At 41.0% G+C, this 144,179-nt stretch overlaps 7 protein-coding genes and 1 pseudogene across 11 annotated transcripts; 1 reads left to right on the plus strand and 7 right to left on the minus strand.

Annotated features, from left to right (window-relative positions):
* Positions 1–7,440: 7,440 nt before the first annotated feature.
* LOC309720237 (uncharacterized protein) lies at positions 7,441–10,424 on the minus strand. 3 transcript variants are annotated; one of them, XM_082556936.1, is made up of 9 exons: positions 10,247–10,415; positions 10,094–10,164; positions 9,857–9,977; positions 9,558–9,722; positions 8,734–9,321; positions 8,318–8,662; positions 8,149–8,217; positions 7,847–7,903; positions 7,441–7,686 (listed from the first exon to the last, which is right to left on the minus strand). In XM_082556936.1, exons 5-8 carry the CDS (start codon positions 8,843–8,845, stop codon positions 7,848–7,850), a joined length of 582 nt encoding a protein of 193 aa, XP_082413062.1. In that variant the 5' UTR covers positions 8,846–9,321; positions 9,558–9,722; positions 9,857–9,977; positions 10,094–10,164; positions 10,247–10,415; the 3' UTR covers positions 7,441–7,686; position 7,847. The 3 variants fall into 3 exon arrangements, 2 of the variants coding, with proteins under 2 accessions (XP_082413062.1, XP_082413063.1); XR_014280447.1 differs by lacking the exon at positions 8,149–8,217 and having other exon boundaries at positions 10,247–10,424; XM_082556937.1 differs by lacking the exon at positions 8,149–8,217 and having other exon boundaries at positions 10,247–10,411.
* Positions 10,425–12,783: 2,359 nt separating this feature from the next.
* On the minus strand, positions 12,784–19,812 carry LOC309720362 (inverted formin-2-like). The gene is made up of 4 exons (XM_082557214.1): positions 18,944–19,812; positions 14,128–14,289; positions 13,779–14,040; positions 12,784–13,568 (listed from the first exon to the last, which is right to left on the minus strand). The coding sequence occupies exons 2-4, from the start codon at positions 14,254–14,256 to the stop codon at positions 13,327–13,329; spliced, it is 633 nt and encodes a 210-aa protein (XP_082413340.1). The 5' UTR covers positions 14,257–14,289; positions 18,944–19,812; the 3' UTR covers positions 12,784–13,326.
* Positions 19,813–58,510: 38,698 nt separating this feature from the next.
* On the minus strand, positions 58,511–64,403 carry LOC309720235 (inverted formin-2-like). The gene is made up of 4 exons (XM_082556934.1): positions 64,326–64,403; positions 59,513–59,674; positions 59,164–59,425; positions 58,511–58,951 (listed from the first exon to the last, which is right to left on the minus strand). The coding sequence occupies exons 2-4, from the start codon at positions 59,639–59,641 to the stop codon at positions 58,710–58,712; spliced, it is 633 nt and encodes a 210-aa protein (XP_082413060.1). The 5' UTR covers positions 59,642–59,674; positions 64,326–64,403; the 3' UTR covers positions 58,511–58,709.
* Positions 60,881–70,439, minus strand: LOC309720719 (centrosomal protein of 170 kDa protein B-like; annotated as a pseudogene). Its single transcript has 12 exons — positions 69,635–70,439; positions 69,347–69,546; positions 67,917–68,054; positions 67,688–67,777; positions 67,342–67,422; positions 67,151–67,207; positions 66,806–66,923; positions 66,560–66,572; positions 66,318–66,493; positions 65,683–66,195; positions 64,788–65,396; positions 60,881–60,978 (listed from the first exon to the last, which is right to left on the minus strand). The product of its transcript is annotated as a centrosomal protein of 170 kDa protein B-like (transcript).
* A 12,766-nt stretch (positions 70,440–83,205) lies between these two features.
* LOC309720882 (uncharacterized protein) lies at positions 83,206–85,111 on the minus strand. Of its 2 annotated transcripts, XM_082558081.1 has the most exons (5): positions 84,497–85,111; positions 84,081–84,425; positions 83,912–83,980; positions 83,610–83,666; positions 83,206–83,450 (listed from the first exon to the last, which is right to left on the minus strand). In XM_082558081.1, the coding sequence occupies exons 1-4, from the start codon at positions 84,606–84,608 to the stop codon at positions 83,611–83,613; spliced, it is 582 nt and encodes a 193-aa protein (XP_082414207.1). In that variant the 5' UTR covers positions 84,609–85,111; the 3' UTR covers positions 83,206–83,450; position 83,610. The 2 variants fall into 2 exon arrangements, with proteins under 2 accessions (XP_082414207.1, XP_082414208.1); XM_082558082.1 differs by lacking the exon at positions 83,912–83,980 and having other exon boundaries at positions 84,497–85,103.
* A 319-nt stretch (positions 85,112–85,430) lies between these two features.
* Positions 85,431–91,304, minus strand: LOC309721087 (inverted formin-2-like). The gene is made up of 4 exons (XM_082558442.1): positions 90,644–91,304; positions 86,777–86,938; positions 86,428–86,689; positions 85,431–86,215 (listed from the first exon to the last, which is right to left on the minus strand). Exons 2-4 carry the CDS (start codon positions 86,903–86,905, stop codon positions 85,974–85,976), a joined length of 633 nt encoding a protein of 210 aa, XP_082414568.1. The 5' UTR covers positions 86,906–86,938; positions 90,644–91,304; the 3' UTR covers positions 85,431–85,973.
* Positions 91,305–113,906: 22,602 nt separating this feature from the next.
* LOC309720720 (piggyBac transposable element-derived protein 4-like) lies at positions 113,907–115,223 on the plus strand (the record flags this gene model as incomplete). The annotated part of the gene is made up of 2 exons (XM_082557857.1): positions 113,907–114,689; positions 114,792–115,223. 2 exons carry the CDS (start codon positions 113,907–113,909, stop codon positions 115,209–115,211), a joined length of 1,203 nt encoding a protein of 400 aa, XP_082413983.1. The 3' UTR covers positions 115,212–115,223.
* Positions 115,224–130,338: 15,115 nt separating this feature from the next.
* Positions 130,339–137,027, minus strand: LOC309720127 (inverted formin-2-like). The gene is made up of 4 exons (XM_082556718.1): positions 136,159–137,027; positions 131,341–131,502; positions 130,992–131,253; positions 130,339–130,779 (listed from the first exon to the last, which is right to left on the minus strand). Exons 2-4 carry the CDS (start codon positions 131,467–131,469, stop codon positions 130,538–130,540), a joined length of 633 nt encoding a protein of 210 aa, XP_082412844.1. The 5' UTR covers positions 131,470–131,502; positions 136,159–137,027; the 3' UTR covers positions 130,339–130,537.
* Positions 137,028–144,179: the final 7,152 nt, after the last annotated feature.

Consider the following 144,179-nt stretch of genomic DNA (forward strand, 5'->3'; position numbering starts at 1 on the left):
AGATCGCAACCCTCCAGGCTAGGATAGCACAGTGACTAAACGTACTGTTAACCCTCAAACAGCCCCTCAACTGGGCAAATATATAACATTTAATAACTAAACAAAACTCCAAAACTTATATTTTCCACTTTCCCCGTGTTTATTCTAATCAAATGCCCCAGAATAACAGCAATATCTCGAACATATCAAAAATCGGAACGAAGAAGGAAGGCAGAGTATTCATAATCAATTAAATCAAAAATCATTCTACCTTCCGGCCTTTTATGACTATGGCCCAATTATTTACTTGACATCTCCCCAGCACCGACGTATAACTATGTCCCTTGAGTTCAAGCAATCACACATGTGGAGTCCAACTTATCTTTTCTCACACGGCTGTACCTCTCACGGCCGTCGTAAGTCTTTTTTGATAAAGTCTATTGCAGCCGCTGGGTCGGTGAAACGATTGTCCTGTCCCGTCGGTGAAGTGATGCGGAGAACAGCTGGAAACAAAAGTCCAAACTTAACGCCAGCCTCGGAGCAAACGTTTAGCCTCCATAAAAGCAGCTCGTTTCTTTGCCACCATTGCTGTAAAATCAGGAAAAATGCTTATCTTCATGTCCTGCAGCAGCAACGGCTGCGACTTGGCGGCCCTTCGGAACACCTCTTCCTTGTCTTGGTAATAGTGAAACTTCACCACGATCGCCCTGGGGGAGTTTCCCTGTTGACCCAAGCTTCGATGAGCGCGGTCCAGCATCGGAGTAAAGTCGAGGCCCAGTATGTCTTTCAGCATTGTAGCAATAGCTGCCGTAGGTTTCCCGGTGTTTTCAAAGCCCTCCTTCACCCCTACAATGCGTGCATTGCACCGGCGTTGTCGCCCCTCGATGTCGTCCAACTTGCTGGTCAACTTAGCAACGTCCGATTTCAGCTTGCTAACCTCGTTTTCCAACTCCACTGTCCGGTCTGAAGAAGTATTCAAGTCAAGTCAACTTTATTTGTCAATTCTGCCACATGTACAGGACATACAGAGAATAGAAATTTCGTTACTCTCAAACCCTAGTGATTAAAAAATGCAAATAAAATAATTAAAAAGTAAAAATTTTAATAAATACAATACAATTTTACGTATAACAAAAAAAAAGCTATACAATATACAACATTCAAAGCAAACTCAACACTTTCCAAACGGGTCTCTTGCTTCTCCAGATCTTCTTTGATTGTGTCTATTTTATCATTTAAATCTTTCGTGCTTGAATCGATACGGTCCAATATCCTCTTTTCAGAGCTAGCAATAGCTCTCATAATCTCACTCATGTCATGGGGTGGTGCCTCCGGTCTGTCCTCAGCATGGTCCGAGGCTTTTGCGGCCTGCTCTTTCCCCGATCTAGTTTTGCTCATATTTCGTACACCGTAGCCTTGAAGATGTAAAAAGTGCCTCAGAGCAGCACACGGGCGTGTTATCGTACTGTTGTTAAAAGTTCGTTAGCTTTGGAGCAATGGAATTATGAAAAAAGTTAGTCCATTGAGGAGCCCTGTACAACACGTCTTCACATGGCTACCAGACACGCCCCCCGTCATTTTGTTATTATTCAATTCAGAACTGCCCAGACCAGACACAGTGACGTTTCACCAGAATCCCTTTGATCTCTGATCTTCTTTATGACATCAGCACCCGAAAACCTATAAATAGGGGAGAGGTTCTCACTCTTGTCAGTCTTTCAAAGAGAGTGGAAGAATTCACTAGGCAGGAAAACACTTAAACTACTCGAAACTTCCGTTTCTGACACAGTTGACCGTCTTTTTAAAAAATCTTTTAGTTAGTACAGAGATTTAGCATCAACTTCAATTTGAAATATGAGTCTGTCAAATCCTGTTGTATGCAACATGAGAGCCGAGAACGAAAAACTTCAACAGCAAATCAAAGAGCTGAAAAATGAGAATAAAACTCTCAAACAACAAAACTCTACCATACGTGACCTTAAAGTCGAGAACGCCGACCTTAAGGAGCAAAAAAGAGAGCTCATAAATGAGAACAAGATTCTCCAAAAAAACATTGAAGTTCTCTTCAAACGAAGTGGGTTCTCTAAAAACAAGAGGAAAAGAGACCTGCAACTAGAGAATGAAACAATTCACTTCAAAATTCAAGAGCTGGAATATTGTAACCAAATTCTAAAGGATTTAAACAGCTCCAAAACCAAAGAGATCCAGCAACAGAAAGAGGTGATGCAGGAAATGGAGGCAGAAATCAGAGAGTTGCAAAGCAGCAAGACAGGCTTGGTTATAAAAGTGGGAGACAACCCGTCTTTAAGAGAGGAAAATGATGTGACGGTAAAACGCATGTGTGAGCTGAAAAGGGACTTTGAAAAGGAAAAAGATGACATGCAACAGGAAATACAGGCTGTTAAAACTGAGCTCCATCAGGCAAACACAGCCTTTAAAGAGTTACAAGAGAGTGAAGAAAGAAAAAGGATCATGAATGAGGAAAACAAAACAACGGACAGTGAACAGCTCAGACAGACCCTGGAACTCCAATGCTTTGCACATGAAATTGACATATTGAGGCATAACGAACTTCTTGAACAGGACCTCCAGGAGCTTTCCAAAAGGAGTGGTGATTCTCAAAAAGAACTGAAACCACACGATGAGGGTGTGAAAGGAGAATCACGGATCTCCAAAGCCACTGAGAAAGACTCCCAACATGATTTTAACGTGACCAACAGAGAAAAGGAGTTTTTGTACCATCAATTTGAGGCAGTGAAAAGAGAGCTCCTAATTGAGAACAAAATTCTCCAAAGAAACGCTGAAGTTCTCTTCAAACGACGTGGGTTCTCTAAAAACAAGAGGAAAAGAGACCTGCAACAGAAAGAGGTGATGCAGGAAATGGAGGCAGAAATCGGAGAGATGCAAAGCAGCAAGACAGGCTCGGTTATAAAAGTGGGAGACATGGAAAAGGACAACCAACATGATTTTAACAAGACCAACAGAGAAAAGGAGTTGTTGTGCCATGAATGTGAGGCACTGAAAAGAGAGCTTGTCAAGAAAAATCTGTGTAATGTACAGGAAGCCTTGAAAACAAGACATGGCGTTGGGAGTCTGAGCTTGGGTTTGCAAAGTTTCACAGGAAGCACATAACAATCTGATAAACAACTACGATGTCCAAGTTGACATACTCAAACAACAAAATAAGGCCTTAGAAAATACGGTTAGCGACCTTACCAAAAAGATGTGGAATGGACGGGAAGCGATGAGACAAATGGAAAAGAACTTTCAAGAACAAAGGAAGCTACTCGAAAATCTCCGAGGAGAATTCGAGGAAATTTAGCACAACTAGGACTTTGGCCCTCCCTATTAAACCTGGTTAACGCAGGTTCAATAGGGCTATAACTCAGACAATGGAAGTTCATTTGATTTAATTGGCCCAAAATGAGTGACTGCACCCAGACACTCAGTAGCAAAAGAATTACAGAGATTCAAGAGAGAAAACTGTTTCTGCATAGACTCCTATAGTACTGCAAGTTGTGTCATCGCTTGGTGTCCTGCATAGAGTGCAGGTTTAAGGTATCTACGTATCTTTCAGAATTAGAAGCTATGCTGCGTCAGGGGTTATAACAGCTGTGCCCCCCCCCCAACCGGTCGAGGCAGATGGCCGCCCCTCACTGAGCCTGGTTCTGCCGAAAGTTTCTTCCTGTTAAAAGGGAGTTTTTCTTTCCCACCGTCACCAATGGCCTTGATGACTGATAACCTTCACAGACACTGTCATCAAGGGTTTGCTCACAGGGGATCATCTGATTGTTGGGGGGTTTTCTCTCTTATATTGTATGGTCTTTACCTTACAATATAAACAGCCGAGAAGCGGCTATTTTTGCGATCCGGTGCTTTAGAAATACATCTTAGCTGAACTGAACTCCATAACATCTGGACCGAAATGCCTACACACAACGGTAGGCATTTCAATCAAGAGCTCTGTCCAAAACGTTCAATGACAAGCATCAGCACCAGGATTGTTTTTTAGCTCACCAACAGTTTTTTATTGTAACTGCAACTTTGTAAGACTGGGTTGGGAGATGTTCTTGTGGTGAGCTTTTATTCACATAATTGGTTTCTTTAATAGTGAAATAAAATTAATTTGTATAACTGGAAACAGCGTTCTCATGTGTGATTATCACATTGTATTCTTTAAACCATGTAACAGAATATATAATATATATAATTTACTCATAGTAATATTAATATCTAATGTGACTGAGTTTCCTCATCTCTACTTATGTGCCGATGTGTTCACTGAGGCCATTGTATGGTCCATTTTGGCTGCATTTCCATGTTTTAAACATGAAATTTGCTTATTTAAAGGGTGTCTCATGTATCTCTTATGCAGAAATATGTGTTGCCTAGCTGGACAAATGTAGCACAGGTCTACTATTATTGGCCTAATGTATTTTACCAATCATTTCAGCATCCAGATAATCTCTTTCATACTCCCTTAGATGAATTTAGCCTGGTTGTCATGAAATAGGCATTTGAAACAATAACTACCAGTATCTTCGAATGTGTGTGATTTCACTAATCCTACACATTCTTTGCAAGACAACTGGGTGCTTTTATGTAAAGAATGATCTGAGAACACTGAGGCTAATGAAGTAACAAGAGAAACATAGTAAGTAGTCTTTCAGTTTGCATGATCAATTTGGATTATTGTTCATTTTCATTTACCATGTCAACATGTTTTAGAGCAACGTTTTCTGATTTTGAGCTCTTTTAGGTGTAAGTCATCGTCAGTGATTACCCTAAGCCCAAAGCAACACCAAACATGGGCAACCAAAATGCATCATTTTGTTAGCATGTAATTGTTCTCCCAATTCTTAGAAATCAGGAAACAACAAAAATAACAATTTTAACTTACAGACATGAAACACTCCCCCACCCTGGAAAAAAGTCCATTTTGCCTTTTACAAAAATATAAGGTTAGTGTAATGTTAGATTTTGCATTAATACCTATGACTGAGACCTCAAAGGTAATTCCTCGACTGCTTCAGTAACAGCCTGGTTGATTTTAACAAGTTAAGTAAATTTGCGGTCAATTTAGACTCAATTCAAAATCTCCTACTTGGGACGAACACTAAATGTAAATAGCTGACTTTCTAAATAAACCTATCCATCTTTGCAAGGTCCATTTTTGCTTTCACTAAATTCCAAATGTTTAGCCATAATTAGCTTAGCTGTCCTACTCTTGTTACTGCTCTTTCCTACTGCTGTTACAATCAAATGAACATCTCTGCAAAGATAAATTAGCTGAGACCTTAGGTTGATGGTAGTTACTAGCAAACATACAAACTTACATACACTATATAGTACAGTTCTATGATACATCACCAAATAGAACAATTTGTGGCAATGCAGACAAGCAGAGAAACATGCACAACATTGCTTCAGTCTCATAGCTACATGCAGCACAGTCAGTCCACCAAATCATCAAGCACTTAAAGTACCATTACTCATTAAAGACAGAAGGAAAATCACACTGCAACTCGATACACCTGGACAAGAAGCAAACTGGTAAGAGGGCTGATTTTACATTGACAGTTTACATTCAGGACTACGCTGCTATTGCTTTTCTTTGTTGTAACTTTTAAACTTTTTAAAATTTCTCTTCCCATTCAAATGAATGGCAAAATCTTCAAATCTCTTCAAACCTACCCTACTCTGAAACTTAACTACTTCAGAGTATGCAATAAGGTTGATTGTGTTCATCTGGACGTTGTGTTTTCAGTGGGAGAAACGCTACGTCATTCATCCAAGTGACTTCTTCACTTTTAGTCTCATTCACATTGCATTTTTGCTCGCAAATAATTTTCTAGTTCATGTTAGTATGTTATGTTTACAATGTCCACTGCCTTTTTTAAGCAAGCTACTGGAAAGCACACAAAATATTCATGAATTGTATGTAAAATTATTTTGTGAAAAATAATTATTGTTTTTTCCATCTCCCTTCACTCTTTGGCTCACCTTGTTCTTCCTGATCTTGTACAATCTCTTTGTCCTCTCCCTCTGATTTGAATTGATTAGGTAAATTAATAGTGAATTTAGACAAAATTAAACATCTGCTACTCTAACAGCCATCTTTCTATACACACACATCCCTCTTTACAATTTAGTCACAACAAAAAGTTACTTTGACGAGATTTAAGCATTAAAAGCTCGCTGGTCAGTCATCTCCATGTGTTCTGTCCTTGGTCTTTCTCCCATTGCTCATCTTCTTAGCTTGGCCTGGATTTACTGAAGGGCTCCTAAATGTGGATTCCATTTATGTAAAATCATACTAACTCTTCACCACAATTATATATTTTAACTGTAGGCAACACTAACTAACTGTCAGAGAGCCTGACAGATGCTTACGGCACATCAGTTGACCAATCTAGTATTTGCCAAAGCTTCACAATGACATGTTTTTGTTTTTTTTGGTTTGTTTGTATAAAAGTCAACCCGACACACTGTTATGTTGATCACTCTGGACGAGTGTTTGTTGAAGCACCACACATATGGCTTTCATGGTTTGCCAACCTGTTCACCAACTCTCCGGTTGGTCTTCTGCACATGCTCCTGCTCTCCAGGCGGCAAATGCTGCTCCTCTAGGCCGAAAAAAGTGCATCTTCCCGGGGTACGATCACCGGGGACTCCTTTTTCCAGCACACACGTGACAACAAATACGTCATTTCCTGTTGACCAAAAAAAAAAAAAAAAAAAAAAAAATGCACCCTCTCACGGTCCTAGGGACCGAAAATGGTCCCGCCCGATCAGCGGGCGAAGCCGCTGCTGCACGCCGGGAATCAGGCTTCCTTTCCCGCAGGTCTGTTTAAGCAGCCCGCTGTTTTCCAGCAGGGGTCAAATGTGAAGCAAGGGCGCCACCCGGTGGACAAATAAAAAAATTACAACTCTAAGGCCTCCTCCAAAATGAAAGTGAAACTTAAACATCGACGATCCCTTTGACCGTAATTAATTTGCAGTGAAAAATAGCATTTATAATGGGTTTCAAGGGGCAGAAATCGGCCACGAGGTTCGATAGTGGATGTATGCCTTTTATTCAGCCATTTAAGCTCATTTAAAAAACTCAGACTGAAATTTTAAAATAAAATGGGAAAAAAAAATACATGTTTGAAAATTTGGCTATACTCCATTAAAAACTACGGAAGAGGATTAGGGCCACTGGAAAAAAACAAAACAATTCTGACTTTAATCTCAGAATTCTGAGATTAAAGTCAGAATTCTGACTTTAATCTCAGAATTCTGACTTTTTTTTTTTTCTGAGATTAAAGTCAGAATTCTGACTTTTTTCTCAGAATTCTGACTTTTTTCTCAGAATTCTGACTTTTTTCTCAGAATTTAATCTCAGAATTCTGACTTTAATCTCAGAATTCTGACTTTAATCTCAGAATTCTGACTTTAATCTCAGAATTCTGAAAAAAGTCAGAATTCTGACTTTAATCTCAGAATTCTGACTTCTTTTTTTCAGAATTCTGAGATTAAAGTCAGAATTCTTTCCTTTTTTTTTTCCAGTGGCCCTAATCCTCTTCCGTAAAACACAGTGGAAATGGTGTGGAATTAAAAAACGCAAAGGCCACGAAATGGTCCCAGGTTCTACAGAGGGTTAAACACTTTGTTCTCCTGCAGGTCCAGTCCTGTCGCCACAGAAACAAGTCCTGACCCATGTACCTGGAACCATAGAAGAAGAATAAAATAATAAATGATATTTAAAAAAAAGACCTTAAATCCCACAACATAAAAACATTTCGACCAATGAAATGCTTTAGAGTGAAGGACAGCAGTGAATCGCCGCTGACGTGGATTTATGCACAGCTGCAGGTGAGCTCACCTCACTGAAGGATGCATTTTTTCTTTTTCTTCAAACGCTTTCTTCCTGTGTGGCCTTCTGGAGATCAAAGAGAGGATACGATTGGTCGGTTTCTAGATATAAAGCTTATTTCATCATCAACACTAAAGGATGTTCTATCATCGTCTTAATGAGACCTTACAGCCTGAGCCTCAGCTCACCATGTCACAGGAAACACTAATGTTCAGGAACAGGAAGTGACCTCATAGACTCAGAGCTACATCACAACAGCCAGACTGACCCGGCTACATCACCATGGTATGGCAATCTCGACTCCACTCAACTGTAATCTGCGGCCGAGTCTCCGTCACTCTGCTGCAAACACTGAACACAACTTGATCTGTGTGGGTGGGCTGTGGGACAGGAAGCATTAAAATTTCCATGTTTCAGAAACAAACAGCAGCACTGAGCGTGCTCAAAGCCTGAAGCAGAGAGCACAGCGCCTCACTCTACCTGCTGGGCTGGTGTCTAAGGTGTTTGATGCGTTCCGGGGAGCAGAATCTTCCGGGTTAGGATCTTTGCTCCTGTTGACCTGGGTCACATCCTGCTGACTAGCTGTGTGCTGGACTTCCTGCTGCGCCGGTCTGGTGTCCACTTCAGACTCCGGACCCTGGACCTCAGCTGCGGGGCGTTCACAGAGGGCCTGGAGCTCTGAGGCAGCTCTGTCTGGCTCTGCTGGCTCCGGTTCTGGTCTGGTTCCAGCAGGTGGATGTGTGGGAGTCCGGACCTCCTCCCGAGGCTTCTCGGGAAAATCTGGCTTATCTTGGGCCGGTGACATCTGCGTGACCCCGGGGTGACCTGAAAAGGAGAACTTGATCAAACGAGCAGTAGTGACAAGAAAGTCTGCAGAAGTCCTGCCGGGCTCTCACCTTCGACCCCACCGTCCGGCTCTGCCCGTGGGCTTGTCTTCCTCAGCCTGCAGCCCTTCCTGATCTCGGCCAGCAGGTTGTCGACGGTGCATCCTTCGTCCCAATTGGCCATGTCTGTCCTAACTGCAGCACAGACACACGTTCCCCTGTGAGCTTAGCGCACGTGTCACAAACAACAGGTGAAAGCTGTCACTGCATCACCTGACAGCCTCACAGGTACAGCAGCATTTAATCTTTACAAACTTTCTTCTCGTCCTGATGCTGTCACATCATTTCCTTTAAATATTCAGCTGCTGATAAACTGTTGCAGAAAAATGTTGCTGATGTCAGCTATTGATTCTCGACCTGTCCGTCACCGGCCCTTCACATGTCTCACCTGTTCTCCACTTGCACTTGACCTGTCCTTCACCTGCCACACCTGGAGAGACAGGTGAGGGACACCTGTCTCTCCATTTAAGGAGGGAGGATTTAAGGTGAAATAATGGTGTCTGACTTGCTGATCTTTCTGGTGGGGGCTTCTTCTCTCAGTTTCCTCCCTTCCTCCAACCTCTTCCTCCTCTTCTCCTGCTCCCTGTGACCTTCGTTCTCCTGATCGAAGAATAAAAGGAACACACAGTTCAAACTTCAGCAGGCTAACCGGCCCCCCAGAGAGGGCGGAGCTTAACATTTACAGGGAAACAGGACTAATGTGTGGCAGCTACCACACTTTGTCACGGTTCAAGTCAGAGCCGATTGGCTGGCTGAGACATAGTTTAAATGACACATGCAAACGTGCGGCAGGGTATGAGTCCTGCAGACTGAGCCGCACTGCGATTGGCGCTGACCTTGAGGGTTCGAAGGAAGAGGTCTCTGAATGCCTTGATGGTGCTGAAGAGCTCTTCGAGGGAGAAGCTGCTGCTGTCCTCACAGAGGTAGGCGGACAGGTGCTTCCTCTGCTCCTCCACAGATGACAGCAGGAGTTGCAGCTGCTCAACAGCCTGCAGGCTCTCCTGGTAACACCACATAAGAACAACAGGTAAGTTCACCTGGAACAGCAGGTCTGTCCCACTAAAACGGTGTCAGTGAGTGTACAGACTGGATTTATCTGCCCGTAAAGGTGACAGCCTCATCCTGAGTGACTCACCTGTATGGTGGACAGGTACTGCTCCTTCATGTCGTCAGATGAGGAGGAAACGCTCCTCTCTGAGTTTTTCAGCCGTTTGTTTAGAGTCTTTGTTTCAGACTGAATAGAGTCCAAGCTGAGCCTGCAGGTGGAGTCAGAGGGCAACATTTAACACCGCTGCAGGCGAAACACCTGAGCTACCACGTCACAGACTCCACCCAGCAGTCTGTACGTGACTGAACTCCTATATGTGTTTACCCAGCAGCCTTTGCACAGATCTCCAGGTCATCGGGCAGGTTGAGCAGGTCGGGGTGATTCTCTTCAGCCTCCTAAGGGTCACAAACAGCAGCAACTGAATTATTATGAGAATACTGCAGTATTCCCCAGTATTCGTAGTATTCCCAGCATTACCTGCAGGATGTGGTGCAGCAGCGTGACTCTCGACTTGTTGGATTTGGTTTCGGTCAGAATTCTGACTTTAATCTCAGAATTCTGACTTTAATCTCAGAATTCTGACTTTAATCTCAGAATTCTGACTTTTTTTTTTCTGAGATTAAAGTCAGAATTCTGACTTCTTTTTTTCAGAATTCTGAGATTAAAGTCAGAATTCTGACTTTAATCTCAGAATTCTGACTTTTTTCTCAGAATTCTGACTTTAATCTCAGAATTCTGACTTTAATCTCAGAATTCTGACTTTAATCTCAGAATTCTGAAAAAAGTCAGAATTCTGACTTTAATCTCAGAATTCTGACTTCTTTTTTTCAGAATTCTGAGATTAAAGTCAGAATTCTTTCCTTTTTTTTTTTTCCAGTGGCCCTAATCCTCTTCCGTAAAACACAGTGGAAATGGTGTGGAATTAAAAAACGCAAAGGCCACGAAATGGTCCCAGGTTCTACAGAGGGTTAAACACTTTGTTCTCCTGCAGGTCCAGTCCTGTCGCCACAGAAACAAGTCCTGACCCATGTACCTGGAACCATAGAAGAAGAATAAAATAATAAATGATATTTAAAAAAAAGACCTTAAATCCCACAACATAAAAACATTTCGACCAATGAAATGCTTTAGAGTGAAGGACAGCAGTGAATCGCCGCTGACGTGGATTTATGCACAGCTGCAGGTGAGCTCACCTCACTGAAGGATGCATTTTTTCTTTTTCTTCAAACGCTTTCTTCCTGTGTGGCCTTCTGGAGATCAAAGAGAGGATACGATTGGTCGGTTTCTAGATATAAAGCTTATTTCATCATCAACACTAAAGGATGTTCTATCATCGTCTTAATGAGACCTTACAGCCTGAGCCTCAGCTCACCATGTCACAGGAAACACTAATGTTCAGGAACAGGAAGTGACCTCATAGACTCAGAGCTACATCACAACAGCCAGACTGACCCGGCTACATCACCATGGTATGGCAATCTCGACTCCACTCAACTGTAATCTGCGGCCGAGTCTCCGTCACTCTGCTGCAAACACTGAACACAACTTGATCTGTGTGGGTGGGCTGTGGGACAGGAAGCATTAAAATTTCCATGTTTCAGAAACAAACAGCAGCACTGAGCGTGCTCAAAGCCTGAAGCAGAGAGCACAGCGCCTCACTCTACCTGCTGGGCTGGTGTCTAAGGTGTTTGATGCGTTCCGGGGAGCAGAATCTTCCGGGTTAGGATCTTTGCTCCTGTTGACCTGGGTCACATCCTGCTGACTAGCTGTGTGCTGTACTTCCTACTGCGCCGGTCTGGTGTCCACTTCAGACTCCGGACCCTGGACCTCAGCTGCGGGGCGTTCACAGAGGGCCTGGAGCTCTGAGGCAGCTCTGTCTGGCTCTGCTGGCTCCGGTTCTGGTCTGGTTCCAGCAGGTGGATGTGTGGGAGTCCGGACCTCCTCCCGAGGCTTCTCGGGAAAATCTGGCTTATCTTGGGCCGGTGACATCTGCGTGACCCCGGGGTGACCTGAAAAGGAGAACTTGATCAAACGAGCAGTAGTGACAAGAAAGTCTGCAGAAGTCCTGCCGGGCTCTCACCTTCGACCCCACCGTCCGGCTCTGCCCGTGGGCTTGTCTTCCTCAGCCTGCAGCCCTTCCTGATCTCGGCCAGCAGGTTGTCGACGGTGCATCCTTCGTCCCAATTGGCCATGTCTGTCCTAACTGCAGCACAGACACACGTTCCCCTGTGAGCTTAGCGCACGTGTCACAAACAACAGGTGAAAGCTGTCACTGCATCACCTGACAGCCTCACAGGTACAGCAGCATTTAATCTTTACAAACTTTCTTCTCGTCCTGATGCTGTCACATCATTTCCTTTAAATATTCAGCTGCTGATAAACTGTTGCAGAAAAATGTTGCTGATGTCAGCTATTGATTCTCGACCTGTCCGTCACCGGCCCTTCACATGTCTCACCTGTTCTCCACTTGCACTTGACCTGTCCTTCACCTGCCACACCTGGAGAGACAGGTGAGGGACACCTGTCTCTCCATTTAAGGAGGGAGGATTTAAGGTGAAATAATGGTGTCTGACTTGCTGATCTTTCTGGTGGGGGCTTCTTCTCTCAGTTTCCTCCCTTCCTCCAACCTCTTCCTCCTCTTCTCCTGCTCCCTGTGACCTTCGTTCTCCTGATCGAAGAATAAAAGGAACACACAGTTCAAACTTCAGCAGGCTAACCGGCCCCCCAGAGAGGGCGGAGCTTAACATTTACAGGGAAACAGGACTAATGTGTGGCAGCTACCACACTTTGTCACGGTTCAAGTCAGAGCCGATTGGCTGGCTGAGACATAGTTTAAATGACACATGCAAACGTGCGGCAGGGTATGAGTCCTGCAGACTGAGCCGCACTGCGATTGGCGCTGACCTTGAGGGTTCGAAGGAAGAGGTCTCTGAATGCCTTGATGGTGCTGAAGAGCTCTTCGAGGGAGAAGCTGTCAATGAGATGTCCTCACTAAGATAATAAAACGAGTGTGTGTGTGCACACGTGTGGTATCCCATGATTCCATGCTGTAAGTTCAGAGCCTGTGAGAACAGGCTGGGCGGGGACGATAAGATCTGCAGCGTCTGAGGTTCAGCTGTTTGTTATGGTGTATCTGCAGTTACGCCCTGATGGTACACAGACCACGTCGTCGTTGCTCTCACCTGGCAGCGAGGAGCTGTGGTGGAGCTTTGTGAGCTCTCTGCTGACTTAGGTAATCAGCCAGTGGCTTTCAGTTTGAGCTGTTCTGCTTGTCATGTTAGCCTTGAAACTAAGTGAAACTGACTCGCACTTCCTTTTGCTAACGTCCTGCCGATAAAGCTTTTCAAACCGACCCAAATGGCCTGCTCATGTCTCCCCATCCAGCTCATGCGACATCTGTTGGTTCGTCCATCAAGCAGGTAAACATGCCCCTCTAAACAAATGAAATCAGCCAAGAGAGCCTCTGAAAGTGACCTGGACCTACAGCAACATTTAACTGTTTATATGACTGAGCGCCAACTGTCCTGACTGCCATCGTGAGGCAGAGTTCAGATTACTTAAACTGATCTCATGAAATCACAAATCACCTCAGAGGAGACCGAGAAGGAAGGGAAAAAAGGAAAAAAGGAAGGACAGGAAGGAAATAAGGAGAGAGGAGGAAGTGGACGAGGACATGAGCATACCTTGTAGTTGTCGAGTGCATCGAAGACGAGGTGGTGTCCCCGAGGGTCGAAGACGGCAAGAGCAGCCAGCAGCTGGAACAGCTGCATCTTCACCATGACATTGGACGTGTCGAGAGCTGAGGGCATATAGGAGGAGGTGGAGTTACCGCTTTCATAAGTAATGACTGAGTCGTCATCTTCACCTCACAGGTACACCGGCTACCTGCTTAGCTTAGGCTGGAACAGCCACCTGAGTCTACCTGTTGCTCAGGGTAGCGTGTAAATATGATTTTAAGGTGGTTTTAAGGCAGATCTGCTTCATTCTAACTTTCTGGTCCTCCACCCACCTTGAGCCAGCATCCTGATGTAGCCCTCGTTGTCCAGGATGAAATGCAGCCCTGCGGACGAGTTCATGATGGTCCGGACACAGCTGACGCAGGTGAGCTGCAGCAGAGCATCGGCGATGTGGGCGCAGCCGCGGCCCGACAGAGCCTCCAGCGCCTCCAGCAGGAGGTCCAAACCCTGTAGTTCAAGGAACTGCACCATCCATGACTGATTACTCACCTCCAGCCGCCGCTGCAGACCCGAGTAGTTCACCACTGTGGGAACCTGGAGGGGCAGAGTGACCATCGGTCAGAGCTGTGAGACGCCCTCTCCTTCCCCTGCAGGACTCCTGAGGTTCTGCTTCTTTCCTACCTGCAGCAGTCGGATGCAGAGCTCGGGGTCAGCGTTCTCCAGATTGGCCTCCACCTTGCCGTCAGTGACTGTGGCGGGGCCTCTGGTCAACTGGTCCTTTACCGCCCCCCATTTGGTACTGGTTGCCATGATGACAGGCTAAAGGTTTTACCGATGTTTGAGCTGACGAGGGTTAAAACAGATACAGGTAATCAATCACAAACAATCAATGACATCATCATCTTTTTAACGTCCATGACAAGCAGACCTGACACAAGCGATGACATCACGCCCGTGTCAGCCTGCCTCGGGCTCACAGTTTCACATTCATTAACACATCTCTGAGTCACAAACTGAGCTCCTCCAGTGGACGCCTTTATCTGCTCAGGAGGTCAGAGTCCTTTACTGTGATTGGACTCCATTTGGCTTTAGTTGTGTCATAAATTATTATTTGAATTATGTTCCTGACTGACAGCTCGAGTACACTTCTGATGTGGACCAGTTTTAACTTGGTTTTATTCAGCTCCGAATCAAAGCTCCAAATCACAACAACAGTCACCTTGAGATGCTGTACTGTCTTTGTACTCTCAACAACCATATGAGTAAGAAGTTTTGTGACAGTGGCAAGGAAAACCTCAATTTTAACAGGAAGAAACCTCCAGCAGAGCCAGGCTCAGACCAGTTTGGGAGAGGGAAGGAAGACAGGACAAAGGCACTCTGTGGAATGCATGAATAACAAGAAACAGAGAAAAAGAAGAAGAATGCAGTGAATCAGGCTGAAGGATCAGCTGATTAACAGACTGATAATAAAGCACATGATTGGCTCCAGTAACAGAAAAATAAACACGAAGCGCTCACAGCTATCGTGGCTGTGATTTGGAAAGTGAATGAATCAGACTGAAGGCTACGTGAATCCTGCACTCAGTGTGTTGCAGAGTCTTCATCAGTGAAGAAGAGTGACTGCACGTCACAGCGTGGTGGGTGAAATATGTCAGCTATGTGGTATTTCTGGTATTCAGTGCGTGTGCATGTCCTGACAGCTGAGCACGCTCGCCACATTAACGCGCCGCTGTGAGAAAACCTGAACTTTAAACTTGAAAGGTGGAGTAGGTCAGTCACATGGTCAAAGGGTGTTTCCAGAGGCCTGGATTCAAATCTCCCCCGGGGCATTTGAATCCCTCCCCCCCATCCAGCCAGCCTTCCTGCGTCAGTAAAGCTTCAGAATATTAAACACAACCATGAAACTTTCAGACTCACTGCAACATGGTCCTAATAAAGTGAGCACTGACTGTGTAAACCAGCAGAAACACAGGCAGGAAATTCACCTGTAAAGGTGTGTGTGGGTGTGTGTGTGAGTGAAGACAGACTGACTGGGGGGAGAAATTCCTTCTCAGCAGATGAGCTCAGGATAAAGACTCTTCCTCTTTTTGGACAGATGCTTCATCGCTTGGTTAAACTGTGGCCTCCTCCTCACGCCCGGCAGCAGAACTTTAACCACGGAAACAAATGCTCCTCATCAGCAGCAGCAGGTTTCAGTCTTCAGAGAAGGACCAGCAAACAAACTCAGCACTAGTTGTTCCAGTATCGGGAAAAACTGAGGGATGATCCTTTAAACCTGAAGCTCAGGTGTTTGTCATCATTTAACAACTTAAACAGACCTTTCACTGTACACATGCGCATATCTGTCAGTGGTACACCCTCACAGAAGAACAAATGCATTGATCTCAGTGCTGATGGATCAATACAGTGATTGGATAAGAGCAGACCCGCATGCTCCGATTCAAAGGTTCAAAAGTTTAAACACAGTTGTGGCTAAAAACCGCTGACAGGTCGAGCTGTGCCTGCCAAACCGGACTCCCTTCAAAATTAATCGAATTTAGTGTCTGAGCTTCAGTTCACTCGGTGCTGTGGTGGGTTCGGCTCAGCAACACCGGCCGGAGGACGGAGCAGCTTCAGCCGCTCCGCTGCTCCCACAGGTACAGGTGTATTTCACCGGGAACAGAAGAAGCTCATCACACAAACTTACCTGGAATCTGTCACTTGTGTCAAGCCGGCCTCCAATTCGAGACTTGCAGTCAAGCCAGCCTCCAGTTTGTTTTACGTTCCCTGTGTATTCAAAGTATTACGGAATGGATGTGGAAACCAGATTTCAAAATAAAAGCCAACTTCGAGTGAATTAACAGGTATGTTAAGAACATAATAACATATAATTTAGGCTTTTTTTTTCCTTTTTCTTTTTTTTCAAACTCTAATGTTAGATCTATATGATAGTGATGGCCCGCTTGAAGCTGACGCTCCGGAGCGTGTGTCGAAAAAAACAACACACTGGTTCAGAAGCACTGTGTCGAGGCTTGCTTCGTTTGGCAAAAGTCACGTGACCAGTGACGTCCGAAGCTTCATTACGCACGTAACTGCTTCGGTACCTGATTCAAACGGATATAAGGAAGTGAATCATCCACGGGATTCGTGGAGTGTGTTGATGGTGACATAGAGCGAAGAGGTGATCATTCCACTGACAGATATGGAGCCAGCGAGGAAGAGAGGACGTTCTGGCGTGTGGGAATATTTTGAGTTGATTTTGCTCAATTCATTTTATCTGCCGAAGTGAAAAACCTGAAATGTCCAAAATCATGTTTTCATAATGTAAATCTCATTACAGCATATGACTTTAGGAACACTTCCATGTGAATTAAAGCTGATGAAGACTACAACAATGTATTTGACACTATACGTACATTACATTGCTACACAGTTTAGAAAATCATTTTGTTTATTGTTGTTAGGTGATAGTCTGCAGGACCCAGGAATACCTGCATATCTACCAGCTTGCAGTGCAGTTCCTGCACTCCACAGCCTCTTCTGTTCCATGCAAGTGGATTTTCTCCAAGGCAGGAGAAACTATTTCTAAGAAAAGAAACAGACTCAGCCAGCGCACAGTAACACTAATCCTCTTTTTAAATGTAAATTACAAAAGGGCTACCTGACATAGATCATGTTTTTACTTTGCAAGTTCTTGATTAGGGGTGGGTTTTGATTATTGCCTTTCTGATTACAATCCATGCTAAATTGGATAAATTTATATTGATTCATTACAATCCTGTGTCGATTTGTAAATTAACGTTATTATGCCTGAAACGCCAGCATCTCAGGTTAAACCTCACAACATGTCGTCAAACACCATACAGCTAAAACAGTACCTGGGAGCAGGTTTACGGATTCTGCATACAAACGTAAACACAGAGCGCGGACCCGACGCGTCAGAGTCAGATTTTGGTGTGTCGTCGGGTCCGCGCTGTGTTTGCCTCTTTTTTTTTTCGCTGGCTTCTGCAGCTGCAGGTTCATAACTCTCTGTTTACATCTCTAATTAAGTCTCACATGTGTCAGCTTTCTTTTAATAGATACGAAATTATGGATATATACTGATAGATGACCAGAATTGTAATATTTCTGACTGAGGCAAAACTTTCAAGATTCCAATCAAATTGAATCGGATCCTGTATCGAATCAAAATGATTCTACAAATCAGTAACGATGCAGCCGTACTCAGCCCCTAAGCATTTTCCCTTTCCAGTTCACAATCAATCCCACCCCTAGGTCAAAAATATGTATAGGACAATTGGCCTAATCTAATATTTTGTATGAACCTGTCCAGCTGTCCAGTGATTAAATGACAAGTAGATGGGGGCAGGACTCCACAGCAGGGGCATACTCCATAATGTGCTGTGCAGTCTCATATGTATATTGTATATGTTGCTCACTTATTGTATTTACCAACATAAAGGAGTTATGAGCAAAGAAAGGCCACACCATAGTGCATGTTTAAATAGGGAAAGTTTATTGATCAAAATGTATTACGCAAATACGCATTACATTTTTTTCAGCCCCCCAATCGAGAAAACAAAACCAATTACATGTTCAAAGCAACGGAACGGTGGCCCAATATCAGAGAGAACTCCACTCTTGAGTGAGCAGTGATGATTGAGTGTGCGTGTTAGTCCCCATAGGGAAATAGTTCCTCTGCATTTAACCCATTCACCCAGTGAATTTTTTATTGAGCAGTCCGTTTTATTTTGCAGATTCAAGCTGCTCTTCAAAATATTCGCCACCAGATGTCACCGGAGAGGACTGTGTTGAAAAGCTTCGAGTAATGAACCATTTTTCAATACAAGCTTCAGTGCTTCGGAAAGCTTCATTTGGCCATCACTACTATATGACACAGCCTTGTACCCTAATTGTGCCCTGTCACTATCAAGGCCATCTTATTTTGCCTTCCAAAATAAAAGCCTTTTCAAATTGTCCATATACGACCTACTCTTTTAACGATTTCAAAATGCTCTTAAATGAAAAATTCATGTTTCAACAGGATAATTCCACTTTAGATCAACAGTATACAGCCCCACAGTGATACCATATCAATATCAAGTCATTCTGATTTTGACTTCCAAAGTAAAAGCCTTTGACGATGTCAAAGTAAAAGCAGGAGTGACTAAAACAAGCTCTCTTCAATTATTTTGGGATGTTATTTACTTATCAATTGTGAAAAAATTGCTCTGAATAAACAGAGAAGCAAAAACGCTCATGAACTGGCGTGGAGAAAGACGTGTCTGTGTGAACAGGGAAAAAGCTGAACGTGGCGCGGCGCTTCCACGTGCAGTGTCTACCGTCACGAGTAAAAAGACTGCAACATTAACATTAGCATTGGAGGCTAAATAGAATTTTCGACACATCTCCTCCTCTATTAAAGCTCGTTTTCAGCAACCGAACACCAAGAAACATCAAGAAAACCTCACTGCGCCGATAGAATACCGTGAATTTTATATAAGTTTGAATAACTTACCGTTTGTGTAAAATACTCCAATGAGTACGGCAGGCATCCACCACGGTGTAACCAGCAGAAGCACATGGAAAATCGGCCCGGCAGAGCAAACTATTAATTGATCCACGGGTTTACCTGGGCAGAAGCCCAGGGGCCTGCCAAGTTAAATAACTCTCTTCAGAGTTCATTTGCTTGGACTTGAATAACACTGTTTAATAACTCCAACACTGAACACTATTTGAATCAGAATGTGTTAAAATGACACTTTGAGAGTGGAAATCAACTCTAACATCTTTAACCCTGAAATTTTAACACTCCAGTTTTTGCTGTGTATATTGTTTGATAGTTGGAGTCAGGCGAGTGTTGTTGTAGACTTTAAGTCGCTGTGCGAGTTAATATTGCTGGAGGAGTTTAAGAACTGTTTTCCTGAGCAGACAGTGATGTACCTGAGCATGCAGAAGGTGGCCACGTTACAAGAGGCAGCTGTCCTGGCTGAGGAGTTTGCCCTAACGCATAAGGCAGTGGAACAAATAGAATAGTGCTATTGTAAATTGTGTGAGAACATGATTGTGACTGTCCTGAGTGAAGTATTGCAAACTGTGGAAAGAGTGATTTTGAATGTTCTGAGTGAAGTATTTTGCAAGTGTCAGAGGCATAAAGTGAGACATGAGTAAGAAAGGGAATAGGAAGTGAAGCTGGGGTAACAGAGAGACAGACTGACAAGGGTGCAGACAGTAAACTGGATAGCAGAGGGTGATACTGCAGGTCACCAGCTGCCCCTAGGGGACACAAAATAAATAAAGTAGAATGAAAAAATATGAAATAATACTAAAAACCCTTTTAGTATTATTACATTTTTTTTGGTGGGCCAGACCCTAAAAGACCCTAAAACAGAAAAAGTCCAGTTTCCTGTTTTTGAAAAAAAAAGAGAAACCAAACACTCTTTATAGATAAACAATAATAAAGGTATGAATAAAGAATAAGAATAAATAAGTAACAATTAATGAAACTGAATGCATTCTGAGAATTATGAAAGATAATTCTTGAAAAATGCCTTAAACGTTAAAGGGAGCAGTTGCACATTAAACAGCATGGTGGATGGAGAATCACAAGCTGGGAAGTTCACCTGCAATATCACTGTGTCTGAGTGGACTCAGAAAGACTGTCTGAGTTTGAAATTTGCCACAGATGGAGTAAAGTTTCAACAGAAGAGACTGAAAAACAAGACAAGGCTGAAGAAAAACTGTAAAAAAAAAAGTATCACTGATAATGCACATCCCATACGGAAAAGAAATAGAACAAACTTATAAGTCTTGCATAAGATGTGGCCTACTTCATATAGTGAATCATATAAGTGGCCACTAATGAAAGTGGCCACTTTCTCATTACTTTCATATATTGTTTTAGTAAGCATCCAAAACATACAAGTTTCATTTATATAATTTTTCAAGGGATCTTGTATCTGTTTTCACTCTTGTATGCTTTTCATACATGTTTCACACAAGACAGATACAAACTTTATAAGATTTATATCTATCTTTTCCGTATGGGATGTCACAGCCATGAACTGCTGCGGGATGTGGGAGAGAAAGACAGCAGCAGACAGGAGGAAGAAGATAACAAGGAGGGAGAAGAGAACATAGAGGAACAATGAAGACTGTTTTTAGTGTGGGGACACGTGAAAATCAGGTTAAGGAAAACCAGGAAAAAACTGAGGCCGACTGACTTGGTGTGGAGGTTGAGAAAGGGTCAGAATATTGCAACATGTTTGATCTGGCTAATGTATTTTTCAGTAAAAAACATGTAATCCTGGCAGTTAGCTTTGGGTCACGGAGCCCCGCAGCGGACATGGGAGAAAAAAAAAATTAGGGAGAAAAAAAAAAATAATTAGGGAGAAAAAAAAATTAAGACGGACTTTTGCGAGAGCTCGCAAAAGTTTTAGCCGCATTCTTCCGAGGCCGCCAGCTCGAAGCCGACCGGGAGGTCGAGGCACGATGTGCCGGGAAAGCGGTGTTCCTCCCGGCTGTAGTAGGTCTCGACCTCCCGTTAGCTTCGAGCTAGTGAGTGTCAGATCTCCACTTTTGCAAATATGTGATGTCTTGTAAACCGAGCAGGTATCTGACGTTTACACAACTACATTCACGCCTCAAAAGATCTTAAGAGTGTATTTTGTGACCCAGAAAGAGTAATATTACAACTAAGTAGCGGCCGCCATTGTTGGAGTTTTGCGAGATCTCGCAAAACAAACTCGGGATCTCGCAAAAGTCCGTCTTAATTTTTTTTTTTTCTCCCTAATTTTTTTTTTTCTCCCTAATTTTTTTTTTCTCCCATGTCCCCTGCGGGGCTCCGTATTGGGTTGCTTTCTCTTTCCAGGCAAAAAATTATACTCATCCATGGCCTAAACCAGTCCCTAAGATTTTTTACAGTGCACTTAAAGAAAACTTGTCAGGTTTAATCCCTATGGAGAGATCAACATTTTTGGATACGCAAATTTAATAATCTGTCCTTTTTAGCAGGCCTGCAAGATTAAAACTAAAGTGCTATAAAATATCCTACCTAGAGCAGTTGCAAGGTTAACCCCCTTCATTAGGCTTTGGAGAAAAATGTACCTCTCTGGGACCAAAAGTTCATCTGGACGTAGCGTTTTCAGTGGGAGAAACGTTTTGTCACTTATCCAAGTGACTTCTTCAGTCTCAGCTGACTGCAGGTTTCCCCAATCTTCATGCTCATGACCATTGATAAATGGTCAGGAGAATTTTGATATTACATGGTTATTACTTTGGTAGTTGCATAGTAATAACTTAGAAATTACCGCATTATTACCCTGTTGTTTCCCCCTTGTTATCCTACTATTCACCTTTATTACCAAGCTGTAATAGAAAGTGCTACCATGTATAATTTCAATATCCAATAAGCAATCTGTTTAAGGTCTTTCTATACATATTTCTGTATGTTCATTTTGTAGTACAAGTAAATTATTATATATATCTTAGAGGTTGCTTTAGGTGGCTGATAACCCCAGAGATGAGCAATCCTTAGAATAATTAAATTTATATCCATAATCACATATTGTGTATGCTACCGTTGTATATAGTGTATTATCTTCTTTCTTTTTTATTTGTCTGTATTTTTCTTCTGCTATCTGTACACACAAATTTCCCCAACGTGTGATCAATGAAGTCGTATCTTATCTTATCTTAGAGACTTGATGAGACTGCCGAACACAACCTATCACATGAGACTGCAAACTTATCAGTAAAGTTGTTATTAATATTAGTAATATTATTGCAAGATATATAATACAATAATGATGGTAAGTTTAACAAAAAGTGAAAAATCCAGTTGACTATAAACCCAGATAATTATACAGAAAACCTTTAAAATATTGAAGAAAACAATGCACTGCAGAGCAGCAAAAAGAGCAACAACAATTCTTTGTACCTTTGTTAAATTCTTAAGCATTTAATAATAATGTTTCCCTTGAAATGTATGCAATTCATCTGTACAAAACCTCTATCCATATGACCAGCTGGTGTGTTTGTTCAGTCCAGTTATTTACAATAATATTCGAATATAGTGGTGGTGTAGAAACTTCATTACTAAATTAACTGTAATCAGCCAGCAAGCACAACCTCAGTACTAAAATGGTTATTGTATCGCAATATACAATTTTATACAAAAAATAAAAAATAAAAAAAATAAAAAAAATATATATATATAGTAAATACAACATTAATTGGAAATCTAAAACCAGAGCCACTTCAGCTGAGAGCAGTACTGCTCAGATTCTTGGTATTTATCTGTTGGTTGATGGCAACACTAAATAATATTTGTAAAGGATGCTGTTTGATTATTTTCTCTGTTCTATCTACATTTGACTCACTTTGACTGCATCAGCTGTCCTTTCCGTGTTACCATCAGTTACAGTGATAATCAGCTGCTACATCTGATACAGTGATGTTCATAATACAGCAGCACAGACAGACTAGCAGCTTGTCTATGCATCCTTTTTGCATGAAAAGGAACAAAATCAAGTCCACAAAAGGACAAAGCAGAAACAAGATTGAAACTGGAATGAAAAGACAGAATAAATTTATATCTGCTAAAAAATCTAAAATTGGAAAAATCAGTGTGGGAAGAATCATGACAAAGTAGTTAAAGAACAACAGAACCAAAGTTCCCAGACTTCTTCGTTTGTCTTCAGTGGGCACTGAGGTGGCAGCAGGCAGGGCTGTGAAAGTCCAGGCTAAGCAGAAGATGGACATAGGGGCAGGAAGGAGGGCATAAATAATTAAACGTACAAATTCTTTTAAGATTATGGCAAGAGGAACACTGACAATACAAAAAGCCCAGACCAGGACACAGACCAGCACAGAACTCCTAGTTTGTCTGAGGCAGTCCAACAGTGGGTAGGCAAAGAAGAAACATCTGTAACACAGGATGCGAACATATTATGATTATCACAGTACAGAATGGTATGTTTCTGACAATAATGATGCTTTCCAGTAGAAAACAACATTCATAGACATCCAAGTACACAGATGGAAGTACCTTTCCAAAGCGATGCACATCTTGAAGTAAAGACTGGCCATAGCACATGAGACGTGAATCATAACACAGATGCTTCGTTCCACTCTCGCCACCCAAGCAATCATTATACACATCTGGATTAGATGTGAGATGAGGAGGTTTGTGTAAGAGATGATGGGGACCTTAACTCTTTGCACCTGTAGGAAATACATGTTAAAATTAAATTTCCACTTTATTTCCTCTCCTTCACATACATATGTTATATCTTTCTTTTTACTTTCTTTTTTTAACTTTCTTTTTATTGTTTTTCTTTAAACATTGTACAGTGGGGGTAGAGGATAACAACAAACAGAAGATAAAAAGAAAGAATAAAATGATAAAATAAAAAGTAGGTAAATAAATAAATAAACCAGGTGAAAAAAAGAACGTGTTGGGTTACCATTTTTCTAGAATTTGATTATTTCTCATTATCAGTGTGATGGTCTTTTTCCTGTCGAGTTTGTACTCAGTCCATTTCTCCCACTTTCAATGGTATTGAAAGTGGGAGTAAGTCAATTGTTCCATGATTTGTATTTCATCTATAATTTTGATCTATTCATCCTGCGATGGTGGGTCTATCTTGTACATTTTCTTGTGATTGCCAATTTACAGGCTGCAAGCATAATTTTCAATATGTCTCTATCTTTGTTCAACACATTTCCCGTAATGACACCAAGACATAATAATGTACAAGACTGAGATACAGCATAACCCAGAATTTTAACCTATAACTAAATGAACATCTTCCTCAAATTTCCGGATCTTGGGAGAGAACCAAAATACATGGGAATGATTCACAATTACATCTCCACAGCTTTTCCAACACGGTTGTGGTAATGAAGTGTGTTTGTTCCTAATTCTGGGTGTCATAAAAAATCTAATTATATTTTTCCAGCAATGTAATCTTCAGGCACGTAATGATGATGTTGTTGACTGCTGTGTTTTCCAGATTTGTGACCATTCCTCATCAAATATGTTCAGTCCCAAGTCTCTCTGCCACTTCACTTTTACATATGTTGTTGTTTAATCTCCTGGAAGTTCATAGAATTCCTATCTTTAATTAGTGTACATATCGCTGTTAATCCATTAGGAATCCACTGTTTAAATCTTTGGTCCATAGAACAAGGGAAAAAACCCTTATCATAAGCGATCCATTGAAGCAGTCCGAGCTCTTTTTCCAGTTTGTATTTTTGTACCAGATTAAACCATATTTTTAGCGTAAACCGAGTGACTAAATTCAGCTGTTTAATTACTCTCATTGCTTCTTCTCTGTGAATTTCTCTTCCTTGTACTGATTTTTCTAAATTCTTTCATTTGGGTGTAGCTAATTTTTTGGAAAAATGGTTTGCAGATTTTCTGGAGGAGGACAGACATTTGTTTAGAACTCTTAAAGATGTTGAAGAAGCAAGCTCCTTTAAGCAAATACTTTGGTGTCCCTCCACTTTCAAAGAAATGTCAGGAGTCCGAATCGCAAAACAAGCGCGTATTCTCGGAAAAGTGGTTGCAGGAGGTGAGCTGGCTTCAAACAAATGATGTGGTGCAGAATATGCCGTGAAAATCCCACTCTAGCGGACGAAAACAGTGCTTTTTATATGTACACAAACGCGCGCACATGTACATATATATATACAAATGTGTATGTGTGTGTGTGTGTGTGTGTGTGTATACATATATATATATATATATATATATACATATATATATATATATATATATATATATATATATATATATATATATATATATATATATATATATATCCTCAAGCGGCTGGCCAAGGCTGTGAGTCTTTGCTTGGCAGTTTCCAAGGCCTCAGGTATGGACAACTTGCTGTATTTCTTAGGCACCTTCTTTGTCGCACCTTTCTGCAACTCCGTTAGTTGGCTAACCTCCCTCCGTGCTACTTTGATCTTGCCCTCTAGCCTCCTTCTCCATGGAGGGTACTGCCCCTTGTGGCTGTTCAACTTGTAGCCAAGCATCTCACTGATCACTGCTGCCGTATTGTAGATCAGCTTGTTAGTGTCGGTAATCGTGGTTGTAGGTATTGCCCGTAGTGCTGCATTAACATCATCTAGCAGACCTTCTGAGGGTACTTCACGTAATCTTGGTAACCGGCTACGGGGGATCCAGGTTTCAAGCTTGGCCATGATCCTATTTTTCAGGTCAGTTCCTCTCGCACTCAACGATCCTTCTCCTATCGCACTTGGGGCTATGTACCCAATCTCGGGTGGGGGTGATGATATCTCCCCCCTGACCTGGCGTCCTGACTCCTCCTTGCCGTAGCATTTGTGTTGTACCTCGTCAATCTCTAGCTGTGAGAGCAGTCCCTTCTTTCGAATGTTGGAACACTGAGCACTGTAATTATATATATATATATATATATATATATATATATATATATACGTGTATATATATATATATATATATATATATATATATATATATATACATACACATATATATATATACATACACATATATATATATACATACACATATATATACACATATATATACATATATATATATATATATATATATATATATATATATATATATATACATATATATATATATATATATATATATAAATTGGCCATTCTTGCTAGTATACATACTCATTCTCCTAATACTTAATACTTTTGAAGTAAGAAGAACCCATATGGTGTAACTCAAACACCTTTTAAATCATTCGGTAAGCTTGATTATGTGTGAGGATGGAGCTAATGATTTCATTTTCATGATGATGAATTCAAATAATTACAAATGCTACCAGTGTTTTTCTTTCTTTCTTCTAAATCTTAAAATCATTCAAATACTCACAGACTCATAAAAAAATGTATAAATATTAATTATTATTTACTTACTGCATAAAACACACAGTAGATGATCAGTATGGTCAAAGGAAGGCAGACACACATGTTGATCCACATCATCACTTCAAGGACATAACGCTCTTCTTGATCATTTTCTATGATGGGGTTGTTGTATATGAATCTAAGAGGACCTCTTCCTCTGTAAAACACTTTATGGCATAGCAAGTAAAGGAAAACACAGCAGAGTATTAGTGTAATTATTTAGACATGAAATTATTAATGACATTAGTTAAGAAGAAGCAACTTCTGCTTAGCTGAAAGTAAAAACATGAAAGAGCCTCAACTTGTGCCGACAGGGACACGTCTGTAAAATAAAGCTGAGATGAAGAAAAACCGGCTTAAAACCAGTTTGATAGCACTTGATTGAAACTTAACTGATTTTGGTCAGATTTTGTTAGATGTACAGAACTGTCTATAAAAATTTTATTTGCACAAATTTAAATTTAAACATGTTGTTATGTTATTAAATCTATGATTGTGAATAAAATTTATTCAGAAATTCCTCAAAAAATGTTCCAACACACCAAAAACAGTAAAAAAAACCCAAAAATCCAACTTTGCAGGTTTTTTTAAAAAATTTTTGTAAACTCCTTAAAGGCTTAACTTTGAACATTCATTGGAGTCTAATATGTATGTGTACTGAATGAACTGGATGCATTCTATGGGTAACTCTTTTGTTATTTTGTGTTCACCAGGATCACCTGTTGTATTTACTGCTATTTTATATAAAGATGTGAACACAAATGACTGATCTGTCATCAGGTCTCCATCAAATAATATAAAATAAACTTAAGACATTACCAGCACACACATTTACATTAGCTACACTGAAACAGAAGTGCACGACAAGAACAAAGGAAAAGAAGTTAGTACCACAACTTCAGTAGTTATTCAGCTGTTCTAGTTATGAGTCAGTTTCTTCATAACTATCCTCGTTTTCATGTAGAGAAAATATGAATAAGTGTAAACTTTGGCCTTACTTGTCTCAGGGCTGCTTCCAGCTGAACCAGTGGGTAAAATCTGTAATGTGATGAGTTTGTCTTAAACAAGGAAGCTGTGGTGACCTACTTTACAAACCTCGTACTCACAGCAGCCCACGAACATGAAGCCAGTAGCAGTCAGCCAAACTAATAAACACAAATCATGATTTTGTTGTGAACATTCTCCAGTACTGCTGTTGCTAAAAGTAACACAGCCATTAGGAACCGAAAATAACATAAAGGAAAAATAACCTTTGTTACATAAAAGGTTTTTATCTCTGATGTTGATTATTTGGCATGTTTTCACAGGATTTTGAGTCATCCTTCATTTCTTGATATTTTTATTGGCAAATAGAAAAAGCTGGAGTGATTTATTACAAACATGTAGAAAACATACATTAGCTACATACAAAAACAGCAAGCACAGGAAAGCAGTGAGTTTATTTACAGTGGACGTAGCTGTTTAACTAAAACTGTCTTCAGGTAGTGGGTCTGTTGGTGAATGCAAGTCTCTGGGGTTTAATCCACACAGACACAGAAATTTGCTCACTAATCTCTCTCACACATGAACACCACAGCAGGGAAGCATCCAGGCTTTTGCACAGTGAGATTAACAATTTTCTGAGATGCAACAGACTGACCAGACAGAGAGGTGCACTAACACTGGCAGTGCACCACTCAGGCAAAGAATGAAGGTTTGCTTCCAGCTTAAGTAGGCTGCCAGCAGACTGGGTGATGACCACCAGGTGAGCTTGATTATCCCAGGTGTGCCAGGAGGTGGGCGGATATCCAGGAAGACCCCACCACTGAAAGGTGGTTATCCAGAGACACACACCATGAGCGAATGAGAGGAAGAGAAAGAGCCCAAGGATGGAGCGAGACAGAGAGTACTGGCAGAAACGCAGAGGAGTACTGGAGATCCATGAGAGTACATAAGGCAAAAACAGAGTCTGCACAATTCTAATAATTTTGAAAGGCTCTATTTAATGTCATCACCTTTATTCAGAATATTTCTGTACCAAAAATTTTCAATTTGGACTCATCACTCCATCTGACCACTGATTTTCAGTCTAGTTCTTGTGTAATTTGGAATAGCCCAGCCGTTTATCCCTGTTTGCCTTCTTTAAGAAAGGCTTCTTCACAGTCATTCTCCCACTGAGACTTCTCACGCAAAACTCGAAACTGTTACACAAACCTGTCGCGGAAAAGATAGAAACAACTCCTTACAGGCGTTTGCTCTCTCAGGCTCAGCAGGAACAAATAAACAAAGAGTAGAAAAAACAACAGTTTAGCTTTAAGGCTGTTTTTAGTGGAAAAGAACTACGGCAAGTCTGCTGGTACAAAAAACACAGCCAAATTATCATACCTGCCTTAAAGGGGCAGCACAATGCTATGTACAATGCAGTTCACAGGGCAAACAGAGTTTCTAATGAGCTGGAAAGGCAACATTTGGTGTCACCACCTTTATTCTTAGGACTGTTGGAACTCTTTTGGGCAAAATCTTTTGCTGTTTCTTTAAGTAATCTTCAGAAGTTTTACTCCAGAGATCTTGGATTACATATCAAAGCCCTTTCTTGGTTGCTGTGTTTTTTTCCTATTTCTTTGTCACACTGCTTCAATAATATTGAGGTCTGGAGTCTGCAGAGGTCCGTCCATGACTCTGTGTGATTTTCTGTTCATACTTTCATCTCATTGGCAGTGTGTTTGGGATCATTGTCATGCAAAAAAACAAACAAACAAACCCACTGATGACAGTTCAATCCCCCAAATTTTAATTCAGATTCAGAGCTGTTGCCACTGATATTCATAACAGTTCTTGTTTAACTGCAGAAGCCTAGCCTGTATCCTTAATAAAGAACGGCTTCTTCACATCCATCCTCCCACTGAGACCATTTCTGATGAGGGATCAGTGAACAGGAGATGGATTGAGACAGATGCATGTGTAAAAGCTCTGTGTCAGGCCTTTGGTGTATTTTTCCTGTTTCTTAAGGACATGACAGATCTTTTTCATGACAAGGAGCTACTCCATCCTTCTTATACAGTTAATTATCATAATCTTCAGTGGTGTGAAGGTCCAGCTGATGGCTTATTCAAGAAGTCACAACCACAGACTTGTGTAGAAAATCAAAACAAGCATATAAGCAGGTATTCTAGTATCATTAGATAAATCTTCTACACAATAAGAATTAGGTTACTCATTAAGTCTGCTGCAATACCGACACATGGAGTCTATTTATTTGATTTTTAGTGAACACAAACTAAAACTATTTGGTTATATGAAAGCAAATGTGATTTCGTGAAATAGTCAATGATTGTTATTTAATTTTTTATATTTATTGCAGAAACTATCCATCTTTGTACAGTATAGGTGATAATTAGTGACAGCACATTTTCTTACCTTTCACTTGTGCTTACAGCACCAGACCAGACGGCTGATTCAGACAAGTACAGAATCTGCTAACAAAACTTGAAATACTGGTAGTTTCATAGATGTAATTATTAGCACTAAAACATTTTTATCTTCCACATCTCATATTTCCTTGTATACTGAACAGAGTTTGCTGCCAGGGTTGGAGGAAGAAAACATGGGACAGAGTGTCCTTTTTTCTCTCCGTTACATAGAAATACTCACTAGAACAGCAGTTGTGAATTGAATCGATCCACAAATGGAAATAATCTGAAACAAATGGAGCATATACAGATTTAGCCTAACTTTTTGAAGTCATGTTTTTAACTTCATGAGCTCCTTACAAACCTATTCTTCCTGTTTACACCACATTAAAACCCACAGACACAGCAGTAGCTGAAGTGGCAGCAAATGCCTGATTGATGACATAGTTTTTTTTAAAGATTGTTATCTTCAGTAGGAAAGTGTGGCCTCTGAAATGTGAAACAGAAATAGGATATGAAAGCCTAAAAATTACACCAGTTTTCTCACGTCTAAGCAGACGACTGCTTCTCACCAGCAGTAGAAAAAAGTGATACAAAGCAGAAATCAAATTATGCAAAACATTCAAAAAACAGGTACTCTAGTTCCTATTGTTAAAATATATGAGACGTTTCATACACATTTCATACACAATCATTTTGTATTTTGGCTCAGAAAATTATGAAGAACTGTGATATTTCCTTGAAGTGATGCTGTGACTTTTTGTCAATAGTTAAAGAATTACACATTTTACAAAGAGCAGTATTAATGATTTATAGAACGTAATTTCCAAACACATTACTGACCTTAGTTTTTAGACCTAAATATTTCTTCACATGGGCACTTAACCTCTTAGGACCTGCTGTCCACATATGTGGACATCACATTTTGGGATGTCTAGACCAAAATACAAAATTTTACTCTACAAGGGCCTGATAACCACTTATAAGGACAATATACTGCAAATGTTCCATTGAAGTTTAAAACAAATGTCCTCATATGTTGATCTTATTTTTGTCAGAGATAAAATCAGGTAAAAAAAAAACAAAATCTGTAAATTCTTTGTTTTTATATTCATCAGGTCCCAAACAGCTCAAATAGCAAAGAGAATTTAAAAATGCTGCCATGAAAGAGTTTGGGTCTTAGGAGGTTAAACTGAAGGAAGAAACCCGATGATGAGAGGTGAGTGCTTCAGTTGTCACGGTCCTGGGTCTTATGACCCAGTGTTTTGAGTATGAGTTCATTTTGATGTTTATAGTTTATGTTAAGCCCTTCAGGTTTTCTAAGTTCATTTGTTACCATGTCTAGGTGATTTTAGTTCTTATTAATTCCCCCTCATGTTTCCAACCCATGTTAAGTCTCCCCTGCTCTTCATGTGTTTCATGTCTGTGTCTTACGTTGTCAAGTTCTGGTTGTCATGTCTGCGTTTCATTATGCTTCCTGTTTTATTTTGGAAGGAGTCGTGTGTTCTTGGTTCTTTGTATTTAGCTTCACTGCTCCTGTCATTAGGTTCATGTTAGTCAGCTGTTTCCTCATGTGTCTCCACTTCCCCTGATCACCTCATGTGTGTATTTAAGTCCTTTGTTTTCTGCATGCCATTGTCGGGTCGTCTGTTTACCTCACCTCAGTCATAGGTCTAGTTGTCGTCTGTTATTTCCACGTTAGTCATAGTTATAGTTTTTGGTCGCAGTACCGTTTAGTATTTTGTTTCTTAGTGTCTTGTCAGTTTACTTTGGTTTCCTGGTTTACTTCTGCCGTCATCTAATAAAGGATCACTTTTTCTGTTCAAACTTCAACTCCTCGTCCTCATCTGCTTTTGGGTCCTGTTTTCTTTACACACCGGCGCACCCCGCCGTGACATCAGTTTGTCACAAAGTGGAATGAATGTGATTGGTTAGACAGGTGTTCTTGCTCTGTGTTCTGTTTGTTGCGTTTCCATCAGCGTCAGAGACTCAGCAGCAGATTAGAATCAAGTATCATAACATTTATACATTTAATAAATACACGCATGTTCTTGCGACAATGCAACTGTCAATGGAAAATTGTATTTAGTAGTCAGTATAATCTTTTAGTGATATAAGTTTGCATATGATAGAATACTGCATGTAGTTATTTGTATTAGGAAATATTCAGCCATGTATACTTAGAGGCATATAATCAATTGTGTGTGATCTCTAACAGGCTGCAGGCTTGGTGTGCACTCCAGGAATGCACCCCCACGTCCTGGGAGCATGAGAGTTCGTACCTTGTTTTATTGTTTTATTGTTTTAACGTAGCTACGTCTGTTCTAGTCTAAGTGTTTTAACTGCTGGACTTCCTCACAGTGTTATCTAGGGTGAACCATCTAGGGTGAGGGGGAGATTACCCTCTTCCTGACCAAGGATGTACCTTTTGTGCTTTCATGTTATATGACCCTTTGATCAGCAACACACACACACACGTACACCTCCACATTCCAATGTAAAGAACAAACGCTCACTGAAGTATAAATAAAGACCGGGGCAGTTTCTTAGCGCGAGTCTCAGTCTGGAGGCTGCCCTTGCTAGCAAGAAGTTCTGTGTGTTTCTCCTCTCTGAGTCTTTACTGAAGAAGTGTTTTAGAACATTTTCCTTAACAGCGACGCACTGTTTGTTCTTCATTCAGTGATTTTAGTACAGCAGGCTTCACATGGTGCACATATAAAACATATTTCTCCTGAACAGAGCCGCTTGCTGTGAAAACGTGGAGCTTCCAGCTGATTTTAAACCTGAACGATCAAACCTGCTCCGACAGTTTGAGTTTTTCTTCTCTCAGCTGTCCTGCTGGAAAACTATCAGCACAGCTGATGAACGACCGTTTTTTAGTTTCAGAGATATGAGGGATATTTCCCAAAATCTGACCTGCATCGATCCTCCACTCAGTGTCCGTTGTTACCATGGTTACTGCACACGCTGTGTGAATTAAACAGCTGACACTGCGGTAACTCCCGGCGAGTGTTTACGTTTTCATTACAAAAGAATTATCTGACTTGACTTAAGTCAACTTGGATAACTTAAGTTAGGGAGTATCAGAACTAACGTCAACGTGAGCTGTTTCCTCGGAAATCTCGACTCGTGTTGACGTTCGAACGACAAACTGGTAAGAACTGCACATCACTACACTGAAATATACAGGCTATTACTGAAATACACACGCTATGTTATAAACTCTAGTGGTACTATTAACATGTTTAGTTATAAAGGACACCTTCTTGCCTTTAGTCTTATTCATGAGCATTATTAATTGTCTTCTAACACCCAGAAGTCAGCACAATGTGTTTCATAGTTTCTAACAAGCATTTTACATCTCAACGTAACATGATCGAAACACCGACATCTGCTTATTGAACAAAAACAAAAAACAAAAGAACACAAATCAGATGTGAATTTGATTTTTTTTTCTAATTTTAATTAACTCCAAAAATTCTAATAGACAGCTGAGCTCAGAATAGAATAATCATCTCTGGACAGGCTGGAGGCTTTCAATATCCACCTACTGTACAACTATGTGCTGAAACTTTAATCTGAGCCAAACTGATTTTCTTAGGAGCAAATAAAATAGTGCTATTTAACGAAGCCACTGATGTCTCAGCGGACGCAGTATTTTAACCCAGCCACGCGTGACGGACACTTGCGCTCATACCAGGTCAGAGCACCGACGGAGCTGCGTTGCATAAGCCGCTGATCATATGAGTCTGATTACTGCTTTGGCAGGTCTCCTTTTAAAGTGGACATGAAAATCATTTATACCCTGCTTTCAAAATCTGACATATTACTGTGTTGTTTAATAAATAAGTGTTTACTACTTTAAGAACTTTTCTGCCATCGTGTGCCAGTCCAGAGTGTGACGTCACAGGGTGTTCCCTGGCTGTACTGCCTTCCTGCTGTAATATTCAGGATTGTAAAGCACACGAGAAATGAGGACTGTGTGGAAGAGAGAAAGTGTTAAATCCATGTGAGAGCAGTGCTCCATAGCAAGGGTGTAGATTTGGTTTCGGTGTTGGTGGGGACCGAAGCCTGCCCTGTTTCTTTTTTTTTTCCTTTTTGTTTTTGCTTCTTGATAAAAAGAGGAGAAACATACTTGCCTACATATGCTATTCTACGTGCTTTTAAACCATTTAAAATCACAATTCATAGTTCTATATGTGAATTATATAATGTTAAATTACTATTAAACAAATGACTGACTAAGTATTTTAGGCTTTAGTTTACTTCAGCCATATTCCATATAAATCAGGTATCATACAAAAATAAAAATAGCTTCAAATACAGTCATGACAATAAAAGAATATGACTTTAAGGACTTAACAACATTACTTCAGTTATAGTACACCAACATCTCTGACACATTAGCACTAAGGGAACACTGAATGACCTGCTGGTTTTTGTCCATAAAACTACTGATGTAAGATGACCACAAAGTAAAAGATCTCTCAGCAAAATTATGCAACATTTTAGGCACTATTGCCCCGATCAACTCAGTGAGCTGGGATTTTTTATTCTAAACATGGACTACTGTTACAGCAACAGACATGGACTACATGCCCCACACAACAAATCTACACCCTTGCTCCATAGCGTAAATTAGCCTTTAAACATGTAGTATTTCATGTCCAATTTAAGCTCTTGGTCCAACACCTCCTCTGAAATGTGTTCATTCACAATCATTTTAAACTTAACACTTGCAACTGTAGGATGTTGTGGTGTGAGGGGGTTTTGTTTTTTTTACAAAATCTTTTCTTTCACTGATATAACAGTAAAGGTTGTGAGAAAACTGAATTCACAGACACTTCAGTTTTTTTCCTACAAACTTTATTAACCAAAACACACACACAAAAGAATTCAAAACTTGGCTGGGATCCACGAGGGCAGAAGATCTACTCTTGTGTTTGACTCACGTGTGCTCACTCAGTTATTTGACAATAATGGCTGATTGTAAGCAGTGTTGGTCAAGTTACTTGAAAAAAGTAATCAGTAACTAATTACTGATTACTTCCCCAAAAAAGTAATCCCGTTACTTTACTGATTACTTATTTTCAAAAGTAATTAATTACTTAGTTACTTTTTAAAAACACGATTTACAACCTGAAGAGGTGATAAAGTGATAGATCTTTCAGCCCAATTCTACTTTTTCTACATAATCCATCATACAAAATGGAATCAAATGGAAAAGTCTCTTTTTAAAACTTGTTTTATTAGTTTTAATCTTTTAACTTTATGCATCAAGCAAAAATGTAATTATATGCAACATTCTCTGACTGGAAGAAATTTGTTTAATATTTAAACCTTTTTTCTGCACATTCCAGCACATAAATTTATTTTTTTTGTGTGTTTACACTCAGTCTTTAAATAGATGCAAGTAAAACACAGCAGAAAATAAATAAAGTCAAAGACTGAGCGGTCCTTTTGCTCTATTTTCACCTGTAAAGCAGGAGCAGGGTAGGCGGAGGTTTACCCTGGTGCAGGTGTGCCGCAGCGGTCAGTGGAAGGATATGGCAGTTTCTCTGTGAATTTCCCATTACGTGGTTGCGCACTCGGTGCTTGCTTGGAAGTTTAGGGTTTTTTTCGCTGTAAAAAGAAGTTTTCTTCCCACGCACAACGGACACTAATGTTTTTGTCACTTTTTATGGAATCAAACTCAAAGTAAGGTCAGTACTTCCATGCTTTAAACGCTGCACGCTCATACTCTCTCCAGTACTCGATATATGATCCATTGTTGATCTGCACACAGCTGTTGTCACAAATGCAGGTTTTTTATTTCTTGTATAATAATTCTTCATAATGAAACATGAAAGATATCATTTGAAATACACTACTGCTTAGTTTAAATTTCCAAAACACATCCAGTTTTTGTACAAACAATCTGTGTCGGGTCAGCATCGTCCATATCAGCTTGAGTTTTATTTGGTATCAGATCAGAAAGGAATTTAGTATTGCGCCAACATTAAAGCTTTAATTCCCAAACTTTTGAGATAAAGTATTTCTTATTCTTTATTGTATTTTCCTATTTAAGCTTGTGAATGGTTTCTTATTCCTTGTCCTTAACGTGTTATTAACATGCAGAACGTTATAAATACTTTTATCCTGTAGAGAGAGACAAATATCACTGTTACAGTGTGTTCATCTCCCTTCTTGACAGAGTAGCTGTCACAAAGTAAAGTTCCTTAGAAGGAAACGGGAGACTGAAAAGTTTTAAGTAGGCAGAGTATGGCTAACTGGCATTTTATGATGATATATTAATAAAGAATTTCAAACATGCAGCAAATCTGCCAAGAAGAAGAAGTGTCCACACACTTTAATAATAGCAGTCCATTTCTTTAAACCACTTTCTTATTCTGAGAGTATTGCAAACAAATACTCACTTAGTGCTCTGCATTAGGATGTCTCTCCTTACTTTGTACCTGTGACTGTTTTGGAATTATTCCTCTTATTGTTTCAGGTCAGTCATCCTGTGTTTTGCCTTGAGCTTTTAAATACCACAAATAGCAATAGGTAAATATTTGAAAAGTCATCAATCTGACCTGGGTCCTGGAGAAAATTGCGACCCAGATAAGGGCTCTAGCATGAGTAGTGGTCAAAAGAAAGCAAAAAAGGTATACTGGGGACAAACTGAGCCAATTCTGCTAAGCCTGGTGCATAGAGCAAAACTATCAATATGCTATTTGTAACATTTTTGTGTGGTGGTGTGCCGTGTGATCTTTTGAATGTGAAATATGTGCCCTGGCTCCAAAAGCCAGGAAACATTGGTTTATGTCATGTGATCATGAGTGTGATGTCACAGTGTATTTTCTCGTTTAAAGCAACTTTGAATATTTTAGTGATTTGTTCAAAAAAAGAAAAAGAAGAATGGCTACCGAAAAACAAACCCAATACAAGAACATGTATCACAGGATCAAAGCCATTAAAGAACAGTAATATGCTGCGCAACTCCAAATTTACGAGGTCAGCACTGAGCTCCACAGCCCTGTTTATATATGGAGGACAAATATTTCGTAATGAGGGCAGAGGAAGTGAATGCAAGAGCAAAATGTGTTTCTCTTCAAAAGGAATTAAACAAACTCTTGGACGTAGCCCAAAATCATAAATCTAACGCTGAAATAAGAAGGAAGAAAAGAAAAGCTGTTGAAGCGTCTCAGAAAACGGTCAAAGACAACAGCGGGCCAGAAGTTAATGTGACCATTAAAGAAGAGAATGAAAGTGTCACACAAGAGCATGTGGCCCTCAAGAAGGAACTTCAAGATCTGCAGGCATCAGTTATAAATAAAGCAGCCTTAGAGAAGAACTGTGAGGCGCTAAAAAATGTACAGAAGAGATGAAGGCGCAAAACAGTGCACTGCAACAGCAAATCCGGAGATTGAAAAAGGAACGCGAGCACATAAGCAATTTGGTTCAGGTCTACGAGTCTGAAAAACAACAACATGTCGCTGTTAAAAGGGAAAATCAGAAGTTGATGAAAGACATCGAGAAGATACTTACAGACGTTCTACAGGCCAGATCATCCCTCAAAGAAACTTACAAAAATAACCATGATCTCAGGAAACTGTTCTCTGAAAATGGAGAAAAACTGGCACAAATGAGCAAACTGAAAAAAGAAAACAAGAAATTAAAAGCTCAAATAAGTGAGCTAAATGATCGTGTAGAAATGAGAAAAGCTTTAAAAAAAACTAGAAAAGGAAGAAAAAGCCCTCCAGGGGCACAAAAAAAGTATTTTTAAAAGGCGTGCTGATGTCTCCAAACAGGTGTTTACTGAAGAAGACTGGAGTAAAAAAATATAGCATACTAAAGGAACAGGTAGAAGTCTTGAAGAAAGAAAATAACGAGATAACTACAGAAATTGAAAGACTGAATGGAGAAATAGACAGTCGAAAGGCTATTAAGGCAAATTATAAGGCTCTGGAAGCAGAGAAAAAGTCTCTTACCAGCCAAGGTACCACTCTGCAGAAAGAGCTTGAGGGGCTGCGGCCAAAGCTGGTTAAGGAACAGGCTTTGCGTCAGCAGAATAGTGAACTTAGAGCAGAAAATGAGAAAGGAAAAGGCTCTGCAAGAGAAAGTCGCAGCAATGAGAGCGAAAAAAGAGAATGTATGCAGACAACAAGACGCTCTAAAAACAGAACTCAGTGATTTCACAGATTCAACAAGGTCAGACTTTGAAAGCTCAGTCACAGAAAGCACCAGATTGTCAGTTAGGAGAAGATAGTTTAAATTTTAAACTTCATACAAGAAGGTTAGAATGTGAGTCCACCACTGTGTGAAGTCTGACTTTATGGTGTTGAACTGGCTTTACTCCAGGGGCCTTATTTCAGCTCTAATCTCAAAAATAATATTAAACTGGCACTTTATCCAAATTACAGTTAAACAAAACCCAACCAGTCCTGGCGGATGGCTGCCCCAAGAGGAGCCTGGTTCTGCCGGAGGTTTCTTCCTGCTAAAGGGGAGTTTTTCCTCCCCACTGTTGCCAAGTGCTTGCTCACAGGGGATCATTTGATTGTTGGGTTTTGTTTTTTCTTTTTTGTTTTGTCTTTGTTTCTCTTTTTTGTTTCAATTTTTTTCTGTTTTTAGTTTTATTTGTCTTTGTTTCTGTTTTTTTGTTTCGTTTGTCTTTGTTTCAGTTTTGTTTTGTTTGTCTTTGTTTCAGTTTTTTGTTTTATTTGTCTTTGTTTCTTTTTTTTCTTTTATGTTTTGTTTTTTGCCTTTTATTAATATTGCCGGTTTGATCCAATTAATCCAAATACATAGGGTTAACTAATAAAAACCAAAATCAATAATCAATGAACAAACTGTCTCTTGTAAATGTGTTTTTAGTTTTCCATTTCAAAATGCTTCCTGTTAGACATGCTGTCTTTGGTACCTATTGTATTAGGGGAAAAAGTAGGCATATTTCCATAAATTAGGTATTGAAAAAATAACAATGTTAATGCAGTGGGCCCCAGTCCCAATAACTCTTAAAGTTTCTTTGTTGACTCTGTTATGTGGTTAAAATCAAGAGAGAGTTGAGGATTAGAATTCCCAAAGACACAAGTAACATTAGAAATAAAGATCAGACGTCCCCTGTAGTTAGATTGTGTTTCATACAAAATTAAGTGGGTTTTTTTCTTGCACAGACACCATCACAGATATCATTGCTGTGAGCTTGCGGGATAAGGTCCATGTGGTATTTTACAAAGGCTTATGCCCACATGTGCTTAGTAAAGCCAGGTGCTGAAAGACATCCATTGTTTTCTTACTGCTTTATAATACTAAACATTTTATATATGTAATCGTGAGAACTGAAGCTTCTATTGAATTTGAATTTGAAGTTGAACATCGTGGCTTTTTGTCATGGTCCTGTATCTTCAAAACAGTTTTTGAGTTTGTTATGGACGCGTTATTTGTTCTTTTTCTTTGGAAATTTGAGATAACTTGTGTTCTAGTTGTGTATTTTCCACATGAGTTAATCTTGAACTCAGTTTTTGTTAGTGTCTCTCTGTGTTTCGTCCCTTTTTCTACCCTTTCTGTCATGTCTCAATGTCTGTTTATCCCGAGTTGCAGTTGGAAATTTACATGTCTTAGTGTGAGTCTCAGTGAGTATGGAGGGCCAGGCGTGCTAAAATTAAACAAATTACTTAAATGCGCTATTGAATACTTAATTAACATTTTCATGTGGCTACGCTTTCGGTGAGCATTTTCCCAACACAACAACGGACATGTGGAAACTAACTAAACTAAACTATACATTATGAAAAGCCCCGTTTGTGTGTCACCAAATACACTTTGGATATTTGTGGTTTCATGTTAGATATCCGGTCAGTTTGCCAAGATAGAGCCTATTTGCCAAAATCTTTGATGATTTCGGAGATGTCTGCCCAGCCCAGTATCTCAGTAAAGGGTGTGACAGACCCGCTTGCCTTGCAAGAGGTCAAGCTCTTGTTCAGCTAACACACACAACTTGCATAACCCCCGCTGACTGTCCCCTCTCAGAGGCTGAACACCAACTTCATTTACTGAGATAATATCTATCGGGTGTTTATTTCCTGTGTCATGCTTGTTGTGGACTTTACAAGGACAAACTGATAAGAAGTGTAAATTGCGATACGGAAATATATGAGCTCTTACTGAAATGCACGTGCTGTATTAAAACTATGATACAAATCTGGAAGTGCTGCTACCTGTAGCAGTATGATTTTCTCACCCAATAAAGGAATATTTAATATATCAGTCTACTCTTCATTCTATCAGAAACAGTTATCACAGCTCGTACATTTTCTTTTTACACATATATGTAAGCATTGAGCCAAATGTAAGAATGCCAACAAATTAAGAGCGGCCTCCCATGGACGAACGTGATAGAGCCTGCCTGAAACTAGGAAAAAAATTGAAACGGGAGTGGCATTCAGGGAGGGAAACGTGGGTGTACGGGGTGCGGGAGCCAACCCTGATGCGCGGCCTGTGAAATGCGACCCAGGAGTACTCTGGGACCCCCGGGGTCTGGAGCTGGCCCGAAGGGGAGCACAAGGGTTAAACCCCTCTGGGCTACCTGGAGCCATTTTTCATCCACAGCGTTTTTTAATTTCAAGCCATTTTCACTGTGTTGAATAGAATATAGCCAAACTTTCCACACATTTTTTTTTAACTTTAGAATTCCAGTCTGAGTTCATTAGATTAGCTTAAAGTGGCTAAGCTACAAACTTCCATCCACTTGAGATGCTAGAGCCAAAAAACGCCCCATTGAAACCCATTATAAACGCTATTTTTCACTGCCCAATCATTACCATCAAATTAAATGTCATCTTTCCACTTTCACTCAGTCTTTGAAGTAGGGGCCTTAGAATTGTAATTTTTTTTATTTGTCCACCAGGTGGCGCTCTTGTTTCATATTTCACCATTGAACGAACTCCAGCCAAAAAAAGTCAGATTTTGAGCGTCTCTTTCTGCTTTAGAAAGTGAAAAAAGATTTGTGTTCTGTGTCACTATCAATGACCTTTATATTTACAAAAAAATAAAGGTCCTTTTGCCTAAAAGAAGAGAAAAAGATGTGTCTGTGTCTGCTTCTAACTTTAGATAAAAGTATGTTTATGTCTAAAATCAGAAGCCTTCCCTCTTTGAAGTCCACCCCGCAATGCAAACAAATCTAACATGAAAACAAGAACAAAAAACAAATTAGACTTTATTTTGTCTTCAAGCTTAGCTTGTTTATGCAGGTGCACTGCAGCAGAGGTTATAAGAATAAGCCGTAGCGCGGGAGTAGGCATTTTCACGATGGCACGGTATTACAGGACCGAGGAAGTAGTGGACATCCTGATGCGCTCCGACAGCGAGGATCTTTCCTCTTCACCCGCCCAGAGTGACTCTGATTCCGGGGATGACACGGAGTCGTCGTCTCTCCACACCGATCAGCAGGAGTCATCTTCTGATTTTTCTACTGGAGATGAGAACGAGGGGGAGACGCACGAGGAAGCAGTGGCGTGGACTGCCAAAAATGGAGAGAAATGGTCCCCGACAAACACCGAGACGCTGCGCTACGTCGCAGCACCCACGGGGCTTATTCCGGGACCAACCCACTAAGCCGTCGCCCGAATTTCAGACCCACTCTCCAGCTTCAGGTTGTTCCTAACCGATGAGATTATACAGCATATCGTTTCAATGACAAACCTTCATGGCAGACGGGCAATCTCAGAATGGAGCGATTTGGACAGCGACGAAATGCTGGCTTATGTGGGGCTGCTCATTTTGGCCGATGTATACCGGTCAAAACACAAGTCAATCAAAAGCCTTTGGAGTGAGAAAACGGGATGTTCCGGGACGCGATGTCCCAGAAAAGATTTTCGCACATTTGCAGGGCCCTCAGATTTGACGACAAGCTCTCCCGACCTGGACGCCGTACCGACAAATTGGCTCCCTTTCGGCAGGTATGGGACATGTGGGCACACCGCCTGCCGATGTTGTTTAGTCCAGACCGGGACCTTAAGGTGCGGTTTCCGCCAGTACATCCCCAAAAAGCCTGCTAAATACGGCATAAAGATCTGGGCAGCCTGCGACGTCAAGACATCTTACGCCTGGCGGCTGCAGGTTTACACCGGGAGAGCAGCGGGCGAACCAGCCGAAGTAAATCAGGGGATGAGGGTCGTCCTGCAGATGACGGACAGGCTCCAGGGACACGTCGTGACATGCGACAACTTTTTTACCTCATTTGAACTGGTAGAGGAACTCCTCAAGAATAAAATGGCTCTGGTCGGCACAATTCGCCGGAACAAAACAGAAATTCCACCCGTTTTGCGCCAGACGAGAGGGAGAGCTGTCTATGCCTCCACCTTTGCCTTTTCATTGAAACACACCCTAGTGTCCTACATTCCTCGACGGGGCAGAAATGTGCTTTTGTTGAGCACCAAACATCGCAGGCCGGAGGTCAGCAATGGACAAAGAAAAAAGCCGGTGATCATTGACGACTACAATCGATGCAAAGGAGGTGTCGACAACCTTGATAAGGTGGGTGTCATTACGCATCAGTTACGCACACCTTTATTCATTTTTGCTCATATATTCTTGTGTAAAATATACAGAGGTTTTATGTTGTTGTTGTTTTGTTAGGTTGTCGGCACCTACTCCTGCAGGAGACGGACCAATCGATGGCCAATGGCCCTCTTTCATAACGTCATAGACGTCTCCCTCTACAACGCCTTCGTGCTGTGGACCTCCGTAGATCAGGCCTGGCATCAGCAGAAGTCACACAGGAGGAGGCTGTTCATAGAAGAGGTGGGAGAAAGCCTGATCAAGCCTCATTTGTCAAAAAGAGAGCGCCTTCCCCACTCATTAGCCGCTGCTGAATTAGTCAGAGATGCGCAGGATGGTGCTGCTGCAGGCCCCTCTGGAGTGACAGATCCCAAGGGCAGGAAGTCCTGTGAGGTCTGTTTTGAGAAAAGGAGGCGAGTCGGAAACACCTGCAGCAAATGTGGAAAGTTCACCTGCCGAGCCCACAGCAAATTTGTCTGCAGCAACTGCTCTACCTGAGCAAGACATTTACCCCCCCGGCCACACACAGCCCCCCCCCCCCCACCCTCTCACTAGCTCTCTCTTTCTCTCTCATACATTTCCCCATTCCCAACAACAATATACATGTTCTTGTTCATCGTTGAAAAAATAAATGTTTATTTGGTTCAAACTGATCTTGAATTTTTATTTACATAATGCTTTTTATTTTATTAGAAGGCAACAAGGTAATATGCATTTAACAGGGCAAGAGTGAAAAACCGTTCTCCTGCAGAAAAACTAACGGCCGATCAAAATGAATGTCAGTGGTAATCTTTGGACCATCCAAAGGCCTAATTATAATTACAATAAAATATTACTTCAAATGTATTTTATGGAAAATATTCAAGTTTTTTGTTTTTTTCGCCAAAAAAAGCCATGCGCTCATGTGACAAAACCGGGATATAAAGGATTAAAATCCGCGAAATGTAATTAAAACTTTACATGAATATTTCAAGGAGAAGTAGGTCTAAAAGATTGGCTAATTTAAAGTGGAAATTTTTTTTAATATATAATCTTTTTATAGCACTTTTTATGGCGTGGTCGATTTTTGGCTGTAGGGCGTCGAAAGGGAGTCTTTTTTTACATGAGCTCCTGCAGAAAAACCAACGGCCGATCAAAATGAATGTCAGTGGTAATTTTTAGACCATCTAAAGGCCTAATTATAATTACAATAAAATATAACTTTCAAATGTATTTTATGGAAAATATTAAATTTTTTCGTTTTTTTCGCCAAAAAAAGCCGTGCGCTCATGTGACAAAACCGGGATATAAAGGGTTAAAATCCGCGAAATGTAATTAAAACTTTATATGAATATTTCAAGGAGAAGTAGGTCTAAAAGATTGGCTAATTTAAAGTGGAAAAAAATATTAATATATGATATTTTTATAGCACTTTTTATGGCGTGGTCGATATTTGGCTCTAGGGCGTCGAAAGGGAGTCGTTTTCTAAGGCGCTCCAAGTTAAGTCATACAGAATAGATATCAGAGCCTTAAACAGGCTGACTTCTACTATTTGGGTCAAATTGGGCACAAAGTATACAAACACATAACCAGTGTTGGGTAAGTTGCTTTAAAAAAGTAATTAATTACTAATTACTTAGTCAATATTGTATTTAAAATACTAATTACTGTGTCAAAAAAGTAACTTAATTACTACATAAGTATTTACTTATGTAGTCGTTTGGTACCGGGCCGTGAGAGTTGAGGCTCAGGTATGAAATGTATAGTTTTCAGGGTTTTTATCGGTTCTGAGCGTGATTTTGTTATCGTTTTTATCGTTAACTCGGTTTTCCTGGGTCTTTTCATGTGTGTTATGAATAAATCTTCTTTTTTACGGTACCGGTACTAGTTTTATTTTGTTGTATTTATCCGCAACACCTTAAAGGCCGGTCTGTGAAAATATTGTCGGGCATGAACCGGTCCGTGGCGCGAAAAAGGTTGGGGACCGCTGCTTTAAATAATAGATACATTTTTTAAAAGACAGACACTCTACAGTACGCAGCGGTAGCATCTGTTCCACAATGTAGCCTAAGCCTGCAGTCATTTTTTAAGCTCACCTTCAGACGCTTTCTGTGCTGCTGAAGTAAAATCACGTTTTGATAAATCACGTGATATTCAGGACTGCAAACAGAGCAGCATTCACTGAGCTTGTTGCGTTTGTGGATATGTGACTGACTTTAATTATCCATTAAATCATCACATTCTCTGTAAGATTAAGGTCAACTATTGAACGTCTTATATTTTAAAGTAAAGTCTTTAAAACCAAGTTAACGCTGAAAGTGCAAACACCGCTAATGTCACATGACTTTACGGACATGTGGCCAACAGTAATGTTTTAATGTTCTTCATTATTAAACATTTGCACATAAATAAGTGACATAATATTCAGTACTTACTTTTAAAAGTTTACTCTTTGGCCGCTCCGCTTTCACCGTTTTTTTCGGCAAAATTATCCACACCCACCGCCGCGCTATGAAGTCTGAGATATGTTGGGCCATGAAGTCTACACCACCACATCTTTAAAATTCAGGGAAATGAAGGACGCATTTGAGGGCCGCATTTCGAGCAGCCTTTGAATTGGGACAGCCTTCGTCGCATCGCTGTGATGTAATCGGCCTTAAAATGCGGCCTTTAAGGCTGCAGACCCAGAGCCGTTTCGTTCACGATCAACACATCACTAGTATGGAGAAGGCGAGTGCGTGGCAACTGAGATCAGACAGAGTCACCACTGAAATCTCAATTATTAAAGAATCCAGAGTGGAGAGCGGATGAGAGGGTTTTTAAAGGGGCAAGTATGATTTAAGAAATGTAAACTTACTCTGTGTTTGGTAAGGGTGTCAGCCATTCAGAGAAAAGTTCTGTAAACTGACGAGACCCTGATCAACCTTCAAGGGTGCGCCTTGAGAGGTTCAGAAGTTTTATTCTTTTCATTGTCGGTTGTTCAGTGTGTTGTTTATAGTTAAGATGTCCTTTTGTAATAATTACAGTTGGACCAAAATCACCTCACAAAATGCTATAAGAAAGAAATGTTTTGATAAAATTATAAATTGTGGTAAGTGATAGTAAAATAATGAAATATATAAGAAAGTCAAATGTGTAAAATAGTCAAATAATATTGCAAAACCTAGTATGAACCATAACTAAGGTTAAATTACTATGACGTCCGCCCCAAATTTGTCAACAGATGCTGGGATCACCAAAAATGGTGCCAGGAGTTTCATACAGATATGGTGAGAAGTTTAGAGGCTCTTATAATGAATATGAATATTATATTGTAATTTGGGGCTTTTAATGATTTCTCTAACTTTACAGTATACATTTTAATGCCTTTAAAAGGGAAGAATTGGGTGCAGAAGTTTGAATTTAGTTTTAGATAGTGATGTGCGATACCACTGATTTTCTTTCCGATCCGATACCAATTAATATTCAGGGTGGTATCGACGATACTGATCCAATACCAATACTTATTTTATTTATTGTATCTCAAATTATAGCGTCATAATGATTACAGGACATCAGATTACTTGTTCTTATCACTTAATAATGCAGAGTTCATCACATAGAAATAAAAGCGCTATGTGAACACGTTGCCTGCCTGCAGCACTAAAGGACTCCGTGTCTCGCCTTAGCAGCACCTGTCCCTGTCCTCCTCTTCAGTTCACCTCAACATACACTCGTCATATTCTGTGATATGATTTGCTCTGAGGTGTTTGACAAGGTTAGTGATGTTGCCACAACCATACATGCCAACCCTCTAGATTTTTCCGGGAGAATCCCAAATTTCAGTGCCCCTCCAGAAAATCTCCCGGAGCCACCATTCTCCCAAATTTCTCCCGATTTTCCACCCGGACAACAAAATTGAAAAACCATATCCCAGACTGGTCCAGCCAATTCCAGTTTCCAACAATGTCGGCAGCAACTTAGTTTTAATATTACTCTTATTTCTCTTTTTGGGTCGCAAAAAAACTTTTAACATATTTTCAGGTGAGAATGTAGCTGTGTAAACTTCAAATATCTGAGCCGACCGACGCATCGTCTTCAAATCCCCGCGGTCTTTCGCTACTTGGGTTAAACATGATATATAAGTCACTTTGATAACTTCAAAATGTTATTGTTTGGCGTTTTCAGTTTTATTTGTAAATCAGTTTGGCTGAAATTAAAGTTATTATATTAGATCAAATTAAATTTAACTTTATTAATCCCTCGGGAGGGTTCCTCTGGGTTTTCACAGCTGAATAAACGTCAAACAGAAAACTGATTAAACAGAAGTGTGAGACGGTCGAGAGTTTACGCCAGTGCACTGTTATATTTTAGATAGCAAGGAGCAGATGGCAGCGTTTCACTCCACCGAGGGAGCTCGTGACGTACTACCCAGCTTTCTTTAGACCGCGAAGGCCAGGTCCTCAGGTGGAAGCAGCCTCTGAATTTGGACAACCCCGCTGTTTCCGGACATTTAACGTATTTTATCCGATAAATAAACACTGTAAAATGTATTTATCCCCCCAGCAGCCCTTTTGAATATCTCCCGAGTGTGGCCACAACACCTCACGTTTTTGCCACATGTATCGCAAACCACGTTTCAGCTTTTATGGAGGTAAAATACGTTCGCACATTACTCCAATTACGCTCAGCCATTGTTGTGAGTGCGCACGCCAAGGGGCTGCGAGACAGACAGCCGTATTTCGCACATGACTATGAAAGGCGGAAGAGGAAGTAGTTCCTTTGAATGTAGACAATCCGAATGTTATAGTTTCTTTCCACTGTGTTCCTGTTAATTATAAACTACAAATTTACCCTAAATTACTAAAATATCGATATTTTAATGTGAGAATCGATTCTAGAACATAAATGACTGGTATCGGAGGAATCGATATTTCAGGATCGATCCGCACATCACTAGTTTTAGATTTTCTCTTATCCACACAGGGTAAAAAGTATACATACAAGCTCAAGTATACCCATATAGAAAAGAAATAGAAAAAAACTTGCCTAAGATGTGGCCTACTTCATTAAAGTGAATCATATAAGGCTTATATGATTCACTCATGAAGGTGGCCACTTTCTCATTACTTTCATATAGTGTTTTAGTAAGTATCCAAAATATACAAGTTTCATGTATATCATTTTTCAAGGGATCTTATATCTGCTTTCACTCTTGTATGCTTTTCATACAAGTTTCACACAAGACAGATACAAACTTTATAAGATTTATATATATATATCGTTTCCATATGGGTATGCATGCACCCCACCTTGAGCTATATTAAGATAACAATGAATTAATATCAGTAGATAGGAATACAAACTTCAGTCTAAGTTAAAAAGAAAAAAACAACAACAACAACTTTTAATCATACTCAGCTTGAATCTGAATAAAAAGAAGAAAAATAAAAGATATCTATTTCCTGATGCCTACATTAAAATGTAGGGAACACCTAAAATGTCCAACTGTAACTTGATATTGTCAGGTGCAGGTTGTGTGCAGGCAGGAGTGGTGGTAAGGAGGACCCAAAGTGCAGACGCTCAGAGGCAAAAGTGTACTTCAAAACTCAGTTTTATTGCTGGATTGCAAAACGTAGCAAAAATCCAAATAAACTTACATAAGCAGGTAGCCAGACCACACAGCATAAATGAGGGTAGCTCACAACACAGACACAGAGAAACACAGGGCTTAAATACACAGAGGGAGCAATCAGGGAATGGGTAACAGGAGGGAAACACAGCTGGGGCAAATCAGGCCTAACGAGACAAGGGGAAGCGAAACCAGATACATTAACATCAGACATGGACCTTCAAAATAAAACAGGAAACATAACACATACTGAACTAAAGACACAGACTCACACGCAGGCACTGCAACAGAGAGAACAGAGACGTGGGACCAGGACAGACACAGACACTGACTGGACTGGACTGGATATCGCAGACAGGGGAGACAGCAACTAAGGATGCACAGAGACATAAACCATAAAACAGAACTCTAACAAAGAAACCAAAGAATAGAAATGATAAATAATATATAAACTCAAAACCCTGGGTCAACAACCCAGGCATTCTAACAGATATACAATGAAAAATCACCTAACTTGTCTTTGAATTATGTATTTATTTAAGAAAACAAAAAATAATTTGACAATATTATGTGGTGAAATTATTATTAACTAGTCTGGTTTAAGAACAAAATTTACAGTGCGTAATTTAAATTAATAGTTTATGCCATTTAAATGTCATGCAGCTGTGTCAGAGATTATCTTAAACCTCGCCCCCAAGCCATTGAAGGTTCAACTTCAGAGAAAAGTGGATGACATCACAGTGGCTGCAGCCAAACGTGGGCGGGGCTTAAACCCTTATACAGGGACCGTCCAGAATCCCAAGCATTTAGTTTACAAAGAGCACACATGCCAACCACAACTCCAACCACCCAACAATTTATTTCCACTTCTACATTTCAGACTCAAAGAAATATTAATACAAACTTAAACATGACAACTGCACACAGTTACACCTCAGTGGAAACATGGAAGTCCTTAAGTGACCACTTTTTTGGTACAATTGTACCACAGTGGAAATCTCTGCAGTTCAACCCAGAGTACTGCAACACTGAGATGCCTTCCACTTTGATGAAAGACATGTTGAAACTTTGTTCCATGTTAGTGGACGCAATGGACACAACTGTGGAGAAGGGAGATCCAGTGTCCACGCAGACTGATGAGGCCTGTCTTCACTCAGTGGACACAGAGTCCCCTGAGAAAACAGAAGAAACCCGAGCAAAGGACAGCATCCTGAAAGAAAGTTCTGTAGATGACCACGGTGATAAAGAAGAAACAGAAACTCCAGGACTGGAGGATTCTTCCGACTCAAAAAACCTCAAGCTGCATTTGACTGCAGAGGAGAGCAGTCTTGATAAAACATGCACAGGTGACAGTGAAAATAGCGAAATTGTAACACTGCATCGTGCACCTACACCACCCAACATATATCTAAATGTTTTTATTGGTTTTAGTGATTCATCTGAGGAAGAAGCGTCTGTGTCATCCCAGATGTTTCCTCCTCAAACCCAAACCACAGCCACAGTAGAACCGAAGAAAAACTACTCAGCTGATACAAAAGACTTGGACAACATAGAAGCTTGCCCCCTGGAAAAGCCTGTGAAGAAAAAACTACATAGGTCAGTCCGTAAGTCTGATTCAGATTTTGGTTCTTATGACATCACTCTGGCATCTGATTATCTGTCTGAAGAAAAGATGTGTGTTTACAAAGTTATTCAGTTGGTAGTTTCAGAGGCCAAAGCCTCGTCTAAATACAAGGACTTCACACAGCGGCACAATCCCGACTCTATCAGCGATCGCCTGCGTGAAAAACTCTGGCCTCAAATTGACGAGAAAAATTTGGATCTATCTCCAAAAAGGCTGACCAATATCAACAGGGACATTTTCACCAATCTTTGTAAAGCACATAACTGCAAGGAGAAATATTTGATTTTATATCTGAGCGAACGGCTTGATGATATTACTGTCCCAACGTTTACAGAACCCCTGTTGGCTTTACCAAAAAGAGTACTCACTATATCTGAAAACCGAGAAGAGTACATAAAAGTTGTTGAAAGCTTCACTAAAGATTTGGTTCTGCACGCTATAAGCAATGCAAATGAGACAAGGGAATTGCCTCCAAGGGTTGATAAAGCCATTATGAACAGGTTTACCAACAGGATTTGGGCTAAAATTTTGTCCCAAAACCTTAAAATGTCCTTCGAGAACACTGAAGAAGTCAGTGTGAAAGTATTCAATGAACTCCGGGAAAAGTGGAAAAATCCAAACACTGTGCTGGAGTTAATGTTTAATGGCCAAGACAATATTGACAATGTGATTGTCAAAAGTTTCAAAAGAAATGCCCCACTGAAGAGACCTAATTTCTTCTCTAGGGTTTTCTTACGAGCACGTTAAAGTTTACCTGACACCTGCATCAAAAAAGCGGCGTTTTCAAAAACACCTGGGTATACATGTGGACGTAGCCTAAATGCATTACATTTTTTATTACAATTCTTCATTGTAAATGTTAAAACCAAACTACTTTAAAGTAATTGTCTCATGAACCACCTGGTTGATAATAATTTCACCACATTACATTATAACGTTTTTCTGTCCTTTATCCCGTCTTCCTTCTCCCACCCCAACCAGTCGCAGCAGATGGCCGCCCCTCCCTGAGCCTGGTTCTGCCGGAGGTTTCTTCCTGTTAAAAGGGAGTTTTTCCTTCCCACTGTCGCCAAAGTGCTTGCTCATAGGGGGTCATATGATTGTTGGGTTCTGTATTATTGTAGGGTCTACCTTACAATAGAACGCGCCTTGAGGCAACTGTTGTTGTGATTAGGCACTATATAAATAAAATGGAATTGAATTCAAATAAAAATTAATTTAAAAAAAAAGTTTTAAAAGTGTACTTAGTTTTATTTGCTGTCAATTTGCCTAGAATGGAATATCAGATTAGAACGGCCTCTAAAATATAATATTTAATCTATTAAATAAATCAAATGATTTACAGAAAATAAAATTCAAAAACACTTTCATTTTCACTGTATCTGTATGGCTATAGAGGAGCTGTTATTATTTTGCCTGTTTGTCAGTGCTGGTATGAACCCCGTCCATGCTGTGTTGATCCCTTTGCAAAGGTTTGAAGCTTCTTTCGATAAACCTGAGAAAGTCAGTTTGGGTCGATGCTCAGTGTATTTTTCCACAATAATCTTGGTGACAAGGATGAGATTTCTTGAGTGATTTTTGTTCTCTTTTTGTTCTCGCAGGTAGACTCAATGAGTCTGAAAGAGCGCTTATGTCCGAGCAAAGTATGGAGTACTGATGGGATTTCCGACTCATTTTAGAGAACTGGCTCTTTCGGCTCGGCTCACTAAAAAGAGCCGGCTCTTTCGGCTCCCAACCGGCTCTTCAGGTTGTTTTGTTGCTTTAATTAATTTATTATTAACAATAATATAAAATTATGCACAAAAGGAATTACTAATGTACAAAAAAAGTGTTTTTATTTCTATATGTTTATATATAAATATATGCGGTGGCCCTTAGAGACAAAACGAGTACAAACTCCAAAACACATTTCTAGCATGAACTGAACTTCCAAAACAGAGCTACCTAAGATCACTTAAATTACACAATTGAAAGCATATGTGTATTGTTTGTGTATTTACACACAAGCGCTCATATATATTCAAATAATTAAAAAAAAATGTTCATTTACTTGTTACTACCACACACCAAATCCGGTCGTTGGTACTTGCTGGCTTGTGTAGCCACTAGGTAACAAAAGCTCAACACTGCGCGTAGCATTCTGGAGCACTTCTGTTGTCTTTTGTACGTGTTTTGAGTTTTTATGTGCTTCTGAGTTTTTAGTGTTTTGGAGTTTGTACGTGCTTCGGAGTTTGTACGTCCTATGGAGTTTTTACGTGTTTTGGAGTTTATACGTGCTTCAGGGTTTGTACATGCTTCAGAGTTAATACATGTTTTGAAGTTTGGACGTGCTTTGTCTCTAGGGGCCACCGTAAATATACTTTTATTTATTCACTCCACCTAAAATGTAATAAATAAATCATATAATACAAAAACCAACTATTCACATTTCAACTTTTAACTACTTAAATTTTCAGCTTTTTCCTTTTACAAATTTAAAGTGAAACAACACAAAACACTGCAAACCACAACCCAATTAAATATAAATTAAAATAAGAAAACAAAAAAGATGTGTGGTGGGGCGTGGCCTGCGGTGCCGTGCAGAGGAGGCGGACGCACCTGCACGGCATCCGCAATCACGCCCCACCGAATTAAATATTGTACTGGGTCCTGTGGTTGGGTTGTTGGTGTTATGTTGAGCTGGAAGCGAGAGAGCTGCAGCTCTGAGTGCGAATGTACAGCAACCGTGTAGGGATTAATAAAAGCATCAAAATGCCACTGGGTCTGCCGTGGTCGTTTACAGGATGCATATTCTCTGTCATATGGGCCTGCATGAATAAACAAACTTTCTGAATCTTTTATCATCTGCAACTGAAAATAGTTGTGGATGATTACTATACCTTTCTATTGTGATGTTGTTGTCCCTGCCTCTTTCTCTGTCTCTCCCTCCTGCTCTGTTCCTGTGCTACTGCGAGTGTAACTACCACCCCTCCCCCCTCTTCCCAGCACAAAGCACAAGGCTCGCGTGCTGAGTGAAGCGGGAAAAAAGTGCGAGAGAGAGAGGGTGAGAGAAAAACCACGGCTCCTTGGCTCATGTCGTTCACGTCAAAGATCCGGCTCTAGGAGCCATTTCGTTTGTGACCAACACATCACTAGAATTCTCTCACTACTGCTCTATTCCGGTGTGGTTGGAGTATATGGATGTATTGTGGATGGATTATCTCCGTAATTCTTCTGAACAAAAGTTAGCATTCATCCTCCAGCATCACTGTGTTTATATTATGCTAACATAGCTGTGCCGCTAGTGATCACGTAGCAAATCATTATATACCAGCTAGTCCAACTTCTGTAACCCTACAAATGTCACTGCTGATTAGTTTTCTGTCTTCAATCATTTTGGAAGTGATAAAAGAGATGTATTATTTTATTTTTCTTATTAGAAATCTCTCATTCAGAACATGCTGTATCATGTTTAGGTGGAAACTAGCGAGCTAACTTCCTGCTAACTTCTAACTCAATTAAATTGAATAAATTCTGTTTTCAAATTTTATTTGTCACGTACACAGTCATACACAGTACGATATGCAGTGAAATGCTTAGACAACTGCTTGTGACCTAAAGAAAAAAAAAGGACAAGGCTATGAATAAGATAGGAAATAAATATGAAAAAATGAAAAAGGGTAAATTTAACTAGGAAGGAATAAAATATAAAATAATTAAGGTTAAAAATGAAATAACTGTACAACACAAATTAGAATAAAGGGTAAATTTAACTGGGAAAGAATAAGATAAAATATATAAATTAAAGTTGAAAATAAAATAACTGTACAACAAAATACACAATACACAGTATAGAACTATATAACTATATAAGAATGTATGAATGTTTTTATGGATGCCTGGATGTTAAACTTAATTGTTACACCGTAAAGCAGCAATGCTGATCATTACAGATGAAATAAATTAGACAGTTTTTAACTCTCAGTGATGCCGCAGCGTTTGTATGACTTTGGGACCTTAAAGGACGGCGTTTTGGACCCAGATTACTCTGGGAAGCTCGTGACTACGGTAGCGGTAATGCTCAGCTTTGTAGCTTACCAAAGTCGTACTAAAACAGTTTTGGGCAGTTTTTTTTGAAACATAAAATCACATAAAATAGGTTTGTAGTCAGTGAGAATTCAACCAGAATTCATGCATTTTTGTTTGAGAAAATTAAAGGATTTTAAGTGCTCTTTGTAGTGCGGAAAATACAGTAATCTGATTTTTTTTCTTAATTTAGTAAACCCCAAAACTTCTAACAGATAATTGTGCTTAGTTGAATAAATATTAAAAAACAGATAATGTAAGTATTTCTAGACAGGCTGGAGTCTTTCAGTATTCACAAACAGCATGCTGGTTCAGACGCTTCTCCTGGTGGATAGCGCTTTCTCTCTTCTCCTTGAATAAAAACGATTTTTCATGTTAGTTTTATTTCAAAATTCATGGTTAAAAAAAATCCTGTACATACGAACAGCAGATAATAAAGAAAAGCGAATGGTTCAGTCTAACACGTATTCTGCAGTATGACATTGAGCTTAAGTAAAACTGTACAGTTATAAAACTTGACTTATATCTGAGCCAAAATGATTTTCCAAGAAACAAATAAAACAGTGATGTAAACGTCACCTGACAGTCTGGTGTTTGCTAAAGCTGGTGACTGGATATCAGCCACTGATAAAGTGCTGTGTAATTTTCTGTGTCCATCTCGCCTCCTTTTAAAGTCTGTCATTTTTAACCCAGAACAGTCACTCTGAGGGAAACAGCAGGTCTGCACTCAGGAAACAAACTGCATTTACTTATTTTGTGCACAATTTTGTGTCGACATTACATTATATTGAACAGCAGCTGCAATAAACAGGAGACTAACACCAGGACACATGGACGTGCTTCCTGACTCATCAGCAGGTGTTAAACAGCTGACAGGTGAGATGGATGTGTACAGGTAAACTGAGGGTCCATAGAGCTGATCAGTGGTGTCGTGAGGAAAATGTTGGCTTGTTATTTATGTTACAGAAACAAAGAGACACAAGACCAGGCAGAATTTTTAAGTAATTTAAGTCATATAATTTTTGTCTGAAGATGAAAGTTTATAGTTTATATACAAAAGATATACAATATATATGATATACACACACACACACACACACATATATATATATAGAGAGAGAGCAAGAGAGAGAACATATAAACATTCTTTCTCTCATCCGCTCTCTCTCGCACTTTTTTCCCGCTTCACTCAGCATGCAAGCCTTGTGCTTTACACTGGGAAGAGGGGGGAGGGGCGGTAGTTACACTCGCAGTAGCACAGGAACAGAGCAGGAGGGAGAGACAGAGAAAGAGCCAGGGACAACAACGTCACATTAGAAAGGTATATAATCATCCACAACTATTTTCAGTTGCAGATGATAAAGGATTCAGAAAGTTTATTCATGCAGGTCCATATGACAGAGAATATGCATGTTCTTTTTGTTTTCATATTATAATTTATATTTAATTGTGTTGTGGTTTGCAGTGTTTTGTGTTCTTTTCACTTTAAATTTGTGAAAGGAAAAAGCTGAAAATTTAAATAGTTAAAACTTGAAATGTGAATAGTTGATTTTTGTATTATATGATTTATTTATTACATTTTATGTGGAGTGAATAAATAAAAGTATATTTACGGTGGCCCCTAGAGACAAAGCACATACAAACTTCAAATCACGTACGAACTCTGAAGCATGTACAAACTCCAAAACACGTAAAAACACGTACAAACTCCAAAACACGTAAAAACTCCAAAACACGTAAAAACACGTACAAACTCCGAAGCACGTAAAAACTCAAGCATATAAAAACTCAGAAGCACATAAAAACTCAAAACACGTACAAAAGAACAACAGAAGTGCTCCAGGATGCTGGGCGCAGTGTTGAGCCTTTGTTATCTTGTGGCTACACAAGCCAGCAAGTACCAATGACCGGATTTGGTGTGTGGTAATAACAGGTAAATGAACTTTTTTTAAAATTATTTGAATATATATATGAGTGCCTGTGTATAAATACACAAACAATACACACATGCTTTCAATTGTGTAATTTAAGTGATCTAGTAGCTCTGCTTTGGAAGTTCAGTTCATGCTAGAAATGTGTTTTGGAGTTTGTACGTGTTTTGTCTCTAGGGGCCACCGCATATATTTATATATAAACATATATAAATAAAACCACTTGTTTTTACGTTAGTAATTCCTTTTGTGCATAATTTTATATTATTGTTAATAATAAATCAATTAAAGCAACAAAACAACCGTTAAAGCTGTTTCGGAGCCGAAAGAGCCGGCTCTTTTTAGTGAGCCGAACCGAAAGAGCCGGTTTTCTAAAAAGAGCCGGAAATCCCATCACACAATGAAAAGACAACATATGAAAATAAAAAAGAAAGAAAACAGGCAAAAAGTTAGAAGAAACAGTCTACTACATGTCTACTTTTTAATGCACAGGTACGATACAAAGTCTGCATTTTGCTAATTATTCTAAATATTCCTAACTATTTAAACATTTTTCAGTATCCTGCACTGTTTTTTGCCCTTCCACAATCATTTGAATTAAAAATTAAAAGAGCAGGAGTGTTAAAATTAATAATAAAAGGAATTTGTTGGCTTTTTCAAAAGGTACAAATAAAATATTGTTGATAGACCTGCCCCCTTTATTAGCTACAAAATAAAACATTAAGCCTTGATCTGTTCTGTTATTCTTCTTTTCAAAAGAAAAACATTTCTAGCCTTCCAGTGTTCTAAAAAAATTAAAAACAAACGCAAATATAAGATTATTAGAATTTTTAAAATATAAATGCTTAACATTGGAAAATACTATAACTGTTAACTATGGTACAGAACTTAACAAAATGTCATTAAAAATTATAAATACTGATAACAAAAAAAGTCATTCTTTTTAATTTATTGTCATGATTCTGGGTCCTTTTAACCCAGCGTTTTGTGTTTTCTCTTATTGCGATTTTGGTTCTGTTCTTCCTCTGTTTGGTGTTTACTCTGTTCTGCCCGTGTGCCCTGTATCTAGTCTGCGTTTCTTAGTTTGTGTCCTTTCATGTGTAAGTTCCTGTTTTATTGTGAAGGTCTGCGTCTTATGTGAGTGTTTTCAGTTTGACTCCCTAGTCTCGTCACGTTAATCACTCCCAGCTGTGTTCCTCACCTGTGTGTAATCTCCCTGTGTTCTCTGAGTGTATTTAAGTTGCGTCTTCTGTCATAGTAGTTGCTGGTTCGTCTGTGTTGTTTCCCCTCGGTCTCCCTGCATCTCTTCATGTGTATTTCCCCGGACCTCCCTGCATCTTCGTTTCTGGTTTGTTTTGTTAGTTTTACCCAGTTTAGGTTCCAGTTTCATGTTCCCAGTGCCTTTGTTGTTTGTATTTCCTTCGTTAATAAATACTCACCTGCACCAGAGCTGCCGCGTCCTTGTCCTAAATAATTCCACACGGCTTGCCCCGGCAAACCGTGACATTTATAAAATACAATCGGTCACATTTTTGAACAAAGGAACTGTACATTTTATTCAAATTATTCACACTGACTTTTTTGAATCTGCACAATTTGCTTCCCCTTTATTTTAACATTAACTTTGACTATTGCCTCCTCTAGTTCCTTATCAAAGGGACTCCACAGCTCACTGTCAATGTGTACAGGCTTTGTCAAACGAGCAGTAGCGACAAGAAAGTCTGCAGAAGTCCTGCCGGGCTCTCACCTTCGACCCCACCGTCCGGCTCTGCCCGTGGGCTTGTCTTCCTCAGCCTGCAGCCCTTCCTGATCTCGGCCAGCAGGTTGTCGACGGTGCATCCTTCGTCCCAATTGGCCATGTCTGTCCTAACTGCAGCACAGACACACGTTCCCCTGTGAGCTTAGCGCACGTGTCACAAACAACAGGTGAAAGCTGTCACTGCATCACCTGACAGCCTCACAGGTACAGCAGCATTTAATCTTTACAAACTTTCTTCTCGTCCTGATGCTGTCACATCATTTCCTTTAAATATTCAGCTGCTGATAAACTGTTGCAGAAAAATGTTGCTGATGTCAGCTATTGATTCTCGACCTGTCCGTCACCGGCCCTTCACATGTCTCACCTGTTCTCCACTTGCACTTGACCTGTCCTTCACCTGCCACACCTGGAGAGACAGGTGAGGGACACCTGTCTCTCCATTTAAGGAGGGAGGATTTAAGGTGAAATAATGGTGTCTGACTTGCTGATCTTTCTGGTGGGGGCTTCTTCTCTCAGTTTCCTCCCTTCCTCCAACCTCTTCCTCCTCTTCTCCTGCTCCCTGTGACCTTCGTTCTCCTGATCGAAGAATAAAAGGAACACACAGTTCAAACTTCAGCAGGCTAACCGGCCCCCCAGAGAGGGCGGAGCTTAACATTTACAGGGAAACAGGACTAATGTGTGGCAGCTACCACACTTTGTCACGGTTCAAGTCAGAGCCGATTGGCTGGCTGAGACATAGTTTAAATGACACATGCAAACGTGCGGCAGGGTATGAGTCCTGCAGACTGAGCCGCACTGCGATTGGCGCTGACCTTGAGGGTTCGAAGGAAGAGGTCTCTGAATGCCTTGATGGTGCTGAAGAGCTCTTCGAGGGAGAAGCTGTCAATGAGATGTCCTCACTAAGATAATAAAACGAGTGTGTGTGTGCACACGTGTGGTATCCCATGATTCCATGCTGTAAGTTCAGAGCCTGTGAGAACAGGCTGGGCGGGGACGATAAGATCTGCAGCGTCTGAGGTTCAGCTGTTTGTTATGGTGTATCTGCAGTTACGCCCTGATGGTACACAGACCACGTCGTCGTTGCTCTCACCTGGCAGCGAGGAGCTGTGGTGGAGCTTTGTGAGCTCTCTGCTGACTTAGGTAGTCAGCCAGTGGCTTTCAGTTTGAGCTGTTCTGCTTGTCATGTTAGCCTTGAAACTAAGTGAAACTGACTCGCACTTCCTTTTGCTAACGTCCTGCCGATAAAGCTTTTCAAACCGACCCAAATGGCCTGCTCATGTCTCCCCATCCAGCTCATGCGACATCTGTTGGTTCGTCCATCAAGCAGGTAAACATGCCCCTCTAAACAAATGAAATCAGCCAAGAGAGCCTCTGAAAGTGACCTGGACCTACAGCAACATTTAACTGTTTATATGACTGAGCGCCAACTGTCCTGACTGCCATCGTGAGGCAGAGTTCAGATTACTTAAACTGATCTCATGAAATCACAAATCACCTCAGAGGAGACCGAGAAGGAAGGGAAAAAAGGAAAAAAGGAAGGACAGGAAGGAAATAAGGAGAGAGGAGGAAGTGGACGAGGACATGAGCATACCTTGTAGTTGTCGAGTGCATCGAAGACGAGGTGGTGTCCCCGAGGGTCGAAGACGGCAAGAGCAGCCAGCAGCTGGAACAGCTGCATCTTCACCATGACATTGGACGTGTCGAGAGCTGAGGGCATATAGGAGGAGGTGGAGTTACCGCTTTCATAAGTAATGACTCTGAGTCGTCATCTTCACCTCACAGGTACACCGGCTACCTGCTTAGCTTAGGCTGGAACAGCCACCTGAGTCTACCTGTTGCTCAGGGTAGCGTGTAAATATGATTTTAAGGTGGTTTTAAGGCAGATCTGCTTCATTCTAACTTTCTGGTCCTCCACCCACCTTGAGCCAGCATCCTGATGTAGCCCTCGTTGTCCAGGATGAAATGCAGCCCTGCGGACGAGTTCATGATGGTCCGGACACAGCTGACGCAGGTGAGCTGCAGCAGAGCATCGGCGATGTGGGCGCAGCCGCGGCCCGACAGAGCCTCCAGCGCCTCCAGCAGGAGGTCCAAACCCTGTAGTTCAAGGAACTGCACCATCCATGACTGATTACTCACCTCCAGCCGCCGCTGCAGACCCGAGTAGTTCACCACTGTGGGAACCTGGAGGGGCAGAGTGACCATCGGTCAGAGCTGTGAGACGCCCTCTCCTTCCCCTGCAGGACTCCTGAGGTTCTGCTTCTTTCCTACCTGCAGCAGTCGGATGCAGAGCTCGGGGTCAGCGTTCTCCAGATTGGCCTCCACCTTGCCGTCAGTGACTGTGGCGGGGCCTCTGGTCAACTGGTCCTTTACCGCCCCCCATTTGGTACTGGTTGCCATGATGACAGGCTAAAGGTTTTACCGATGTTTGAGCTGACGAGGGTTAAAACAGATACAGGTAATCAATCACAAACAATCAATGACATCATCATCTTTTTAACGTCCATGACAAGCAGACCTGACACAAGCGATGACATCACGCCCGTGTCAGCCTGCCTCGGGCTCACAGTTTCACATTCATTAACACATCTCTGAGTCACAAACTGAGCTCCTCCAGTGGACGCCTTTATCTGCTCAGGAGGTCAGAGTCCTTTACTGTGATTGGACTCCATTTGGCTTTAGTTGTGTCATAAATTATTATTTGAATTATGTTCCTGACTGACAGCTCGAGTACACTTCTGATGTGGACCAGTTTTAACTTGGTTTTATTCAGCTCCGAATCAAAGCTCCAAATCACAACAACAGTCACCTTGAGATGCTGTACTGTCTTTGTACTCTCAACAACCATATGAGTAAGAAGTTTTGTGACAGTGGCAAGGAAAACCTCAATTTTAACAGGAAGAAACCTCCAGCAGAGCCAGGCTCAGACCAGTTTGGGAGAGGGAAGGAAGACAGGACAAAGGCACTCTGTGGAATGCATGAATAACAAGAAACAGAGAAAAAGAAGAAGAATGCAGTGAATCAGGCTGAAGGATCAGCTGATTAACAGACTGATAATAAAGCACATGATTGGCTCCAGTAACAGAAAAATAAACACGAAGCGCTCACAGCTATCGTGGCTGTGATTTGGAAAGTGAATGAATCAGACTGAAGGCTACGTGAATCCTGCACTCAGTGTGTTGCAGAGTCTTCATCAGTGAAGAAGAGTGACTGCACGTCACAGCGTGGTGGGTGAAATATGTCAGCTATGTGGTATTTCTGGTATTCAGTGCGTGTGCATGTCCTGACAGCTGAGCACGCTCGCCACATTAACGCGCCGCTGTGAGAAAACCTGAACTTTAAACTTGAAAGGTGGAGTAGGTCAGTCACATGGTCAAAGGGTGTTTCCAGAGGCCTGGATTCAAATCTCCCCCGGGGCATTTGAATCCCCCCCCCCATCCAGCCAGCCTTCCTGCGTCAGTAAAGCTTCAGAATATTAAACACAACCATGAAACTTTCAGACTCACTGCAACATGGTCCTAATAAAGTGAGCACTGACTGTGTAAACCAGCAGAAACACAGGCAGGAAATTCACCTGTAAAGGTGTGTGTGGGTGTGTGTGTGAGTGAAGACAGACTGACTGGGGGGAGAAATTCCTTCTCAGCAGATGAGCTCAGGATAAAGACTCTTCCTCTTTTTGGACAGATGCTTCATCGCTTGGTTAAACTGTGGCCTCCTCCTCACGCCCGGCAGCAGAACTTTAACCACGGAAACAAATGCTCCTCATCAGCAGCAGCAGGTTTCAGTCTTCAGAGAAGGACCAGCAAACAAACTCAGCACTAGTTGTTCCAGTATCGGGAAAAACTGAGGGATGATCCTTTAAACCTGAAGCTCAGGTGTTTGTCATCATTTAACAACTTAAACAGACCTTTCACTGTACACATGCGCATATCTGTCAGTGGTACACCCTCACAGAAGAACAAATGCATTGATCTCAGTGCTGATGGATCAATACAGTGATTGGATAAGAGCAGACCCGCATGCTCCGATTCAAAGGTTCAAAAGTTTAAACACAGTTGTGGCTAAAAACCGCTGACAGGTCGAGCTGTGCCTGCCAAACCGGACTCCCTTCAAAATTAATCGAATTTAGTGTCTGAGCTTCAGTTCACTCGGTGCTGTGGTGGGTTCGGCTCAGCAACACCGGCCGGAGGACGGAGCAGCTTCAGCCGCTCCGCTGCTCCCACAGGTACAGGTGTATTTCACCGGGAACAGAAGAAGCTCATCACACAAACTTACCTGGAATCTGTCACTTGTGTCAAGCCGGCCTCCAATTCGAGACTTGCAGTCAAGCCAGCCTCCAGTTTGTTTTACGTTCCCTGTGTATTCAAAGTATTACGGAATGGATGTGGAAACCGGATTTCAAAATAAAAGCCAACTTCGAGTGAATTAACAGGTATGTTAAGAACATAATAACATATAATTTAGGCTTTTTTTTTCCTTTTTCTTTTTTTTCAAACTCTAATGTTAGATCTATATGATAGTGATGGCCCGCTTGAAGCTGACGCTCCGGAGCGTGTGTCGAAAAAAACAACACACTGGTTCAGAAGCACTGTGTCGAGGCTTGCTTCGTTTGGCAAAAGTCACGTGACCAGTGACGTCCGAAGCTTCATTACGCACGTAACTGCTTCGGTACCTGATTCAAACGGATATAAGGAAGTGAATCATCCACGGGATTCGTGGAGTGTGTTGATGGTGACATAGAGCGAAGAGGTGATCATTCCACTGACAGATATGGAGCCAGCGAGGAAGAGAGGACGTTCTGGCGTGTGGGAATATTTTGAGTTGATTTTGCTCAATTCATTTTATCTGCCGAAGTGAAAAACCTGAAATGTCCAAAATCATGTTTTCATAATGTAAATCTCATTACAGCATATGACTTTAGGAACACTTCCATGTGAATTAAAGCTGATGAAGACTACAACAATGTATTTGACACTATACGTACATTACATTGCTACAGTTTAGAAAATCATTTTGTTTATTGTTTTTAGGTGATAGTCTGCAGGACCCAGGAATACCTGCATATCTACCAGCTTGCAGTGCAGTTCCTGCACTCCACAGCCTCTTCTGTTCCATGCAAGTGGATTTTCTCCAGGGCAGGAGAAACTATTTCTAAGAAAAGAAACAGACTCAGCCAGCGCACAGTAACACTAATCCTCTTTTTAAATGTAAATTACAAAAGGGCTACCTGACATAGATCATGTTTTTACTTTGCAAGTTCTTGATTAGGGGTGGGTTTTGATTATTGCCTTTCTGATTACAATCCATGCTAAATTGGATAAATTTATATTGATTCATTACAATCCTGTGTCGATTTGTAAATTAACGTTATTATGCCTGAAACGCCAGCATCTCAGGTTAAACCTCACAACATGTCGTCAAACACCATACAGCTAAAACAGTACCTGGGAGCAGGTTTACGGATTCTGCATACAAACGTAAACACAGAGCGCGGACCCGACGCGTCAGAGTCAGATTTTGGTGTGTCGTCGGGTCCGCGCTGTGTTTGCCTCTTTTTTTTTTCGCTGGCTTCTGCAGCTGCAGGTTCATAACTCTCTGTTTACATCTCTAATTAAGTCTCACATGTGTCAGCTTTCTTTTAATAGATACGAAATTATGGATATATACTGATAGATGACCAGAATTGTAATATTTCTGACTGAGGCAAAACTTTCAAGATTCCAATCAAATTGAATCGGATCCTGTATCGAATCAAAATGATTCTACAAATCAGTAACGATGCAGCCGTACTCAGCCCCTAAGCATTTTCCCTTTCCAGTTCACAATCAATCCCACCCCTAGGTCAAAAATATGTATAGGACAATTGGCCTAATCTAATATTTTGTATGAACCTGTCCAGCTGTCCAGTGATTAAATGACAAGTAGATGGGGGCAGGACTCCACAGCAGGGGCATACTCCATAATGTGCTGTGCAGTCTCATATGTATATTGTATATGTTGCTCACTTATTGTATTTACCAACATAAAGGAGTTATGAGCAAAGAAAGGCCACACCATAGTGCATGTTTAAATAGGGAAAGTTTATTGATCAAAATGTATTACGCAAATACGCATTACATTTTTTTCAGCCCCCCAATCGAGAAAACAAAACCAATTACATGTTCAAAGCAATGGAACGGTGGCCCAATATCAGAGAGAACTCCACTCTTGAGTGAGCAGTGATGATTGAGTGTGCGTGTTAGTCCCCATAGGGAAATAGTTCCTCTGCATTTAACCCATTCACCCAGTGAATTTTTTATTGAGCAGTCTGTTTTATTTTGCAGATTCAAGCTGCTCTTCAAAATATTCGCCACCAGATGTCACCGGAGAGGACTGTGTTGAAAAGCTTCGAGTAATGAACCATTTTTCAATACAAGCTTCAGTGCTTCGGAAAGCTTCATTTGGCCATCACTACTATATGACACAGCCTTGTACCCTAATTGTGCCCTGTCACTATCAAGGCCATCTTATTTTGCCTTCCAAAATAAAAGCCTTTTCAAATTGTCCATATACGACCTACTCTTTTAACGATTTCAAAATGCTCTTAAATGAAAAATTCATGTTTCAACAGGATAATTCCACTTTAGATCAACAGTATACAGCCCCACAGTGATACCATATCAATATCAAGTCATTCTGATTTTGACTTCCAAAGTAAAAGCCTTTGACAATGTCAAAGTAAAAGCAGGAGTGACTAAAACAAGCTCTCTTCAATTATTTTGGGATGTTATTTACTTATCAATTGTGAAAAAATTGCTCTGAATAAACAGAGAAGCAAAAACGCTCATGAACTGGCGTGGAGAAAGACGTGTCTGTGTGAACAGGGAAAAAGCTGAACGTGGCGCGGCGCTTCCACGTGCAGTGTCTACCATCACGAGTAAAAAGACTGCAACATTAACATTAGCATTGGAGGCTAAATAGAATTTTCGACACATCTCCTCCTCTATTAAAGCTCGTTTTCAGCAACCGAACACCAAGAAACATCAAGAAAACCTCACTGCGCCGATAGAATACCGTGAATTTTATATAAGTTTGAATAACTTACCGTTTGTGTAAAATACTCCAATGAGTACGGCAGGCATCCACCACGGTGTAACCAGCAGAAGCACATGGAAAATCGGCCCGGCAGAGCAAACTATTTATTGATCCACGGGTTTACCTGGGCAGAAGCCCAGGGGCCTGCCAAGTTAAATAACTCTCTTCAGAGTTCATTTGCTTGGACTTGAATAACACTGTTTAATAACTCCAACACTGAACACTATTTGAATCAGAATGTGTTAAAATGACACTTTGAGAGTGGAAATCAACTCTAACATCTTTAACCCTGAAATTTTAACACTCCAGTTTTTGCTGTGTATATTTAGCCACACTGATGTTTCTGTTTTTAGTTCAGATATTGTCATCATTGTGGATGTTTTTGCTAGATGCTGTAAATGTGTAGTACGTGTGTGCCACATATGTGTTATAGGCAGGAACACAACGGTTACATCATTATCATACAGCATACGGATGATGATGCCCGATGAGGAGCGAGACGAGGAAGCCGACGAAGCCGCCTCCCCCTCAGTCTTTTCTCTCTTCAGAGAGCTTGACCTCTGAGGGCCGCCATGGCTCTGACTCTTCAGAGGAACCGTCACCTGCTGTGTGGGAGGGATGTGGCCGTGCACAGATGCCGGCCTCTCGCCGCCTTTCCGCCGCTCCAACTTGGCTCTGAGTGTGGAGTACGAGTCAGCATGGGCGGGGTTGTGGGTGAAGGACTGAGAGCGCTTCTTGCGTGGGTTGTCATCAAAGAACTCAATGATGAAAGCTTGCTGAGTGAGGTGCTCGGGGGGCGCCTGTTTGGGAAATTCGGTGGGTGACAGAGCTTTAGGAGGACTCTGGGACAGGGGCCTCTCAGGGGCTACGGGTGAGGCAGAGGCCGGTCTGGGTGGAGCATACTGCAGTGGTTGGTGTAGCTGACTATGGATGGACTGGCCTGATTGGATGACCTGCTGCGACGCCTGGGACAGCTCTGATTGCATAGAGTGCTCAGTGCGGACCGAGTGGTGGGATTTACCCCTTCCTTTGAGAACTGGGTCCTCTGAGTCACTCTGGGTCCCATCCTCATGGTGGTGACCTAAAGACAGGAATAAAGATGTCAGTGAGTACTAGCTTTTGAACTTTGAAGCTCAATGGTCACAAGTGTATGACTGAAGCTTTGATAGCCTCAAACAAAGACAGAAGTTTAGTGGGGTCAGTAAAATCAGAGAAATATCAGAAGATTCAGGGACCGTGTGTCAATAAATTGTTAACAATGAAGTGCTGGACAGGTTTTATCACCAGCAGGAAGCATAATCCCCGATTACCTGTGAATGACAAACAGGTAACACAGGTATGGTCCGGAACACAGGTGCAACTCTGACCTTTCAGGGTCTTGATGTTCATGGCGAGGTCACTCTTGGTGCTGTAAACGTCTTCAGACGGTGGGCGTCTCTTCATCATGCTTACATCACTGTGGACCAGCCAGTCAGCCACCTTGCTCTCTGCTGACATCACCTCTGCAGGTGTGGCCATGATGGCTGTCTTGGTGGGTGTAGCCTGCAGCTTCCTCTGGCGAGTGGAGAACTTGGTGATGTGGTCTTTAATCTTGATCTTCCCAGGCATGCAATCATCAAACTCAATGGTAAAGGAGGCATGGCTCTGAACGACAGGCGGAGTCGGAGTGGGAAGTGAGGGTGGGGCCGGGGGCGTGTCAGTGTCCTTGGTGGGGATCTCATGGAGCTCCGCGCCTGAGGACTTAGGGTGCTGGAAGTCCTTGGTGGGGATCTCAAAGTAGCTCGGCTCACGGTGGTACGAAGGGAAGGCGGACTTTGGCTGACAGTCTGACAGCGATGCAGAAAATTCTGGATCTGCAGAGGGAGCGTCTTTCTGAACATCTGACAGAGGCAAAGAGATGACATCTCACCAACATCATCAATAACGCACCATCAGCTCAATTTAGCTTTATTTATACAGCACCAGTTTACTGCACTCCTCCACTTTATTAAGGTGTGCGTACCTGAATGTGGCTCATCGCTGGTTTGGACTTTACTCCCATAATCCTCCTCTCCCCACCAGGAAGGCTGGCCATACAAAGGAGTGGGCCGACACACCGGCGCCTCTGTCACAGAAACGTGTGATAGGTGAAATTGCCGACCAATCAAAGTGTCCCGAGGAGCGTGAACAAACGACTTTCTGGTTTGTTACTAAAACATTTTCCTGAACGAGCAGATTTATAGTAAAAAATACATCAGAACAAACAGCAACACATCATCTGCGTACAGGAACACACAGCGGCCAGACACCTGATCCAGTACTTTTTAACCCTGCACCAGGCTTTCTGGTGCAGGGTTTTGTGTTACATTATGTTTTGTACAGTGCAGTATATTTTTGACCCTGTGTGATGTCAAAATTTTGTGTTATTGCTTGTATTACGCCCAGTATTGTTAGGAGTACATTTGATACACAGTATATTTACTGCCAGTACTGTTGCTGTATTATTGTTACCCTGTGCGAGGCTCTTGGTACTCTGCGCTTTCTCGCCTCTCGCCCGCTCATCCACGTCACTCTTCTTCCCCTCTGAAGGCTTTAGGCTCATCTGCAGCTGACTGCTGTACTTCTCATGCTGAAACAGAAGAACGAGGCAAACGTACTCAAGGTACTGCAAATTGCATGTACTCACGGTACTGCATGTGCTCACGGTACTGTACATGCTGTGTGTAGTCATGAGAAATTCATGACGCTCTGAGTAGTTTTGGAAATGCAAACTAAATGCAGTTAAACAAGGAAATTAAATAACACCCTCTATGCAGTAATTTGTACAATAGAAAACACACACCCACAAACACCAACCTTTAGGGCCTCCTCTGGGACTTTGTGTTGACTTTTCTCCAGAACGTAGACGTGAGAATGTGAACAACAGCTCAGAAAAATATTAAAATTATCACACACACACACACACACACACACACACACACACACACACACACACACACGCGCGCACAGACACGCACACAAACAGTGCGTGTGTGCGTCTGAAGGATATCGTATCCGAAGCGGATGATGTCGGACAGTTTGAGGGTGATGTAGGTCTGATCAGGAATCCGAAGGTCGTTTACAAATGTCTGCAGGAAACAAACAAACAAACGTCCAGGTGAAAATTTCTGATTATGATGCTGAAGTCCACTCTGAAGGTTTTCACTCTTTTGTGATTTTACAGTTCTTGCCTGTTTAAATTAAAGTGGAATTAAATTTTTTTAAGTTAATAAAAAAAAAAAAAAAATCTTTGTACTGTAACCTGTGACTTTAGGCATCACCACCCCCCACCTGTGTTTGCTGCTGATTGGTGGATACCTATGATAATGTACTGATATGTTGTGTATGGCTCACCCCATTGAGGCTGCCCAGGTCCTTCACCAGGTGTTCATCAGTGGTCGGGTTGTAGTTGATGACAGCGTGCTGTTTGTCCACACTGCGAGACTGAGACACACACACATACAACTCTTTTTGCTTACTTTCACTGCGACTCAAACAAGACACCATTACAACTTCCTTTTTCAGACCAACCTAGAGGGAGGCAATTTCTACTAACCCGAACACCTGCACAGGTCAGCCTCACCTGAAGCATCAGCTCGCAGTCCTCTCAGCCCACAAAAATCATCTCTCGGGGGAGGCGGTGTCGAGTCCCCGAACTGCTTACCAGGAACCATGATGTCACACTCATCTTCACAGGCCTGCTGAGAAACCCCAGAGCATCCTGGGAAATGAAGACAGAGGCAGGTGATACAGGTGGGTTTGTGCGGGCCTGTTGTGCCACCGTGACAGATTTTAAATATTTAATCAGACAAAATGAGTAATTTCAGACGATCCTGCTCTTACTGATTTGTGTGTGTTTGAATCCTGACAGCTGAGGCACCTGCAGGTGTGTAGTCAGGTCCAAAAGGACCTGCAGGTTGTCCACACCAGCCTGAGTCTGAGGTTCAAACACCTTCAACTTTCAATTAAGCACTGAATGAACTCCTACAGACATTTTTATTCACAGTGCTCTGATTACAGAGGTTCGGCACAGAAACGGGGTCATGCAGTCAAATATGTGATATTTATTAAAAACACAGAGCATGAGCAAATCAACTGTTCATTTCATCTTTAGAGTTAAAAGTTGAACTAAAGCACTGACCAGCAGAAAATAAAACACGAGCGCTTTATAAAACTTCTAATTTGAAATAACGGCTCAGAGATGATTCTGTTTCCTGGGAAGGGGTTAAAGATATTTCCTATTTCTAACAGGAAATATCCAACTGTCAAATGACCACATGATCTCACACACACACACTCGCACAGGTGAGAGTCACTGACATTAAAACTTCAGTTTTAGTGTTTTTCTGCACATATACTGCAGTATCATCAGTACTGTCAATACTTTTGTGTGAACCACACGAACAGATGAAGTGAGAGTTTGGAGTTTGAGCACTGGGTTTTGTATGCAGGAGCTCTTGCAGACACAGCTGAAGGATAGATGAAGCTCCTCTGCAGCACAGACAGCAGTGCCACAGACGCTCTGTCCAATCAGAGGCTGACACACGGGCACACATGGAGTAGATCAGCTCCTCCATCAGTCACTGAGACTTCACATCCACTCTGGAGCTCACTCTGTGAAGCTCTGCCCTTCTCAGGAGGTCAGAGGTGATTGGACGGCTCACTCCAAAGGGTTCCATAGGTAAAAAGTCTGGGGAAGGGAGGGGGGATCTTCCTGTTTTTCATCACGGCATAGAACCAGTGAAGAAAACTGCTCATGATGTGGACAAGTGTGGACAACACACACTCAGATGCACATACACACAGACAACCACAGACACTGAGCTGATGCTGGAGGAGAGGAGCGGCTCTTCAGCAGCATCTCTCCAGGCCTCAGCGCCTCTCGGCGGCTGCTGCCCAGAGCTGCTCCTCCTGTCCGGTTCCGACAGACGTGTGTGTGTGAAGGGTGGGGGAGTTACAGACAGATGACAGACAGGCTCTCCTCCTCCACGCCCTGCCCTCCCCCTCTCTTACCTCCGGGCTCTTCCCCGCTGCTCTTCGCTTCTTGGATCTGGGGCTGGCGTGCTGCGGGGCGGGCAGAGCATGAGCGGGTCCCGTTATCCGGACTCACACGGACTGGGGCGGCTCGGCTCCGATGATGCTCTACAACATCTCCTCCTGACGCACCCGCTGCGTCAACACGCACCGCGACAGCGACCACCGCACCGGAAGAGCTGCCGAGACCTTCACAATTAAAGCCCGCACCTGATAACATGCCCAGTGAGGTTCGAACAGGTTTTATTAGAAAAAATAGAATATTACAGTCCACTGCAGCACCGACCGAGTCTGAGGCAGGCACACCGGGGCTGGCTGTCAAATTACCTGGTACTGCCACAGCAGAGGGCGCTGTGGAGCTCTGTTATCATACATTTGGCTTGGCAGTGGTCAGTAGTTAGACTCAGAGGCACTATGTTGTAATTTCGGTGAGTCAGACTGAATTTTCATGTTGTTTTTGTTCACACAAAACTAGCCATTGATTAAAATGAAACAGTGGTTCACCTGCTGGCTAAAGTCACGTGGTAGGCAGGATTCTGCAGATTGTACCGATAGGGATGGTGTGTGCTGAGCCAATCCAGCGGTGCACACCTCACACGACTGAGTCGAATGGCTGTGTAAGTGGCAAGTCAGACCTGCATGATCCAGCAAGACTTAAACCGGAGAGCAGCTCAGAGTCCCTTTTACATACTGTAAGACTTGAGCACGGAAAAGCACGGCCCCCTCAGCGTTGGTCTGCTGAGGAGCGATGATGGAGGATAACTCATGTACGAGTAAAAAGTGTGACCACGCGAGTAACTTCGTCACAGCACACCTGACTGCAGGTGTGACCGTGACGGAACGGCTGCCCTCGGCCTACTCTTATTGTGAAGGCGGGTCGGTTTCCGGTCGCGCGCTCGGCAGTGTGAGGGTTTTCGGAAGACCCGCTCATCGGTAATCAGCACAGATTCTTCTGATCGATCAGCTCAGCGTGCGCCGGGCAGAGGTCACATGATTTGGAGCGCCGTCGCTTCAGTACGGGAAGCGCCGGTTTTGCGTGACGTCACCGCAACGCTGACACGGGGATGAGGATGATGACGTCATCTATTGTAAAAAAAGAAAAAAAAAGAAAAAGAAAAAAAAAGTAAATAAGCACGTGCACGTCTCCGGTTCATGGCTCTGCGTGTGACCGTCTGTGAGCTGCAGATGAAGAGTCTACCTCACATGTGACTCAGCTGCTTACCTGCGCTGTGTGCGTGCGTGTGTGTATGTTGGGGGGGTGTACACTAATTCAGTTTTATTTATACAAGCTCAAGGCGCTTTATATTGTAAGGTAGACCTTACAATAACCCAGCAGTCATATGACCTCCTATGAGCAAGCACTTTAGCGACAGTGGGAGGGAAAAACTCCCTTTTAACAGGAAGAAACCTCCAGCAGAACCAGGCTCAGTGAGAGGGCGGCCATCTGCCGCGACTGGTTAGGGTGAGAGAAGGAAGACAGTACAAAAGACATGCTGTGAAAGAGAGCCAGAGATTGATAACAAGTATGATTCAGTGCAGGGAGGTCTTTTAGCACATAGTGATTGAAAAAGAAACATCCATCATGGGTGGATGCATCTGGGAGTTATTTTTTCTAAACAGGCTCAGATTTGACCAATCAGATTACTGCATATGGCAATGAGTACTTTGTGGCTCAAAACCTGGAACTGAAAGTCCAACATGTTGGTTCTCGGAGAGCTGCTGCTCCGTCAATCACAGCAGCTCCTTGGTGCAGGTGACCGTCAGGTGAGCACAGGAGCTGCTCGCTTAGAAGAGCACGCAGCAACACGACATATGAGCAAGCGGAGTGAGGTATGGGGTCTTCACAACCCCTGTTCTCTGTACACCATCAGGACGCTTGGCCTCCCTGTGGCTGCGGGCTGCTTGCCTCCACCCCAGGGAAAAGGGTAACATCTCCTGGGTCTGGGGGTTGTACACATGGGTGCTCACAGACACAAACTATATCTTCCTTGGCTGCTACCTTAAAGCATATCGTGCGCTGTTGATCTTGCGTGCTGCTCAACATTCAATATTTAGTATTTACTGTTACTTACACGTAGATAGGTTGTTGCTTTGACCTCTGTTTTGTGTTGTTCTCTTGTTGTTTGTTTTCTTTTTTCTTCTGTTAACAGGTGACCCAATGGATTTTCTCAGTGTCTTCTCTTACTGTCCCCCGATCCCCTCTGTTTTTCTTTCCCCCTTTTCTGTCTAATTGTCTGTCCAATTTTTAATAACTTTAAATAAATAAATAAATAATAATAATAATGATAAAGATCAATCAAGTGGACCAATATCACATTGACACGTTTTCTCCACTTGAAGAAATAAACCCGTTGGGCATCTTTCCTGGCCCTCAGACAATTCTGATTGTTTTTCTGTCCCGTTCGGTACTTTAGCAAACAAACAAACAAAAAACAGGACTCATCAAAGAGCTAGAACAACATTTATTCTAACAGTAAAAGTCTCAGCGAACTTTAATCAACAATAAGAACAGAAAAGTCTAAAACCTGAACACCTGCACGGGAACAATGTGAGGCTTTTAATCTAAAAGGTCTTTTGCAAGAAACCAGGTGAGCAGGCAGGTGGCATTAACCTGGAAAGAGTTTATTTGCTGTGCTTTCTGAGCCCCACCCACATCAGACCACCTGAGCTCAGAGACAGTGCAGCGCCTCGACCTGACAGGAAGTGCACACAGAAACCTTGCTGACATCACAAATGGACGCAGTCACTTCGGCGCCACTGAGAGGTGAGCGAGGGTTAGATCAGTCAGTCACAGGAAGCTCCGCCCAGAATCCTTGCTGCTTCCTCGTTCTTTATGATTGTGTTTCCCTTTTAACCCTTGGTAGAACCTCAAAATCCCATCCTTTCGTGAACCTCGGGACCAAAAATTGTCCCGCCCCAAAAGTGCTCTAAAAATGTTATATATCAATATTTTTTTCTACTTTAAATTAGTCAATCTTTTAAAACTACTTCTGCTTAAAATATCCATGTCAAGTTTTAATTATATTTTCGTTGTTTTAACCCTTTAAATCCCAGTTTTATTACATGAGCGCCCTGTTTTTTTAGCCCCAAAAAACAAAAGAACTAAATATTTTCCAAAAAAACCCATTTGAAGTAATATTTGTTTGTTATTATAATTAGGCCTTTAGATGGACCAAAGATTGGCACCAACATTCATTTCGATCCACTTTTATTTTTTTTGCAGGAGCGCATTTCATAAAATGCACACACTATCGGTCCTAATCGACCACGCCCAAAAAAAGTGCTATAAAAAATTTATATATTAATATTTTATTCCACTTTAAATTAGCCAATCTTTTAGACCTACTTCTCCTTGAAATATTCATGTCAAGTTTTAATTACATTTCGCGGATTTTAACCCTTTATATCCCGGTTTCGTCACATGAGCGCACTGCTTTTTTTGCCCCAAAAAACATAAAACTTGAATATTTTCCAAAAAAAAACATTTGAGGTAATATTCAATTGTTATTATAATTAGGCCTTTAGATGGACTAAAGATTGGCACCAACAGTCATTTCGATCGCCTTTTTTTTTTTTTTTTTCAGGACCAGAAAATGGTGCCTTATTACTTTGCATTGATTTAGTTACTTCGACAATTTCACTAATGGTTATCTCTCTATCAATTTCTGTTCTGTCATTTACCGATATTTGTGGAATCGGTAATCTATCAAGCGTTTCAGCAATCTTTTTTTCATCAACCGGATCTGAGGTATAAAGATTGGAATAGAACATTTTAAACTGGTCATTAATGGTTTTCGGATCAGACGTCTTTTCTCCAGAGGTTTTACAGATTTCAGAAATCGTGTTAGCTGATATGGATTGCTTAATTTGATGTGCCAAAAGTTTTCCGGCTCTTTCCCCATGTTCATAGAACTTTTGCCTTGATTTGAAAAATAAACGTTCTGTTTGCTGAATGGACCGAATTTTGTATTCTGAATTTAGTAATAATTTTCTCTTATATAGGTCTGGTGTTGGATTTTCTGCATATAAGCAGTCAATCTCTTTTATACTGTTGGCTAGGTTGTTCATTTGTTGTAAGTATTTCTTTTTTTGAAATGAGGCGCTGTGGAGAGCATCCTCACACAGAACATGACATCGTGGTTCGGGAACAGCTGTGTGAAGGACCAAAAAGCTCTCCAGAGAGTGATCCGTACAGCAGAACGCTGCTGCAGGATTGCTCTCCCCCCGCTTCAGGACACCTACACCAGGAGATGCCGGACTAGAGCAGCGCAGATACTGAAGGACCCGTCCCATCCTGGCAACAAACTGTTCCAACTTCTGCAATCTGGTAGAAGGTTCCGCATCTTCCGGGCAAGGACAGAGAGACTCAAGAGGAGCTTCTATCCCCAAGCCATCCGTGCCCTAAACACACACACCCGCCCTCTCACATCATCTATAATTGACTGAGTCAGGACTCTTCCAGACACTCTAAACCAAGGCACAATGTACATTTCAATTCCTTTAATTTTAAATATGTTTATATTGTCTATCCTGTAAAATAGTCAGATGTCTATTCATATTAATGTACAGAATTCACCTGCTTGCTGCTACTACTGCACATTCACCCAGTGTGTATACTATCTATCTATATATATATATATATATATATATATATATATATATATATATATATATATATATATATATATATATATATATATATATATATATATATATATATAAATAAATAAATAAATATATATATAAATAAATATATAAATATATATATATAAATAAATATATAAATAAATAAATAAATAATGTTCTTCCTCTACACCCCCCCCCCAATTTTTGCACATGTCGAGGAGCGTGTCAGGCTACATTTCACTGTGTGTTATACTTGTATAACTATGCATGTGACAAATAAAGAACCTTGAACCTTGAAACATATGAAATTATCTGGCCTCTAAGATAGGCCTTTAATGCCTCCCATACAACAGTCATTTTCATCCCTTGGGTTTGATTTGTCTCTAAGAAAAACTGTATTTGCTCAGAGACCTTTTTTTTTTTTAAATGAGTCTTTAGTTAGGAGTAAAGGATCAAGTCGCCAGGCCGGTTTTTGACTTAAGCGTTCATAAAAATTTACATCTAATTGTACTGGACTGTGGTCTGAGATAACAATAGAGTTGTATTGGCAATCTAAAACCTTGGGAAGAATTCTACTATCTACAACCAAAAAAATCGATCCGTGAGTATGACCGGTGCACTGGTGAGAAAAATGAGAATTGTTTAGATGTAGGATTTTTGTCCCTCCAGGGGTCAAAAAAAGCATAAGATTGCATAAAGGATTTAAGAACATTACCCGCTTTTGAAATTTTGCTATCAGGTTTTGGGTTTGATCTGTCAAGTTGAGGATTAAGTACGCAGTTAAAGTCACCACCCAGTATCAAATGGGACTCTGTTAAATCTGGCAGGTGTTTTAAAAAGGTACAATAAAAATTTGGGTCATCCCAGTTTGGTCCATATACATTAGCAAGAATGACTTGTTTCCCATACAACCTGCCCTGTATAATAATATATCTCCCTCTGGTATCCGCCACAGTTGATAGTGGAATAAATGGAATCCCCTTCCTAATTAGAATAGCCACACCCCGTGATCTATCCTCAAATTTTGAGCTAAATATTTGGCTTACCCATGTTTTTTTTAGTTTAATTTGTTCACTTGATCGGAGGTGTGTTTCCTGCAGATATACAACATCGGATCTCAATGATTTTAAATGAGTAAAAACCCTTGTGCGTTTAACCGGATTATTTATACCTTTAACATTCCATGTTATAAAACGAAGAGGCAGATGACTTTGCGAGCTTGCCATTCAGGTACCAAAATGCAGGTGCAGAAAAAATATGTCCCAACCTCTGGAACCCCCCCAAAAGAAAGAGGGGGAGAAGGAAAAAAAAAAAAGGGAAAAAAATAAATAAATAAAACGAGCCTCAAAACCCCATGCTGATCTACTATTATCCCTGAGATCGCAACCCTCCAGGCTAGGATAGCACAGTGACTAAACGTACTGTTAACCCTCAAACAGCCCCTCAACTGGGCAAATATATAACATTTAATAACTAAACAAAACTCCAAAACTTATATTTTCCACTTTCCCCGTGTTTATTCTAATCAAATGCCCCAGAATAACAGCAATATCTCGAACATATCAAAAATCGGAACGAAGAAGGAAGGCAGAGTATTCATAATCAATTAAATCAAAAATCATTCTACCTTCCGGCCTTTTATGACTATGGCCCAATTATTTACTTGACATCTCCCCAGCACCGACGTATAACTATGTCCCTTGAGTTCAAGCAATCACACATGTGGAGTCCAACTTATCTTTTCTCACACGGCTGTACCTCTCACGGCCGTCGTAAGTCTTTTTTGATAAAGTCTATTGCAGCCGCTGGGTCGGTGAAACGATTGTCCTGTCCCGTCGGTGAAGTGATGCGGAGAACAGCTGGAAACAAAAGTCCAAACTTAACGCCAGCCTCGGAGCAAACGTTTAGCCTCCATAAAAGCAGCTCGTTTCTTTGCCACCATTGCTGTAAAATCAGGAAAAATGCTTATCTTCATGTCCTGCAGCAGCAACGGCTGCGACTTGGCGGCCCTTCGGAACACCTCTTCCTTGTCTTGGTAATAGTGAAACTTCACCACGATTGCCCTGGGAGAGTTTCCCTGTTGACCCAAGCTTCGATGAGCGCGGTCCAGCATCGGAGTAAAGTCGAGGCCCAGTATGTCTTTCAGCATTGTAGCAATAGCTGCCGTAGGTTTCCCGGTGTTTTCAAAGCCCTCCTTCACCCCTACAATGCGTGCATTGCACCGGCGTTGTCGCCCCTCGATGTCGTCCAACTTGCTGGTCAACTTAGCAACGTCCGATTTCAGCTTGCTAACCTCGTTTTCCAACTCCACTGTCCGGTCTGAAGAAGTATTCAAGTCAAGTCAACTTTATTTGTCAATTCTGCCACATGTACAGGACATACAGAGAATAGAAATTTCGTTACTCTCAAACCCTAGTGATTAAAAAATGCAAATAAAATAATTAAAAAGTAAAAATTTAAATAAATACAATACAATTTTACGTATAACAAAAAAAAAAGCTATACAATATACAACATTCAAAGCAAACTCAACACTTTCCAAACGGGTCTCTTGCTTCTCCAGATCTTCTTTGATTGTGTCTATTTTATCATTTAAATCTTTCGTGCTTGAATCGATACGGTCCAATATCCTCTTTTCAGAGCTAGCAATAGCTCTCATAATCTCACTCATGTCATGGGGTGGTGCCTCCGGTCTGTCCTCAGCATGGTCCGAGGCTTTTGCGGCCTGCTCTTTCCCCGATCTAGTTTTGCTCATATTTCGTACACCGTAGCCTTGAAGATGTAAAAAGTGCCTCAGAGCAGCACACGGGCGTGTTATCGTACTGTTGTTAAAAGTTCGTTAGTTTTGGAGCAATGGAATTATGAAAAAAGTTAGTCCATTGAGGAGCCCTGTACAACACGTCTTCACATGGCTACCAGACACGCCCCCCGTCATTTTGTTATTATTCAATTCAGAACTGCCCAGACCAGACACAGTGACGTTTCACCAGAATCCCTTTGATCTCTGATCTTCTTTATGACATCAGCACCCGAAAACCTATAAATAGGGGAGAGGTTCTCACTCTTGTCAGTCTTTCAAAGAGAGTGGAAGAATTCACTAGGCAGGAAAACACTTAAACTACTCGAAACTTCCGTTTCTGACACAGTTGACCGTCTTTTTAAAAAATCTTTTAGCATCAACTTCAATTTGAAATATGAGTCTGTCAAATCCTGTTGTATGCAACATGAGAGCCGAGAACGAAAAACTTCAACAGCAAATCAAAGAGCTGAAAAATGAGAATAAAACTCTCAAACAACAAAACTCTACCATACGTGACCTTAAAGTCGAGAACGCCGACCTTAAGGAGCAAAAAAGAGAGCTCATAAATGAGAACAAGATTCTCCAAAAAAACATTGAAGTTCTCTTCAAACGAAGTGGGTTCTCTAAAAACAAGAGGAAAAGAGACCTGCAACTAGAGAATGAAACAATTCACTTCAAAATTCAAGAGCTGGAATATTGTAACCAAATTCTAAAGGATTTAAACAGCTCCAAAACCAAAGAGATCCAGCAACAGAAAGAGGTGATGCAGGAAATGGAGGCAGAAATCAGAGAGTTGCAAAGCAGCAAGACAGGCTTGGTTATAAAAGTGGGAGACAACCCGTCTTTAAGAGAGGAAAATGATGTGACGGTAAAACGCATGTGTGAGCTGAAAAGGGACTTTGAAAAGGAAAAAGATGACATGCAACAGGAAATACAGGCTGTTAAAACTGAGCTCCATCAGGCAAACACAGCCTTTAAAGAGTTACAAGAGAGTGAAGAAAGAAAAAGGATCATGAATGAGGAAAACAAAACAACGGACAGTGAACAGCTCAGACAGACCCTGGAACTCCAATGCTTTGCACATGAAATTGACATATTGAGGCATAACGAACTTCTTGAACAGGACCTCCAGGAGCTTTCCAAAAGGAGTGGTGATTCTCAAAAAGAACTGAAACCACACGATGAGGGTGTGAAAGGAGAATCACGGATCTCCAAAGCCACTGAGAAAGACTCCCAACATGATTTTAACGTGACCAACAGAGAAAAGGAGTTTTTGTACCATCAATTTGAGGCAGTGAAAAGAGAGCTCCTAATTGAGAACAAAATTCTCCAAAGAAACGCTGAAGTTCTCTTCAAACGACGTGGGTTCTCTAAAAACAAGAGGAAAAGAGACCTGCAACAGAAAGAGGTGATGCAGGAAATGGAGGCAGAAATCGGAGAGATGCAAAGCAGCAAGACAGGCTCGGTTATAAAAGTGGGAGACATGGAAAAGGACAACCAACATGATTTTAACAAGACCAACAGAGAAAAGGAGTTGTTGTGCCATGAATGTGAGGCACTGAAAAGAGAGCTTGTCAAGAAAAATCTGTGTAATGTACAGGAAGCCTTGAAAACAAGACATGGCGTTGGGAGTCTGAGCTTGGGTTTGCAAAGTTTCACAGGAAGCACATAACAATCTGATAAACAACTACGATGTCCAAGTTGACATACTCAAACAACAAAATAAGGCCTTAGAAAATACGGTTAGCGACCTTACCAAAAAGATGTGGAATGGACGGGAAGCGATGAGACAAATGGAAAAGAACTTTCAAGAACAAAGGAAGCTACTCGAAAATCTCCGAGGAGAATTCGAGGAAATTTAGCACAACTAGGACTTTGGCCCTCCCTATTAAACCTGGTTAACGCAGGTTCAATAGGGCTATAACTCAGACAATGGAAGTTCATTTGATTTAATTGGCCCAAAATGAGTGACTGCACCCAGACACTCAGTAGCAAAAGAATTACAGAGATTCAAGAGAGAAAACTGTTTCTGCATAGACTCCTATAGTACTGCAAGTTGTGTCATCGCTTGGTGTCCTGCATAGAGTGCAGGTTTAAGGTATCTACGTATCTTTCAGAATTAGAAGCTATGCTGCGTCAGGGGTTATAACAGCTGTGCCCCCCCCCCCAACCGGTCGAGGCAGATGGCTGCCCCTCACTGAGCCTGGTTCTGCCGAAAGTTTCTTCCTGTTAAAAGGGAGTTTTTCTTTCCCACCGTCACCAATGGCCTTGATGACTGATAACCTTCACAGACACTGTCATCAAGGGTTTGCTCACAGGGGATCATCTGATTGTTGGGGGGTTTTCTCTCTTATATTGTATGGTCTTTACCTTACAATATAAACAGCCGAGAAGCGGCTATTTTTGCGATCCGGTGCTTTAGAAATACATCTTAGCTGAACTGAACTCCATAACATCTGGACCGAAATGCCTACACACAACGGTAGGCATTTCAATCAAGAGCTCTGTCCAAAACGTTCAGTGACAAGCATCAGCACCAGGATTGTTTTTTTAGCTCACCAACAGTTCATGTTCCATACCCAGTTTTTATTGTGACTGCAACTTTGTAAGACTGGGTTGGGAGATGTTCTTGTGGTGAGCTTTTATTCACATAATTGGTTTCTTTAATAGTGAAATAAAATATATTTGTATAACTGGAAACAGCGTTCTCATGTGTGATTATCACATTGTATTCTTTAAACCATGTAACAGAATATATAATATATATAATTTACTCATAGTAATATTAATATCTAATGTGACTGAGTTTCCTCATCTCTACTTATGTGCCGATGTGTTCACTGAGGCCATTGTATGGTCCATTTTGGCTGCATTTCCATGTTTTAAACATGAAATTTGCTTATTTAAAGGGTGTCTCATGTATCTCTTATGCAGAAATATGTGTTGCCTAGCTGGACAAATGTAGCACAGGTCTACTATTATTGGCCTAATGTATTTTACCAATCATTTCAGCATCCAGATAATCTCTTTCATACTCCCTTAGATGAATTTAGCCTGGTTGTCATGAAATAGGCATTTGAAACAATAACTACCAGTATCTTCGAATGTGTGTGATTTCACTAATCCTACACATTCTTTGCAAGACAACTGGGTGCTTTTATGTAAAGAATGATCTGAGAACACTGAGGCTAATGAAGTAACAAGAGAAACATAGTAAGTAGTCTTTCAGTTTGCATGATCAATTTGGATTATTGTTCATTTTCATTTACCATGTCAACATGTTTTAGAGCAACGTTTTCTGATTTTGAGCTCTTTTAGGTGTAAGTCATCGTCAGTGATTACCCTAAGCCCAAAGCAACACCAAACATGGGCAACCAAAATGCATCATTTTGTTAGCATGTAATTGTTCTCCCAATTCTTAGAAATCAGGAAACAACAAAAATAACAATTTTAACTTACAGACATGAAACACTCCCCCACCCTGGAAAAAAGTCCATTTTGCCTTTTACAAAAATATAAGGTTAGTGTAATGTTAGATTTTGCATTAATACCTATGACTGAGACCTCAAAGGTAATTCCTCGACTGCTTCAGTAACAGCCTGGTTGATTTTAACAAGTTAAGTAAATTTGCGGTCAATTTAGACTCAATTCAAAATCTCCTACTTGGGACGAACACTAAATGTAAATAGCTGACTTTCTAAATAAACCTATCCATCTTTGCAAGGTCCATTTTTGCTTTCACTAAATTCCAAATGTTTAGCCATAATTAGCTTAGCTGTCCTACTCTTGTTACTGCTCTTTCCTACTGCTGTTACAATCAAATGAACATCTCTGCAAAGATAAATTAGCTGAGACCTTAGGTTGATGGTAGTTACTAGCAAACATACAAACTTACATACACTATATAGTACAGTTCTATGATACATCACCAAATAGAACAATTTGTGGCAATGCAGACAAGCAGAGAAACATGCACAACATTGCTTCAGTCTCATAGCTACATGCAGCACAGTCAGTCCACCAAATCATCAAGCACTTAAAGTACCATTACTCATTAAAGACAGAAGGAAAATCACACTGCAACTCGATACACCTGGACAAGAAGCAAACTGGTAAGAGGGCTGATTTTACATTGACAGTTTACATTCAGGACTACGCTGCTATTGCTTTTCTTTGTTGTAACTTTTAAACTTTTTAAAATTTCTCTTCCCATTCAAATGAATGGCAAAATCTTCAAATCTCTTCAAACCTACCCTACTCTGAAACTTAACTACTTCAGAGTATGCAATAAGGTTGATTGTGTTCATCTGGACGTTGTGTTTTCAGTGGGAGAAACGCTACGTCATTCATCCAAGTGACTTCTTCACTTTTAGTCTCATTCACATTGCATTTTTGCTCGCAAATAATTTTCTAGTTCATGTTAGTATGTTATGTTTACAATGTCCACTGCCTTTTTTAAGCAAGCTACTGGAAAGCACACAAAATATTCATGAATTGTATGTAAAATTATTTTGTGAAAAATAATTATTGTTTTTTCCATCTCCCTTCACTCTTTGGCTCACCTTGTTCTTCCTGATCTTGTACAATCTCTTTGTCCTCTCCCTCTGATTTGAATTGATTAGGTAAATTAATAGTGAATTTAGACAAAATTAAACATCTGCTACTCTAACAGCCATCTTTCTATACACACACATCCCTCTTTACAATTTAGTCACAACAAAAAGTTACTTTGACGAGATTTAAGCATTAAAAGCTCGCTGGTCAGTCATCTCCATGTGTTCTGTCCTTGGTCTTTCTCCCATTGCTCATCTTCTTAGCTTGGCCTGGATTTACTGAAGGGCTCCTAAATGTGGGTTCCATTTATGTAAAATCATACTAACTCTTCACCACAATTATATATTTTAACTGTAGGCAACACTAACTAACTGTCAGAGAGCCTGACAGATGCTTACGGCACATCAGTTGACCAATCTAGTATTTGCCAAAGCTTCACAATGACATGTTTTTGTTTTTTTTGGTTTGTTTGTATAAAAGTCAACCCGACACACTGTTATGTTGATCACTCTGGACGAGTGTTTGTTGAAGCACCACACATATGGCTTTCATGGTTTGCCAACCTGTTCACCAACTCTCCGGTTGGTCTTCTGCACATGCTCCTGCTCTCCAGGCGGCAAATGCTGCTCCTCTAGGCCGAAAAAAGTGCATCTTCCCGGGGTACGATCACCGGGGACTCCTTTTTCCAGCACACACGTGACAACAAATACGTCATTTCCCGTTGACCAAAAAAAAAAAAAAAAAAAAAAAAAAATGCACCCTCTCACGGTCCTAGGGACCGAAAATGGTCCCGCCCGATCAGCGGGCGAAGCCGCTGCTGCACGCCGGGAATCAGGCTTCCTTTCCCGCAGGTCTGTTTAAGCAGCCCGCTGTTTTCCAGCAGGGGTCAAATGTGAAGCAAGGGCGCCACCCGGTGGACAAATAAAAAAATTACAACTCTAAGGCCTCCTCCAAAATGAAAGTGAAACTTAAACATCGACGATCCCTTTGACCGTAATTAATTTGCAGTGAAAAATAGCGTTTATAATGGGTTTCAAGGGGCAGAAATCGGCCACGAGGTTCGATAGTGGATGTATGCCTTTTATTCAGCCATTTAAGCTCATTTAAAAAACTCAGACTGAAATTTTAAAATAAAATGGGAAAAAAAATACATGTTTGAAAATTTGGCTATACTCCATTAAACACTACGGAAGAGGATTAGGGCCACTGGAAAAAAACCAAACAATTCTGACTTTAATCTCAGAATTCTGACTTTTTTCTCAGAATTCTGACTTTAATCTCAGAATTCTGACTTTAATCTCAGAATTCTGACTTTAATCTCAGAATTCTGAAAAAAGTCAGAATTCTGACTTTTTTCTCAGAATTCTGACTTTTTTCTCAGAATTCTGACTTTCTTCTCAGAATTCTGACTTTCTTCTCAGAATTCTGACTTTCTTCTCAGAATTCTGACTTTCTTCTCAGAATTCTGACTTTCTTCTCAGAATTCTGACTTTCTTCTCAGAATTCTGACTTTCTTCTCAGAATTCTGACTTTCTTCTCAGAATTCTGACTTTCTCAGAATTCTGACTTTTTTCTCAGAATTCTGACTTTTTTCTCAGAATTCTGACTTTTTTCTCAGAATTCTGACTTTTTTCTCAGAATTCTGACTTCTTTTTTTCAGAATTCTGAGATTAAAGTCAGAATTCTGACTTTAATCTCAGAATTCTGACTTCTTTTTTTCAGAATTCTGAGATTAAAGTCAGAATTCTGACTTTAATCTCAGAATTCTGAGATTAAAGTCAGAATTCTGACTTTAATCTCAGAATTCTGAGATTAAAGTCAGAATTCTGACTTTAATCTCAAAATTCTGAGATTAAAGTCAGAATTCTGAGATTAAAGTCAGAATTCTGACTTTAATCTCAGAATTCTGACTTTAAAGTCAGAATTCTTTCCTTTTTTTTTTTCCAGTGGCCCTAATCCTCTTCCGTAAAACACAGTGGAAATGGTGTGGAATTAAAAAACGCAAAGGCCACGAAATGGTCCCAGGTTCTACAGAGGGTTAAACACTTTGTTCTCCTGCAGGTCCAGTCCTGTCGCCACAGAAACAAGTCCTGACCCATGTACCTGGAACCATAGAAGAAGAATAAAATAATAAATGATATTTAAAAAAAGACCTTAAATCCCACAACATAAAAACATTTCGACCAATGAAATGCTTTAGAGTGAAGGACAGCAGTGAATCGCCGCTGACGTGGATTTATGCACAGCTGCAGGTGAGCTCACCTCACTGAAGGATGCATTTTTTCTTTTTCTTCAAACGCTTTCTTCCTGTGTGGCCTTCTGGAGATCAAAGAGAGGATACGATTGGTCGGTTTCTAGATATAAAGCTTATTTCATCATCAACACTAAAGGATGTTCTATCATCGTCTTGATGAGACCTTACAGCCTGAGCCTCAGCTCACCATGTCACAGGAAACACTAATGTTCAGGAACAGGAAGTGACCTCATAGACTCAGAGCTACATCACAACAGCCAGACTGACCCGGCTACATCACCATGGTATGGCAATCTCGACTCCACTCAACTGTAATCTGCGGCCGAGTCTCCGTCACTCTGCTGCAAACACTGAACACAACTTGATCTGTGTGGGTGGGCTGTGGGACAGGAAGCATTAAAATTTCCATGTTTCAGAAACAAACAGCAGCACTGAGCGTGCTCAAAGCCTGAAGCAGAGAGCACAGCGCCTCACTCTACCTGCTGGGCTGGTGTCTAAGGTGTTTGATGCGTTCCGGGGAGCAGAATCTTCCGGGTTAGGATCTTTGCTCCTGTTGACCTGGGTCACATCCTGCTGACTAGCTGTGTGCTGGACTTCCTGCTGCGCCGGTCTGGTGTCCACTTCAGACTCCGGACCCTGGACCTCAGCTGCGGGGCGTTCACAGAGGGCCTGGAGCTCTGAGGCAGCTCTGTCTGGCTCTGCTGGCTCCGGTTCTGGTCTGGTTCCAGCAGGTGGATGTGTGGGAGTCCGGACCTCCTCCCGAGGCTTCTCGGGAAAATCTGGCTTATCTTGGGCCGGTGACATCTGCGTGACCCCGGGGTGACCTGAAAAGGAGAACTTGATCAAACGAGCAGTAGTGACAAGAAAGTCTGCAGAAGTCCTGCCGGGCTCTCACCTTCGACCCCACCGTCCGGCTCTGCCCGTGGGCTTGTCTTCCTCAGCCTGCAGCCCTTCCTGATCTCGGCCAGCAGGTTGTCGACGGTGCATCCTTCGTCCCAATTGGCCATGTCTGTCCTAACTGCAGCACAGACACACGTTCCCCTGTGAGCTTAGCGCACGTGTCACAAACAACAGGTGAAAGCTGTCACTGCATCACCTGACAGCCTCACAGGTACAGCAGCATTTAATCTTTACAAACTTTCTTCTCGTCCTGATGCTGTCACATCATTTCCTTTAAATATTCAGCTGCTGATAAACTGTTGCAGAAAAATGTTGCTGATGTCAGCTATTGATTCTCGACCTGTCCGTCACCGGCCCTTCACATGTCTCACCTGTTCTCCACTTGCACTTGACCTGTCCTTCACCTGCCACACCTGGAGAGACAGGTGAGGGACACCTGTCTCTCCATTTAAGGAGGGAGGATTTAAGGTGAAATAATGGTGTCTGACTTGCTGATCTTTCTGGTGGGGGCTTCTTCTCTCAGTTTCCTCCCTTCCTCCAACCTCTTCCTCCTCTTCTCCTGCTCCCTGTGACCTTCGTTCTCCTGATCGAAGAATAAAAGGAACACACAGTTCAAACTTCAGCAGGCTAACCGGCCCCCCAGAGAGGGCGGAGCTTAACATTTACAGGGAAACAGGACTAATGTGTGGCAGCTACCACACTTTGTCACGGTTCAAGTCAGAGCCGATTGGCTGGCTGAGACATAGTTTAAATGACACATGCAAACGTGCGGCAGGGTATGAGTCCTGCAGACTGAGCCGCACTGCGATTGGCGCTGACCTTGAGGGTTCGAAGGAAGAGGTCTCTGAATGCCTTGATGGTGCTGAAGAGCTCTTCGAGGGAGAAGCTGTCAATGAGATGTCCTCACTAAGATAATAAAACGAGTGTGTGTGTGCACACGTGTGGTATCCCATGATTCCATGCTGTAAGTTCAGAGCCTGTGAGAACAGGCTGGGCGGGGACGATAAGATCTGCAGCGTCTGAGGTTCAGCTGTTTGTTATGGTGTATCTGCAGTTACGCCCTGATGGTACACAGACCACGTCGTCGTTGCTCTCACCTGGCAGCGAGGAGCTGTGGTGGAGCTTTGTGAGCTCTCTGCTGACTTAGGTAATCAGCCAGTGGCTTTCAGTTTGAGCTGTTCTGCTTGTCATGTTAGCCTTGAAACTAAGTGAAACTGACTCGCACTTCCTTTTGCTAACGTCCTGCCGATAAAGCTTTTCAAACCGACCCAAATGGCCTGCTCATGTCTCCCCATCCAGCTCATGCGACATCTGTTGGTTCGTCCATCAAGCAGGTAAACATGCCCCTCTAAACAAATGAAATCAGCCAAGAGAGCCTCTGAAAGTGACCTGGACCTACAGCAACATTTAACTGTTTATATGACTGAGCGCCAACTGTCCTGACTGCCATCGTGAGGCAGAGTTCAGATTACTTAAACTGATCTCATGAAATCACAAATCACCTCAGAGGAGACCGAGAAGGAAGGGAAAAAAGGAAAAAAGGAAGGACAGGAAGGAAATAAGGAGAGAGGAGGAAGTGGACGAGGACATGAGCATACCTTGTAGTTGTCGAGTGCATCGAAGACGAGGTGGTGTCCCCGAGGGTCGAAGACGGCAAGAGCAGCCAGCAGCTGGAACAGCTGCATCTTCACCATGACATTGGACGTGTCGAGAGCTGAGGGCATATAGGAGGAGGTGGAGTTACCGCTTTCATAAGTAATGACTCTGAGTCGTCATCTTCACCTCACAGGTACACCGGCTACCTGCTTAGCTTAGGCTGGAACAGCCACCTGAGTCTACCTGTTGCTCAGGGTAGCGTGTAAATATGATTTTAAGGTGGTTTTAAGGCAGATCTGCTTCATTCTAACTTTCTGGTCCTCCACCCACCTTGAGCCAGCATCCTGATGTAGCCCTCGTTGTCCAGGATGAAATGCAGCCCTGCGGACGAGTTCATGATGGTCCGGACACAGCTGACGCAGGTGAGCTGCAGCAGAGCATCGGCGATGTGGGCGCAGCCGCGGCCCGACAGAGCCTCCAGCGCCTCCAGCAGGAGGTCCAAACCCTGTAGTTCAAGGAACTGCACCATCCATGACTGATTACTCACCTCCAGCCGCCGCTGCAGACCCGAGTAGTTCACCACTGTGGGAACCTGGAGGGGCAGAGTGACCATCGGTCAGAGCTGTGAGACGCCCTCTCCTTCCCCTGCAGGACTCCTGAGGTTCTGCTTCTTTCCTACCTGCAGCAGTCGGATGCAGAGCTCGGGGTCAGCGTTCTCCAGATTGGCCTCCACCTTGCCGTCAGTGACTGTGGCGGGGCCTCTGGTCAACTGGTCCTTTACCGCCCCCCATTTGGTACTGGTTGCCATGATGACAGGCTAAAGGTTTTACCGATGTTTGAGCTGACGAGGGTTAAAACAGATACAGGTAATCAATCACAAACAATCAATGACATCATCATCTTTTTAACGTCCATGACAAGCAGACCTGACACAAGCGATGACATCACGCCCGTGTCAGCCTGCCTCGGGCTCACAGTTTCACATTCATTAACACATCTCTGAGTCACAAACTGAGCTCCTCCAGTGGACGCCTTTATCTGCTCAGGAGGTCAGAGTCCTTTACTGTGATTGGACTCCATTTGGCTTTAGTTGTGTCATAAATTATTATTTGAATTATGTTCCTGACTGACAGCTCGAGTACACTTCTGATGTGGACCAGTTTTAACTTGGTTTTATTCAGCTCCGAATCAAAGCTCCAAATCACAACAACAGTCACCTTGAGATGCTGTACTGTCTTTGTACTCTCAACAACCATATGAGTAAGAAGTTTTGTGACAGTGGCAAGGAAAACCTCAATTTTAACAGGAAGAAACCTCCAGCAGAGCCAGGCTCAGACCAGTTTGGGAGAGGGAAGGAAGACAGGACAAAGGCACTCTGTGGAATGCATGAATAACAAGAAACAGAGAAAAAGAAGAAGAATGCAGTGAATCAGGCTGAAGGATCAGCTGATTAACAGACTGATAATAAAGCACATGATTGGCTCCAGTAACAGAAAAATAAACACGAAGCGCTCACAGCTATCGTGGCTGTGATTTGGAAAGTGAATGAATCAGACTGAAGGCTACGTGAATCCTGCACTCAGTGTGTTGCAGAGTCTTCATCAGTGAAGAAGAGTGACTGCACGTCACAGCGTGGTGGGTGAAATATGTCAGCTATGTGGTATTTCTGGTATTCAGTGCGTGTGCATGTCCTGACAGCTGAGCACGCTCGCCACATTAACGCGCCGCTGTGAGAAAACCTGAACTTTAAACTTGAAAGGTGGAGTAGGTCAGTCACATGGTCAAAGGGTGTTTCCAGAGGCCTGGATTCAAATCTCCCCCGGGGCATTTGAATCCCCCCCCCCATCCAGCCAGCCTTCCTGCGTCAGTAAAGCTTCAGAATATTAAACACAACCATGAAACTTTCAGACTCACTGCAACATGGTCCTAATAAAGTGAGCACTGACTGTGTAAACCAGCAGAAACACAGGCAGGAAATTCACCTGTAAAGGTGTGTGTGGGTGTGTGTGTGAGTGAAGACAGACTGACTGGGGGGAGAAATTCCTTCTCAGCAGATGAGCTCAGGATAAAGACTCTTCCTCTTTTTGGACAGATGCTTCATCGCTTGGTTAAACTGTGGCCTCCTCCTCACGCCCGGCAGCAGAACTTTAACCACGGAAACAAATGCTCCTCATCAGCAGCAGCAGGTTTCAGTCTTCAGAGAAGGACCAGCAAACAAACTCAGCACTAGTTGTTCCAGTATCGGGAAAAACTGAGGGATGATCCTTTAAACCTGAAGCTCAGGTGTTTGTCATCATTTAACAACTTAAACAGACCTTTCACTGTACACATGCGCATATCTGTCAGTGGTACACCCTCACAGAAGAACAAATGCATTGATCTCAGTGCTGATGGATCAATACAGTGATTGGATAAGAGCAGACCCGCATGCTCCGATTCAAAGGTTCAAAAGTTTAAACACAGTTGTGGCTAAAAACCGCTGACAGGTCGAGCTGTGCCTGCCAAACCGGACTCCCTTCAAAATTAATCGAATTTAGTGTCTGAGCTTCAGTTCACTCGGTGCTGTTCCATGCAAGTGGATTTTCTCCAAGGCAGGAGAAACTATTTCTAAGAAAAGAAACAGACTCAGCCAGCGCACAGTAACACTAATCCTCTTTTTAAATGTAAATTACAAAAGGGCTACCTGACATAGATCATGTTTTTACTTTGCAAGTTCTTGATTAGGGGTGGGTTTTGATTATTGCCTTTCTGATTACAATCCATGCTAAATTGGATAAATTTATATTGATTCATTACAATCCTGTGTCGATTTGTAAATTAACGTTATTATGCCTGAAACGCCAGCATCTCAGGTTAAACCTCACAACATGTCGTCAAACACCATACAGCTAAAACAGTACCTGGGAGCAGGTTTACGGATTCTGCATACAAACGTAAACACAGAGCGCGGACCCGACGCGTCAGAGTCAGATTTTGGTGCGTCGTCGGGTCCGCGCTGTGTTTGCCTCTTTTTTTTTTTTCGCTGGCTTCTGCAGCTGCAGGTTCATAACTCTCTGTTTACATCTCTAATTAAGTCTCACATGTGTCAGCTTTCTTTTAATAGATACGAAATTATGGATATATACTGATAGATGACCAGAATTGTAATATTTCTGACTGAGGCAAAACTTTCAAGATTCCAATCAAATTGAATCGGATCCTGTATGGAATCAAAATGATTCTACAAATCAGTAACGATGCAGCCGTACTCAGCCCCTAAGCATTTTCCCTTTCCAGTTCACAATCAATCCCACCCCTAGGTCAAAAATATGTATAGGACAATTGGCCTAATCTAATATTTTGTATGAACCTGTCCAGCTGTCCAGTGATTAAATGACAAGTAGATGGGGGCAGGACTCCACAGCAGGGGCATACTCCATAATGTGCTGTGCAGTCTCATATGTATATTGTATATGTTGCTCACTTATTGTATTTACCAACATAAAGGAGTTATGAGCAAAGAAAGGCCACACCATAGTGCATGTTTAAATAGGGAAAGTTTATTGATCAAAATGTATTACGCAAATACGCATTACATTTTTTTCAGCCCCCCAATCGAGAAAACAAAACCAATTACATGTTCAAAGCAACGGAACGGTGGCCCAATATCAGAGAGAACTCCACTCTTGAGTGAGCAGTGATGATTGAGTGTGCGTGTTAGTCCCCATAGGGAAATAGTTCCTCTGCATTTAACCCATTCACCCAGTGAATTTTTTATTGAGCAGTCCGTTTTATTTTGCAGATTCAAGCTGCTCTTCAAAATATTCGCCACCAGATGTCACCGGAGAGGACTGTGTTGAAAAGCTTCGAGTAATGAACCATTTTTCAATACAAGCTTCAGTGCTTCGGAAAGCTTCATTTGGCCATCACTACTATATGACACAGCCTTGTACCCTAATTGTGCCCTGTCACTATCAAGGCCATCTTATTTTGCCTTCCAAAATAAAAGCCTTTTCAAATTGTCCATATACGACCTACTCTTTTAACGATTTCAAAATGCTCTTAAATGAAAAATTCATGTTTCAACAGGATAATTCCACTTTAGATCAACAGTATACAGCCCCACAGTGATACCATATCAATATCAAGTCATTCTGATTTTGACTTCCAAAGTAAAAGCCTTTGACAATGTCAAAGTAAAAGCAGGAGTGACTAAAACAAGCTCTCTTCAATTATTTTGGGATGTTATTTACTTATCAATTGTGAAAAAATTGCTCTGAATAAACAGAGAAGCAAAAACGCTCATGAACTGGCGTGGAGAAAGACGTGTCTGTGTGAACAGGGAAAAAGCTGAACGTGGCGCGGCGCTTCCACGTGCAGTGTCTACCGTCACTCACGAGTAAAAAGACTGCAACATTAACATTAGCATTGGAGGCTAAATAGAATTTTCGACACATCTCCTCCTCTATTAAAGCTCGTTTTCAGCAACCGAACACCAAGAAACATCAAGAAAACCTCACTGCGCCGATAGAATACCGTGAATTTTATATAAGTTTGAATAACTTACCGTTTGTGTAAAATACTCCAATGAGTACGGCAGGCATCCACCACGGTGTAACCAGCAGAAGCACATGGAAAATCGGCCCGGCAGAGCAAACTATTAATTGATCCACGGGTTTACCTGGGCAGAAGCCCAGGGGCCTGCCAAGTTAAATAACTCTCTTCAGAGTTCATTTGCTTGGACTTGAATAACACTGTTTAATAACTCCAACACTGAACACTATTTGAATCAGAATGTGTTAAAATGACACTTTGAGAGTGGAAATCAACTCTAACATCTTTAACCCTGAAATTTTAACACTCCAGTTTTTGCTGTGTATATTGTTTGATAGTTGGAGTCAGGCGAGTGTTGTTGTAGACTTTAAGTCGCTGTGCGAGTTAATATTGCTGGAGGAGTTTAAGAACTGTTTTCCTGAGCAGACAGTGATGTACCTGAGCATGCAGAAGGTGGCCACGTTACAAGAGGCAGCTGTCCTGGCTGAGGAGTTTGCCCTAACGCATAAGGCAGTGGAACAAATAGAATAGTGCTATTGTAAATTGTGTGAGAACATGATTGTGACTGTCCTGAGTGAAGTATTGCAAACTGTGGAAAGAGTGATTTTGAATGTTCTGAGTGAAGTATTTTGCAAGTGTCAGAGGCATAAAGTGAGACATGAGTAAGAAAGGGAATAGGAAGTGAAGCAGGGGTAACAGAGAGACAGACTGACAAGGGTGCAGACAGTAAACTGGATAGCAGAGGGTGATACTGCAGGTCACCAGCTGCCCCTAGGGGACACAAAATAAATAAAGTAGAATGAAAAAATATGAAATAATACTAAAAACCCTTTTAGTATTATTACATTTTTTTTGGTGGGCCAGACCCTAAAAGACCCTAAAACAGAAAAAGTCCAGTTTCCTGTTTTTGAAAAAAAAAGAGAAACCAAACACTCTTTATAGATAAACAATAATAAAGGTATGAATAAAGAATAAGAATAAATAAGTAACAATTAATGAAACTGAATGCATTCTGAGAATTATGAAAGATAATTCTTGAAAAATGCCTTAAACGTTAAAGGGAGCAGTTGCACATTAAACAGCATGGTGGATGGAGAATCACAAGCTGGGAAGTTCACCTGCAATATCACTGTGTCTGAGTGGACTCAGAAAGACTGTCTGAGTTTGAAATTTGCCACAGATGGAGTAAAGTTTCAACAAAAGAGACTGAAAAACAAGACAAGGCTGAAGAAAAACTGTAAAAAAAAAAAAGTATCACTGATAATGCACATCCCATACGGAAAAGAAATAGAACAAACTTATAAGTCTTGCATAAGATGTGGCCTACTTCATATAGTGAATCATATAAGTGGCCACTAATGAAAGTGGCCACTTTCTCATTACTTTCATATATTGTTTTAGTAAGCATCCAAAACATACAAGTTTCATTTATATAATTTTTCAAGGGATCTTGTATCTGTTTTCACTCTTGTATGCTTTTCATACATGTTTCACACAAGACAGATACAAACTTTATAAGATTTATATCTATCTTTTCCGTATGGGATGTCACAGCCATGAACTGCTGCGGGATGTGGGAGAGAAAGACAGCAGCAGACAGGAGGAAGAAGATAACAAGGAGGGAGAAGAGAACATAGAGGAACAATGAAGACTGTTTTTAGTGTGGGGACACGTGAAAATCAGGTTAAGGAAAACCAGGAAAAAACTGAGGCCGACTGACTTGGTGTGGAGGTTGAGAAAGGGTCAGAATATTGCAACATGTTTGATCTGGCTAATGTATTTTTCAGTAAAAAACATGTAATCCTGGCAGTTAGCTTTGGGTCACGGAGCCCCGCAGCGGACATGGGAGAAAAAAAAAAATTAGGGAGAAAAAAAAAATAATTAGGGAGAAAAAAAAATTAAGACGGACTTTTGCGAGAGCTCGCAAAAGTTTTAGCCGCATTCTTCCGAGGCCGCCAGCTCGAAGCCGACCGGGAGGTCGAGGCACGATGTGCCGGGAAAGCGGTGTTCCTCCCGGCTGTAGTAGGTCTCGACCTCCCGTTAGCTTCGAGCTAGTGAGTGTCAGATCTCCACTTTTGCAAATATGTGATGTCTTGTAAACCGAGCAGGTATCTGACGTTTACACAACTACATTCACGCCTCAAAAGATCTTAAGAGTGTATTTTGTGACCCAGAAAGAGTAATATTACAACTAAGTAGCGGCCGCCATTGTTGGAGTTTTGCGAGATCTCGCAAAACAAACTCGGGATCTCGCAAAAGTCCGTCTTAATTTTTTTTTTCTCCCTAATTTTTTTTTTTCTCCCTAATTTTTTTTTTCTCCCATGTCCCCTGCGGGGCTCCGTATTGGGTTGCTTTCTCTTTCCAGGCAAAAAATTATACTCAGCCATGGCCTAAACCAGTCCCTAAGATTTTTTACAGTGCACTTAAAGAAAACTTGTCAGGTTTAATCCCTATGGAGAGATCAACATTTTTGGATACGTAAATTTAATAATCTGTCCTTTTTAGCAGGCCTGCAAGATTAAAACTAAAGTGCTATAAAATATCCTACCTAGAGCAGTTGCAAGGTTAACCCCCTTCATTAGGCTTTGGAGAAAAATGTACCTCTCCGGGACCAAAAGTTCATCTGGACGTAGCGTTTTCAGTGGGAGAAACGTTTTGTCACTTATCCAAGTGACTTCTTCAGTCTCAGCTGACTGCAGGTTTCCCCAATCTTCATTCTCATGACCATTGATAAATGGTCAGGAGAATTTTGATATTACATGGTTATTACTTTGGTAGTTGCATAGTAATAACTTAGAAATTACCGCATTATTACCCTGTTGTTTCCCCCTTGTTATCCTACTATTCACCTTTATTACCAAGCTGTAATAGAAAGTGCTACCATGTATAATTTCAATATCCAATAAGCAATCTGTTGAAGGTCTTTCTATACATATTTCTGTATGTTCATTTTGTAGTACAAGTAAATTATTATATATATCTTAGAGGTTGCTTTAGGTGGCTGATAACCCCAGAGATGAGCAATCCTTAGAATAATTAAATTTATATCCATAATCACATATTGTGTATGCTACCGTTGTATATAGTGTATTATCTTCTTTCTTTTTTATTTGTCTGTATTTTTCTTCTGCTATCTGTACACACAAATTTCCCCAACGTGTGATCAATGAAGTCGTATCTTATCTTATCTTAGAGACTTGATGAGACTGCCGAACACAACCTATCACATGAGACTGCAAACTTATCAGTAAAGTTGTTATTAATATTAGTAATATTATTGCAAGATATATAATACAATAATGATGGTAAGTTTAACAAAAAGTGAAAAATCCAGTTGACTATAAACCCAGATAATTATACAGAAAACCTTTAAAATATTGAAGAAAACAATGCACTGCAGAGCAGCAAAAAGAGCAACAACAATTCTTTGTACCTTTGTTAAATTCTTAAGCATTTAATAATAATGTTTCCCTTGAAATGTATGCAATTCATCTGTACAAAACCTCTATCCATATGACCAGCTGGTGTGTTTGTTCAGTCCAGTTATTTACAATAATATTCGAATATAGTGGTGGTGTAGAAACTTCATTACTAAATTAACTGTAATCAGCCAGCAAGCACAACCTCAGTACTAAAATGGTTATTGTATCGCAATATACAATTTTATACAAAAAATAAAAAATAAAAAAAATAAAAAAATATATATATATATAGTAAATACAACATTAATTGGAAATCTAAAACCAGAGCCACTTCAGCTGAGAGCAGTACTGCTCAGATTCTTGGTATTTATCTGTTGGTTGATGGCAACACTAAATAATATTTGTAAAGGATGCTGTTTGATTATTTTCTCTGTTCTATCTACATTTGACTCACTTTGACTGCATCAGCTGTCCTTTCCGTGTTACCATCAGTTACAGTGATAATCAGCTGCTACATCTGATACAGTGATGTTCATAATACAGCAGCACAGACAGACTAGCAGCTTGTCTATGCATCCTTTTTGCATGAAAAGGAACAAAATCAAGTCCACAAAAGGACAAAGCAGAAACAAGATTGAAACTGGAATGAAAAGACAGAATAAATTTATATCTGCTAAAAAATCTAAAATTGGAAAAATCAGTGTGGGAAGAATCATGACAAAGTAGTTAAAGAACAACAGAACCAAAGTTCCCAGACTTCTTCGTTTGTCTTCAGTGGGCACTGAGGTGGCAGCAGGCAGGGCTGTGAAAGTCCAGGCTAAGCAGAAGATGGACATAGGGGCAGGAAGGAGGGCATAAATAATTAAACGTACAAATTCTTTTAAGATTATGGCAAGAGGAACACTGACAATACAAAAAGCCCAGACCAGGACACAGACCAGCACAGAACTCCTAGTTTGTCTGAGGCAGTCCAACAGTGGGTAGGCAAAGAAGAAACATCTGTAACACAGGATGCGAACATATTATGATTATCACAGTACAGAATGGTATGTTTCTGACAATAATGATGCTTTCCAGTAGAAAACAACATTCATAGACATCCAAGTACACAGATGGAAGTACCTTTCCAAAGCGATGCACATCTTGAAGTAAAGACTGGCCATAGCACATGAGACGTGAATCATAACACAGATGCTTCGTTCCACTCTCGCCACCCAAGCAATCATTATACACATCTGGATTAGATGTGAGATGAGGAGGTTTGTGTAAGAGATGATGGGGACCTTAACTCTTTGCACCTGTAGGAAATACATGTTAAAATTAAATTTCCACTTTATTTCCTCTCCTTCACATACATATGTTATATCTTTCTTTTTACTTTCTTTTTTTAACTTTCTTTTTATTGTTTTTCTTTAAACATTGTACAGTGGGGGTAGAGGATAACAACAAACAGAAGATAAAAAGAAAGAATAAAATGATAAAATAAAAAGTAGGTAAATAAATAAATAAACCAGGTGAAAAAAAGAACGTGTTGGGTTACCATTTTTCTAGAATTTGATTATTTCTCATTATCAGTGTGATGGTCTTTTTCCTGTCGAGTTTGTACTCAGTCCATTTCTCCCACTTTCAATGGTATTGAAAGTGGGAGTAAGTCAATTGTTCCATGATTTGTATTTCATCTATAATTTTGATCTATTCATCCTGCGATGGTGGGTCTATCTTGTACATTTTCTTGTGATTGCCAATTTACAGGCTGCAAGCATAATTTTCAATATGTCTCTATCTTTGTTCAACACATTTCCCGTAATGACACCAAGACATAATAATGTACAAGACTGAGATACAGCATAACCCAGAATTTTAACCTATAACTAAATGAACATCTTCCTCAAATTTCCGGATCTTGGGAGAGAACCAAAATACATGGGAATGATTCACAATTACATCTCCACAGCTTTTCCAACACGGTTGTGGTAATGAAGTGTGTTTGTTCCTAATTCTGGGTGTCATAAAAAATCTAATTACATTTTTCCAGCAATGTAATCTTCAGGCACGTAATGATGATGTTGTTGACTGCTGTGTTTTCCAGATTTGTGACCATTCCTCATCAAATATGTTCAGTCCCAAGTCTCTCTGCCACTTCACTTTTACATATGTTGTTGTTTAATCTCCTGGAAGTTCATAGAATTCCTATCTTTAATTAGTGTACATATCGCTGTTAATCCATTAGGAATCCACTGTTTAAATCTTTGGTCCATAGAACAAGGGAAAAAACCCTTATCATAAGCGATCCATTGAAGCAGTCCGAGCTCTTTTTCCAGTTTGTATTTTTGTACCAGATTAAACCATATTTTTAGCGTAAACCGAGTGACTAAATTCAGCTGTTTAATTACTCTCATTGCTTCTTCTCTGTGAATTTCTCTTCCTTGTACTGATTTTTCTAAATTCTTTCATTTGGGTGTAGCTAATTTTTTGGAAAAATGGTTTGCAGATTTTCTGGAGGAGGACAGACATTTGTTTAGAACTCTTAAAGATGTTGAAGAAGCAAGCTCCTTTAAGCAAATACTTTGGTGTCCCTCCACTTTCAAAGAAATGTCAGGAGTCCGAATCGCAAAACAAGCGCGTATTCTCGGAAAAGTGGTTGCAGGAGGTGAGCTGGCTTCAAACAAATGATGTGGTGCAGAATATGCCGTGAAAATCCCACTCTAGCGGACGAAAACAGTGCTTTTTATATGTACACAAACGCGCGCACATGTACATATATATATACAAATGTGTATGTGTGTGTGTGTGTGTGTGTGTATACATATATATATATATATATATATATGTATGTATATATATATGTATGTATATATATATATATATATATATATATATATATATATATACATACACATATACATATATATATATATATATATATACATATACAAAAAAAAAAAAACACCCAGCACGCCCCTGCGGGCGGTTTATCCTTCAAGCTCGGGTCCTCTACCAGAGGCCTGGGAGCTTGAGGGTCCTGCGCAGTATCTTAGCTGTTCCCAGGACTGCGCTCTTCTGGACAGAGATCTCCGATGTTGTTCCCGGGATCTGCTGGAGCCACTCGCCTATCTTGGGAGTCACCGCACCTAGTGCTCCGATTACCACGGGGACCACCGTTACCTTCACCCTCCACATCCTCTCGAGCTCTTCTCTGAGCCCTTGGTATTTCTCCAGCTTCTCGTGTTCCTTCTTCCTGATATTGCTGTCATTCGGAACCGCTACATCGATCACTACGGCCGTCTTCTTCTGTTTGTCTACCACCACTATGTCCGGTTGGTTAGCCACCACCATTTTGTCCGTCTGTATCTGGAAGTCCCACAGGATCTTAGCTCGGTCATTCTCCACCACCCTTGGGGGCATCTCCCATTTTGACCTCGGGACTTCCAGGTTATACTCGGCACAGATGTTCCTGTACACTATGCCGGCCACTTGGTTATGGCGTTCCATGTATGCCTTGCCTGCTAGCATCTTGCACCCTGCTGTTATGTGCTGGATTGTCTCTGGGGCATCTTTACACAGCCTGCACCTGGGGTCTTGCCTGGTGTGATAGACCCCAGCCTCTATGGATCTTGTGCTCAGAGCTTGTTCTTGTGCTGCCATGATTAGTGCCTCTGTGCTGTCTTTCAGTCCAGCTTTGTCCAGCCACTGGTAGGATTTCTGGATATCAGCCACCTCCTCTATCTGCCGGTGGTACATACCGTGCAGGGGCCTGTCCTTCCATGATGGTTCCTCGTCTCCCTCCTCTTTCTTGGGTTTCTGCTGCCTGAGGTATTCACTGAGCACTCGGTCAGTTGGGGCCATCTTCCCAATGTATTCTTGGATGTTCGTTGTCTCATCCTGGACTGTGGTGCTGACACTCACCAGTCCCCGGCCCCCTTCCTTCCGCTTAGCGTACAGCCTCAGGGTGCTGGACTTGGGGTGAAACCCTCCATGCATGGTAAGGAGCTTTCTTGTCTTTATGTCAGTGGCTTCTATCTCCTCCTTTGGCCAGCCTATTACCCCAGCAGGGTACCTGATCACGGGCAGGGCGTACGTGTTGATGGCCCGGATCTTGTTCTTACCATTCAGCTGACTCCTCAGGACTTGCCTGACCCTCTGCAGGTACTTGGTGGTTGCAGCTTTTCTAGCGGCCTCTTCATGGTTCCCATTCGCCTGCGGGATCCCCAGGTACTTGTAACTGTCCTCTATGTCTGCAATGTTGCCTTCTGGTAGTTCAATCCCCTCAGTTCTGACTACCTTCCCTCTCTTTGTTACCATCCGACTACACTTCTCCAGTCCGAACGACATTCCAATGTCATTGCTGTATAGCCTGGTAGTGTGGATCAGTGAATCGATGTCTCGTTCACTCTTGGCATACAGCTTGATGTCATCCATGTACAGGAGGTGGCTGACAACTGCTCCGTTCCGTAATCGGTATCCGTAGCCAGTCTTGTTAATGATCTCACTGAGGGGGTTCAGGCCTATGCAGAACAGCAGTGGGGACAGAGCATCTCCTTGGTAGATCCCGCACTTGATGGTGACTTGTGCTATGGGCTTGGAGTTGGCCTCTAGTGTTGTACGCCACATCCCCATTGAGTTCCTGATGAAGGCTCTTAGGGTCCCATTGATCTTGTACAATTCTAGGCATTCCAGTATCCAGCTGTGGGGCATTGAGTCATAGGCCTTCTTGTAATCAATCCAGGCAGTGCACAGGTTGGTCAGTCTGGTCTTGCAGTCTCGGCTGATTGTTCTATCTACCAGTAGCTGGTGTTTTGCGCCTCTGGTATTCTTGCCAATTCCTTTCTGTGTCCCGCTCATGTATTGACCCATGTGCCTGTTCATCTTAGCCGATATGATGCCTGACAGGAGCTTCCATGTAGTACTGAGGCAGGTTATTGGTCGGTAGTTGGAGGGGACCGGTCCCTTCTTGGGGTCCTTGGGGATCAGGACCGTCCGGCCTTCAGTTAGCCATTCCGGGTGTATCTCGTTAACTAGCAGCTGGTTCATTTGTGCTGCCAGACGCTCGTGGAGTGCAGTCAGCTTCTTCAGCCAGTAGGCGTGAACCATGTCGGGCCCTGGTGCTGTCCAACTCTTCATACTGGAGACCCTTTCTTGGATATCTGCCACTGTGATGGTTACTGGACCCTGTTCAGGGAGGTCGCTGTGGTCTGCCCTCAGATCCTCTAGCCACTGAGCATTGCCGTTATGGGTTGCATCCTTCTTCCATATGCTCTTCCAGTATTGCTCCGTCTCCAGCCTTGGTGGTGCTGTTCTCTTATTGTTCCCTTGCCACTGAGAGTACACCTTTGCTGGTTCTGTGGAGAACAGCTGGTTTATTCTCCTGCCTTCTATCTCTCTGGTGTACCTCCTCAAGCGGCTGGCCAAGGCTGTGAGTCTTTGCTTGGCAGTTTCCAAGGCCTCAGGTATGGACAGCTTGCTGTATTTCTTAGGCACCTTATTCGTCGCACCTTTCTGCAACTCCGTTAGTTGGCTAACCTCTCTCCGTGCTACTTTGATCTTGCCCTCTAGCCTCCTTCTCCATGGAGGGTACTGCCCCTTGTGGCTGTTCAACTTGTAGCCAAGCATCTCACTGATCACTGCTGCCGTATTGTAGATCAGCTTGTTAGTGTCGGTAATCGTGGTTGTAGGTATTGCCCGTAGTGCTGCATTAACATCATCTAGCAGACCTTCTGAGGGTACTTCACGTAATCTTGGTAACCGGCTACGGGGGATCCAGGTTTCAAGTTTGGCCATGATCCTATTTTTCAGGTCAGTTCCTCTCGCACTCAACGATCCTTCTCCTATCACACTTGGGGCTATGTACCCAATCTCGGGTGGGGGTGATGATATCTCCCCCCTGACCTGGCGTCCTGACTCCTCCTTGCCGTAGCATTTGTGTTGTACCTCGTCAATCTCTAGCTGTGAGAGGAGTCCCTTCTTTCGAATGTTGGAACACTGAGCTACTAGTTGTTTCGCCGTCATTGTGGATGTTGGGTATCGAAGAATCCATAGGTCCCTCATCCTATTCATGTAGCCCCTTCCGCCGGGGTTACTTGCGTAGTAGCATTCCAACAACGCCCTGTTTTCGTCCCTTGCCCACCGATGCCTTCTTGTTCCAGTAGCCCACTTTTCGTCAGGGTGCCCTGGTTCCTCAACACCTGACGCGGACCTTGTTGATCCGGGCGACGTCCGAGCCGGCATGCCTTCATATTTATCTGTCTCGCTCATGTCTGCGGTAGGCTTGCTTAGCATAGGGGGTCTAGCCTTAGGACCCTTACTGGATACAGACGCCCCAGGCAGGAATCGAACTTGCGATCCTCTGTTCCAAAGGCGTGTAGTCTAACCACTACGCTATCCATATATATATATATATAAATTGGCCATTCTTGCTAGTATACATACTCATTCTCCTAATACTTAATACTTTTGAAGTAAGAAGAACCCATATGGTGTAACTCAAACACCTTTTAAATCATTCGGTAAGCTTGATTATGTGTGAGGATGGAGCTAATGATTTCATTTTCATGATGATGAATTCAAATAATTACAAATGCTACCAGTGTTTTTCTTTCTTTCTTCTAAATCTTAAAATCATTCAAATACTCACAGACTCATAAAAAAATGTATAAATATTAATTATTATTTACTTACTGCATAAAACACACAGTAGATGATCAGTATGGTCAAAGGAAGGCAGACACACATGTTGATCCACATCATCACTTCAAGGACATAACGCTCTTCTTGATCATTTTCTATGATGGGGTTGTTGTATATGAATCTAAGAGGACCTCTTCCTCTGTAAAACACTTTATGGCATAGCAAGTAAAGGAAAACACAGCAGAGTATTAGTGTAATTATTTAGACATGAAATTATTAATGACATTAGTTAAGAAGAAGCAACTTCTGCTTAGCTGAAAGTAAAAACATGAAAGAGCCTCAACTTGTGCCGACAGGGACACGTCTCTAAAATAAAGCTGAGATGAAGAAAAACCGGCTTAAAACCAGTTTGATAGCACTTGATTGAAACTTAACTGATTTTGGTCAGATTTTGTTAGATGTACAGAACTGTCTATAAAAATTTTATTTGCACAAATTTAAATTTAAACATGTTGTTATGTTATTAAATCTATGATTGTGAATAAAATTTATTCAGAAATTCCTCAAAAAATGTTCCAACACACCAAAAACAGTAAAAACCCCCCAAAAATCCAACTTTGCAGGTTTTTTTAAAAATTTTTTGTAAACTCCTTAAAGGCTTAACTTTGAACATTCATTGGAGTCTAATATGTATGTGTACTGAATGAACTGGATGCATTCTATGGGTAACTCTTTTGTTATTTTGTGTTCACCAGGATCACCTGTTGTATTTACTGCTATTTTATATAAAGATGTGAACACAAATGACTGATCTGTCATCAGGTCTCCATCAAATAATATAAAATAAACTTAAGACATTACCAGCACACACATTTACATTAGCTACACTGAAACAGAAGTGCACGACAAGAACAAAGGAAAAGAAGTTAGTACCACAACTTCAGTAGTTATTCAGCTGTTCTAGTTATGAGTCAGTTTCTTCATAACTATCCTCGTTTTCATGTAGAGAAAATATGAATAAGTGTAAACTTTGGCCTTACTTGTCTCAGGGCTGCTTCCAGCTGAACCAGTGGGTAAAATCTGTAATGTGATGAGTTTGTCTTAAACAAGGAAGCTGTGGTGACCTACTTTACAAACCTCGTACTCACAGCAGCCCATGAACATGAAGCCAGCAGCAGTCAGCCAAACTAATAAACACAAATCATGATTTTGTTGTGAACATTCTCCAGTACTGCTGTTGCTAAAAGTAACACAGCCATTAGGAACCGAAAATAACATAAAGGAAAAATAACCTTTGTTACATAAAAGGTTTTTATCTCTGATGTTGATTATTTGGCATGTTTTCACAGGATTTTGAGTCATCCTTCATTTCTTGATATTTTTATTGGCAAATAGAAAAAGCTGGAGTGATTTATTACAAACATGTAGAAAACATACATTAGCTACATACAAAAACAGCAAGCACAGGAAAGCAGTGAGTTTATTTACAGTGGACGTAGCTGTTTAACTAAAACTGTCTTCAGGTAGTGGGTCTGTTGGTGAATGCAAGTCTCTGGGATTTAATCCACACAGACACAGAAATTTGCTCACTAATCTCTCTCACACATGAACACCACAGCAGGGAAGCATCCAGGCTTTTGCACAGTGAGATTAACAATTTTCTGAGATGCAACAGACTGACCAGACAGAGAGGTGCACTAACACTGGCAGTGCACCACTCAGGCAAAGAATGAAGGTTTGCTTCCAGCTTAAGTAGGCTGCCAGCAGACTGGGTGATGACCACCAGGTGAGCTTGATTATCCCAGGTGTGCCAGGAGGTGGGCGGATATCCAGGAAGACCCCACCACTGAAAGGTGGTTATCCAGAGACACACACCATGAGCGAATGAGAGGAAGAGAAAGAGCCCAAGGATGGAGCGAGACAGAGAGTACTGGCAGAAACGCAGAGGAGTACTGGAGATCCATGAGAGTACATAAGGCAAAAACAGAGTCTGCACAATTCTAATAATTTTGAAAGGCTCTATTTAATGTCATCACCTTTATTCAGAATATTTCTGTACCAAAAATTTTCAATTTGGACTCATCACTCCATCTGACCACTGATTTTCAGTCTAGTTCTTGTGTAATTTGGAATAGCCCAGCCGTTTATCCCTGTTTGCCTTCTTTAAGAAAGGCTTCTTCACAGTCATTCTCCCACTGAGACTTCTCACGCAAAACTCGAAACTGTTACACAAACCTGTCGCGGAAAAGATAGAAACAACTCCTTACAGGCGTTTGCTCTCTCAGGCTCAGCAGGAACAAATAAACAAAGAGTAGAAAAAACAACAGTTTAGCTTTAAGGCTGTTTTTAGTGGAAAAGAACTACGGCAAGTCTGCTGGTACAAAAAACACAGCCAAATACACTTAACCTCTTAGGACCTGCTGTCCACATATGTGGACATCACATTTTGGGATGTCTAGACCAAAATACAAAATTTTACTCTACAAGGGCCTGATAACCACTTATAAGGACAATATACTGCAAATGTTCCATTGAAGTTTAAAACAAATGTCCTCATATGTTGATCTTATTTTTGTCAGAGATAAAATCAGGTAAAAAAAAAACAAAATCTGTAAATTCTTTGTTTTTATATTCATCAGGTCCCAAACAGCTCAAATAGCAAAGAGAATTTAAAAATGCTGCCATGAAAGAGTTTGGGTCTTAGGAGGTTAAACTGAAGGAAGAAACCCGATGATGAGAGGTGAGTGCTTCAGTTGTCACGGTCCTGGGTCTTATGACCCAGTGTTTTGAGTATGAGTTCATTTTGATGTTTATAGTTTATGTTAAGCCCTTCAGGTTTTCTAAGTTCATTTGTTACCATGTCTAGGTGATTTTAGTTCTTATTAATTCCCCCTCATGTTTCCAACCCATGTTAAGTCTCCCCTGCTCTTCATGTGTTTCATGTCTGTGTCTTACGTTGTCAAGTTCTGGTTGTCATGTCTGCGTTTCATTATGCTTCCTGTTTTATTTTGGAAGGAGTCGTGTGTTCTTGGTTCTTTGTATTTAGCTTCACTGCTCCTGTCATTAGGTTCATGTTAGTCAGCTGTTTCCTCATGTGTCTCCACTTCCCCTGATCACCTCATGTGTGTATTTAAGTCCTTTGTTTTCTGCATGCCATTGTCGGGTCGTCTGTTTACCTCACCTCAGTCATAGGTCTAGTTGTCGTCTGTTATTTCCACGTTAGTCATAGTTATAGTTTTTGGTCGCAGTACCGTTTAGTATTTTGTTTCTTAGTGTCTTGTCAGTTTACTTTGGTTTCCTGGTTTACTTCTGCCGTCATCTAATAAAGGATCACTTTTTCTGTTCAAACTTCAACTCCTCGTCCTCATCTGCTTTTGGGTCCTGTTTTCTTTACACACCGGCGCACCCCGCCGTGACATCAGTTTGTCACAAAGTGGAATGAATGTGATTGGTTGAACAGGTGTTCTTGCTCTGTGTTCTGTTTGTTGCGTTTCCATCAGCGTCAGAGACTCAGCAGCAGATTAGAATCAAATATCATAACATTTATACATTTAATAAATACATGCATGTTCTTGCGACAATGCAACTGTCAATGGAAAATTGTATTTAGTAGTCAGTATAATCTTTTAGTGATATAAGTTTGCATATGATAGAATACTGCATGTAGTTATTTGTATTAGGAAATATTCAGCCATGTATACTTAGAGGCATATAATCAATTGTGTGTGATCTCTAACAGGCTGCAGGCTTGGTGTGCACTCCAGGAATGCACCCCCACGTCCTGGGAGCATGAGAGTTCGTACCTTGTTTTATTGTTTTATTGTTTTAACGTAGCTACGTCTGTTCTAGTCTAAGTGTTTTAACTGCTGGACTTCCTCACAGTGTTATCTAGGGTGAGGGGGAGATTACCCTCTTCCTGACCAAGGATGTACCTTTTGTGCTTTCATGTTATATGACCCTTTGATCAGCAACACACACACACACGTACACCTCCACATTCCAATGTAAAGAACAAACGCTCACTGAAGTATAAATAAAGACCGGGGCAGTTTCTTAGCGCGAGTCTCAGTCTGGAGGCTGCCCTTGCTAGCAAGAAGTTCTGTGTGTTTCTCCTCTCTGAGTCTTTACTGAAGAAGTGTTTTAGAACATTTTCCTTAACAGCGACGCACTGTTTGTTCTTCATTCAGTGATTTTAGTACAGCAGGCTTCACATGGTGCACATATAAAACATATTTCTCCTGAACAGAGCCGCTTGCTGTGAAAACGTGGAGCTTCCAGCTGATTTTAAACCTGAACGATCAAACCTGCTCCGACAGTTTGAGTTTTTCTTCTCTCAGCTGTCCTGCTGGAAAACTATCAGCACAGCTGATGAACGACCGTTTTTTAGTTTCAGAGATATGAGGGATATTTCCCAAAATCTGACCTGCATCGATCCTCCACTCAGTGTCCGTTGTTACCATGGTTACTGCACACGCTGTGTGAATTAAACAGCTGACACTGCGGTAACTCCCGGCGAGTGTTTACGTTTTCATTACAAAAGAATTATCTGACTTGACTTAAGTCAACTTGGATAACTTAAGTTAGGGAGTATCAGAACTAACGTCAACGTGAGCTGTTTCCTCGGAAATCTCGACTCGTGTTGACGTTCGAACGACAAACTGGTAAGAACTGCACATCACTACACTGAAATATACAGGCTATTACTGAAATACACACGCTATGTTATAAACTCTAGTGGTACTATTAACATGTTTAGTTATAAAGGACACCTTCTTGCCTTTAGTCTTATTCATGAGCATTATTAATTGTCTTCTAACACCCAGAAGTCAGCATAATGTGTTTCATAGTTTCTAACAAGCATTTTACATCTCAACGTAACATGATCGAAACACCGACATCTGCTTATTGAACAAAAACAAAAGAACACAAATCAGATGTGAATTTGATTTTTTTTTCTAATTTTAATTAACTCCAAAAATTCTAATAGACAGCTGAGCTCAGAATAGAATAATCATCTCTGGACAGGCTGGAGGCTTTCAATATCCACCTACTGTACAACTATGTGCTGAAACTTTAATCTGAGCCAAACTGATTTTCTTAGGAGCAAATAAAATAGTGCTATTTAACGAAGCCACTGATGTCTCAGCGGACGCAGTATTTTAACCCAGCCACGCGTGACGGACACTCGCGCTCATACCAGGTCAGAGCACCGACGGAGCTGCGTTGCATAAGCCGCTGATCATATGAGTCTGATTACTGCTTTGGCAGGTCTCCTTTTAAAGTGGACATGAAAATCATTTATACCCTGCTTTCAAAATCTGACATATTACTGTGTTGTTTAATAAATAAGTGTTTACTACTTTAAGAACTTTTCTGCCATCGTGTGCCAGTCCAGAGTGTGACGTCACAGGGTGTTCCCTGGCTGTACTGCCTTCCTGCTGTAATATTCAGGGTTGTAAAGCACACGAGAAATGAGGACTGTGTGGAAGAGAGAAAGTGTTAAATCCATGTGAGAGCAGTGCTCCATAGCAAGGGTGTAGATTTGGTTTCGGCGTTGGTGGGGACCGAAGCCTGCCCTGTTTCTTTTTTTTTTCCTTTTTGTTTTTGCTTCTTGATAAAAAGAGGAGAAACATACTTGCCTACATATGCTATTCTACCTGCTTTTAAACCATTTAAAATCACAATTCATAGTTCTATATGTGAATTATATAATGTTAAATTACTATTAAACAAATGACTGCCTAAGTATTTTAGGCTTTAGTTTACTTCAGCCATATTCCATAAAAATCAGGTATCATACAAAAATAAAAATAGCTTCAAATACAGTCATGACAATAAAAGAATATGACTTTAAGGACTTAACAACATTACTTCAGTTATAGTACACCAACATCTCTGACACATTAGCACTAAGGGAACACTGAATGACCTGCTGGTTTTTGTCCATAAAACTACTGATGTAAGATGACCACAAAGTAAAAGATCTCTCAGCAAAATTATGCAACATTTTAGGCACTATTGCCCCGATCAACTCAGTGAGCTGGGATTTTTTATTCTAAACATGGACTACTGTTACAGCAACAGACATGGACTACATGCCCCACACAACAAATCTACACCCTTGCTCCATAGCGTAAATTAGCCTTTAAACATGTAGTATTTCATGTCCAATTTAAGCTCTTGGTCCAACACCTCCTCTGAAATGTGTTCATTCACAATCATTTTAAACTTAACACTTGTAACTGTAGGATGTTGTGGTGTGAGGGGTTTTTGTTTTTTTTACAAAATCTTTTCTTTCACTGATATAACAGTAAAGGTTGTGAGAAAACTGAATTCACAGACACTTCAGTTTTTTTCCTACAAACTTTATTAACCAAAACACACACAAAAGAATTCAAAACTTGGCTGGGATCCACGAGGGCAGAAGATCTACTCTTGTGTTTGACTCACGTGTGCTCACTCAGTTATTTGACAATAATGGCTGATTGTAAGCAGTGTTGGTCAAGTTACTTGAAAAAAGTAATCAGTAACTAATTACTGATTACTTCCCCCCCAAAAGTAATCCCATTACTTTACTGATTACTTATTTTCAAAAGTAATTAATTACTTAGTTACTTTTTAAAAACACGATTTACAACCTGAAGAGGTGATAAAGTGATAGATCTTTCAGCCCAATTCTACTTTTTCTACATAATCCATCATACAAAATGTAATCAAATGGAAAAGTCCCTTTTTAAAACTTGTTTTATTAGTTTTAATCTTTTAACTTTATGCATCAAGCAAAAATGTAATTATATGCAACATTCTCTGACTGGAAGAAATTTGTTTAATATTTAAACCTTTTTTCTGCACATTCCAGCACATAAATTTATTTTTTGTGTGTGTTTACACTCAGTCTTTAAATAGATGCAAGTAAAACACAGCAGAAAATAAATAAAGTCAAAGACTGAGCGGTCCTTTTGCTCTATTTTCACCTGTAAAGCAGGAGCAGGGTAGGCGGAGGTTTACCCTGGTGCAGGTGTGCCGCAGCGGTCAGTGGAAGGATATGGCAGTTTCTCTGTGAATTTCCCATTACGTGGTTGCGCACTCGGTGCTTGCTTGGAAGTTTAGGGGTTTTTTCGCTGTAAAAAGAAGTTTTCTTCCCACGCACAACGGACACTAATGTTTTTGTCACTTTTTATGGAATCAAACTCAAAGTAAGGTCAGTACTTCCATGCTTTAAACGCTGCACGCTCATACTCTCTCCAGTACTCGATATATGATCCATTGTTGATCTGCACACAGCTGTTGTCACAAATGCAGGTTTTTTATTTCTTGTATAATAATTCTTCATAATGAAACATGAAAGATATCATTTGAAATACACTACTGCTTAGTTTAAATTTCCAAAACACATCCAGTTTTTGTACAAACAATCTGTGTCGGGTCAGCATCGTCCATATCAGCTTGAGTTTTATTTGGTATCAGATCAGAAAGGAATTTAGTATTGCGCCAACAATAAAGCTTTAATTCCCAAACTTTTGAGATAAAGTATTTCTTATTCTTTATTGTATTTTCCTATTTAAGCTTGTGAATGGTTTCTTATTCCTTGTCCTTAAGGTGTTATTAACATGCAGAACGTTATAAATACTTTTATCCTGTAGAGAGAGACAAATATCACTGTTACAGTGTGTTCATCTCCCTTCTTGACAGAGTAGCTGTCACAAAGTAAAGTTCCTTAGAAGGAAACGGGAGACTGAAAAGTTTTAAGTAGGCAGAGTATGGCTAACTGGCATTTTATGATGATATATTAATAAAGAATTTCAAACATGCAGCAAATCTGCCAAGAAGAAGAAGTGTCCACACACTTTAATAATAGCAGTCCATTTCTTTAAACCACTTTCTTATTCTGAGAGTATTGCAAACAAATACTCACTTAGTGCTCTGCATTAGGATGTCTCTCCTTACTTTGTACCTGTGACTGTTTTGGAATTATTCCTCTTATTGTTTCAGGTCAGTCATCCTGTGTTTTGCCTTGAGCTTTTAAATACCACAAATAGCAATAGGTAAATATTTGAAAAGTCATCAATCTGACCTGGGTCCTGGAGAAAATTGCGACCCAGATAAGGGCTCTAGCATGAGTAGTGGTCAAAAGAAAGCAAAAAAGGTATACTGGGGACAAACTGAGCCAATTCTGCTAAGCCTGGTGCATAGAGCAAAACTATCAATATGCTATTTGTAACATTTTTGTGTGGTGGTGTGCCGTGTGATCTTTTGAATGTGAAATATGTGCCCTGGCTCCAAAAGCCAGGAAACATTGGTTTATGTCATGTGATCATGAGTGTGATGTCACAGTGTATTTTCTCGTTTAAAGCAACTTTGAATATTTTAGTGATTTGTTCAAAAAAAGAAAAAGAAGAATGGCTACCGAAAAACAAACCCAATACAAGAACATGTATCACAGGATCAAAGCCATTAAAGAACAGTAATATGCTGCGCAACTCCAAATTTACGAGGTCAGCACTGAGCTCCACAGCCCTGATTATATGGAGGACAAATATTTCGTAATGAGGGCAGAGGAAGTGAATGCAAGAGCAAAATGTGTTTCTCTTCAAAAGGAATTAAACAAACTCTTGGACGTAGCCCAAAATCATAAATCTAACGCTGAAATAAGAAGGAAGAAAAGAAAAGCTGTTGAAGCGTCTCAGAAAACGGTCAAAGACAACAGCGGGCCAGAAGTTAATGTGACCATTAAAGAAGAGAATGAAAGTGTCACACAAGAGCATGTGGCCCTCAAGAAGGAACTTCAAGATCTGCAGGCATCAGTTATAAATAAAGCAGCCTTAGAGAAGAACTGTGAGGCGCTAAAAAAATGTACAGAAGAGATGAAGGCGCAAAACAGTGCACTGCAACAGCAAATCCGGAGATTGAAAAAGGAACGCGAGCACATAAGCAATTTGGTTCAGGTCTACAAGTCTGAAAAACAACAACATGTCGCTGTTAAAAGGGAAAATCAGAAGTTGATGAAAGACATCGAGAAGATACTTACAGACGTTCTACAGGCCAGATCATCCCTCAAAGAAACTTACAAAAATAACCATGATCTCAGGAAACTGTTCTCTGAAAATGGAGAAAAACTGGCACAAATGAGCAAAATGAAAAAAGAAAACAAGAAATTAAAAGCTCAAATAAGTGAGCTAAATGATCGTGTAGAAATGAGAAAAGCTTTAAAAAAAACTAGAAAAGGAAGAAAAAGCCCTCCAGGGGCACAAAAAAAGTATTTTTAAAAGGCGTGCTGATGTCTCCAAACAGGTGTTTACTGAAGAAGACTGGAGTAAAAAATATAGCATACTAAAGGAACAGGTAGAAGTCTTGAAGAAAGAAAATAACGAGATAACTACAGAAATTGAAAGACTGAATGGAGAAATAGACAGTCGAAAGGCTATTAAGGAAAATTATAAGGCTCTGGAAGCAGAGAAAAAGTCTCTTACCAGCCAAGGTACCACTCTGCAGAAAGAGCTTGAGGGGCTGCGGCCAAAGCTGGTTAAGGAACAGGCTTTGCGTCAGCAGAATAGTGAACTTAGAGCAGAAAATGAGAAAGGAAAAGGCTCTGCAAGAGAAAGTCGCAGCAATGAGAGCGAAAAAAGAGAATGTATGCAGACAACAAGACGCTCTAAAAACAGAACTCAGTGATTTCACAGATTCAACAAGGTCAGACTTTGAAAGCTCAGTCACAGAAAGCACCAGATTGTCAGTTAGGAGAAGATAGTTTAAATTTTAAACTTCATACAAGAAGGTTAGAATGTGAGTCCACCACTGTGTGAAGTCTGACTTTATGGTGTTGAACTGGCTTTACTCCAGGGGCCTTATTTCAGCTCTAATCTCAAAAATAATATTAAACTGGCACTTTATCCAAATTACAGTTAAACAAAACCCAACCAGTCCTGGCGGATGGCTGCCCCAAGAGGAGCCTGGTTCTGCCGGAGGTTTCTTCCTGCTAAAGGGGAGTTTTTCCTCCCCACTGTTGCCAAGTGCTTGCTCACAGGGGATCATTTGATTGTTGGGTTTTGTTTTTTCTTTTTTGTTTTGTCTTTGTTTCTCTTTTTTGTTTCAATTTTTTTCTGTTTTTAGTTTTATTTGTCTTTGTTTCTGTTTTTTTGTTTCGTTTGTCTTTGTTTCAGTTTTGTTTTGTTTGTCTTTGTTTCAGTTTTTTGTTTTATTTGTCTTTGTTTCTTTTTTTTCTTTTATGTTTTGTTTTTTGCCTTTTATTAATATTGCCGGTTTGATCCAATTAATCCAAATACATAGGGTTAACTAATAAAAACCAAAATCAATAATCAATGAACAAACTGTCTCTTGTAAATGTGTTTTTAGTTTTCCATTTCAAAATGCTTCCTGTTAGACATGCTGTCTTTGGTACCTATTGTATTAGGGGAAAAAGTAGGCATATTTCCATAAATTAGGTATTGAAAAAATAACAATGTTAATGCAGTGGGCCCCAGTCCCAATAACTCTTAAAGTTTCTTTGTTGACTCTGTTATGTGGTTAAAATCAAGAGAGAGTTGAGGATTAGAATTCCCAAAGACACAAGTAACATTAGAAATAAAGATCAGACGTCCCCTGTAGTTAGATTGTGTTTCATACAAAATTAAGTGGGTTTTTTTCTTGCACAGACACCATCACAGATATCATTGCTGTGAGCTTGCGGGATAAGGTCCATGTGGTATTTTACAAAGGCTTATGCCCACATGTGCTTAGTAAAGCCAGGTGCTGAAAGACATCCATTGTTTTCTTACTGCTTTATAATACTAAACATTTTATATATGTAATCGTGAGAACTGAAGCTTCTATTGAATTTGAATTTGAAGTTGAACATCGTGGCTTTTTGTCATGGTCCTGTATCTTCAAAACAGTTTTTGAGTTTGTTATGGACGCGTTATTTGTTCTTTTTCTTTGGAAATTTGAGATAACTTGTGTTCTAGTTGTGTATTTTCCACATGAGTTAATCTTGAACTCAGTTTTTGTTAGTGTCTCTCTGTGTTTCGTCCCTTTTTCTACCCTTTCTGTCATGTCTCAATGTCTGTTTATCCCGAGTTGCAGTTGGAAATTTACATGTCTTAGTGTGAGTCTCAGTGAGTATGGAGGGCCAGGCGTGCTAAAATTAAACAAATTACTTAAATGCGCTATTGAATACTTAATTAACATTTTCATGTGGCTACGCTTTCGGTGAGCATTTTCCCAACACAACAACGGACATGTGGAAACTAACTAAACTAAACTATACATTATGAAAAGCCCCGTTTGTGTGTCACCAAATACACTTTGGATATTTGTGGTTTCATGTTAGATATCCGGTCAGTTTGCCAAGATAGAGCCTATTTGCCAAAATCTTTGATGATTTCGGAGATGTCTGCCCAGCCCAGTATCTCAGTAAAGGGTGTGACAGACCCGCTTGCCTTGCAAGAGGTCAAGCTCTTGTTCAGCTAACACACACAACTTGCATAACCCCCGCTGACTGTCCCCTCTCAGAGGCTGAACACCAACTTCATTTACTGAGATAATATCTATCGGGTGTTTATTTCCTGTGTCATGCTTGTTGTGGACTTTACAAGGACAAACTGATAAGAAGTGTAAATTGCGATACGGAAATATATGAGCTCTTACTGAAATGCACGTGCTGTATTAAAACTATGATACAAATCTGGAAGTGCTGCTACCTGTAGCAGTATGATTTTCTCACCCAATAAAGGAATATTTAATATATCAGTCTACTCTTCATTCTATCAGAAACAGTTATCACAGCTCGTACATTTTCTTTTTACACATATATGTAAGCATTGAGCCAAATGTAAGAATGCCAACAAATTAAGAGCGGCCTCCCATGGACGAACGTGATAGAGCCTGCCTGAAACTAGGAAAAAAATTGAAACGGGAGTGGCATTCAGGGAGGGAAACGTGGGTGTACGGGGTGCGGGAGCCAACCCTGATGCGCGGCCTGTGAAATGCGACCCAGGAGTACTCTGGGACCCCCGGGGTCTGGAGCTGGCCCGAAGGGGAGCACAAGGGTTAAACCCCTCTGGGCTACCTGGAGCCATTTTTCATCCACAGCGTTTTTTAATTTCAAGCCATTTTCACTGTGTTGAATAGAATATAGCCAAACTTTCCACACATTTTTTTTTAACTTTAGAATTCCAGTCTGAGTTCATTAGATTAGCTTAAAGTGGCTAAGCTACAAACTTCCATCCACTTGAGATGCTAGAGCCAAAAAACGCCCCATTGAAACCCATTATAAACGCTATTTTTCACTGCCCAATCATTACCATCAAATTAAATGTCATCTTTCCACTTTCACTCAGTCTTTGAAGTAGGGGCCTTAGAATTGTAATTTTTTTTATTTGTCCACCAGGTGGCGCTCTTGTTTCATATTTCACCATTGAACGAACTCCAGCCAAAAAAAGTCAGATTTTGAGCGTCTCTTTCTGCTTTAGAAAGTGAAAAAAGATTTGTGTTCTGTGTCACTATCAATGACCTTTATATTTACAAAAAAATAAAGGTCCTTTTGCCTAAAAGAAGAGAAAAAGATGTGTCTGTGTCTGCTTCTAACTTTAGATAAAAGTATGTTTATGTCTAAAATCAGAAGCCTTCCCTCTTTGAAGTCCACCCCGCAATGCAAACAAATCTAACATGAAAACAAGAACAAAAAACAAATTAGACTTTATTTTGTCTTCAAGCTTAGCTTGTTTATGCAGGTGCACTGCAGCAGAGGTTATAAGAATAAGCCGTAGCGCGGGAGTAGGCATTTTCACGATGGCACGGTATTACAGGACCGAGGAAGTAGTGGACATCCTGATGCGCTCCGACAGCGAGGATCTTTCCTCTTCACCCGCCCAGAGTGACTCTGATTCCGGGGATGACACGGAGTCGTCGTCTCTCCACACCGATCAGCAGGAGTCATCTTCTGATTTTTCTACTGGAGATGAGAACGAGGGGGAGACGCACGAGGAAGCAGTGGCGTGGACTGCCAAAAATGGAGAGAAATGGTCCCCGACAAACACCGAGACGCTGCGCTACGTCGCAGCACCCACGGGGCTTATTCCGGGACCAACCCACTAAGCCGTCGCCCGAATTTCAGACCCACTCTCCAGCTTCAGGTTGTTCCTAACCGATGAGATTATACAGCATATCGTTTCAATGACAAACCTTCATGGCAGACGGGCAATCTCAGAATGGAGCGATTTGGACAGCGACGAAATGCTGGCTTATGTGGGGCTGCTCATTTTGGCCGATGTATACCGGTCAAAACACAAGTCAATCAAAAGCCTTTGGAGTGAGAAAACGGGATGTTCCGGGACGCGATGTCCCAGAAAAGATTTTCGCACATTTGCAGGGCCCTCAGATTTGACGACAAGCTCTCCCGACCTGGACGCCGTACCGACAAATTGGCTCCCTTTCGGCAGGTATGGGACATGTGGGCACACCGCCTGCCGATGTTGTTTAGTCCAGACCGGGACCTTAAGGTGCGGTTTCCGCCAGTACATCCCCAAAAAGCCTGCTAAATACGGCATAAAGATCTGGGCAGCCTGCGACGTCAAGACATCTTACGCCTGGCGGCTGCAGGTTTACACCGGGAGAGCAGCGGGCGAACCAGCCGAAGTAAATCAGGGGATGAGGGTCGTCCTGCAGATGACGGACAGGCTCCAGGGACACGTCGTGACATGCGACAACTTTTTTACCTCATTTGAACTGGTAGAGGAACTCCTCAAGAATAAAATGGCTCTGGTCGGCACAATTCGCCGGAACAAAACAGAAATTCCACCCGTTTTGCGCCAGACGAGAGGGAGAGCTGTCTATGCCTCCACCTTTGCCTTTTCATTGAAACACACCCTAGTGTCCTACATTCCTCGACGGGGCAGAAATGTGCTTTTGTTGAGCACCAAACATCGCAGGCCGGAGGTCAGCAATGGACAAAGAAAAAAGCCGGTGATCATTGACGACTACAATCGATGCAAAGGAGGTGTCGACAACCTTGATAAGGTGGGTGTCATTACGCATCAGTTACGCACACCTTTATTCATTTTTGCTCATATATTCTTGTGTAAAATATACAGAGGTTTTATGTTGTTGTTGTTTTGTTAGGTTGTCGGCACCTACTCCTGCAGGAGACGGACCAATCGATGGCCAATGGCCCTCTTTCATAACGTCATAGACGTCTCCCTCTACAACGCCTTCGTGCTGTGGACCTCCGTAGATCAGGCCTGGCATCAGCAGAAGTCACACAGGAGGAGGCTGTTCATAGAAGAGGTGGGAGAAAGCCTGATCAAGCCTCATTTGTCAAAAAGAGAGCGCCTTCCCCGCTCATTAGCCGCTGCTGAATTAGTCAGAGATGCGCAGGATGGTGCTGCTGCAGGCCCCTCTGGAGTGACAGATCCCAAGGGCAGGAAGTCCTGTGAGGTCTGTTTTGAGAAAAGGAGGCGAGTCGGAAACACCTGCAGCAAATGTGGAAAGTTCACCTGCCGAGCCCACAGCAAATTTGTCTGCAGCAACTGCTCTACCTGAGCAAGACATTTACCCCCCCGGCCACACACAGCCCCCCCCCCCCCCACCCTCTCACTAGCTCTCTCTTTCTCTCTCATACATTTCCCCATTCCCAACAACAATATACATGTTCTTGTTCATCGTTGAAAAAATAAATGTTTATTTGGTTCAAACTGATCTTGAATTTTTATTTACATAATGCTTTTTATTTTATTAGAAGGCAACAAGGTAATATGCATTTAACAGGGCAAGAGTGAAAAACCGTTCTCCTGCAGAAAAACTAACGGCCGATCAAAATGAATGTCAGTGGTAATCTTTGGACCATCCAAAGGCCTAATTATAATTACAATAAAATATTACTTCAAATGTATTTTATGGAAAATATTCAAGTTTTTTGTTTTTTTCGCCAAAAAAAGCCATGCGCTCATGTGACAAAACCGGGATATAAAGGATTAAAATCCGCGAAATGTAATTAAAACTTTACATGAATATTTCAAGGAGAAGTAGGTCTAAAAGATTGGCTAATTTAAAGTGGAAATTTTTTTTAATATATAATCTTTTTATAGCACTTTTTATGGCGTGGTCGATTTTTGGCTGTAGGGCGTCGAAAGGGAGTCTTTTTTTACATGAGCTCCTGCAGAAAAACCAACGGCCGATCAAAATGAATGTCAGTGGTAATTTTTAGACCATCTAAAGGCCTAATTATAATTACAATAAAATATAACTTTCAAATGTATTTTATGGAAAATATTAAATTTTTTCGTTTTTTTCGCCAAAAAAAGCCGTGCGCTCATGTGACAAAACCGGGATATAAAGGGTTAAAATCCGCGAAATGTAATTAAAACTTTATATGAATATTTCAAGGAGAAGTAGGTCTAAAAGATTGGCTAATTTAAAGTGGAAAAAAATATTAATATATGATATTTTTATAGCACTTTTTATGGCGTGGTCGATATTTGGCTCTAGGGCGTCGAAAGGGAGTCGTTTTCTAAGGCGCTCCAAGTTAAGTCATACAGAATAGATATCAGAGCCTTAAACAGGCTGACTTCTACTATTTGGGTCAAATTGGGCACAAAGTATACAAACACATAACCAGTGTTGGGTAAGTTGCTTTAAAAAAGTAATTAATTACTAATTACTTAGTCAATATTGTATTTAAAATACTAATTACTGTGTCAAAAAAGTAACTTAATTACTACATAAGTATTTACTTATGTAGTCGTTTGGTACCGGGCCGTGAGAGTTGAGGCTCAGGTATGAAATGTATAGTTTTCAGGGTTTTTATCGGTTCTGAGCGTGATTTTGTTATCGTTTTTATCGTTAACTCGGTTTTCCTGGGTCTTTTCATGTGTGTTATGAATAAATCTTCTTTTTTACGGTACCGGTACTAGTTTTATTTTGTTGTATTTATCCGCAACACCTTAAAGGCCGGTCTGTGAAAATATTGTCGGGCATGAACCGGTCCGTGGCGCGAAAAAGGTTGGGGACCGCTGCTTTAAATAATAGATACATTTTTTAAAAGACAGACACTCTACAGTACGCAGCGGTAGCATCTGTTCCACAATGTAGCCTAAGCCTGCAGTCATTTTTTAAGCTCACCTTCAGACGCTTTCTGTGCTGCTGAAGTAAAATCACGTTTTGATAAATCACGTGATATTCAGGACTGCAAACAGAGCAGCATTCACTGAGCTTGTTGCGTTTGTGGATATGTGACTGACTTTAATTATCCATTAAATCATCACATTCTCTGTAAGATTAAGGTCAACTATTGAACGTCTTATATTTTAAAGTAAAGTCTTTAAAACCAAGTTAACGCTGAAAGTGCAAACACCGCTAATGTCACATGACTTTACGGACATGTGGCCAACAGTAATGTTTTAATGTTCTTCATTATTAAACATTTGCACATAAATAAGTGACATAATATTCAGTACTTACTTTTAAAAGTTTACTCTTTGGCCGCTCCGCTTTCACCGTTTTTTTCGGCAAAATTATCCACACCCACCGCCGCGCTATGAAGTCTGAGATATGTTGGGCCATGAAGTCTACACCACCACATCTTTAAAATTCAGGGAAATGAAGGACGCATTTGAGGGCCGCATTTCGAGCAGCCTTTGAATTGGGACAGCCTTCGTCGCATCGCTGTGATGTAATCGGCCTTAAAATGCGGCCTTTAAGGCTGCAGACCCAGAGCCGTTTCGTTCACGATCAACACATCACTAGTATGGAGAAGGCGAGTGCGTGGCAACTGAGATCAGACAGAGTCACCACTGAAATCTCAATTATTAAAGAATCCAGAGTGGAGAGCGGATGAGAGGGTTTTTAAAGGGGCAAGTATGATTTAAGAAATGTAAACTTACTCTGTGTTTGGTAAGGGTGTCAGCCATTCAGAGAAAAGTTCTGTAAACTGACGAGACCCTGATCAACCTTCAAGGGTGCGCCTTGAGAGGTTCAGAAGTTTTATTCTTTTCATTGTCGGTTGTTCAGTGTGTTGTTTATACAGTTAAGATGTCCTTTTGTAATAATTACAGTTGGACCAAAATCACCTCACAAAATGCTATAAGAAAGAAATGTTTTGATAAAATTATAAATTGTGGTAAGTGATAGTAAAATAATGAAATATATAAGAAAGTCAAATGTGTAAAATAGTCAAATAATATTGCAAAACCTAGTATGAACCATAACTAAGGTTAAATTACTATGACGTCCGCCCCAAATTTGTCAACAGATGCTGGGATCACCAAAAATGGTGCCAGGAGTTTCATACAGATATGGTGAGAAGTTTAGAGGCTCTTATAATGAATATGAATATTATATTGTAATTTGGGGCTTTTAATGATTTCTCTAACTTTACAGTATACATTTTAATGCCTTTAAAAGGGAAGAATTGGGTGCAGAAGTTTGAATTTAGTTTTAGATAGTGATGTGCGATACCACTGATTTTCTTTCCGATCCGATACCAATTAATATTCAGGGTGGTATCGACGATACTGATCCAATACCAATACTTATTTTATTTATTGTATCTCAAATTATAGCGTCATAATGATTACAGGACATCAGATTACTTGTTCTTATCACTTAATAATGCAGAGTTCATCACATAGAAATAAAAGCGCTATGTGAACACGTTGCCTGCCTGCAGCACTAAAGGACTCCGTGTCTCGCCTTAGCAGCACCTGTCCCTGTCCTCCTCTTCAGTTCACCTCAACATACACTCGTCATATTCTGTGATATGATTTGCTCTGAGGTGTTTGACAAGGTTAGTGATGTTGCCACAACCATACATGCCAACCCTCTAGATTTTTCCGGGAGAATCCCAAATTTCAGTGCCCCTCCAGAAAATCTCCCGGAGCCACCATTCTCCCAAATTTCTCCCGATTTTCCACCCGGACAACAAAATTGAAAAACCATATCCCAGACTGGTCCAGCCAATTCCAGTTTCCAACAATGTCGGCAGCAACTTAGTTTTAATATTACTCTTATTTCTCTTTTTGGGTCGCAAAAAAACTTTTAACATATTTTCAGGTGAGAATGTAGCTGTGTAAACTTCAAATATCTGAGCCGACCGACGCATCGTCTTCAAATCCCCGCGGTCTTTCGCTACTTGGGTTAAACATGATATATAAGTCACTTTGATAACTTCAAAATGTTATTGTTTGGCGTTTTCAGTTTTATTTGTAAATCAGTTTGGCTGAAATTAAAGTTATTATATTAGATCAAATTAAATTTAACTTTATTAATCCCTCGGGAGGGTTCCTCTGGGTTTTCACAGCTGAATAAACGTCAAACAGAAAACTGATTAAACAGAAGTGTGAGACGGTCGAGAGTTTACGCCAGTGCACTGTTATATTTTAGATAGCAAGGAGCAGATGGCAGCGTTTCACTCCACCGAGGGAGCTCGTGACGTACTACCCAGCTTTCTTTAGACCGCGAAGGCCAGGTCCTCAGGTGGAAGCAGCCTCTGAATTTGGACAACCCCGCTGTTTCCAGACATTTAACGTATTTTATCCGATAAATAAACACTGTAAAATGTATTTATCCCCCCAGCAGCCCTTTTGAATATCTCCCGAGTGTGGCCACAACACCTCACGTTTTTGCCACATGTATCGCAAACCACGTTTCAGCTTTTATGGAGGTAAAATACGTTCGCACATTACTCCAATTACGCTCAGCCATTGTTGTGAGTGCGCACACCAAGGGGCTGCGAGACAGACAGCCGTATTTCGCACATGACTATGAAAGGCGGAAGAGGAAGTAGTTCCTTTGAATGTAGACAATCCGAATGTTATAGTTTCTTTCCACTGTGTTCCTGTTAATTATAAACTACAAATTTACCCTAAATTACTAAAATATCGATATTTTAATGTGAGAATCGATTCTAGAACATAAATGACTGGTATCGGAGGAATCGATATTTCAGGATCGATCCGCACATCACTAGTTTTAGATTTTCTCTTATCCACACAGGGTAAAAAGTATACATACAAGCTCAAGTATACCCATATAGAAAAGAAATAGAAAAAAACTTGCCTAAGATGTGGCCTACTTCATTAAAGTGAATCATATAAGGCTTATATGATTCACTCATGAAGGTGGCCACTTTCTCATTACTTTCATATAGTGTTTTAGTAAGTATCCAAAATATACAAGTTTCATGTATATCATTTTTCAAGGGATCTTATATCTGCTTTCACTCTTGTATGCTTTTCATACAAGTTTCACACAAGACAGATACAAACTTTATAAGATTTATATATATATATCGTTTCCATATGGGTATGCATGCACCCCACCTTGAGCTATATTAAGATAACAATGAATTAATATCAGTAGATAGGAATACAAACTTCAGTCTAAGTTAAAAAGAAAAAAACAACAACAACTTTTAATCATACTCAGCTTGAATCTGAATAAAAAGAAGAAAAATAAAAGATATCTATTTCCTGATGCCTACATTAAAATGTAGGGAACACCTAAAATGTCCAACTGTAACTTGATATTGTCAGGTGCAGGTTGTGTGCAGGCAGGAGTGGTGGTAAGGAGGACCCAAAGTGCAGACGCTCAGAGGCAAAAGTGTACTTCAAAACTCAGTTTTATTGCTGGATTGCAAAACGTAGCAAAAATCCAAATAAACTTACATAAGCAGGTAGCCAGACCACACAGCATAAATGAGGGTAGCTCACAACACAGACACAGAGAAACACAGGGCTTAAATACACAGAGGGAGCAATCAGGGAATGGGTAACAGGAGGGAAACACAGCTGGGGCAAATCAGGCCTAACGAGACAAGGGGAAGCGAAACCAGATACATTAACATCAGACATGGACCTTCAAAATAAAACAGGAAACATAACACATACTGAACTAAAGACACAGACTCACACGCAGGCACTGCAACAGAGAGAACAGAGACGTGGGACCAGGACAGACACAGACACTGACTGGACTGGACTGGATATCGCAGACAGGGGAGACAGCAACTAAGGATGCACAGAGACATAAACCATAAAACAGAACTCTAACAAAGAAACCAAAGAATAGAAATGATAAATAATATATAAACTCAAAACCCTGGGTCAACAACCCAGGCATTCTAACAGATACACAATGAAAAATCACCTAACTTGTCTTTGAATTATGTATTTATTTAAGAAAACAAAAAATAATTTGACAATATTATGTGGTGAAATTATTATTAACTAGTCTGGTTTAAGAACAAAATTTACAGTGCGTAATTTAAATTAATAGTTTATGCCATTTAAATGTCATGCAGCTGTGTCAGAGATTATCTTAAACCTCGCCCCCAAGCCATTGAAGGTTCAACTTCAGAGAAAAGTGGATGACATCACAGTGGCTGCAGCCAAACGTGGGCGGGGCTTAAACCCTTATACAGGGACCGTCCAGAATCCCAAGCATTTAGTTTACAAAGAGCACACATGCCAACCACAACTCCAACCACCCAACAATTTATTTCCACTTCTACATTTCAGACTCAAAGAAATATTAATACAAACTTAAACATGACAACTGCACACAGTTACACCTCAGTGGAAACATGGAAGTCCTTAAGTGACCACTTTTTTGGTACAATTGTACCACAGTGGAAATCTCTGCAGTTCAACCCAGAGTACTGCAACACTGAGATGCCTTCCACTTTGATGAAAGACATGTTGAAACTTTGTTCCATGTTAGTGGACGCAATGGACACAACTGTGGAGAAGGGAGATCCAGTGTCCACGCAGACTGATGAGGCCTGTCTTCACTCAGTGGACACAGAGTCCCCTGAGAAAACAGAAGAAACCCGAGCAAAGGACAGCATCCTGAAAGAAAGTTCTGTAGATGACCACGGTGATAAAGAAGAAACAGAAACTCCAGGACTGGAGGATTCTTCCGACTCAAAAAACCTCAAGCTGCATTTGACTGCAGAGGAGAGCAGTCTTGATAAAACATGCACAGGTGACAGTGAAAATAGCGAAATTGTAACACTGCATCGTGCACCTACACCACCCAACATATATCTAAATGTTTTTATTGGTTTTAGTGATTCATCTGAGGAAGAAGCGTCTGTGTCATCCCAGATGTTTCCTCCTCAAACCCAAACCACAGCCACAGTAGAACCGAAGAAAAACTACTCAGCTGATACAAAAGACTTGGACAACATAGAAGCTTGCCCCCTGGAAAAGCCTGTGAAGAAAAAACTACATAGGTCAGTCCGTAAGTCTGATTCAGATTTTGGTTCTTATGACATCACTCTGGCATCTGATTATCTGTCTGAAGAAAAGATGTGTGTTTACAAAGTTATTCAGTTGGTAGTTTCAGAGGCCAAAGCCTCGTCTAAATACAAGGACTTCACACAGCGGCACAATCCCGACTCTATCAGCGATCGCCTGCGTGAAAAACTCTGGCCTCAAATTGACGAGAAAAATTTGGATCTATCTCCAAAAAGGCTGACCAATATCAACAGGGACATTTTCACCAATCTTTGTAAAGCACATAACTGCAAGGAGAAATATTTGATTTTATATCTGAGCGAACGGCTTGATGATATTACTGTCCCAACGTTTACAGAACCCCTGTTGGCTTTACCAAAAAGAGTACTCACTATATCTGAAAACCGAGAAGAGTACATAAAAGTTGTTGAAAGCTTCACTAAAGATTTGGTTCTGCACGCTATAAGCAATGCAAATGAGACAAGGGAATTGCCTCCAAGGGTTGATAAAGCCATTATGAACAGGTTTACCAACAGGATTTGGGCTAAAATTTTGTCCCAAAACCTTAAAATGTCCTTCGAGAACACTGAAGAAGTCAGTGTGAAAGTATTCAATGAACTCCGGGAAAAGTGGAAAAATCCAAACACTGTGCTGGAGTTAATGTTTAATGGCCAAGACAATATTGACAATGTGATTGTCAAAAGTTTCAAAAGAAATGCCCCACTGAAGAGACCTAATTTCTTCTCTAGGGTTTTCTTACGAGCACGTTAAAGTTTACCTGACACCTGCATCAAAAAAGCGGCGTTTTCAAAAACACCTGGGTATACATGTGGACGTAGCCTAAATGCATTACATTTTTTATTACAATTCTTCATTGTAAATGTTAAAACCAAACTACTTTAAAGTAATTGTCTCATGAACCACCTGGTTGATAATAATTTCACCACATTACATTATAACGTTTTTCTGTCCTTTATCCCGTCTTCCTTCTCCCACCCCAACCAGTCGCAGCAGATGGCCGCCCCTCCCTGAGCCTGGTTCTGCCGGAGGTTTCTTCCTGTTAAAAGGGAGTTTTTCCTTCCCACTGTCGCCAAAGTGCTTGCTCATAGGGGGTCATATGATTGTTGGGTTCTGTATTATTGTAGGGTCTACCTTACAATAGAACGCGCCTTGAGGCAACTGTTGTTGTGATTAGGCACTATATAAATAAAATGGAATTGAATTCAAATAAAAATTAATTTAAAAAAAGTTTTAAAAGTGTACTTAGTTTTATTTGCTGTCAATTTGCCTAGAATGGAATATCAGATTAGAACGGCCTCTAAAATATAATATTTAATGTATTAAATAAATCAAATGATTTACAGAAAATAAAATTCAAAAACACTTTCATTTTCACTGTATCTGTATGGCTATAGAGGAGCTGTTATTATTTTGCCTGTTTGTCAGTGCTGGTATGAACCCCGTCCGTGCTGTGTTGATCCCTTTGCAAAGGTTTGAAGCTTCTTTCGATAAACCTGAGAAAGTCAGTTTGGGTCGATGCTCAGTGTATTTTTCCACAATAATCTTGGTGACAAGGATGAGATTTCTTGAGTGATTTTTGTTCTCTTTTTGTTCTCGCAGGTAGACTCAATGAGTCTGAAAGAGCGCTTATGTCCGAGCAAAGTATGGAGTACTGATGGGATTTCCGACTCATTTTAGAGAACTGGCTCTTTCGGCTCGGATCACTAAAAAGAGCCGGCTCTTTCGGCTCCCAACCGGCTCTTCAGGTTGTTTTGTTGCTTTAATTAATTTATTATTAACAATAATATAAAATTATGCACAAAAGGAATTACTAATGTACAAAAAAAGTGTTTTTATTTCTATATGTTTATATATAAATATATGCGGTGGCCCTTAGAGACAAAACGAGTACAAACTCCAAAACACATTTCTAGCATGAACTGAACTTCCAAAACAGAGCTACCTAAGATTACTTAAATTACACAATTGAAAGCATATGTGTATTGTTTGTGTATTTACACACAAGCGCTCATATATATTCAAATAATTTAAAAAAAATGTTCATTTACTTGTTACTACCACACACCAAATCCGGTCGTTGGTACTTGCTGGCTTGTGTAGCCACTAGGTAACAAAAGCTCAACACTGCGCGTAGCATTCTGGAGCACTTCTGTTGTCTTTTGTACGTGTTTTGAGTTTTTATGTGCTTCTGAGTTTTTAGTGTTTTGGAGTTTGTACGTGCTTCGGAGTTTGTACGTCCTATGGAGTTTTTACGTGTTTTGGAGTTTATACGTGCTTCAGGGTTTGTACATGCTTCAGAGTTAATACATGTTTTGAAGTTTGGACGTGCTTTGTCTCTAGGGGCCACCGTAAATATACTTTTATTTATTCACTCCACCTAAAATGTAATAAATAAATCATATAATACAAAAACCAACTATTCACATTTCAACTTTTAACTACTTAAATTTTCAGCTTTTTCCTTTTACAAATTTAAAGTGAAACAACACAAAACACTGCAAACCACAACCCAATTAAATATAAATTAAAATAAGAAAACAAAAAAAAAGATGTGTGGTGGGGCGTGGCCTGCGGTGCCGTGCAGAGGAGGCGGACGCACCTGCACGGCATCCGCAATCACGCCCCACCGAATTAAATATTGTACTGGGTCCTGTGGTTGGGTTGTTGGTGTTATGTTGAGCTGGAAGCGAGAGAGCTGCAGCTCTGAGTGCGAATGTACAGCAACCGTGTAGGGATTAATAAAAGCATCAAAATGCCACTGGGTCTGCCGTGGTCGTTTACAGGATGCATATTCTCTGTCATATGGGCCTGCATGAATAAACAATAAACTTTCTGAATCTTTTATCATCTGCAACTGAAAATAGTTGTGGATGATTACTATACCTTTCTATTGTGATGTTGTTGTCCCTGCCTCTTTCTCTGTCTCTCCCTCCTGCTCTGTTCCTGTGCTACTGCGAGTGTAACTACCACCCCTCCCCCTCTTCCCAGCACAAAGCACAAGGCTGCGTGCTGAGTGAAGCGGGAAAAAAGTGCGAGAGAGAGAGGGTGAGAGAAAAACCACGGCTCCTTGGCTCATGTCGTTCACGTCAAAGATCCGGCTCTAGGAGCCATTTCGTTTGTGACCAACACATCACTAGAATTCTCTCACTACTGCTCTATTCCGGTGTGGTTGGAGTATATGGATGTATTGTGGATGGATTATCTCCGTAATTCTTCTGAACAAAAGTTAGCATTCATCCTCCAGCATCACTGTGTTTATATTATGCTAACATAGCTGTGCCGCTAGTGATCACGTAGCAAATCATTATATACCAGCTAGTCCAACTTCTGTAACCCTACAAATGTCACTGCTGATTAGTTTTCTGTCTTCAATCATTTTGGAAGTGATAAAAGAGATGTATTATTTTATTTTTCTTATTAGAAATCTCTCATTCAGAACATGCTGTATCATGTTTAGGTGGAAACTAGCGAGCTAACTTCCTGCTAACTTCTAACTCAATTAAATTGAATAAATTCTGTTTTCAAATTTTATTTGTCACGTACACAGTCATACACAGTACGATATGCAGTGAAATGCTTAGACAACTGCTTGTGACCTAAAGAAAAAAAAAGGACAAGGCTATGAATAAGATAGGAAATAAATATGAAAAAATGAAAAAGGGTAAATTTAACTAGGAAGGAATAAAATATAAAATAATTAAGGTTAAAAATGAAATAACTGTACAACACAAATTAGAATAAAGGGTAAATTTAACTGGGAAAGAATAAGATAAAATATATAAATTAAAGTTGAAAATAAAATAACTGTACAACAAAATACACAATACACAGTATAGAACTATATAACTATATAAGAATGTATGAATGTTTTTATGGATGCCTGGATGTTAAACTTAATTGTTACACCGTAAAGCAGCAATGCTGATCATTACAGATGAAATAAATTAGACAGTTTTTAACTCTCAGTGATGCCGCAGCGTTTGTATGACTTTGGGACCTTAAAGGACGGCGTTTTGGACCCAGATTACTCTGGGAAGCTCGTGACTACGGTAGCGGTAATGCTCAGCTTTGTAGCTTACCAAAGTCGTACTAAAACAGTTTTGGGCAGTTTTTTTTGAAACATAAAATCACATAAAATAGGTTTGTAGTCAGTGAGAATTCAACCAGAATTCATGCATTTTTGTTTGAGAAAATTAAAGGATTTTAAGTGCTCTTTGTAGTGCGGAAAATACAGTAATCTGATTTTTTTTTCTTAATTTAGTAAACCCCAAAACTTCTAACAGATAATTGTGCTTAGTTGAATAAATATTAAAAAACAGATAATGTAAGTATTTCTAGACAGGCTGGAGTCTTTCAGTATTCACAAACAGCATGCTGGTTCAGACGCTTCTCCTGGTGGATAGCGCTTTCTCTCTTCTCCTTGAATAAAAACGATTTTTCATGTTAGTTTTATTTCAAAATTCATGGTTAAAAAAAATCCTGTACATACGAACAGCAGATAATAAAGAAAAGCGAATGGTTCAGTCTAACACGTATTCTGCAGTATGACATTGAGCTTAAGTAAAACTGTACAGTTATAAAACTTGACTTATATCTGAGCCAAAATGATTTTCCAAGAAACAAATAAAACAGTGATGTAAACGTCACCTGACAGTCTGGTGTTTGCTAAAGCTGGTGACTGGATATCAGCCACTGATAAAGTGCTGTGTAATTTTCTGTGTCCATCTCGCCTCCTTTTAAAGTCTGTCATTTTTAACCCAGAACAGTCACTCTGAGGGAAACAGCAGGTCTGCACTCAGGAAACAAACTGCATTTACTTATTTTGTGCACAATTTTGTGTCGACATTACATTATATTGAACAGCAGCTGCAATAAACAGGAGACTAACACCAGGACACGTGGACATGCTTCCTGACTCATCAGCAGGTGTTAAACAGCTGACAGGTGAGATGGATGTGTACAGGTAAACTGAGGGTCCATAGAGCTGATCAGTGGTGTCGTGAGGAAAATGTTGGCTTGTTATTTATGTTACAGAAACAAAGAGACACAAGACCAGGCAGAATTTTTAAGTAATTTAAGTCATATAATTTTTGTCTGAAGATGAAAGTTTATAGTTTATATACAAAAGATATACAATATATATGATATACACACACACACACACACACACATATATATATAGAGAGAGAGAGCAAGAGAGAGAACATATAAACATTCTTTCTCTCATCCGCTCTCTCTCGCACTTTTTTCCCGCTTCACTCAGCATGCAAGCCTTGTGCTTTACACTGGGAAGAGGGGGGAGGGGCGGTAGTTACACTCGCAGTAGCACAGGAACAGAGCAGGAGGGAGAGACAGAGAAAGAGCCAGGGACAACAACGTCACATTAGAAAGGTATATAATCATCCACAACTATTTTCAGTTGCAGATGATAAAGGATTCAGAAAGTTTATTCATGCAGGTCCATATGACAGAGAATATGCATGTTCTTTTTGTTTTCATATTATAATTTATATTTAATTGTGTTGTGGTTTGCAGTGTTTTGTGTTCTTTTCACTTTAAATTTGTGAAAGGAAAAAGCTGAAAATTTAAATAGTTAAAACTTGAAATGTGAATAGTTGATTTTTGTATTATATGATTTATTTATTACATTTTATGTGGAGTGAATAAATAAAAGTATATTTACGGTGGCCCCTAGAGACAAAGCACATACAAACTTCAAATCACGTACGAACTCTGAAGCATGTACAAACTCCAAAACACGTAAAAACACGTACAAACTCCAAAACACGTAAAAACTCCAAAACACGTAAAAACACGTACAAACTCCGAAGCACGTAAAAACTCAAGCATATAAAAACTCAGAAGCACATAAAAACTCAAAACACGTACAAAAGAACAACAGAAGTGCTCCAGGATGCTGGGCGCAGTGTTGAGCCTTTGTTATCTTGTGGCTACACAAGCCAGCAAGTACCAATGACCGGATTTGGTGTGTGGTAATAACAGGTAAATGAACTTTTTTTAAAATTATTTGAATATATATATGAGTGCCTGTGTATAAATACACAAACAATACACACATGCTTTCAATTGTGTAATTTAAGTGATCTAGTAGCTCTGCTTTGGAAGTTCAGTTCATGCTAGAAATGTGTTTTGGAGTTTGTACGTGTTTTGTCTCTAGGGGCCACCGCATATATTTATATATAAACATATATAAATAAAACCACTTGTTTTTACGTTAGTAATTCCTTTTGTGCATAATTTTATATTATTGTTAATAATAAATCAATTAAAGCAACAAAACAACCGTTAAAGCTGTTTCGGAGCCGAAAGAGCCGGCTCTTTTTAGTGAGCCGAACCGAAAGAGCCGGTTTTCTAAAAAGAGCCGGAAATCCCATCACACAATGAAAAGACAACATATGAAAATAAAAAAGAAAGAAAACAGGCAAAAAGTTAGAAGAAACAGTCTACTACATGTCTACTTTTTAATGCACAGGTACGATACAAAGTCTGCATTTTGCTAATTATTCTAAATATTCCTAACTATTTAAACATTTTTCAGTATCCTGCACTGTTTTTTGCCCTTCCACAATCATTTGAATTAAAAATTAAAAGAGCAGGAGTGTTAAAATTAATAATAAAAGGAATTTGTTGGCTTTTTCAAAAGGTACAAATAAAATATTGTTGATAGACCTGCCCCCTTTATTAGCTACAAAATAAAACATTAAGCCTTGATCTGTTCTGTTATTCTTCTTTTCAAAAGAAAAACATTTCTAGCCTTCCAGTGTTCTAAAAAAATTAAAAACAAACGCAAATATAAGATTATTAGAATTTTTAAAATATAAATGCTTAACATTGGAAAATACTATAACTGTTAACTATGGTACAGAACTTAACAAAATGTCATTAAAAATTATAAATACTGATAACAAAGGAACTGTACATTTTATTCAAATTATTCACACTGACTTTTTTGAATCTGCACAATTTGCTTCCCCTTTATTTTAACATTAACTTTGACTATTGCCTCCTCTAGTTCCTTATCAAAGGGACTCCACAGCTCACTGTCAATGTGTACAGGCTTTGTCAAACGAGCAGTAGTGACAAGAAAGTCTGCAGAAGTCCTGCCGGGCTCTCACCTTCGACCCCACCGTCCGGCTCTGCCCGTGGGCTTGTCTTCCTCAGCCTGCAGCCCTTCCTGATCTCGGCCAGCAGGTTGTCGACGGTGCATCCTTCGTCCCAATTGGCCATGTCTGTCCTAACTGCAGCACAGACACACGTTCCCCTGTGAGCTTAGCGCACGTGTCACAAACAACAGGTGAAAGCTGTCACTGCATCACCTGACAGCCTCACAGGTACAGCAGCATTTAATCTTTACAAACTTTCTTCTCGTCCTGATGCTGTCACATCATTTCCTTTAAATATTCAGCTGCTGATAAACTGTTGCAGAAAAATGTTGCTGATGTCAGCTATTGATTCTCGACCTGTCCGTCACCGGCCCTTCACATGTCTCACCTGTTCTCCACTTGCACTTGACCTGTCCTTCACCTGCCACACCTGGAGAGACAGGTGAGGGACACCTGTCTCTCCATTTAAGGAGGGAGGATTTAAGGTGAAATAATGGTGTCTGACTTGCTGATCTTTCTGGTGGGGGCTTCTTCTCTCAGTTTCCTCCCTTCCTCCAACCTCTTCCTCCTCTTCTCCTGCTCCCTGTGACCTTCGTTCTCCTGATCGAAGAATAAAAGGAACACACAGTTCAAACTTCAGCAGGCTAACCGGCCCCCCAGAGAGGGCGGAGCTTAACATTTACAGGGAAACAGGACTAATGTGTGGCAGCTACCACACTTTGTCACGGTTCAAGTCAGAGCCGATTGGCTGGCTGAGACATAGTTTAAATGACACATGCAAACGTGCGGCAGGGTATGAGTCCTGCAGACTGAGCCGCACTGCGATTGGCGCTGACCTTGAGGGTTCGAAGGAAGAGGTCTCTGAATGCCTTGATGGTGCTGAAGAGCTCTTCGAGGGAGAAGCTGTCAATGAGATGTCCTCACTAAGATAATAAAACGAGTGTGTGTGTGCACACGTGTGGTATCCCATGATTCCATGCTGTAAGTTCAGAGCCTGTGAGAACAGGCTGGGCGGGGACGATAAGATCTGCAGCGTCTGAGGTTCAGCTGTTTGTTATGGTGTATCTGCAGTTACGCCCTGATGGTACACAGACCACGTCGTCGTTGCTCTCACCTGGCAGCGAGGAGCTGTGGTGGAGCTTTGTGAGCTCTCTGCTGACTTAGGTAGTCAGCCAGTGGCTTTCAGTTTGAGCTGTTCTGCTTGTCATGTTAGCCTTGAAACTAAGTGAAACTGACTCGCACTTCCTTTTGCTAACGTCCTGCCGATAAAGCTTTTCAAACCGACCCAAATGGCCTGCTCATGTCTCCCCATCCAGCTCATGCGACATCTGTTGGTTCGTCCATCAAGCAGGTAAACATGCCCCTCTAAACAAATGAAATCAGCCAAGAGAGCCTCTGAAAGTGACCTGGACCTACAGCAACATTTAACTGTTTATATGACTGAGCGCCAACTGTCCTGACTGCCATCGTGAGGCAGAGTTCAGATTACTTAAACTGATCTCATGAAATCACAAATCACCTCAGAGGAGACCGAGAAGGAAGGGAAAAAAGGAAAAAAGGAAGGACAGGAAGGAAATAAGGAGAGAGGAGGAAGTGGACGAGGACATGAGCATACCTTGTAGTTGTCGAGTGCATCGAAGACGAGGTGGTGTCCCCGAGGGTCGAAGACGGCAAGAGCAGCCAGCAGCTGGAACAGCTGCATCTTCACCATGACATTGGACGTGTCGAGAGCTGAGGGCATATAGGAGGAGGTGGAGTTACCGCTTTCATAAGTAATGACTCTGAGTCGTCATCTTCACCTCACAGGTACACCGGCTACCTGCTTAGCTTAGGCTGGAACAGCCACCTGAGTCTACCTGTTGCTCAGGGTAGCGTGTAAATATGATTTTAAGGTGGTTTTAAGGCAGATCTGCTTCATTCTAACTTTCTGGTCCTCCACCCACCTTGAGCCAGCATCCTGATGTAGCCCTCGTTGTCCAGGATGAAATGCAGCCCTGCGGACGAGTTCATGATGGTCCGGACACAGCTGACGCAGGTGAGCTGCAGCAGAGCATCGGCGATGTGGGCGCAGCCGCGGCCCGACAGAGCCTCCAGCGCCTCCAGCAGGAGGTCCAAACCCTGTAGTTCAAGGAACTGCACCATCCATGACTGATTACTCACCTCCAGCCGCCGCTGCAGACCCGAGTAGTTCACCACTGTGGGAACCTGGAGGGGCAGAGTGACCATCGGTCAGAGCTGTGAGACGCCCTCTCCTTCCCCTGCAGGACTCCTGAGGTTCTGCTTCTTTCCTACCTGCAGCAGTCGGATGCAGAGCTCGGGGTCAGCGTTCTCCAGATTGGCCTCCACCTTGCCGTCAGTGACTGTGGCGGGGCCTCTGGTCAACTGGTCCTTTACCGCCCCCCATTTGGTACTGGTTGCCATGATGACAGGCTAAAGGTTTTACCGATGTTTGAGCTGACGAGGGTTAAAACAGATACAGGTAATCAATCACAAACAATCAATGACATCATCATCTTTTTAACGTCCATGACAAGCAGACCTGACACAAGCGATGACATCACGCCCGTGTCAGCCTGCCTCGGGCTCACAGTTTCACATTCATTAACACATCTCTGAGTCACAAACTGAGCTCCTCCAGTGGACGCCTTTATCTGCTCAGGAGGTCAGAGTCCTTTACTGTGATTGGACTCCATTTGGCTTTAGTTGTGTCATAAATTATTATTTGAATTATGTTCCTGACTGACAGCTCGAGTACACTTCTGATGTGGACCAGTTTTAACTTGGTTTTATTCAGCTCCGAATCAAAGCTCCAAATCACAACAACAGTCACCTTGAGATGCTGTACTGTCTTTGTACTCTCAACAACCATATGAGTAAGAAGTTTTGTGACAGTGGCAAGGAAAACCTCAATTTTAACAGGAAGAAACCTCCAGCAGAGCCAGGCTCAGACCAGTTTGGGAGAGGGAAGGAAGACAGGACAAAGGCACTCTGTGGAATGCATGAATAACAAGAAACAGAGAAAAAGAAGAAGAATGCAGTGAATCAGGCTGAAGGATCAGCTGATTAACAGACTGATAATAAAGCACATGATTGGCTCCAGTAACAGAAAAATAAACACGAAGCGCTCACAGCTATCGTGGCTGTGATTTGGAAAGTGAATGAATCAGACTGAAGGCTACGTGAATCCTGCACTCAGTGTGTTGCAGAGTCTTCATCAGTGAAGAAGAGTGACTGCACGTCACAGCGTGGTGGGTGAAATATGTCAGCTATGTGGTATTTCTGGTATTCAGTGCGTGTGCATGTCCTGACAGCTGAGCACGCTCGCCACATTAACGCGCCGCTGTGAGAAAACCTGAACTTTAAACTTGAAAGGTGGAGTAGGTCAGTCACATGGTCAAAGGGTGTTTCCAGAGGCCTGGATTCAAATCTCCCCCGGGGCATTTGAATCCCCCCCCCATCCAGCCAGCCTTCCTGCGTCAGTAAAGCTTCAGAATATTAAACACAACCATGAAACTTTCAGACTCACTGCAACATGGTCCTAATAAAGTGAGCACTGACTGTGTAAACCAGCAGAAACACAGGCAGGAAATTCACCTGTAAAGGTGTGTGTGGGTGTGTGTGTGAGTGAAGACAGACTGACTGGGGGGAGAAATTCCTTCTCAGCAGATGAGCTCAGGATAAAGACTCTTCCTCTTTTTGGACAGATGCTTCATCGCTTGGTTAAACTGTGGCCTCCTCCTCACGCCCAGCAGCAGAACTTTAACCACGGAAACAAATGCTCCTCATCAGCAGCAGCAGGTTTCAGTCTTCAGAGAAGGACCAGCAAACAAACTCAGCACTAGTTGTTCCAGTATCGGGAAAAACTGAGGGATGATCCTTTAAACCTGAAGCTCAGGTGTTTGTCATCATTTAACAACTTAAACAGACCTTTCACTGTACACATGCGCATATCTGTCAGTGGTACACCCTCACAGAAGAACAAATGCATTGATCTCAGTGCTGATGGATCAATACAGTGATTGGATAAGAGCAGACCCGCATGCTCCGATTCAAAGGTTCAAAAGTTTAAACACAGTTGTGGCTAAAAACCGCTGACAGGTCGAGCTGTGCCTGCCAAACCGGACTCCCTTCAAAATTAATCGAATTTAGTGTCTGAGCTTCAGTTCACTCGGTGCTGTGGTGGGTTCGGCTCAGCAACACCGGCCGGAGGACGGAGCAGCTTCAGCCGCTCCGCTGCTCCCACAGGTACAGGTGTATTTCACCGGGAACAGAAGAAGCTCATCACACAAACTTACCTGGAATCTGTCACTTGTGTCAAGCCGGCCTCCAATTCGAGACTTGCAGTCAAGCCAGCCTCCAGTTTGTTTTACGTTCCCTGTGTATTCAAAGTATTACGGAATGGATGTGGAAACCGGATTTCAAAATAAAAGCCAACTTCGAGTGAATTAACAGGTATGTTAAGAACATAATAACATATAATTTAGGCTTTTTTTTTCCCTTTTTCTTTTTTTTCAAACTCTAATGTTAGATCTATATGATAGTGATGGCCCGCTTGAAGCTGACGCTCCGGAGCGTGTGTCGAAAAAAACAACACACTGGTTCAGAAGCACTGTGTCGAGGCTTGCTTCGTTTGGCAAAAGTCACGTGACCAGTGACGTCCGAAGCTTCATTACGCACGTAACTGCTTCGGTACCTGATTCAAACGGATATAAGGAAGTGAATCATCCACGGGATTCGTGGAGTGTGTTGATGGTGACATAGAGCGAAGAGGTGATCATTCCACTGACAGATATGGAGCCAGCGAGGAAGAGAGGACGTTCTGGCGTGTGGGAATATTTTGAGTTGATTTTGCTCAATTCATTTTATCTGCCGAAGTGAAAAACCTGAAATGTCCAAAATCATGTTTTCATAATGTAAATCTCATTACAGCATATGACTTTAGGAACACTTCCATGTGAATTAAAGCTGATGAAGACTACAACAATGTATTTGACACTATACGTACATTACATTGCTACACAGTTTAGAAAATCATTTTGTTTATTGTTTTTAGGTGATAGTCTGCAGGACCCAGGAATACCTGCATATCTACCAGCTTGCAGTGCAGTTCCTGCACTCCACAGCCTCTTCTGTTCCATGCAAGTGGATTTTCTCCAAGGCAGGAGAAACTATTTCTAAGAAAAGAAACAGACTCAGCCAGCGCACAGTAACACTAATCCTCTTTTTAAATGTAAATTACAAAAGGGCTACCTGACATAGATCATGTTTTTACTTTGCAAGTTCTTGATTAGGGGTGGGTTTTGATTATTGCCTTTCTGATTACAATCCATGCTAAATTGGATAAATTTATATTGATTCATTACAATCCTGTGTCGATTTGTAAATTAACGTTATTATGCCTGAAACGCCAGCATCTCAGGTTAAACCTCACAACATGTCGTCAAACACCATACAGCTAAAACAGTACCTGGGAGCAGGTTTACGGATTCTGCATACAAACGTAAACACAGAGCGCGGACCCGACGCGTCAGAGTCAGATTTTGGTGCGTCGTCGGGTCCGCGCTGTGTTTGCCTCTTTTTTTTTTTTCGCTGGCTTCTGCAGCTGCAGGTTTCATAACTCTCTGTTTACATCTCTAATTAAGTCTCACATGTGTCAGCTTTCTTTTAATAGATACGAAATTATGGATATATACTGATAGATGACCAGAATTGTAATATTTCTGACTGAGGCAAAACTTTCAAGATTCCAATCAAATTGAATCGGATCCTGTATCGAATCAAAATGATTCTACAAATCAGTAACGATGCAGCCGTACTCAGCCCCTAAGCATTTTCCCTTTCCAGTTCACAATCAATCCCACCCCTAGGTCAAAAATATGTATAGGACAATTGGCCTCATCTAATATTTTGTATGAACCTGTCCAGCTGTCCAGTGATTAAATGACAAGTAGATGGAGGCAGGACTTCACAGCAGGGGCATACTCCATAATGTGCTGTGCAGTCTCATATGTATATTGTATATGTTGCTCACTTATTGTATTTACCAACATAAAGGAGTTATGAGCAAAGAAAGGCCACACCATAGTGCATGTTTAAATAGGGAAAGTTTATTGATCAAAATGTATTACGCAAATACGCATTACATTTTTTTCAGCCCCCCAATCGAGAAAACAAAACCAATTACATGTTCAAAGCAACGGAACGGTGGCCCAATATCAGAGAGAACTCCACTCTTGAGTGAGCAGTGATGATTGAGTGTGCGTGTTAGTCCCCATAGGGAAATAGTTCCTCTGCATTTAACCCATTCACCCAGTGAATTTTTTATTGAGCAGTCCGTTTTATTTTGCAGATTCAAGCTGCTCTTCAAAATATTCGCCACCAGATGTCACCGGAGAGGACTGTGTTGAAAAGCTTCGAGTAATGAACCATTTTTCAATACAAGCTTCAGTGCTTCGGAAAGCTTCATTTGGCCATCACTACTATATGACACAGCCTTGTACCCTAATTGTGCCCTGTCACTATCAAGGCCATCTTATTTTGCCTTCCAAAATAAAAGCCTTTTCAAATTGTCCATATACGACCTACTCTTTTAACGATTTCAAAATGCTCTTAAATGAAAAATTCATGTTTCAACAGGATAATTCCACTTTAGATCAACAGTATACAGCCCCACAGTGATACCATATCAATATCAAGTCATTCTGATTTTGACTTCCAAAGTAAAAGCCTTTGACGATGTCAAAGTAAAAGCAGGAGTGACTAAAACAAGCTCTCTTCAATTATTTTGGGATGTTATTTACTTATCAATTGTGAAAAAATTGCTCTGAATAAACAGAGAAGCAAAAACGCTCATGAACTGGCGTGGAGAAAGACGTGTCTGTGTGAACAGGGAAAAAGCTGAACGTGGCGCGGCGCTTCCACGTGCAGTGTCTACCGTCACGAGTAAAAAGACTGCAACATTAACATTAGCATTGGAGGCTAAATAGAATTTTCGACACATCTCCTCCTCTATTAAAGCTCGTTTTCAGCAACCGAACACCAAGAAACATCAAGAAAACCTCACTGCGCCGATAGAATACCGTGAATTTTATATAAGTTTGAATAACTTACCGTTTGTGTAAAATACTCCAATGAGTACGGCAGGCATCCACCACGGTGTAACCAGCAGAAGCACATGGAAAATCGGCCCGGCAGAGCAAACTATTAATTGATCCACGGGTTTACCTGGGCAGAAGCCCAGGGGCCTGCCAAGTTAAATAACTCTCTTCAGAGTTCATTTGCTTGGACTTGAATAACACTGTTTAATAACTCCAACACTGAACACTATTTGAATCAGAATGTGTTAAAATGACACTTTGAGAGTGGAAATCAACTCTAACATCTTTAACCCTGAAATTTTAACACTCCAGTTTTTGCTGTGTATATTGTTTGATAGTTGGAGTCAGGCGAGTGTTGTTGTAGACTTTAAGTCGCTGTGCGAGTTAATATTGCTGGAGGAGTTTAAGAACTGTTTTCCTGAGCAGACAGTGATGTACCTGAGCATGCAGAAGGTGGCCACGTTACAAGAGGCAGCTGTCCTGGCTGAGGAGTTTGCCCTAACGCATAAGGCAGTGGAACAAATAGAATAGTGCTATTGTAAATTGTGTGAGAACATGATTGTGACTGTCCTGAGTGAAGTATTGCAAACTGTGGAAAGAGTGATTTTGAATGTTCTGAGTGAAGTATTTTGCAAGTGTCAGAGGCATAAAGTGAGACATGAGTAAGAAAGGGAATAGGAAGTGAAGCTGGGGTAACAGAGAGACAGACTGACAAGGGTGCAGACAGTAAACTGGATAGCAGAGGGTGATACTGCAGGTCACCAGCTGCCCCTAGGGGACACAAAATAAATAAAGTAGAATGAAAAAATATGAAATAATACTAAAAACCCTTTTAGTATTATTACATTTTTTTTGGTGGGCCAGACCCTAAAAGACCCTAAAACAGAAAAAGTCCAGTTTCCTGTTTTTGAAAAAAAAAGAGAAACCAAACACTCTTTATAGATAAACAATAATAAAGGTATAAATAAAGAATAAGAATAAATAAGTAACAATTAATGAAACTGAATGCATTCTGAGAATTATGAAAGATAATTCTTGAAAAATGCCTTAAACGTTAAAGGGAGCAGTTGCACATTAAACAGCATGGTGGATGGAGAATCACAAGCTGGGAAGTTCACCTGCAATATCACTGTGTCTGAGTGGACTCAGAAAGACTGTCTGAGTTTGAAATTTGCCACAGATGGAGTAAAGTTTCAACAGAAGAGACTGAAAAACAAGACAAGGCTGAAGAAAAACTGTAAAAAAAAAAAGTATCACTGATAATGCACATCCCATACGGAAAAGAAATAGAACAAACTTATAAGTCTTGCATAAGATGTGGCCTACTTCATATAGTGAATCATATAAGTGGCCACTAATGAAAGTGGCCACTTTCTCATTACTTTCATATATTGTTTTAGTAAGCATCCAAAACATACAAGTTTCATTTATATAATTTTTCAAGGGATCTTGTATCTGTTTTCACTCTTGTATGCTTTTCATACATGTTTCACACAAGACAGATACAAACTTTATAAGATTTATATCTATCTTTTCCGTATGGGATGTCACAGCCATGAACTGCTGCGGGATGTGGGAGAGAAAGACAGCAGCAGACAGGAGGAAGAAGATAACAAGGAGGGAGAAGAGAACATAGAGGAACAATGAATACTGTTTTTAGTGTGGGGACACGTGAAAATCAGGTTAAGGAAAACCAGGAAAAAACTGAGGCCGACTGACTTGGTGTGGAGGTTGAGAAAGGGTCAGAATATTGCAACATGTTTGATCTGGCTAATGTATTTTTCAGTAAAAAACATGTAATCCTGGCAGTTAGCTTTGGGTCACGGAGCCCCGCAGCGGACATGGGAGAAAAAAAAAATTAGGGAGAAAAAAAAAATAATTAGGGAGAAAAAAAAATTAAGACGGACTTTTGCGAGAGCTCGCAAAAGTTTTAGCCGCATTCTTCCGAGGCCGCCAGCTCGAAGCCGACCGGGAGGTCGAGGCACGATGTGCCGGGAAAGCGGTGTTCCTCCCGGCTGTAGTAGGTCTCGACCTCCCGTTAGCTTCGAGCTAGTGAGTGTCAGATCTCCACTTTTGCAAATATGTGATGTCTTGTAAACCGAGCAGGTATCTGACGTTTACACAACTACATTCACGCCTCAAAAGATCTTAAGAGTGTATTTTGTGACCCAGAAAGAGTAATATTACAACTAAGTAGCGGCCGCCATTGTTGGAGTTTTGCGAGATCTCGCAAAACAAACTCGGGATCTCGCAAAAGTCCGTCTTAATTTTTTTTTTTTCTCCCTAATTTTTTTTTTTCTCCCTAATTTTTTTTTTCTCCCATGTCCCCTGCGGGGCTCCGTATTGGGTTGCTTTCTCTTTCCAGGCAAAAAATTATACTCAGCCATGGCCTAAACCAGTCCCTAAGATTTTTTACAGTGCACTTAAAGAAAACTTGTCAGGTTTAATCCCTATGGAGAGATCAACATTTTTGGATACGCAAATTTAATAATCTGTCCTTTTTAGCAGGCCTGCAAGATTAAAACTAAAGTGCTATAAAATATCCTACCTAGAGCAGTTGCAAGGTTAACCCCCTTCATTAGGCTTTGGAGAAAAATGTACCTCTCTGGGACCAAAAGTTCATCTGGACGTAGCGTTTTCAGTGGGAGAAACGTTTTGTCACTTATCCAAGTGACTTCTTCAGTCTCAGCTGACTGCAGGTTTCCCCAATCTTCATGCTCATGACCATTGATAAATGGTCAGGAGAATTTTGATATTACATGGTTATTACTTTGGTAGTTGCATAGTAATAACTTAGAAATTACCGCATTATTACCCTGTTGTTTCCCCCTTGTTATCCTACTATTCACCTTTATTACCAAGCTGTAATAGAAAGTGCTACCATGTATAATTTCAATATCCAATAAGCAATCTGTTTAAGGTCTTTCTATACATATTTCTGTATGTTCATTTTGTAGTACAAGTAAATTATTATATATATCTTAGAGGTTGCTTTAGGTGGCTGATAACCCCAGAGATGAGCAATCCTTAGAATAATTAAATTTATATCCATAATCACATATTGTGTATGCTACCGTTGTATATAGTGTATTATCTTCTTTCTTTTTTATTTGTCTGTATTTTTCTTCTGCTATCTGTACACACAAATTTCCCCAACGTGTGATCAATGAAGTCGTATCTTATCTTATCTTAGAGACTTGATGAGACTGCCGAACACAACCTATCACATGAGACTGCAAACTTATCAGTAAAGTTGTTATTAATATTAGTAATATTATTGCAAGATATATAATACAATAATGATGGTAAGTTTAACAAAAAGTGAAAAATCCAGTTGACTATAAACCCAGATAATTATACAGAAAACCTTTAAAATATTGAAGAAAACAATGCACTGCAGAGCAGCAAAAAGAGCAACAACAATTCTTTGTACCTTTGTTAAATTCTTAAGCATTTAATAATAATGTTTCCCTTGAAATGTATGCAATTCATCTGTACAAAACCTCTATCCATATGACCAGCTGGTGTGTTTGTTCAGTCCAGTTATTTACAATAATATTCGAATATAGTGGTGGTGTAGAAACTTCATTACTAAATTAACTGTAATCAGCCAGCAAGCACAACCTCAGTACTAAAATGGTTATTGTATCGCAATATACAATTTTATACAAAAAATAAAAAATAAAAAAAATAAAAAAAATATATATATATAGTAAATACAACATTAATTGGAAATCTAAAACCAGAGCCACTTCAGCTGAGAGCAGTACTGCTCAGATTCTTGGTATTTATCTGTTGGTTGATGGCAACACTAAATAATATTTGTAAAGGATGCTGTTTGATTATTTTCTCTGTTCTATCTACATTTGACTCACTTTGACTGCATCAGCTGTCCTTTCCGTGTTACCATCAGTTACAGTGATAATCAGCTGCTACATCTGATACAGTGATGTTCATAATACAGCAGCACAGACAGACTAGCAGCTTGTCTATGCATCCTTTTTGCATGAAAAGGAACAAAATCAAGTCCACAAAAGGACAAAGCAGAAACAAGATTGAAACTGGAATGAAAAGACAGAATAAATTTATATCTGCTAAAAAATCTAAAATTGGAAAAATCAGTGTGGGAAGAATCATGACAAAGTAGTTAAAGAACAACAGAACCAAAGTTCCCAGACTTCTTCGTTTGTCTTCAGTGGGCACTGAGGTGGCAGCAGGCAGGGCTGTGAAAGTCCAGGCTAAGCAGAAGATGGACATAGGGGCAGGAAGGAGGGCATAAATAATTAAACGTACAAATTCTTTTAAGATTATGGCAAGAGGAACACTGACAATACAAAAAGCCCAGACCAGGACACAGACCAGCACAGAACTCCTAGTTTGTCTGAGGCAGTCCAACAGTGGGTAGGCAAAGAAGAAACATCTGTAACACAGGATGCGAACATATTATGATTATCACAGTACAGAATGGTATGTTTCTGACAATAATGATGCTTTCCAGTAGAAAACAACATTCATAGACATCCAAGTACACAGATGGAAGTACCTTTCCAAAGCGATGCACATCTTGAAGTAAAGACTGGCCATAGCACATGAGACGTGAATCATAACACAGATGCTTCGTTCCACTCTCGCCACCCAAGCAATCATTATACACATCTGGATTAGATGTGAGATGAGGAGGTTTGTGTAAGAGATGATGGGGACCTTAACTCTTTGCACCTGTAGGAAATACATGTTAAAATTAAATTTCCACTTTATTTCCTCTCCTTCACATACATATGTTATATCTTTCTTTTTACTTTCTTTTTTTAACTTTCTTTTTATTGTTTTTCTTTAAACATTGTACAGTGGGGGTAGAGGATAACAACAAACAGAAGATAAAAAGAAAGAATAAAATGATAAAATAAAAAGTAGGTAAATAAATAAATAAACCAGGTGAAAAAAAGAACGTGTTGGGTTACCATTTTTCTAGAATTTGATTATTTCTCATTATCAGTGTGATGGTCTTTTTCCTGTCGAGTTTGTACTCAGTCCATTTCTCCCACTTTCAATGGTATTGAAAGTGGGAGTAAGTCAATTGTTCCATGATTTGTATTTCATCTATAATTTTGATCTATTCATCCTGCGATGGTGGGTCTATCTTGTACATTTTCTTGTGATTGCCAATTTACAGGCTGCAAGCATAATTTTCAATATGTCTCTATCTTTGTTCAACACATTTCCCGTAATGACACCAAGACATAATAATGTACAAGACTGAGATACAGCATAACCCAGAATTTTAACCTATAACTAAATGAACATCTTCCTCAAATTTCCGGATCTTGGGAGAGAACCAAAATACATGGGAATGATTCACAATTACATCTCCACAGCTTTTCCAACACGGTTGTGGTAATGAAGTGTGTTTGTTCCTAATTCTGGGTGTCATAAAAAATCTAATTACATTTTTCCAGCAATGTAATCTTCAGGCACGTAATGATGATGTTGTTGACTGCTGTGTTTTCCAGATTTGTGACCATTCCTCATCAAATATGTTCAGTCCCAAGTCTCTCTGCCACTTCACTTTTACATATGTTGTTGTTTAATCTCCTGGAAGTTCATAGAATTCCTATCTTTAATTAGTGTACATATCACTGTTAATCCATTAGGAATCCACTGTTTAAATCTTTGGTCCATAGAACAAGGGAAAAAACCCTTATCATAAGCGATCCATTGAAGCAGTCCGAGCTCTTTTTCCAGTTTGTATTTTTGTACCAGATTAAACCATATTTTTAGCGTAAACCGAGTGACTAAATTCAGCTGTTTAATTACTCTCATTGCTTCTTCTCTGTGAATTTCTCTTCCTTGTACTGATTTTTCTAAATTCTTTCATTTGGGTGTAGCTAATTTTTTGGAAAAATGGTTTGCAGATTTTCTGGAGGAGGACAGACATTTGTTTAGAACTCTTAAAGATGTTGAAGAAGCAAGCTCCTTTAAGCAAATACTTTGGTGTCCCTCCACTTTCAAAGAAATGTCAGGAGTCCGAATCGCAAAACAAGCGCGTATTCTCGGAAAAGTGGTTGCAGGAGGTGAGCTGGCTTCAAACAAATGATGTGGTGCAGAATATGCCGTGAAAATCCCACTCTAGCGGACGAAAACAGTGCTTTTTATATGTACACAAACGCGCGCACATGTACATATATATATACAAATGTGTATGTGTGTGTGTGTGTGTGTGTGTATACATATATATATATATATATATATATGTATGTATATATATATGTATGTATATATATATATATATATATATATATATATATACATACACATATACATATATATATATATATATATATACATATACAAAAAAAAAAAAACACCCAGCACGCCCCTGCGGGCGGTTTATCCTTCAAGCTCGGGTCCTCTACCAGAGGCCTGGGAGCTTGAGGGTCCTGCGCAGTATCTTAGCTGTTCCCAGGACTGCGCTCTTCTGGACAGAGATCTCCGATGTTGTTCCCGGGATCTGCTGGAGCCACTCGCCTATCTTGGGAGTCACCGCACCTAGTGCTCCGATTACCACGGGGACCACCGTTACCTTCACCCTCCACATCCTCTCGAGCTCTTCTCTGAGCCCTTGGTATTTCTCCAGCTTCTCGTGTTCCTTCTTCCTGATATTGCTGTCATTCGGAACCGCTACATCGATCACTACGGCCGTCTTCTTCTGTTTGTCTACCACCACTATGTCCGGTTGGTTAGCCACCACCATTTTGTCCGTCTGTATCTGGAAGTCCCACAGGATCTTAGCTCGGTCATTCTCCACCACCCTTGGGGGCATCTCCCATTTTGACCTCGGGACTTCCAGGTTATACTCGGCACAGATGTTCCTGTACACTATGCCGGCCACTTGGTTATGGCGTTCCATGTATGCCTTGCCTGCTAGCATCTTGCACCCTGCTGTTATGTGCTGGATTGTCTCTGGGGCATCTTTACACAGCCTGCACCTGGGGTCTTGCCTGGTGTGATAGACCCCAGCCTCTATGGATCTTGTGCTCAGAGCTTGTTCTTGTGCTGCCATGATTAGTGCCTCTGTGCTGTCTTTCAGTCCAGCTTTGTCCAGCCACTGGTAGGATTTCTGGATATCAGCCACCTCCTCTATCTGCCGGTGGTACATACCGTGCAGGGGCCTGTCCTTCCATGATGGTTCCTCGTCTCCCTCCTCTTTCTTGGGTTTCTGCTGCCTGAGGTATTCACTGAGCACTCGGTCAGTTGGGGCCATCTTCCCAATGTATTCTTGGATGTTCGTTGTCTCATCCTGGACTGTGGTGCTGACACTCACCAGTCCCCGGCCCCCTTCCTTCCGCTTAGCGTACAGCCTCAGGGTGCTGGACTTGGGGTGAAACCCTCCATGCATGGTAAGGAGCTTTCTTGTCTTTATGTCAGTGGCTTCTATCTCCTCCTTTGGCCAGCCTATTACCCCAGCAGGGTACCTGATCACGGGCAGGGCGTACGTGTTGATGGCCCGGATCTTGTTCTTACCATTCAGCTGACTCCTCAGGACTTGCCTGACCCTCTGCAGGTACTTGGTGGTTGCAGCTTTTCTAGCGGCCTCTTCATGGTTCCCATTCGCCTGCGGGATCCCCAGGTACTTGTAACTGTCCTCTATGTCTGCAATGTTGCCTTCTGGTAGTTCAATCCCCTCAGTTCTGACTACCTTCCCTCTCTTTGTTACCATCCGACTACACTTCTCCAGTCCGAACGACATTCCAATGTCATTGCTGTATAGCCTGGTAGTGTGGATCAGTGAATCGATGTCTCGTTCACTCTTGGCATACAGCTTGATGTCATCCATGTACAGGAGGTGGCTGACAACTGCTCCGTTCCGTAATCGGTATCCGTAGCCAGTCTTGTTAATGATCTCACTGAGGGGGTTCAGGCCTATGCAGAACAGCAGTGGGGACAGAGCATCTCCTTGGTAGATCCCGCACTTGATGGTGACTTGTGCTATGGGCTTGGAGTTGGCCTCTAGTGTTGTACGCCACATCCCCATTG

The sequence above is a fragment of the Aulonocara stuartgranti genome (genome assembly GCF_965226115.1).
Source record: "Aulonocara stuartgranti genome assembly, chromosome: 13".
NCBI classification, from domain to species: domain Eukaryota; kingdom Metazoa; phylum Chordata; class Actinopteri; order Cichliformes; family Cichlidae; genus Aulonocara; species Aulonocara stuartgranti.

Coding starts and splice junctions, on each gene's coding strand:
- LOC309720362 (XM_082557214.1), bottom strand. CDS start 14,256: ATGGCAACCAGTACCAAATGGGGGGCGGTAAAGGACCAGTTGACCAGA. Junction 14,041..14,127: donor TCTGCATCCGACTGCTGCAG/GTAGGAAAGAAG, acceptor CTGCCCCTCCAG/GTTCCCACAGTGGTGAACTA. Junction 13,569..13,778: donor CATCAGGATGCTGGCTCAAG/GTGGGTGGAGGA, acceptor ATATGCCCTCAG/CTCTCGACACGTCCAATGTC.
- LOC309720235 (XM_082556934.1), bottom strand. CDS start 59,641: ATGGCAACCAGTACCAAATGGGGGGCGGTAAAGGACCAGTTGACCAGA. Junction 59,426..59,512: donor TCTGCATCCGACTGCTGCAG/GTAGGAAAGAAG, acceptor CTGCCCCTCCAG/GTTCCCACAGTGGTGAACTA. Junction 58,952..59,163: donor CATCAGGATGCTGGCTCAAG/GTGGGTGGAGGA, acceptor ATATGCCCTCAG/CTCTCGACACGTCCAATGTC.
- LOC309720127 (XM_082556718.1), bottom strand. CDS start 131,469: ATGGCAACCAGTACCAAATGGGGGGCGGTAAAGGACCAGTTGACCAGA. Junction 131,254..131,340: donor TCTGCATCCGACTGCTGCAG/GTAGGAAAGAAG, acceptor CTGCCCCTCCAG/GTTCCCACAGTGGTGAACTA. Junction 130,780..130,991: donor CATCAGGATGCTGGCTCAAG/GTGGGTGGAGGA, acceptor ATATGCCCTCAG/CTCTCGACACGTCCAATGTC.
- LOC309721087 (XM_082558442.1), bottom strand. CDS start 86,905: ATGGCAACCAGTACCAAATGGGGGGCGGTAAAGGACCAGTTGACCAGA. Junction 86,690..86,776: donor TCTGCATCCGACTGCTGCAG/GTAGGAAAGAAG, acceptor CTGCCCCTCCAG/GTTCCCACAGTGGTGAACTA. Junction 86,216..86,427: donor CATCAGGATGCTGGCTCAAG/GTGGGTGGAGGA, acceptor ATATGCCCTCAG/CTCTCGACACGTCCAATGTC.
- LOC309720882 (XM_082558081.1), bottom strand. CDS start 84,608: ATGGCCAATTGGGACGAAGGATGCACCGTCGACAACCTGCTGGCCGAG. Junction 84,426..84,496: donor GCCGGACGGTGGGGTCGAAG/GTGAGAGCCCGG, acceptor TCTCCTTTTCAG/GTCACCCCGGGGTCACGCAG. Junction 83,667..83,911: donor AGACTCGGCCGCAGATTACA/GTTGAGTGGAGT, acceptor TTTGATCTCCAG/AAGGCCACACAGGAAGAAAG.
- LOC309720237 (XM_082556936.1), bottom strand. CDS start 8,845: ATGGCCAATTGGGACGAAGGATGCACCGTCGACAACCTGCTGGCCGAG. Junction 8,663..8,733: donor GCCGGACGGTGGGGTCGAAG/GTGAGAGCCCGG, acceptor TCTCCTTTTCAG/GTCACCCCGGGGTCACGCAG. Junction 7,904..8,148: donor AGACTCGGCCGCAGATTACA/GTTGAGTGGAGT, acceptor TTTGATCTCCAG/AAGGCCACACAGGAAGAAAG.